Source organism: Lagenorhynchus albirostris, chromosome 7, assembly GCF_949774975.1.
Source record: "Lagenorhynchus albirostris chromosome 7, mLagAlb1.1, whole genome shotgun sequence".
Classification (NCBI taxonomy): domain Eukaryota; kingdom Metazoa; phylum Chordata; class Mammalia; order Artiodactyla; family Delphinidae; genus Lagenorhynchus; species Lagenorhynchus albirostris.
In genome coordinates this window covers 99,946,255-100,072,456 of record NC_083101.1, presented here as the reverse complement: position 1 = coordinate 100,072,456, position 126,202 = coordinate 99,946,255, and the positions used below count along the sequence as shown (strand labels likewise).

The 126,202-nt window shown below is 40.8% G+C and overlaps 1 protein-coding gene across 1 annotated transcript; it reads left to right on the top strand.

Moving 5' to 3' along the window:
- The first annotated feature begins 21,529 nt into the window (after nucleotides 1–21,529).
- On the top strand, nucleotides 21,530–70,064 carry LOC132523866 (tumor necrosis factor receptor superfamily member 10B-like). The gene is made up of 9 exons (XM_060155669.1): nucleotides 21,530–21,774; nucleotides 29,842–29,944; nucleotides 47,381–47,494; nucleotides 48,262–48,373; nucleotides 49,386–49,642; nucleotides 50,165–50,196; nucleotides 50,658–50,840; nucleotides 66,388–66,463; nucleotides 67,655–70,064. The coding sequence occupies exons 1-9, from the start codon at nucleotides 21,601–21,603 to the stop codon at nucleotides 67,966–67,968; spliced, it is 1,365 nt and encodes a 454-aa protein (XP_060011652.1). The 5' UTR covers nucleotides 21,530–21,600; the 3' UTR covers nucleotides 67,969–70,064.
- The last annotated feature ends 56,138 nt before the right edge of the window (nucleotides 70,065–126,202 follow it).

Sequence of the window (126,202 nt, the reverse complement as noted above, 5' to 3'; positions counted from 1 at the left end):
AATTACTTTAAAATAAATTCTTGAAAAGAAATTTTGCCTGTATGAGGCCCTTGTATCGAATCATCTGAATTGTCCTTGAACTGGGCAGTCTGATTGGGCCTCCATCTGTTTCTGTGTCTGTCAAAGTTTTACTGGAGCCTGCGGGGTGAGAAGGTGAAGGTGTTAGGGGCGATATTCCATGGTCAATAGGCTTTATTTCACAGTCCACTTGGGATGAACCTGAGCAGTTTTGCAGGATACGTAAAAGCCCGTATTACTAGAAATTACTCTAAAACTTAGTGTTTTAAAAACCACAGCCTTTATTACATCACCATTTCTATGGATCAGGAATCCAGGCCCAGCATAGTTGGGTTCTCTATTCTGGGTCTCACAAGACTGGGGCTGCGGTCACTGCAAGACCTGAGTGGGGAAGGACAAGCTTCCAAGCTCACACACAAGGTGGTGGCAGGATTCAGTTCTTGGGGGGCAGTTGGCAGGAGGCTACCCTGGGTCTTTGTGCTGTGAGCCTCTCCATAGGGCTGCACACCACATAGCAGCTTCTTTCATCAGAGCGAGAGAGCAGGGAGAGACTGGGGGGAGTGTCAGGGTGACTGAAGTCACCGTCCTTCTACTCTGATCTTGAAAGAGACGTCCCACTACTTCTGCTGTTCCATTTCTCAATATTTTGTTTGAAACCCTGACAGGTCTGAGATCCTACTAGTGAGTTAACAAGTTACCTTGCCACAGTTATATACGGGAGTCCTTGTGTGTCTGTGTAGACCTGGGTAGCATGTATGTATTTGTATCCATGTATACGTGTGTATATGTATGTATACAAACATACATGCTAGCAGACTATACACACACCATCACGTCGTGCAATTTCTGGATCAAGGATCAGACTATTTAGTTGCCAAGCAAACTTAGCCCCGGTTACCCAAGCCCCAGGTCCCCATGGAGTGAGGGGGTAGAGACAGACGTACCTGAGCATGCAGTGGGGTTTATGCCACTGGAGAGGAATCCCATATCATGAAACTCAGAGCTTATATAGATGGTTGACACACCTGCGCCTGCTCTCCTCCTCAGTAAAAAAGATCATATATTTTACCCTGCAATAGAAACAGTCTCTTGGAGGAGAGAAGCCTAGAATGTGAGCACATGCCCCTGACAGGGAGGGAACAGCCTCTAAATCCCTCCAGGGAGGTAGCCAATCTCTACCTTCTCAGGCATGTTTACCACTCAAAGAGCCTTTAAACCAAGTAGCCCACAATCTTTGCTCAGAAAGCTTAAACTTTAAGCAAATCTGAAAAATGTCATCATGTCCATTTTATAAAGGCAAAACAATAGTATGAAAGGCCAGAAATTCATCCCAAGTAGTAAAGAAGATAACCAGCGTGCACACAGCCTCATGGCCTGGATGTTAAACATTCACTCTGGAATTTCATGAAATACAGATAAACTTCTGAACCCACACTATCTTGAGATTGGACAAATAGAAAACTCATTTTTAAAAACAGATTTCCACAAAAGCGTTAAGTGACTTTTCACCCACCCCTTTCCTGTGTCCTGAGTCATCTTTGCCATTTTTGGATTCCTCATACCCAGGTTTTACCATCTTTCATCACTTGTCTGCTGGTCTTCAGGTTTCCTCTTCTCTGTCCTTGTGGGCGCACCTCATGTTCTCCCTGCTGAATCACTGCAAAAGGTCTTTCATTTTGACAGCTGTCTCTCTCCTCCACTTACTCTTATAATCCTGTAGGAGCTCTGGAATCTTGCTGATCCAAACCACTTCCCAGGATTTCCACCCCTCCCCATGCCTCCCCCTGGAGAGTGTCCAAACAATGTCTTATTAAGTGGCTTTTGCTCCATTCTCTGAGTCGCTGAAACCATTTCCAAATGAACGACCATTTTAATCTACCTATTAGCCTAGTTAAATAATCATGGATTATAGAAACATATGCACACCAAAATGTTTCTTGTAGTATTATTCAAATGTCAAAAACTTCAAAATAATTAAAATGTTCCCAATGGGATTCTGGTTAAATTACTGGTGTTAACACTCATGCAGTATGTTAGGGAGTTATTAAAAGTAATACTGTAGCAAAATAATTAATGAAATGAAAAAATGTTCAAAATATGTTAAGTGGAAAAAATAAGATTATTAATAGTATTTACATGTGGTGGTTTTAAGACAGGTGCACAAATTCTTTGATATTTTTCTTTCAGAAGAAAAAATACCTGTCTGGATGACAGATCATCCAGACAGAAAATTAATAAGGAAACATAAGCTTTAAATGACAGAAAAGACCAGATAGATTTAATTAATATTTATAGGACATTCCATCCAAAAACTCAGATTACGTTTTCTTCTCAAGTGCACACGGTACATTCTCCAGGATAGATCACATCTTGGGTCACAAATCAAGCCTCGATAAATTTAAGAAAATTCAAATCGTATCAAGCATCTTTTCCGACCACAACACTATGAGATTAGAAATCAATTACAGGGGGAAAAAACGTAAAAAACACAAACACATGGAGGCTAAACAATACATTAGTAAATAACCAAGAGATCACAGAAGACATCAAAGAGGAAATAAAAAAATACCTAGAGATAAATTACAGCAAAAGCACGTTGATCCAAAACCTATGGGATGCAGCAAAAGCAGTTCTAACAGGGAAGTTTATAGCAATAAAAGCCTACCTCAAGAAATAAGAAAAATCTCCAATAAACAATCTAACCTTACACCTAAAGCAACTGGCGAAAGAAGAACAAAAAACCTTTAAAGTTAGCAGAAGGAAAGAAATCATAAAGATCAGAGCAGAAGTAAATGAAATAGAAACAAAGAAAACAATAGCAAAGATCAATAAAATTAAAAGCAGGTTCTTTGAGAAGATAAACAAAATTGATAAACCTTTAGCCAGACTCATCAAGAAAAAGAGGGAGAGGACTCAAATCAATAAAATTAGAAATGAAAAAGAAGAAGTTACAACAGACATCACAGATATACAAAGCATCCTAAGAGCAACTCTATGTCAATAAAATAGACAACTTGGAAGAAATGGACAAATTCTTAGAAAGGTATAACCTTCCAAGACTGAATCAGGAAGAAATAGGAACAGACCAATCACAAGTAATGAAGTTGAAACTGTGATTAAAAGTCTTCCAACAAACAAAAGTCCAGGCCCAGATGGTTTCACAGGTGAATTCTATCAAACATTTAGAGAAGAGCTAACACCCATGCTTCTCAAACTCTTCCAAAAAATTGTAGAGGAAGGAACACTCCCAAACTCATTCTATGAGGCCACCATCACCCTGATACCAAAACCAGACAAAGATGCTACAAAAAACATAAATTACAGACCTATATCACTGATGAATATAGATGCAAAACTCCTCAACAAAATACTAGCAAACACAATCCAACAACACATTAAAAGGATCATACACCATGATCAAGTGGGATTCATCCCAGGGATGCAAGGATTCTTCAATATATGCGAATCAATCAATGTGATACACCATATTAACAAATGGAAGAAAAAAACCCATATGATCATCTCAATAGATGAAGAAAAAACTTTTGACAAAATTCAACACCCATTTATGATAAAAACTCTCCAGAAAGTGGGCATAGAGGGAACCTACTTCAACATAATAAAGGCCATATGTGACAAACCCACAGCAAACATCATTCTCAGTGGTGAAAAACTGGAAGCATTTCCTCTAAGATCAGGAACAAGACAAGGATGTCCATTCTAGCCACTATTATTCAACATAGTTTTGGAAGTCCTCGCCATGGAAATCAGAGAAGAAAAAGTAATAAAGGAATACAAATTGGAAAAGAAGAAGTAAAACTGTCACTGTTTGCAGATGACATGATACTATATATAGAGAATCTTAAAGATGCCACCAGAAAATAACTAGACTAATCTATGAATTTGGTAAAGTTGCAGGATACAAAATTAATGCACAGAAATCTCTTGCATTCCTATACACTAACAACGAAAGATTAGAAAGAGAAATTAGGAAACAATCGCATTCACCACTGCAACAGAAAGAATAAAATACCTAGGAATAAACCTACCTAAGGAAGTAAAAGACCTGTATGCAGAAAACTATAAGACACTGATGAAAGAAATCAAAGATGACACAGAGAGATGGAGAGATATACCATGTTCTTGGGTGGAAGAATCAATATTGTGAAAATGTCTATACTACACAAAGCAATCTACAGATTCAATGCAATCCGTATCAAATAACCAGTGGCATTTTTTACAGAACTTGAACAAAAAATCTTAAAATTTGTATGGAGACACAAAAGACCCTGAATAGCCAAAGCAGTCTTGAGGGAAAAAACGGAGCTGGAGGAATGACACTCCCTGACTTCAGACTATACTACAAAGCTACAGTAATCAAGACAATATGGTATTGGCACAAAAAGAGAAATACAGATCAATAGAACTGGATAGAAAGCCCAGAGATAAACCCACACACCTATGGTCAACTAACCTATGACAAAGGAGGCAAGGATATACAATGGAGAAAAGACAGTCTCTTCAATAAGTGGTGCTGGGAAAACTGGACAGCTACATGTAAAAGGATGAAATTAGAACACTCCCTAACACCATACACAAAAATAAACTCAAAATGGATTAGAGACCTAAATGTAAGACCAGACACTATAAAACTCTTAGAGGAAAACATAGGAAGAACACTCTTTGACGTAAATCACAGCAAGATCTTTTTTGATCCACCTCCTAGAGTAATGGAAATAAAAACAAAAATAAACAAATGGGACCTAATGAAACTTCAAAGGTTTTGCACAGCAAAGGAAACCATAAACAAGACGAGAAGACAACCCTCAGAATGGGAGAAAATATTTGCAAACGAATCAACAGACAAAGGATTAATCTCCAAAATATATAAACAGCTCATGCAGCTCAATATTAAAAAAAAACACACAACCCAATCCAAAAATGGGCAGAAGACCTAAAGAGACATTTCCCCAAAGAGGACATACAGATGGCCAGGAAGCACATGAAAAGCTGCTCAACATCACTAGTTATTAGAGAAATGCAAATCAAAACTACAGTGAGGTATCACCTCACACCAGTTAGAATGGGCATCATCCGAAAATCTACAAACAACAAATGCTGGAGAGGGTGTGGAGAAAAGGGAACCCTCTTGCACTGTTGGTGGGAATGTGAATTGATACAGCCACTATGGAGAACAGTATGGAGGTTCCTTAAAAATCTATAAATAGAATTATCATATGACCCAGCAATCCCACTACTGGGCATATTCCCAGAGAAAACCATAATTCAAAAAGACACATGCACCCCAATGTTCATTGCAGCACTATTTACAATAGCCAGGTCATGGAAGCAACCTAAATGCCCATTGACAGATGAATGGATAAAGAAGATGTGGAATATTACTCAGCCTTAAAAAGGAATGAAATTGGGTCATTTGTAGAGATGTGGATGGATCTAGAGACTGTCATACAGAGTGAAGTAAGTCAGAAAGAGAAAAACAAATACTGTATATTAATGCATATATGTGGATCCTAGAAAAATGGTACAGATGAACTGGTTTGCAGAGCAGAAATAGAGACACAGTTGTAGAGAATAAATGTATGGACACCAAGGGGGAAAGTGGCGGGGGGGGTGTGGGGGTAGTGTGATGAATTGGGAGATTGGGATTGACATATATACACTAATATGTATAAAATGGATAACTAATAAGAACCTGCTGTATATAAATATAAATAAAATAAAATTCAAAAAAAAGGAAAAGAAAATACTGTTCTCTTCAAACCATAATTTATACCTTCAGTATATTGCGTGTTACTAAGTAAAGTAACCTTACTCATCTTTGCATTGTGAAAGAATACAGATATCTACTCAGTGAATGGATGAGGAAAATCTCTACCTCCATGGCCTTAAAAACTTATATTTTGTCTATATCCACAACTGATACTTTATGTATAACTTAGGACTTCTTAATGTCATTGAATAAAGTTTTACAGATTACTTAAAAAAATAAAAATAAAAAAAGGAACAAAATTGGGTCATTTGTAGAGACGTGGATGGATCTAGAGACTGTCACACAGAGTGAAGTAAGTCAGAATGAGAAAAACAAACATCATATATTAACACGTATATGTGGAACCTAGAAAAATGGTACAGATGAACCATGAGAGACAGAGATGAACCAAATAGAGACACAGATGTAGAGAACAAACATATGGACACCAAGAGGGGAAAGTGGCGGTGGGGGTGGGGGTGGTGGGATGAATTGGGAGATTGGGATTGACATATATACATTGATATGTATAAAATGGATGACTAATAAGAATCTGCTGTATAAAAAATAAATAAAATAAAATTCATAAATAAAAAAAAAAAGGTACACAGTGCAAAAGAACAGATGGTCAGTGTAAACCAAGAGATGGAAATTCTAAGAAGGACCCCAAAAGAAATGCCAGAGACAAAAAACACTTTAACAAAAATGAAGAATGCCTTCGGTGGACTTATTAGTAGACTGGACATGGCTGAGGAAATAATCTCTGAGCTTCAGGTTACCTCAGTAGAAACCCCCAAACTAAAAAGCAAAGAGAAAAGGACTGAAAAAAACAAAACAAAACAAAACCCAGGAGAGACTATCCAAGAACAGTGGGATAACTAAAAACTATAACATAAACATAGTGGTAATACCAGGAAGAGAAGAAAGAGAGCAAGGAACAGAAGAAATATTTGAGACTATAATGAATGATGATTTTCCCAAATTATTGTCAGACACCAAGCCACAGATGCAGAAGCTCGGAGTCTACCAAACAGGATAAATGACAAAAACTATACCTAGATATATCATATTTAAACTACAGAAAATCAAAGTTAAAGAAAAAATCCTGGAAAAAACCAGAGGAGAAAAAAAAAAAACCTTACCTGTAGGGGAGAGAAGATAAGAATTACAGCTGACATCTAAGAACCCATGCAAGCAAAAAGAGAGTGGAGTGAAATGATTAATGTGCTCAGAAAAAAACCCCACCAAACTAGAATTCTGTACCCCATAAAATTATCCTTCAAAAGTGAAAGAGAACTAGAGACATTCTGGGACAAACAAAAATTGAGGGAATTTTTTGCCAATAGAATTGTATTGCAAGAAATATTAAGATCTTCAGAGAGAAGGAAAATGATATACTGACTCCAAACACATGCATACACCTAAATCTTAAAGTCCTTTACTCCCTACTCTCTGATTTTGATAATGACTCAGCCAGCTCTCAGGTTAGGAAATCCTTCTCTCTCTTATGAAACGTATCTTATCACCTCCAGTGTTATAGTGACCATCTCTCTCAGATCCATGTCTGCCTCCACTTTCCTCTTTCTCACTGGTGCAACCTAACCATGAGGACACAGGCCAAATACTGCTCGGGCCAAGTCTGAGTTCACACATCTAGTCCACCATCCACTGAGAAAACAATTTTGTCTTTATCAACAATTATCTTAGTGCTGGTTTGATCAGGGCCCACACAGTGAAAACTGGCTCTGGGAGCCTATAACCGGGGCAGTCCCTCAGCATGACATTCACTTGCCTCTGTTCTGTTGCCAAATTGTTGCAGGAGACAGAATGTGGGGCGCGAGAGGATGGTCACATCCCAGGTCTCAGGCGAGTCCCTGGGACGGCCGCCAAGTGTGGGTTCTTGGCTTCAAGCAGGGAAGAATTCAAGAGTGAGCCGTGGGCTTCCCTGGTGGCGCAGTGGTTGAGAGTCCGCCTGCCGATGCAGGGAACAGGGGTTCGTGCCCCGGTCCGGGAAGATCCCACATGCCGCGGAGCGGCTGGGTCCGTGAGCCATGGCCGCTGGGCCTGCGCGTCCGGAGCCTGTGCTCCGCAACGGGAGAGGCCACAACAGTGAGAGGCCCGCGTACCGCAAAAAAAAAAAAAAAAAAAAAAAAAAAAAGAATGAGCCGTAGTAATGAGAAAGAAGGTTTATTCCACAGACAGAGTATGGGCCATCTCGGAAGGTAAGAGCGGCACCAGGGTATGGGGTTGTCCGTTTTTACAGGGGTGGGTAATTTCATAGGCTGATACGTGTGAGGAATATTCCAGCTATTTGGGGGAAGGGGTGCGGATTTCTCGGAATTGGGCCATTGCCCACTTTTTGACCTTTATGGTCGGCCTTGGAACTGTCATGGCGCCTGTGGGTGTGTCATTGAGCGTGCTGATGTCTTACAATGAGAGTATACTGAGGCTCAAGGCCTACTGGACTCGTCCGCCATCTTGGACCTATTTGGTTCTAATCAGTTTATGTTGTGCCCTCGGGCTATGTCATTCTTTTAAAGGCTGTGCCCTGCCCCCTTCCTGTCTCGAAACCATCGGTCATATTTCCCACCACCCACGTAAATACCCTCTAGAACAGGACAAGAACATCGTACTAGCGTTAGTGCAGGCATCTAAGAACCCATGTACGTTCGGGGGAGGCACGTCTGGAGCCTGCTGTGCAGCCCTGTGCAGGGCCTGTGGGGCATCGGGGACAAGGCATGGCCTTTCCTTTCCTCAGGACAGTTCCAGCCACAGGGAGCTGAGGCAGAGACACAGAGACACCCCCCCTGCCCCCGCCACCTCCAAGGTCGCCAAGGTGAAAAGAGCCTGGAGGGGCTGCAAAGCAGAGGTGACAATGCCACGGGTGGCAGGGACACAGGTGGACATGGAGGGGAAAGTCCACACAGACAGGATCACAGATAAGAACAAGGTCAGAGAGATGGGAGGGAGGGGTGAAGTGAGGGAAGAGGAGGCTTCCTAGTTTGAGGTCAGCCGTCTCTGCTTGAGGGATGCAGGATGTATCCAAGGTTGGATGTGTGTGTGTGTGTGTGTGTGTGTGTGTGTGTGTGAGAGAGAGAGAGAGAGAGAGAGAGAGAGAGAGAGAGAGAGAGAGAGAGAGAGAACCAAATGTGAGAAGAGAGGAGGCCCTGTGTTCCAGTTCTTGGGCGGCATAAGACTCCATGGACCCTAGCTCTTCCCAGAGATGAGGGTCAGCTGGGAATTTCCTTGTCTTTTTTTTTTTTTTTTTTTTTTGCCTCAAAGCAATGCATGCTTTAGACTCTTCTAGAACCAAATTTGATCCTCACTCTAGCTCGGTTTGTTGGATCAAGAGTCAACTCAAGCAATCTCCTTTATCCCCTCTAGAGCATACAACCCTTAAAACTGCCTTGCTTGTCTTAAATTAAGCTGTAATTTGGTAAACTGACATCAGCTTCAGATCTGTCCTCAAGGTCTTCCTGTGGCTTGAGATCTGACTCTGAGGTTTATGACTTCTTTTTAACTGTGTAAAAAGACCACAGGGTGAGAATCCAGGCGTCAGGCTTCTCATCCAGGGCCAGACACTAAACAGCTGCACGATCCTGGGAAGTCACTTCCTTTCCTCTCCAACCTCACATTTACCCTTATTCAGGTAAATAAGGGTAAATGTGAATAAGGGTAAATATGAGGTTGGAGAGGAAAGGAAGGGACTAAATGACCTCTCAGGGACCCTCCAGTGGTGGCCCTGTGCTGCCTGACTGCACGCCTCAGAGACCAAATGTTCACCTGGAGAGTGGTCAGCAGGGGACCCAGTTCCCAACCTTGGGGCTGCTCACCTGCCCGCCCCTCCACCAAAGAGCTGGGGGACCTCCAGCAGGCCACGTCTACCTATCTTCATCTCACATTGCTCATCGGACAAGGATAATCAGAGATCTTACCCAGCAGGGCTTTTGTGAGAATTCAACGAGTGTCTATGTGTATAAAGACCGTGGCCCGTGGTAAAAGCTGTATTTCAGTACAAGCTCTCTTTAGTGTAATCATTACTCAGAAAGCTGATTTTAATTTAAAAAAAAAAACAAAAAAACCACATCCTCCAATAGTAATATCATAACCCAGGGCCTCACCTCTGTCAGAGGAAATCTATAGAGGAATCACATCACAGGCTCTCTGGAGGTGGGGCGAGGCGAGGGTGATGGGATCTCAGGCCATTTTCTTTTGGTTATTTAGGTCCCTGGTCTCACTTCCTCCACAGACGGTGAGCTCCCAGGAGCAGGGAAACATGGAGTCGTTTGTTTCCTTCCCCCAGGGCCCAGACTTTCCCAGAATGAAGAGCTCTTCAAGTATTGGGTTGACCAAAAAGTTCGTTCAGTTTTAAGTAAAAATGAGACACATTGTTTCATTTTCACCAAGAACTTTATTGAACAACATGTTCATTAACCAAATGAACTTTTTGGCCAACCCAATACTTGGTGGGTGAATAACAGCACCCTCCCCAGGACACAAAGGAGGTGAGCCTAGGGTTGGCCTCAGCATCCTGCCTAAGGACAGTTTCCAGGCTGAAGCTCAGGAAGGGACCCGACAGAGACCCCATGGCCTCTTAAGGGAGTGAGAGGAGTTCCAGGAGGCTGAATGCAGGGCGAGAACTGGAGAAGAAAAGCTGCCCAGAGAGAGCTCTGGAGACGTGCAGAGGGGCCCATCCAGTGTGTGGGTGAGTGCTCATCTGTGCACGCGCGGGAGGGACCCACCCCCGGCTGAGAAGAGACTGCTAGAAACCAGCAGGCTGACAAGGATCGAGGCTCGCCCGGGGCTGGCACTGTTCATGCTGCCATTAACCAGAGTGGACAGACTGCATAATAGGGGTGCTGCCTAGATATCAGTGGTTAACTACTAACTAACCCTTAATACTTAACTGAACTCCAATGACTTAGTAATGAAGTTCTTCTAGCTTAACACTGAAACTGTCTTTATATTTTACTTTTAAAAATAAACATCCCTATTTTCCCCCTCTCCCTCTCAGTTCCTCTCTAGAGACTTCAGACCCAGTACACTTTTCCTCTCTGAGCTATAGTTTCTCATCTGTAAACTGGAATTAGCTCACCTCCCCTAAATGTCCAACATGGTTGTCTAAAGTGTTAGCACACTGGGGTGTTAAGTACAACGTTGACCCTTTCTTCCTTTCCCCCCTTCTCACATATACCTGAAGAGGAACTGGCAGGAGATGCTATTCCCAGGGCAAAATATACCTGCTATTATAAAGATGGTCATGGGCTTCCCTGGTGGCGCAGTGGTTGAGAGTCCGCCTGCCGATGCAGGGGACACGGGTTCGTGCCCCGGTCCGGGAGGATCCCACATGTCACGGAGCGGCTGGGCCCGTGAGCCATGGCCGCTGGGCCTGCGCGTCCGGAGCCTGTGCTCCGCAGCGGGAGAGGCCACAGCAGTGAGAGGCCCGCGTACCGCAAAAAACAGAAACAAAAACAAAAACAAACAAACAAACAAAAAGATGGTCAGGCCAGAAATGTATTCCTTCTGAATCTCATTTTCTCTATATTAAACACAGGTTAAAAACCATCCCTATCTCCCTGAGTTGTTAGGAAAATTACACTGAATAACGGATGCCCAATCCCTGGTTGAGTGCAGGATACAGCTGCCCAACGGCACATGCTCCGTGCATGTCACTGGCCCTACTCCTCCAGCCCTGACACAGAAGGTTGGAGCCATGCTTCTCTCCATCCCTGGCTGAGGGGAAGTGGTCCAAGGACAGGGACTGAGGCCTTCTTAGCAGGGGCCGTGGTGACCAGCCACGTGCAGCCTCATGGATGGATACCTTTACCCTTCAAACTGCACCTGTGCAAGGCGCTCACCAGAGGGACAGCTGAGAGCACTTGGGCTCACCAGGCCCGAGGCCCTGCACTGCCATCCCCGACACCATCTGACGCTGGGCTCCTCTGAGTTCCTCCAGGATGCCCCCAGCGCAGCACTCCACCCTGTGCTTCAGAAGCTCCTGCCCCACCCCAGGGAGCCCACAGCACAGTGCCAATACATGCAGGTGGCAGCCACTGCGGGGCTGGGGGGTGGGAGACCACGTACCCTGTGGCCCTCCCAGCACCAGCGTGACCGACACCAGCCCTGAGGATGGGATTCGTCCTCCCACACAGCCTCACATAGCGCCCACACAGCTCTCAGCAGCTTCAGAGGGCCCTGCAGACGTTCACTTCCTCCCGTTTTACAGCAGGAAGCAGGGGTACACAGGGTCCCAGAGCTGGAAGGAGCAGAGCAGGCCTGCAGTCTCCAGCTGCAGTCCCAAGACTCCTGTGGCCTGACTGAGCCTCTGAACCTCACAGTTCCCACTTTGAAAGAGAGAGAAACCTGGGGTAGAAGACCTACAACAGAAATGGGGCGCCATCACATGTGCAGAACAGGGACCAGGGTGAGGACCAAGCTCAGCTCTGCAGCTCATCTCATGTCATCCTTCCAAGAGCCCAAAGACATGGGCCTCATCTCATGCCAGGCAGGGCTGGGGGCAGTAACTGGCCCTGGGTGACACCATTCAAGTGCAGAGCTGGGACCGCTGTCCCCCTGTCCCCTCCCCTGCTGCCTAACCTGCGGTCTCCTGGCCACCCACCCCCAGTCTCAGAAATCTCCTGGATCCTTGAAAATCTCTACTGGCACCGAGGAATCAAAACCACAGCACTGTGGTGCCCCATATTTACTTTAGACAAGCAGAGAAGTAAAGTTCAGTGTGGCAAGGGTGCAGGGAAACAGGCACACCTGTGGACTCTTGATGTGAGTTAAAATGGTCCAGCCTTCTTTTGGAGAACAGTTTGTTGTTATCTAAAACATTTTAAAATCATTTATGCCACTGATGAAACAATTCCACTTCTAAGGAGTTATGTAATAGACTGGTACACAAGTCTATATGGATGTGTGCTATGTACAAGTGTATTTACTACCATGCTGTTGGAATTAGCAAAAACATAAATAGGATATAGTTGAAACAACTATCCAGAACAGGGGAGAGTAAAAGTGTGGTTCATTCAAACAATAAAATACTCTGCCATTATTTAAAAGAATAAGAAACGGCTTCCCTGATGGCACAGTGGTTGAGAGTCCGCCTGCCGATGCAGGGGACGCGGGTTCGTGCCCCGGTCCGGGAAGATCCCACATGCCGCGGAGCGGCTGGGCCTGTGAGCCATGGCCGCTGAGCCTGCGCGTCTGGAGCCCGTGCTCCGCAACGGGAGAGGCCACAACAGTGAGAGGCCCGCATACCGCAAAAAAAAAAAAAAAAGAATAAATCAATATACTTATAAAAACATCTAATATAATTTGTTATTGGCTTCAGATTTTCCAGAATGATGGCACATATAAATGCACAGAAATGGCAGGACTTATTGGGGGCCCAAGTGGAATATTTTTCCATAGACATTTAAAATTATTTGTTAAGTAATGACCAATTTACCATTGAATTGCTAAGACGATTTTATGTATAAGCAAAGGACTGTATTTTACTATTGTGAATTAACTTTGGCCTCTATAATTTTATAAATTTAAAGCTCTACATCATAGAATATTTTGGACATGTTAGACAGTTATTTTTCTTTCTTTTTTTTTGAATTGAAGTAACACTGGTTTATAATATTACATAGGTTTCACGTGTACTGCATTATACTTCTACTTCTATATACACTACAGCATGCAAGTGAGATCCACAAGAAAGAATGTGGCCTGGATGTGATTACAGAGCTCAAACACTATTTTATAGATAAATAAACTGTGTATTATTTATTTTCATGACTCTCTGAATGTCTCTCCATGGCAACAGGGCCCTGATTTCACAATTCCATGTCACTATCCACATTGGGGCAAGGCTGTGCTTCCTGCCACCAGGCTCAGACATATGTCCAGGTCACCCTAGACTGCCCCATCTCTCTAGTTTATCAGGACTAAGCTGTTTCCAAGCCCCCATCCCACTCCTCACAGTTCCCAGCATCTTCCTCTATTCTCCATCTCATCCACCAGGATCTGGGTTGGGCCTCTGATATCTGTAGGCTGTTGCCATGGACTCCACAGTGCTGTTCCCAAGCTCATGTCCCTGTCCTCTTCCTCGAGCCGCACAGAATCATGGGAGGCATTTTGTTCACTGAAAGGAACTTGGCACTGGCCTTGAGTAAAGTGCAGAATCGGTGCCTGGGCTCTGTGAGAGGATTTGAAGACAATGCATGAGGGAAAAAAACTCTGTTGCTATGTCAGGGATGATATTATCAACATAGTTCAGAATTAACAATGCAAAAAAAATTTTTAAACAAAAAAATCTTTATTATACAATCTTTCTCCTTTGAAAGAAAATGCACTCAGGAGTGAGCATGAAATCAGAAGCACGACTGGTGTTTGTTGGGCTGTGAGCCTCAGCTACTTTTGCCAAAACATGCTAACTGGATGGGTCTGGTGCCCTGTGCTCTGGACTGCTGGCCCGATTCCATAATACAGGGCAGCTCGCATGGGCCAACGGTGCCTGTGCTCGGCGGGCAAGGCTGACCCACCCTCCTGTCCTCGTGGGGCAGTGGGAGGGACAGATTAAAGACATATTTCCATGGATTACACTTCAGAGGGGCGCTAGGCAGGAGAATGGTGCTGATTTTCTTGATTGCAGTCCAACCCCACCTCCTCTTCCATCTTCCTGGCCTCCTCCAATCCTCCTGGATTTAACACCAATTAATCCTCTACTCCAGCCCCTTACCTAGTTCTTCCAAGAATTTGTTTTGTTCTTGGCTAGAAATGGGAGGGGAAAAAAACCCAAAAAAACTTTCTGGTTTGTTCAAATACTCTGCATGATCAGGGATTTCCTGCTTAAAAATACAGGATGTAGCAGCAGAACACTACATTTTATTCTCTTTTACTTCCTTTTAATAGTTAAAAATATCACAAGGTGCTTTGGCCGAAAGCCAAACTTGTTCAAACTCTGTGACCCTACCCTATAAAGTGATAATCACAGAGACTCTGCAGAGCTCCACCCTCTCACCCCACCTCACACAAACCCTAGACCCTAGCTGGGACCTAGGCCAGGCTGCATTTCTTGGTCAGTCTGCTCAAGATGGACACTTACGTAATTTTTATCTTCTTATAAGCAAAAGCAGAAAATCTGGAAATTATTTTTCTAAAGCAAAGCAAGGCACATTCAGGGGATGGTTAAAACGGCAATAGTTTCATACTAATTACTTTACTAGGTCATTATTTTTCTAAAATCATGATATTGGATGCTTAATACATGGTACCATTCAGTAAGTTCATTCTGTTACTGCTGAATCACAGTGATTACTGTAAATGTTGGTAAGCAGTTGACTCTTCAGGAAACTGGCTGGAATTTCCCTTTCAAAAATGTTGTCTCGGGTCTAAAAAATTTTAGTATTTTTCACGGTAGTGCTTGCTTACAAGCATTTGGTTTGTTGGGAGAAATAATTACATGAAAGTAGATTCTATCATACTAAAAAGGCTTCTCTTATAAACAGGGTAGAGCATTGTACATTTAAAAACAATATTTATATTTTAAGTTAGACATATTTGCTGTGGAAGATTAAAATGATACATATATACAGAAATCTCACTGTTTTTCCATTATCTAGATATATCACCCTCAGCATATTAGTGCATTTCATTAGACATAGATGAATAAACAGAAGGGAGGGACAGAGGTGGGAAGGGAAGAGTGAGGTTGAGTGATTCATTGGTATCCGGTCCTCATTGCATCCTGTACACTGTAATTGTTATCTATTGCTGCCTACATATCTCCTGAAAATGTTGAAGCTTAAAACTACAAGCATTTATCCGACTGGGGCTGGAGGGTCTACTGCCCAGATGGCTCATCACATGGCTACTGAAGAAGCCTCCATTGCTTGCTGGCTCTTGGCAGGAGGACTCAGTCACTTGCTGCAGGGATTGCTCCATAGGACTGCTTGAATATCCTCATGTCAGGGCAGTTGGCCGCCCCAGAGAGAGTGATCTACCAGAGAGAGGAAGGAGGAAACCACAATGCCTTTAATGATCTAGTCTTAGGAGTCACACACTGCCACTTCTGTTGTACCCTATTCATTACAGGCAAGTTACTGATTTTAGCTTATGCTCAGCTGAACCATTTGAAGAGAATGATAAAAAAAATTTTGAACTTCTCCTAAAACCGCAAAATATATACTCTATTTAATCCTCTCATGTTTTCCTCCTGCCATATTTTGATCATGCTGTGTATCATTAATTATCTTGCTACATTATTTTAATAACTCTCTAATATTACACTATCATTTACTCAACCAGAATCCTATAGGGATTCTTGCAATGTGCTTGATATTTTATATAATGCTTCAAGAAACATTTTTGTACATAAATGTTCTTATAATCTATGATTATTTCCTTAGGTTAATTCTTTAGACTACTAGGGTAGAGCAAAATGGTCATTAGTGTGAGAAAGGTTTTGGTGACCCAGAGAAATGAAGCAAAAGCCACCTGACAAGACATTGCCTGAACACTCTCTAGGAGGCTTGGAGAGGGTTAGAAATCCTGGGACGTGATTTGTTATTTATTTATTTTTATTTTTATTTTATTTATTTATTTTTTATACAGCAGGTTCTTATTAGTTATCTAGTTTATATATATTAGTGTATATATGTCAATTCCAATCTCCCAATTCATCCCACCACCACCACCTGCCCCCCACTTTCCCCCCTTGGTGTCCATACGTTTGTTCTCTACACCTGTGCCTCTATTTCTGCCTTGCAAACCGGTTCATCTGTACCATTTTTCTAGGTTCCACATATATGCGTTAATACATGATTTGTGGAAGTCATGTAGAAATAGTAGAAATTAATAAATTGGGTCTACAAATGACCCAATTTCATTCCTTTTTATGGCTGAGTAATATTCCATTGTATATATGTACCACATCTTCTTTATCCATTCATCTGTTAATGGGCATTTAGGTTACTTCCATGTCCTAGCTATTGTAAATAGTCTGCAATGAACATTGGGGTGCATGTGTCTTTTTGAATTATAGTTTTCTCTGGGTATATGCCCAGGAGTGGGATTGCTGGGTCATACGGTAATTCTATTTTTAGATTTTTAAGGAACCTCCATACTGTTCTCCATAGTGGCTGCACCAACTTACATTCCCACCAACAGTGTAGAGGAGGGTTCCCTTTTCTCCACACCCTCTCCAGCATTTATGATTTGTAGACTTTTTGATGATTGTCATTCGGACTGGTGTGAAGTGATATCTCTTTGTAGTTTTGATTTGCGTTTCTCTAATAATCAGCAATGTGGAGCATCTTTTCATATGCCTGTTGGTCACCTGTATGTCTTCTTTGGAGAAATGTCTATTTAGGTCTTCTACCCATTTTTTGATTGGGTTGTTCCTTTATTTTGATATTGAGTTGTATGAGCTGTTTGTCTATTTTGGAAAGTAACCCCTTGTCGGTCACATTGTTGCAAATTTTTTCTTACAGTCTGTAGGTTGTCTTTTCATTTTGTTATGGTTTCTTTTGCTGTGTAAAAGCTTTTAAGTTTGATTAGGTCCAATTTATTTTTGCTTTTATTTCTTTTGCCTTGGGAGACTAATCTAAGAAAATATTGCTATGATTTATGTCAGAGAATGTTTTGCCTATGTTCTCTTCTAGGAGTTTTATGGTGTCATGTCTTATATTTATGTCTTTAAACAATTTTGAGTTTACTTTTGTGTATGGTGTGAGGGAGTGTTCTAATTCCATTGATTTACATAAGGCTTTCCAGCTTTCCCAGCACCACTTGCTGAAGAGACTCTCCTTTCTCCACTGTATGATTCTTGCCTCATTTATCAAAGATTAATTGATTGTAGGTGTGTGGGTTTACTTCTGAGCTCTCTATTCAGTTCCATTGATCTATATGTCTGTTTTTGTGCCAATACCACACTTTTGCTTACTGTAGCGTTGTAGTGTTGTCTGAAATCTGGGTGAGTTATGCCTCCACCTTTGTTCTTTTTCCTCAGGATTGCTTTGGCAATTCTGGGTCTTTTGTGGTTCCATATAAATGTTAGGATTATTTGTTCTAGTTCTGTGAAAAATGTCACGGCTAATTTGATAGGGATCACATTAAATTAAAGTCTGTAGACTGCTTCGGGTAGTATGGCCATTTTACCAGTATTAATTCTTCCAATCCAGGAGCGTGGGATATCTTTCCATTTCTTTGGATCATCTTCAATTTCCTTTACCAATGTTTTACAGTGCTCAGTCACCTCCTTGGTTAGGTTTTGCATATATTAAATATAAATGGCCTAAAAGAGGAACCAGAGGAAGGAAGTGGATGAGAGAAAAGACACTGAGAGGGAGTTGATGATTCTGCCTTGTTCTTGAATGAGCTAGCCCCTGCCTCCCATTTGCCCCACCCACCACTCTGGCCACCTTCATCGAGGACCTTAATAATTAGAAATAACAGCCATGGGGACTTCCCTGATGGTCCAGTGGTAAAGAATCCACCTTCCAATGCAGGGGAACAGCGTTCGATCCCTGGTCAGGGAACTAAGATCCCACATGCCATGGGGCAACTAAGCCCATGCTCCACAACTACTGAGCTCACGTGCCTCAACTGCAGAGCCTGCGTGCTGCAAACTACAGAACCCACGTGCTCTGGAGCCGGTGCACCACAACTAGAGAAGAGAAAATCCTCACGCCGCCACAACTAGAGAGAAAATGTGTGCGCCGCAACAAAGAGCCCGCGTGCCACAACAATCAGCCGGAGCACCGCAACAAAAGATCCCGCGTGCCTCAATGAAGATCCCGCATGCCGCAACTAAGACCTGACACAGTCAAAAAATAAATAAATAGTAAGTGAATAAAAAAATAAATATTAAAAAAAGAAATAACAGCCATATGGGAAGCTTAAATAGTCCCAGTGAAGAAAAAATGTATTGGGTCAAGCTTATGTCTCCATAAGATCAAGATCTATGATCAGTGAGCAAACTGTGTTAGACAACATATGTAAGACACAATGTGGAAATAAAAGAGATATCTGAAGTAAGAAATAGGGAGGTGGAATAAGAAAGATTTTATAGTAACAGAGTTATCTGGTCAGAATACATGCAGTCTGCAAACAGAAAATAAAATAGAAGGTGATACATGTTTGTGTCAAGTGAGTAGGAGAGATAATAGCTACTATATTTCCAAGAAAGAAGAAATCTTTTGAATGAGATGGAATAAAGAATGAACCTTAAGGTAAATGCCATCATGATGGAGAAGATAAAATAGGACACTCCCTTTAAGAACGAGGTATAAAGTTCCAGTTATAAATTAAATAAGTCCTAGAGATGTCATGTACAGCATGGAGACTATAATTAATAATACTGTACTGTATATTTGAAAGTTGCTAAGAGAGTATGGTATGGAATGGCCATCAAGGATCCCTCTGAAAATGTGGGCACAGGATCCAGAGAAGTCTGCTAGAACTCTTGATAGCCTGATGTTCCATTATGCCAGGAGCAACTTCTGCTCTAACTCTAAAACAGAAAGCAAGTGTGAAAGATACGACCATGTTCATTTAAAGAAGAAAACTGAGGATCGGAGAGGCCAAAACTTAGTCCCAGGGAGTAAAGAAGATAGAGCAGGCGCACACCACTTCACTGCCTGGATGTAACATGCCCACTACATGAAATTTCATTAAATAATTTATATATATGTATATATATATATATTTAGTTTTATTGAAAACCCATAGTATCTTGAGATTGGACAAGTCGTGGTATTTCTAGCACGTGTTCTGAATCCATTACTACAATAGTGTATTTTCATCCACCCCTTTCCTGAATCCCAAGTCATCTTTGCCCTTTTTCCTAGGCTGCACATATTCAGGTGTTACGGTCTTCCATTACTCGTCTGTGGTTTCTCGGGTTTCCTCTTTCTCCTCTACTCCTGTGGGCGCACTTCGTCCTTTCCCTGCTGAATCACTGTAAAGGGTCTGCTCTTTGACAACTGTTCCTCTCCTCTACACATTGAACCCAGGACACTGGATCCATGCATTTAGCGTGTTTTGGTCCCACCAGCTGAGGACCATAGCCAGACAGCCACCAACCCCGCTCTGAACCAGGCTCCTTCGTATAGATTTTCCCTTTTAATAGAGAAGCGTTTCATAATAAGGGTTCTTTTCTCTTTCTTTTTATTTTGTGTCATCAAGTCTGAAATGTACTGTAACAAACCTTCCATGGAGCTTTTTAACGAAGTATTTGTACCTGCATTGTATTATCAAATGTTCACACCTCCTATAGGATAGAGAGCCCAGGACCACCAAATCACACAGTGTCAGAGCCAGCCTTTTCCTCCCAGTGCCAACTGACAAATTATTTTCACTGGAGCCGCCGGTGTCCCACTTCCTCCTTGGCATGAATAAGAGAGGAGGGACGTGGGCTTGAGAACAGCACAATGGAGTCCTTGGCAACAGCCTACAGATAGCAGAGGCCAAACCCAGACATTCCAGGATGAGATGGAGAGCAGAAGAAGATGATGGGAACTTGAGGAGAGGGATGAAGGTTTGGTACCTACTTGGTCCTGACAAACTAGAGAGATGGGACAGTCTGGAGTGACCTGGACATATGCCTCTGAGCCTGATGGCCCAAAGTGCAGCGTTGCCCAATGTGGATGGTGTCCTTGGATTGCAAAATCAGGGCCCTGTTATCATCAAAGGACATTCAGAGAGTCATGAAGATAAAATAGGCCAGGCACAGAGATGGAGGTATAGGGACAGCTGAAAGGGCCTGACCCACGTGGGGACCCCCCTCTTGGCCCATTTGGTTTAATGTGCCAATTAGTCTCCAGCAGTTCTGTTTCCCAAGGGCTTTATGGAATCTACAGGGAAGGAAAATCCTGAAGAAAGGCTGAAATGGGTTCCTCCAGCTTGCCTGACTGCAGGAGCAGTAGGGCTGAGACAAGATAACATGAAGTCCTGAGTGTGAAAGTCAGATGATGGACCTGAAACTACCAGAACATGCAAGGTGGTGATGGGGGAGGTCGGAAGCCTAATGGTGACCTGAATTCAGACCCAGCGATCAATGCCTCTGTGAACTTCATTCGGTCGACTCACCTGTTCATTGAGTGTCTGCTCCAGCCAGACACCTGGCTACAGAGATGCTAAGATCAAGGCCCTGACCAAGAAGCTTCGCACTGGGACAGAGCTGCAAAGTGACCCTGGGTGCAGTGAAACATATCAACTCAGTCAATGAGACTCTTGCGGTGGCGGTGGGGGGGGGGCGGGTGAGGGAGTAGCCGTGTGAGGAAAATGCCAAAGTCAGGGCAGGTTAGTTCAGAGTTTATAAACACGGGAGGCTTTGGCTCTGGAAAGGGGACGGGATCAGGACAGGTCCTGGGTTCGGACTCAACCTCACTACCCTGGTCACAGCTGAGGGCACAGTTTCTGGGAGTGGTCAGCTCCCACTTCGTCCCCCCAAACTCCTCACCACCACCTTCTGTGCCTGTCCTCGGAAGGACAGGATCCAGAAACAAACCACGTGCCCAGGGTAGCCAGAGGGTTAGTTCTATGTCCAGCCCCCCACCTTCCGGAGGTGTACCTAGAAGACGACGGCCTTTTATTCAGAGCCTCTCTGCCAACACATCACGTGTTTCAACAACGGTGTGCCTATTCGCTAGCTGGCTTCCGTTCTTTGCCCCGCCCAGGTGACTCAACGCCGCCGAGTACAAAAGTCAGGACGGTCCACCCTCCCAAGAGAGTAAAGAGAGAGACAAGAGTGAGCTCCCGCACACCCCACGGGCGGCAGGGACGATCCAGAGCCCCACGAAAGACACTGTTGCTTCCTGATGGCTCTGCAGGCTGTCACGCCGCGGCGGCTGGGACAGCGAGCGCCCCGCGACAGCACGGGGCAGCGGGGACAGAGCCCACCGGCCGCCTCGGGCTCCGGAGCAGGGCGCCCCCCCGGTCCCAGGCCTCGGCTCCGGGGGCCCTTGGCTCTCATCTTTGTCGTCCTGCTATCGGTGAGTCCCCGCCGCGGGTCCTGGCTGGGGGGAAGGATCGTCTGGTGGCTGGGAGGGGGCGGCAGAAGCGGGGGAGGGAGCGGGGTGGGGGGAGTGGGCAGGCGGACATGGCTGGGTGCCTGCCCGGGTCACCCGCGCAGGACCAACAGTGGGCAGAATCGGGGGAAGGAACAGGGTCACGGCCCGGCAGGACCGACCCGGGCCCAGAGGGAGAAGAGCTCGCGCTCCCCTTCCCGGTCCGCGGCCCGGCTGGCCTTCTGAGCGGTCCCAGCAGTGTATTCCAGGCATTGGAGCGGGCAGTGTCAAGCTGGAAACTCCCTGGCAAGCTGCCTGGAGCGACAGAGAGATTGGCTGTCTTTTCTTTCTTTTACTATTTTACACTTATGCTTAAATTCTAAAACATACTCATGGCAAATTGATTAAACAGCAGCCCAAGAAGAAGGCTGCCTTCCACACGTTTTGTTCTGACCCTTGAGTTTCAGCAGGAAGGAGGTTCCCAGTTCCTTCTAGTCACATTGCCTGCGAGGCAGCCAGGAACTGGAGCCGCCCCTCCTTCCTTAGAGGTGGGTGATGCTAACAGGAAAACCCATGGTGATGCACATCCTAAAGACACTTCAAGTGGAAAGGCTCCACCCCTGCATGTTCCAGGTTCCTTATATGTTTAAAAAAAAAAAAATTAAATGTGAAACCAACATTACAGGTGTCATGAAGTTTTAAGTACTTTCATTTAACAAATTAATTCAAAATTCAGAGACGCAATAACATATAATCACAAAATGATTACAGAATTAATTTTTTAAAAATTAGTCTATACTAGACGAGACCCATGTTTAAGGCTGCTGCATGAATGAATCACTTTAGTACAACAGGTGTTTTTCCAGGTGAATGTGAGAATACCTGTGTAGACAAGGTCAAAATATGATCTTGATGGTTTGGGGAATGTGAGACCTAGGCCTCTGACATCCCAAACTCCCGTTCTCATCCCTTCTCATGGCTTTTTTAAAAATGCATTTACAGTCATGATCACTTTTGTTATATTCTGAGTTAATAACCAATTCCGTTAGATGTCTTAGGTCAGTACATGCGGATTTATCCTATTCTTTCTAACAGCATAACATTTTATTGTATAGGTAAAGCAGATGTGGGTGAACCAGTTTATTTCATTCTTGTCTTTCATGAATATCTTTCTAGATTATATCCTTGTTTGGTTTTTTTGTTTTTTGTTTTTTTGCTAATTCCAACTGTACTGTAGTATATACCTTTGTATGTGTCATACATGCATGTGTACCGTCTACTGGGTAACTCCTTGGAAGTGAAATTGTTGTGTCAATGGGTTAGGTAATATTATACTTTCGTTATATATAATGGCAAACTGTCCTCAAAAAAAAGGCCAGACCATTTTAACTCACATCAAGAGTCCACAAGTATGCCTGTTTCCCTGCACCCTTGCCACACTGAACTTTACTTCTCTGCTTGTCTAAAGTAAATATGGGGCACCACAGTGCTGTGGTTTTGATTCCTCGGTGCCAGTAGAGATTTTCAAGGATCCAGGAGATTTCTGAGACTGGGAGTGGGTGGCCAGGAGACCGCAGGTTAGGCAGCAGGGGAGGGGACAGGGGGACAGCGGTCCCAGCTCTGCACTTGAATGGTGTCACCCAGGGCCAGTTACTGCCCCCAGCCCTGCCTGGCATGAGATGAGGCCCATGTCTTTGGGCTCTTGGAAGGATGACATGAGATGAGCTGCAGAGCTGAGCTTGGTCCTCACCCAGGTCCCTGTTCTGCACATGTGATGGCGCCCCATTTCTGTTGTAGGTCTTCTACCCCAGGTTTCTCTCTCTTTCAAAGTGGGAACTGTGAGGTTCAGAGGCTCAGTCAGGCCACAGGAGTCTTGGGACTGCAGCTGGAGACTGCAGGCCTGCTCTGCTCCTTCCAGCTCTGGGACCCTGTGTACCCCTGCTTCCTGCTGTAAAACGGGAGGAAGTGAACGTCTGCAGGGCCCTCTGAAGCTGCTGAGAGCTGTGTGGGCGCTATGTGAGGCTGTGTGGGAGGACGAATCCCATCCTCAGGGCTGGTGTCGGTCACGCTGGTGCTGGGAGGGCCACAGGGTACGTGGTCTCCCACCCCCCAGCCCCGCAGTGGCTGCCACCTGCATGTATTGGCACTGTGCTGTGGGCTCCCTGGGGTGGGGCAGGAGCTTCTGAAGCACAGGGTGGAGTGCTGTGCTGGGGGGGTCATGGAGGAACTTAGAGAAGCCCAACGTCAGGTGGTGTCGGGATGGCAGTGCAGGGCCTTGGGCCTGGTGAGCCCAAATGCTCTCAACTTCGGATCTGTTTTATTTCTCTCTCATTTTGAATAGTTTCTATTGCTTTCTCTCCAAGTTCACTGATTTTCTACACATCCTAATCTGCTGTTAACCCCATCCAGTACATTTTTTTCCTTTGTGTGTGTGTGTGTATTATCATGCTGTTTGTTTGTTTTGTTTTTAAGACTTTATTCTTTTAGAGCAGTTTTAGAGTCAAAATAAAATTGAAGGAAGGTACATAGATTCCCCGTATACCCCCTGTCCCGACACATACATGGTCTCCTCCATTATCAACATACCCACCAGAGTGGTACATGTGTTATAACCAGTGAACCGACACTGACACATTCTAATCACCCAAAGTTCATAATTTATATTATATTATGGTTTATATTTATATAAACCATAAATTTATAAATATAAATTTATAATTTATATTATGGTTCACTCTTGGCGCTGTAAGTTCTATGAGCTTGGACAAATGTATACTATTGTTACGGTATCATACAGAGTATTTTCACTGCCCTAAAAATCCTCTGTGCTTTGCCTATTCATTCCTCCCTGGCCCCCAACTGCTGGAAACCATTGATCTTTTTACTGTCTCCATAGTTTTGCCTTTTCCAGAATGTCATGTCATTGGATTCATACAGTATGTAGCTTTTTCAGATTGGCTTCTTTCACTTAGTGATATGCATTTGAGGTTCCTCCATGTCTTTTCATGGCTTGATAGCTTATTTCTTTTCTGGCCTGAATAACATTCCATTGTCTGGATGTACCACAGTTTATTTATCGATTCACCTACTGAAGGAAATCTTGGTTGTTTCCAAGTTTGGGCAATTGTGAAAAAAGCTGCTATAAACATCTGTGTTCACGTTTTTGTGTGGCCATACATTTTCAAGTCATTTGGGTAAATACAAAGGAGCACAATTGCTGGATTATATGGTAAGAGTATGTTTGGTTTTGCAAGAAACCACAAAACTATCTTCAAAGTGGCTCTTCCATTTGCATTTTTACCAGCAGTAATTGAGAGTTCCTGTTGTTCCACCTCTTCATCAGCATTTGGTGTTGTCAGTGTCCAGGTTTTGGCCATTCTTATAGGTGTGTACAGCATCTCATTAGTGTTTTACTTTGTATTTCCGTGATGACATATGATGTGGATCAACTTTTTGTATGCTTATTGGCCATCTGTATATTCTTTGGTGAGGTATCTGTTAAGGTCTTTTGTCCATTTTTTAACAGAGTTGTTTGTTTTCTTATTGTTGAGGTTTTTTTAAGTTCTTTGTATATTTTGGAAAACAGTCCTTTTTATTTTTTTATTTATTTATTTTTAATTTTTTTTTTGTGCAGTATGTGGGCCTCTCACTGTTGTGGCCTCTCCCGTTGCGGAGCACAGGCTCCGGGCGCGCAGGCTCAGCAGCCATGGCTCACGGGCCTAATCGCTCTGCGGCACGTGGGATCTTCCCGGACCGGGGCACGAACCTGTGTCCCCTGCATCGGCAGGTGGACTCTCAACCACTGCGCCACCAGGGAAGCCCCTGGAAAACAGTCCTTTTTAGATGTATCTTTTGCAAATACTTTCTCCCAGTCTGTTACTTGACTTCTCATTCTTTTGATATTGTTTTTTTCAAAGCAGAATTTAACTTTAATGAAATTCAGCTTATCGGTTATTTCTTTCATGGATCATGCCTTTGGTAGTTGTATCTAGAAAGTCATCACCAGGGACTTCCCTGGTGGTCCAGTGGTTAAAAATCTGCCTTCCAGGGGCTTCCCTGGTGGCACAGTGGTTGAGAGTCTGCCTGCCGATGCAGGGGACACGGGTTCGTGCCCCGGTCTGGGAGGATCCCACATGCCGCGGAGCGGCTGGGCCCGTGAGCCATGGCCGCTAAGCCTGCGTGTCCGGAGCCTGTGCTCCGCAACGGGAGAGGCCATAACAGTGAGAGGCCCACGTACGAAAAACAAAAAAAAAAATCACAACCTGAAAGTTGAGAGTTATGTTTTATTCAGCAGGAATTTTTATTTAATATAATTTATTTATTTGGTTTTGGCCATGCCGCATGGCATGTGGGATCTTAGTTCCCTGACCAGGTATCAAACCCACGACCCCTGCATTGGAAGCATGGAGTCTTAACCACTGGACCGCCAGGGAAGTCCCTCGGTGGGAATTTTTAGGACTTCAAGCCCAGGAGGCAGCATCTCAAGTAACCCTGAGAGAACTGCTCGGAGGAGGCGAAGGGGAAGCTAGGATATATAGGAGTTTGCAACAAAGGGCAGGTAGTTGGGAACATCAAAAGATTATTGTTAATGAAAGAAAACCCAGATATCCCAAGTTAAGGAATTTAGCACCTTTCTATGTATGGGAAGATGCAAGAGTCAGGTCTCACGGAAATCATTCCTTTAGTATGCACCTAACCTATCTGGGGCCAGAATCCTGTGTTTTCAAATCCTGAGTTTCCTCAGGGTTTTCACATCCTGAGCTTCCTCAGGCCACAGGTGGCCGCAGGTGAAGGCTGCTAGATGGCAGGTATTCTTTCCTTCCTGAGGTCTGTATCTAGATTTGTTTTTTGCATGTGGACATCTAGTTGTTCCAATCCCGATCACTATATCTGTCATTACAGATATGGTTACTTTTTAAATTTCTAGAAGTTCCATTTGGCTCTTGTTTGTTTGTTTGTCTTTTATATGTCATCCATCTCTCTCCTGATTGTGTTCATTTTATTCTTTTATGTCCCTGAGTATAACATTCAAATAGCTGTTTTATAGTCTTTATGGATTAATTCAATGGTCTCTGTCACTTTCTACAATTTCTATTAATTGAATTTTTCCTACTTATTCTGATGTTTTCCTGCTTCCTGCTCTGTCACTTTTTATTAAGTGATACAGATTGTGAATTTTGTTTTCTTAGGTATTCATTTTTGTTGTGTTCTTTTAAAGAGGGCTGGATATTGTTCCAGTCATAGTAAAGAAAATTGAATATCAGTTCGATCTTCCAATATTTGCTTTTAAGTTCGATGCCTGGGCTACACTTGCCTTATTTGGGCATTAAATTCATTAACTACAAAGGACATAGCAGTTAACCACTGATATCTAGGCAGCACTCCTATTATGCAGTCTGTCCACTCTGGTTAATGGCAGCATGAACAGTGCCAGCCCCGGGCGAGCCTCTATCCTTGTCAGCCTGCTGGTTTCTAGTGGTCTCTTCTCAGCCGGGGGTGGGTCCCTCCCGCGCGTGCACAGATGAGCACTCACCCACACACTGGATGGGCCCCTCTGCACGTCTCCAGAGCTCTCTCTGGGCAGCTTTTCTTCTCCAGTTCTCGCCCTGCATTCAGCCTCCTGGAACTCCTCTCACTCCCTTAAGAGGCCACGGGGTCTCTGTCGGGTCCCTTCCTGAGCTTCAGCCTGGAAACTGTCCTTAGGCAGGATGCTGAGGCCAACCCTAGGCTCACCTCCTTTGTGTCCTGGGGAGGGTGCTGTATTTTTATTCTGACATATTTTCTTAATTTATTAAAACACTCAAAATTACAGAAAATTTGCATATATTGTACAAAACCCTTTATCCTGACCATCTGAAAACTAGATGCTAACATGATGAATATCATTCCTGAACACTTTGGTGTGTACTCCCTACAAACAGGAACATTCTCCCCCATAGCCACAATACAACCTTCAAATCAGAACATTAACATCGACACATTACCATCTAATTCGCGGACCTCATTCAAATTTCTCCAATTGCTCTTATGTCATTTATAGCTCAGAGATTGTGACACAAATTGTCACTTTTCTGTGACTCTCTGGTATTTAATAGATCCTGGACAGGTTCCATTAGGGACAGCTTGTCAGGCACCTTAAATGTTTTTTTAAAATTGTGGTAAAATATACATCGCATAAAATTCACCATCTTAACCATTTTTCAGTGTATAGTTCACTAGCATTAACTATATTCTCATTGTTGTGCAACCAATCTCTAGAGCTATTTTCATTTTGCAAAACTGAAACTCTCTACTCGTTAAACAACAACATCCAAATTCTCCCCTCTACCCAGACCCCGGCAATGGCCATTCTACTTTCTCCATGAATTTGACTACTCTAGGGACCTCATGTAAACGGAATCATACGGTATTTTTGTGATTGGCTTATTTCACTTAGGATAGTGTCCTCAGGTTCATCCGTGTTGTAGCATGTGCCAGAATTTCCTTCTTTTTTAAGGTGAATAATATTCCATTTTATGTATATACCACATTGTTTATCCATTCATCCACTGATGGACATTTGGGTTACTTCCATCTTTTGGCTATTGTGAATAATGGTGCTATGAACATGGGTGTACAAATAACCCTTTGAGACCTTGCTTTCAATTCTTTCGGATGTATACCCAGAGATGACATTGCTAGATCATATAGTAATTTTATTTTTAGTTTTTTGAGAAACCCCCAAATTTTATGGAAACTGTTTTCCATAGGGGCTGCATCATTTTACATTCCCACCAACAGTGCACAAGACTTCCAATTTCTCCACATCTTTGCCAACACTTGTAGTTTATGGGTTTCTTTTTTTCTTTCTTTTTTTAATAGTGGCCATCCTAATGGATGTGCAGTGGTACCTCATTGTGGTTTTGATTTGCATTTCCCTAATGATGCGTGATGTTGAGCATCTTTTCATGTGCTTATTGGCCATTTGTACATCTTCTCTGGAAAAACATCTATTCAAATCTTTTACTTATTTTAAAATGGTTATTATTATTATTGTTGTTGTGTTGTAGGAGTTCTTTATATATTCTGGATATTAACCCCTTATCAGATATATGATTTGCAAACATTTCTCCCATTCTGTGCGTTGCCCTTTCACTCTGTTAATTGTGTTTTTTTTGATGCACAGAAGTTTAAAATTTTGATGTTAGCACAATTTATCTATTTTTTTCATGTTGCCTGTGCTTTTGGTGTCATATCCAAGAAGTCATTTCCAAATTCCAGTTCATGAAGAACTGCCCCTATGTTTTCTCCTAAGTGTTTTATAGCTTTAACTCTTATGTTTCTATCTGTGATCCATTTTGAGTTAATTTTTGTATACGGTGTTAAGTAAGGGTCCAAGTTCATATTTTTGCATATGGATATCCAGTTTCCCCAAGATTGTCCTTTCTCCATTAAATGATTTTGGTACTCCTTGTCAAGTCATTTGACCATATATGCAACAGTCTATTTCTGGGCTATCTGTTCTATTCTATTGGTCTAGATGTCTGAGGCACCTTTTTAAACCAGAAATTCATCATTTAATCAATATTTGGTGAACAAAAAATTATTTAATGTTTGACTCTGTATCCTGATATTTTTAAGTTTGCATATTATATAACCCTCATTCGTAAATGTGTGTGTGTATGTAAAAGAAAGAGAATATTCACACATATGGTGAAACAGTGGAACTAAATGAGACAAAACATTAATGGATGCTATTTCTAAGATGAGGGGATCATATATAGTTTTTGTATCCTTATAAAAATTTTACCTCCTCCTATTTTCTAGAATAAACACGTTTTCTTCTATAAGAGAAAAGGATAAAGGAGAGTTTTTCAAGGGTATGTTACTTGGCTAGCCCCAAATCATGGAAGTTCAAACATAAATACTGAAGAATATTTAAGACTTTGGAGCTGGGAGAAAGGTGTAAGTTCTGCTTAGTTTTGGAGGTGAGGTGAAAGGATTGTGGAATGGATTCTGGGAGGGGTGAGAGTCTGGAAGCCACTCATGCCTGTCCCTGTTTTGTCCCTATAGGTCACAGCTGCCTCAATCATGCCCACAGGGAAGGATGGAGTTCACCAACAATTAGCTGCCCCACAGGGATGGAGGCGCAGCTTCTGGGAGTTGTGTCCCCCAGGTAAATTCTACGACTGATCTCCAACCCTTACCTGACCCTTGTCTGCCTTATCTTCATGTCCTTCTGGTCTTCTGATTCCTGCAGTTCCTGGTTCTTATTCCACAGGCATTTACTGGAAGTCTTCCGTGTGCCAGGCGCTGTGCTAGTGGAGGACGTGAGGCCCCCGCCCTCCTGGAACACTCCTCCTAGGATGACACCCAGACAGATGGACAAACGTGACAGTCAGAGAGATGAGCTAGGAACCGTGAGGATAATTGAGTGATGGGTGGGACAGAGATGGTGTTGGTAAGGCCTCCTGGGGTTGGTGACTTTGGTGCAGAGAGCCAGGTAGAGTGCTCCTGAGGGGGCCCCCGGGAACTGTCACCCCAAGGGGCAGGGCTGGGCTTGTTTTAGCAAAGCTAGGGGGCAGCTGGGGTGAGTGGAGGGTGGAGAGGTCAACAGGACAGGTGGGAGGAGATCACACGGGGTCCTGGACACCGTGGAGGGAGCATGGGTTCTATTTTGTTAGTGAGGGACAACTCCAAAAAGTTTTAAGCGAAAGACTGAAGGAATCAGGTTTGTTTTAGGCAGAGGACCAATGCGATAAGAGCACACTCTTGGATTGAAAGGGGGCAACACCAGAAACAGGTGGAGAGCCTTCCAGGGCATGTCTGTGAAGTGCACCCCTGGTTCTTCTACCTGGTGTGATGTCTGTTCCATGTGGTTCTATGAGCCACAGGAAAACAGCAGAAACCATGCCTGGCAGGGTGGTTGACTGGGGTTTTTGCTTTGCACGTGTTTCCTTTACCCCAGGAAGGAAAGTGAGTTAGAAGTTGATTTTCTGCACAAGGGCTTCCAGAGCTGGCAAGAGTAGTACTGAGGGGTGCTTAAAAACCCTTTAAGACTGTGCATTTCCATGAGCATCATAAGAAAGACTCTTGTGCCTTTCCATTTGATGTTCAGTGTGGGCTTGTCAAAGTGTCAGGATGTGGACAGGGAAGAGCTTAGCCCCAAACAAACACAAAAACGAAACTGTAAATGCACAAGGGCTTCCAGCACCTGTTGCTGTGGTCTGGGGTCAAGATGGGTGGGCTTTAATATGGTGGTGAACAGAGCAGATTAGGAAGGATGAGGGATATACTGAGATAATTCTTTCTCTTTATAAAATTGTAAGAGAAATTTCTCATATATATTTGCAGTAGTTTTGTTATTTTCTATTTTATAATTAAGTCATTGATTCACCCAGATTTTATTTTCTTATAAGAAGAGAGTAAGAAAGACATTTCATTGTTTTCCAGTAGTCTTCTTAGTTGCCCCAGCACCATTATTAAATAATCACATTTTTATCATTGATATAAATTGTTATCATGATAATACATTATTAAGTTTTCTGTAAGGTAGGGTTTTTAGAGTATATTCTTTTTTTTTTTTTGTGGTACGCGGGCCTCCCACTGCTGTGGCCTCTCCCGTTGCGGAGCACAGGCTCCAGACACGCAGGCTCAGTGGCCATGGCTCACAGGCCCAGCCGCTCCGCGGCATGTGGGATCTTCCCGGACCAGGGCACGAAACTGTGTCCCCTGCATCGGTAGGCGGACTCTCAACCACTGTGCCACCAGGGAAGCCCTAGAGTATATTCAATATTGATAAAAATAAATCAGGGAACTCACAGACAACATGTAGAAGAATTATGGTTTTGGTTTTTCTTTCCCCAGTCTGACCATCTCTACCTTTTAATTGGAGAGTTTAAATTATTTACATTTAACACTATTACTGATAAGGTAAAACTTACTTCTGGTCTTAGGTATTTAATTTCTTTATGTCTTATGTATTTTGTTCCTTAATTTCTCCATTACTGCCTTTTTAAAAATTTGATTGATTTTTTTTAGTACTATTTCAATTCCCTTTTTTCCTTTTCTGTGTATTTTTTAGTCATTTTCTTAGTGGTTACCATGGAGATTACAATTACCATCTTAAACTGATAAAATTCTAGTTTTTATAATTCTGACAACATTTCAATGGAATCCAAACACTGTGTTCCTATACATCTCCATCTCTCCCCTTATATATTGTCGTCAGAGATCACATCTTTGTACATTGTGCGCCCATTAACAGGGATCTTCTGGAGATGTGTATGGGTGTCAAGTTGACAAGGGGTGGCCTTGTGATGGTTAATTTGATGTGTCAACTTATTTAGGTCACTGTACCCAGATAATGTTCTAATGTTTCTGTGAAGGTAATTTTTTTTTTTACGTCTTTATTGGAGTATAATTGGTTTACAATGGTGTGTCAGTTTCTGCTTTATAACAAAGTGAATCAGTTATACATATACATATGTTCCCATATCTCTTCCCTCTAGATATGATACCATTTAAATCAGTAGACTTTGAGTGAAGCATATTACCCTCCTTAATGTGCGTGAGCTTCATCCAACCTGTTGAAAGTCTTAATAGAAAAAGATTCACCTTTCTGGAGAAAGAGGGAATTCTGCCAGTAGACTGCCTTCAGAATCAAACTGCAACTCTTCCCTGTCTGCCTACTCTGTGTGAACCAGTTCCTTAAAATATCTTTTTCTTTCTATACACACACGAGCACACACACATACACACTCCATTTCTCTCTATTGGTTCTATTTCTCTGGAAAACAAATAGAAAAATTTTTAAGATTTAAAATCTTTTTGACCATACTCAATCTTCAAATAAAGACAATAACAAGGTCATAGTTCTAACATGATCCAACACTGCTGCATACATCTGAAAACACACCTATATTTTCTTTAGAAGAGGATGCAATGTCCTTGGGTGACTTATACTCTTCTCCATGTTATCTCATAACTTAAATACTATGATGTAAGTTAACAATACTTAAATACTATGATATAAAGTCAATATATCTTATATGATAAGGGGATAAGAGAGGGAAGAAAGCAAAGATATTTGCTTAACATATATAAATACAAAAGCACAAGCATAACATAGTAAAGAAGACATTTATAACAATTACAACCCTTGTTTCCGTAACTAGTCATGCAGTCGTAGCTGGTATTTAAACCATCTTCTACTACCCATTCCATTTTCCCTGCCCTCAGCAAGCATCTTAGCTGATCATATGCATATATGCTGTGCATATTAGAGTGAGACAAGCCTTCATTCCTGAGGGGTCTAAGCCATTAGTCCTGCCTGAATCGAATTGTTATAGATTTCCATTGACTTTAATCACAATGCACGGTAATTCTAAGAAACACCCTAAGGGATCTTTTGGATTCTAGACACGATCTTCCTTACCTTCATTGTGTAGCAGTAGTTCAATTTCCCCTTGGCAGTCAGGGTCAGTACAGTAACTTCTTTGCCTGCTAATTCAGAGACATGAAGAGCCCTACGTGGCTGGGTGGCATTCTTAACTGCCAGTTCAATTGAATCATCGTTGTGTCTTCTGGTGGAAGCATTCCTCCCTTTAGAACTAAACCTCTAGGCCAGTAGAGCATAAAGTCATGGGAACAAGAAGCAAAATTTTGGCTACTGTATAGTTAGCGGTAATAGTGAGTAGTAACACTCCCATTTCCACTCCTTGGTTCCTGGATCCATGAATGCTGGCCATGGAAGAAAATATTACACATTGGATGCTGATTCAGAGCATATATGGCCTTATGGAAAACCTTGTCCCAATCTTACAAGGTATTGCCATCTAGATGGCATTGTAACTGAGTCTTTGAAAGGTCATTCCACCATTCTATCAAGCCAGATGATTCAAGATGGTGGAGAGCATAAGACCAGGGAATTCCTTGAGCATGGGCTCATTGCTGCACTTCACTTACTGTCACGTGAGTTCCTTGGTCAGATCGATGGTGTGAGGCATACCACAGTGGTGGATAGGTATTCTGTAAGTCCATGGATGGTACTTTTGAAAGAAGCATTGCATGTAGGAAAGGTAGATTCGTCTTCAGAGTGTCTATTCCAGTAAGAACAAAATGATGCCCCTTTTCATGATGGAAGTGGTCCAGTGTAATCAACCTGCACAGCATTCTCTTGTTCTGGGCACCGCTCAAAATTAGCAGCTTTTTGGGTCACTCAGTAATAGGCTGGAATAACACATCAAAATGAGGAATATGTTGTCTCTAAAACTGAAAGAGGCCCATTAAATGTTGTACCTCTTTCTCGGTTGTAGGGGGAGCCAGAGGGAACAGCCTATCCTTTACCTTGGAAAGGATATCTCAACATGCCCCACACCACTGGACCCCTAGACATTTCAATGAGGCAGAAGGCCCCTGAATTTTTGTTGGAGTTCTTTCCCACTCTTTAATATACAAACATCTTACCAGAGTACTTACTACTCCTTGCTCACTAGATCCAGTCAGCATAACATTATCAATGTAATGAACCAGTGTGATGTTGTGTATAAGGGAAAGGACATCAAGACCTTGTGAATTATGTTATGACACAGGACTGGAGGGCTGAGGTACCTCTGAGGCAGGACAGTGTAGGTATATTGCTCGACTTGCTGGTTGGTGGTCTTTACTAACAAATATGAAGAAAAAAGCATTTGTCAGATCAATGGCTGCATACCAGGTACCAGAGGATGTGTTAATTTGCTTTTGCAGTGAAACCACATCTGGTGCTGCAGTTGCAATGGTTAAACTTACAATAATCCACTGTCATTCTCCAAGATCCATCTGTCTTCTGCACGGGCCAGATAGACAAAATGCATGGGGATGCACCCTTCAAGTCCTGGATGGTGGCACTGATTTCTGCAGTCTCTCCAGAAATGCAGTATTGCTTTTGGTTTACTATTTTTCTAGGTAGAGGCAGTTCTAGTGGCTTGCGCTTGGTCTTTCCCACCTAATAGCCCTCATTCTACATCTCAGGAAACATTAATATGGGGATTCTGCCAGTTGCTGAGTATGTCTCTTCCAATTATGCATTTCAGAACTGGAGAAATCATGGCAGGATGTATTTGGGGGCCCACTGGACCCACTGTGAGATGGACCTGAACTAAAACTCCATTGTTCACCAGACCTTCATAAGCCCCTATTCTGACATGTGGACCATAGTGATGTTTTGGGTCTTCTGGAATTGGTGTCAGTTCAGAGCCAATGTCCAGTGATCTCTGAAAGGTCTGATTATTTCCTTTTCCCCAAAGCACAGTCAGTCTGGTAAAAGGCTGTAGGTCCCTTTGGGGAAAGCTCAGAGAAAGATTAACAATATAAACTTTTGGCAGTATACCAGGGTTTTTCCTCAAGGGTACCCAGATTCTCCTTCATTTGAAGAGTTCTAGGTCTGTAAACAGGATGGGAATTGATTGAGGGGACATGACTCTGTTTTTATGATTCAAGTTAGACTTTTGATCACTTGACCTAGAATTTTTCTACTTATACATATCTTGTACAAATTTAGTAGACTTTTCTATGTATTTCAGTTCTAGGAATGCCATGATCAACCCACCAATGTCATAGGTTTCTGCAAGTAAGACTATTCTGAGCACTACTTTGACTGCTGTCCATTTAATAACCACACCCAGCTTACGTTTGGCCATTGAGTGCCACCACTTGGCCCCTGCCACCCTGGGATCCAATTACCCTCATTACATTTAGATTTCCCAGTTCAGTAGCCGCAGTTCCCACAGTACTTTCTGGTCTACAGAGAAGAGCAATCACAGAGCTCTTCAAGGATGCTAGGGACCCTTCACAAATTTATTTCCCAGAGTACTAGTGAAAGATGTGTCCTCTGGAACATCCCAGAGTGTGTGAGCAGGTCTTAAATGTCAAACCCACTCTAACATTCCAATCTCTTTGAGTCTTTCCCTTCCTCTGTAGTATACCAAGGCAGGTCTGGCATTTCAACTTCATTTACCGTGAGCTACTTTTTAGTCAATGTTTCAGCCAGCCAACAAACTGAAGAAACAAACAATTAGAGCCCTTTGTAACTCCCAAATTGCAACATTAGTTGACCCATATCAATAAATGTGGCCTAATCCAACTTTATGTTCTTTCTACCATTATTTCACAACCTTAATATCCATCCCACACATATTCCCGAGATTCTATTTAAATTGGAAAAATCAAGCAGCTCTTTTGGCGTGTACTGAACAATTTGTATTGTGATTCAGCCACTAGATACTGGGTTTGGTTTTCAGCACACTCACCTCTGCAGCTACAGGAAATAAGTGTCTCTTTCAGGGCAGACATAGAAGCTCTCATGTCATTTATGCAGTGCTTAAGCTGGGAATTAAAATCCTTGAGCTTATTGTTTTCTACCCCCATTGTGTCCAGCAAAATTAAAAGCAGGCAGCCAATCTCACTTTGTTCATTAGTTTTATAACAATGTTCAAAGGAATCAGCAACAAAAACAAAAAAAAGACAAATGGAACTACATAAAACTCTGAAACTGTGCATCATAGGAAACAATCAAGAGTGAAAAGACAGCCTACTGAATGGGAGAAAATATTTGCAAGTTGTATATCTGATAAGGGGTTAATATCCAGGGTATATAAGGAACTTTTACCACTCAACAACACAACAAAGATAACCTAATTTAAAAATGGGCAAAGTTCTTGGATAGACAATTCTCCAAAGAAGGCAAAAAAAATGGTTAATGAACATATGAAAAGATGCTCAACTTCACTAATCATAAGAGAAATGCAAATCAAAACCACAATGAGATATCACTTTACATCCATTAGGATGGCCACTATCAAAAGAACAGAAAATGACAAGTGTTGGTGAGGATGTGGAAGGACTGGAGTCCTTGTGCACTATTGGTAGGAATATAAAATGATGCAGTCATTATGGAAAACAGTATGAAGACTCCTAAAGAAAGATTAAAATAGAATCACCATATGATCCACCAATTCCACTTCTGGGAATATAACCGAAAGAATTGAAAGCAGGATCTCAAACAGATATTTGCATACTCCTTCATATATGAGCTGCATTATTCACAATAGCCAAGAGGTGAGAACAACCCAAATGTTCACCAACAGTTGAATGGATAAAGAAAATGTGTTATATACACACAATCGAATATTATGCAGCCTTGGAAAGGAGGGAAATCCTGTCACATGCTACAACAAGTAGCCAGTCACAAAAGGACAAATACTGTACGGTTACACTCATAGAAAGTATTTAAAGTACTCAAAATCATAGAAACAGAAAGTAGGAAGATGATTGCCAAGGGCTGGGGAGAGTGGGGCAGGGAATTAGTCCTAACAGATACAGAGTTTCTATTTTGTAAGATGAAAGTTCTAGAGATCTGTTGTACAACATACACTGTGAATATACTTAACACTACTGAAATGTACACTTAAAAATGGTGAAGATGGGGCTTCCCTGGTGGTGCAGTGGTTGGGAGTCCGCCTGCTGATGCAGGGGACACGGGTTCGTACCCCGGTCCGGGAAGATCCCACATGCCGCGGAGTGGCTAGGCCTGTGAGCCATGGCTGCTGAGCCTGTGCGTCCAGAGCCTGTGCTCCGCAACGGGAGAGGCCACAACAGTGAGAGGCCCGTGTACAGCAAAAAAAAAACAAACAAAAAAAAACCGGTGAAGATGGTAAATTGAAAGCTGTATATTTTTACCACAATTTTTAAAAGAAATTCCAAAAGTTATTAAAATAGTAAAATAAAATATACCTTTAAAATATAAAGATATAAAAGGTATTATAAATATAAATGGTCAACTAGACCTTGTCTCTTTTATTTTTCACTTTTAACATTTTATTAGAGTTTATAATAAAAAAATTTTCCAAGTTACCATCTTCATAGCTGGATCACAGAAGCAAAGTGTGAAACTAAACTATGAAAATGCAAGTGTAGTAAAGCTATTCCATGTCTATTGATATTTTTAATACCTTTTTTTAGTTATAAAGGTAGTACACATAAGAGAAGGTCTAAAGGGGCTTCCCTGGTGGCACAGTGGTTGAGAGTCCGCCTGACGATGCAGGGGACATGGGTTTGCGCCCTGGTCCGGGAAGATCCCACATACGGCGGAGTGGCTGGGCGCGTGAGCCATGGCCGCTGAACCTGTGCGTCCGGAGCCTGTGCTCTGCAACCGGAGAGACCACGACAGTGAGAGGCCCGCGTACCACAAAAAAAAAAAAAAGAGAAGGTCTAAAAAGGATATTCATCAAAAACTCTTTATAGTGTTAACCTCTAAGACTTTGTAAAGGGGAGAAATTGCACTTTTACTTCTGAATTTAAATTTTTTTTTTACAGTAGGTTCTTGTTGGTTATCTATTTTAAATATAGCAGTGTGTACATGTCAATCCCAAATTCCCAGTCTATCCCTCCCCGCTGCACCCTTCCCCCCAGTAATCATAAGTTCATTTTCTAAGTCTGTGAGTCTGTTTCTGTTTTGTAAATAAGTTCATTTGTATCACTTTTTTTTAAAGATTCTGCATATAATCAATATAATATGATATTTGTCTTTCTCTGTCTGACTTACTTCACTTAGTAAGATAATCTCCAGGTCCATCCACGTTGCTGCAGATGTCACTATTTTGTTCTTTTTCATGGCTGGGTAATACTCCATTGTATATATGTACCACATCTTCTTTACCCATTCATGTGTTGATGGACATTTAGGTTGCTTTTGTGTCCTGGCTACTGTAAACAGTGCTGCAATGAACATTAGAGTGAATGTACCCTTTCGAACAATGTTTTTCTCCAGATATGTGCCCAGGAGTGGGATTGCTGGATCATACAGTAGCTCTATTTTTATTTTTTTTAAACCTCCATACTGTTCTCCATAGTGTCTGTACCAATTTACATTCCCACGAACAGTACAGAAGGATTCCTTTTTCTCCACACCCTCTCCAGCATTTATTGTTTGTAGATTTTTAAATGATAGCCATTCTTACTGGTGTGAGGTGATATCTCATTGTTTTGATTTGCATGTCTCTAATAATTAGCAATGTTGAGCATCTTTTCATGTGCCTATAAGAGACCTTGTCTCTTATTTGATTAGAAGATCCAGTGGTGATATTTTGCATATCCTCTATTGTAACATCAATCCATGGACTATCTGTACACTCTTTTTTCTTAATTTATTTTTTATTGAAGTACAGTTGAATTATAATGTGTTAATTACAGCTGTATGGCAAGTGACTCAGTTATACATATATATATACTTTCTTTTTCATATTGTTTTCCATTATGGTTTATCACCGGATATTGAATATACCTCCCTGTGCCACACAATAGGACCTTATTGTTTATCCATTCTATATATACCAGTTTGTATCTGCTATTCCCAAACTCCCAATCCAACCCTCTCCCACTCCCCTCCCCCTTGGCCATGCACTCTTTATTATAGGAAATAAAGGCATCAGTGTGTTTAAGTCTAATCAGATTAGAGAACCAATTCTAACCCATCATCCTTAAGATTCTGTTCTGCTAGAATCTCTCAAAGTACCAAAAATTTGTTTTAGTAAGAATTATCCAGAGAAAAAGATCCAATAGAAATTGTATGTATAGACAGAGATTTATTTTCAAGAATTGCTCATGCAGTTGTGGAAGCTGGCAAGTCCAAAATCCAGAAATCGGCTAGCAGTCTGCTGGATATAGAACTTCATGGTTGACAAGTTGTTTCTTGTTTTTGTTTTTTTTCCTTTAGCACTTTGTATTTTTCCCTCCACTGCCTTCTGGCCTCCATTATTTCTAATGAGAAATCAGCTAATAACCTTATTGAGAATCCCTTATATGCGATGAATCATGTCTTACGTGTTGGGTTTGTGTTTTTTTTTACTTTTTTCAATACTACTTCCCCAGGTTGGGAGTGGGTAATTTGCATGCCTGCTGCTTTCCTTGGCTCCCTCTCTGGATTCAAACCCTGATTCCCCATCACCCATGGTCACCACTGTCCAGGCAGCTACTACCATCAAAAGTTGATAGGGCAGACATTTGAATGGGTCATGGCCCCCATGGGGCCTGCAATGGGCCGAGGTTACCTAGAGTCACCGAAGCCGGCAGCACTGCCCTCACTGAGGCTAGTGGGGAGGCTGACCTGGTTGCTTTTGAGCTGATAAATGCATGCACCACCCCCAAGGGGGTAAGCACTCATTGGTATGTATTAGTTTTTGAATTACCACAGTTATCCAAGTAGGAGAGGAGTGAGGGACCAAAGGAAAAAAATATATATTTATATATATTATATCAAAAAATATATCCTAGTTTGATATAGTCCCATTTGTTTATGCTTTTGTTTCCCTTGCCTGAGGAGATGTATCCAAAAAAATATTGCTAAGACTGATGTCAAAGAGTGAACCCCTGAAGTTTTCTTCTGAAGGTTTTATGGTTTCAGGTGTTACATTAGTGTCTTTAAACCATTTTGAATTTAAATTTTTATATGGTGTGAGAAGGTAGTCCAGTTTATATGTAGCCTTACAGTTTTCCCAACACCATTTATTGAAGAGGCATGTTTGTTCCCATTGTATATTCTTGCCTCTTTTGTCATAGATTAATTGTCTATATAAGTGTGGGTTTATTTCTGGACTCTCTATTCTATTTCATTGATCTATGTGTCTGTTTTTGTGCCAGTACCATACTGTTTTGATGGCTGTAGCTTTGTAGTATATTTTGAAATCAAGGAGTGTGATACCTCCAGCTTTGTTCTTTATCAAAATTGTTTTTGGCTATTTGGGGACTTTTGTGTTTCATTAAAAATTTTAGAATTATTTTTTCTATTTCTGTGAAAAATGTCACTGGTGTTTTGATAGGAATTGCATTGAATCTGTAGATTTCCTCAGGTAGTGTTGTCATTTTAACAATATTAATTCTTCCAACATATGACCATAGTATATCTTTGCATCTTTTTGTGTTGTCTTCAGTTTCTTTCATCAATGTCTTATAGTTTTCCAAGTACATTTCATTTACCTCCTTACTGAGATTTATTCCTAGTTATTTTATTCTTTTTGATGCAATAGTAAATGGGATTGTTTTCGTAATTTCTATTTCTGATAGTTCATTGGTAGTGCATAAAAACAGAACAGATTTCTCTACAGTAATTGTGTATCCTGCAACTTTACAGAATTCATTGATGAGCTCTAGCAGTTTTTTGGTGATGTCTTCAGAATTTTCTATGTATAATATCATGTCATCGGCAAACAGTGACAGTTTTGCTTCTTCTCTTCCAATTTGGATGCCTTTTATTTCTTTTTCTTGTCTGATTGCTATGGCTAGAACTTCCAGTAGTACGTTGAATAAAAGGGACAAGAGTGGGCATCCTTTTTTTGTTCCTGATCTTAGAGGAAATGCTTTCAGCTTTTCACCATGGAGTATGATGGTAGTTGTGGGCTTGTCATATATGGCCTTTATAATATTGAGGTGTGTACCCTCTATATCCACTTTGTTGAGAGTTTTTATCATATATGGAGGTTGAATTTTGTCAAAAGCTTTTTCTGAATCTATTGAGATGGTTTTTATTCTTCAGTTTGTTAATGTGGTGTATTACATCGTGTATTGAGCCATCTTTGCAACCTTGGGATAAATCTCAATTGATCATGGTGTATGATCCTTTGAATGTATTGTTGGATTCAGTTTACTTATATTTTACCAAGGATTTTTGCATCTATGTTCATCAGTGATATTGGACTGTAATTTTTCCCATATATTTGTCTGTTTTTTGTATCAGGGTAATGCTGGCCTCATAGTACGAGTTCAGAAGTATTTCTTCCTCTGCAATTTTTTGGAATAGTTTGAGAAGGATGAGTGTTAACTCTTCTCTAGATGTTTGGTAGAATTCCCCTGTGAAGCTATCTGGTCCTGGACTTTTGTTTGTTGGAATTTTTAAATTATTGATTTAATTTCATTATGGGTAATTGGTCTCTTCAAAATTTCTATTTCTGCCTGATTCAGTCTTGAGAGATTGGACATTTCTAGGATTTTTTCTTTTTTCTTTTTTTTTAGGTTTTTCTATTTTATTGCTCTATAACTATTTGTTGTAATCTCTTGTGATCTTTTGTACTTCTGTGGTGTCAGTTGTACCTTTTCCTTTTTCATTCCTGATTTTATAGATTTGGGCCCTTTCTCTTTTTTTCTTAATGCGTTTGGCTAAAGGTTTATCAATTTTGTTTATCTTTTCAAAGAACCAGCTCTTAGTTTCATTGATTTTTTTCTATTGTTTTTAAAATCTCTATTACATTTATTTCTGATCTGATCTTCATGATTTCTTTCCTTCTACTAACTTTGGGTTTTGTTTGTTCTTTTTCTAGCCCCTTTAGGTGTAAGGTTAGGTTGTTTATTTGAGATTTTTCTTGTTTCCTGAGGTGAGGTTGAATTGCTATAAACTTCCCTCTTAGACTGCTTTTGCTGCATCCCATACATTTTGGGTCATTGTGTTTTCATTTTCATTTGTCTCCAGGTATTTTTAAATTTCCTCTTTGATTTCTTCAGTGATCCATTGCTTGCTTTGTATTGTATTATTTATCCTCAACTTGTTTATGTTTTTTGCAGTTTTTTTTCTTGTAGTTGATTTCTGGTCTCATAGCGTTGTGATAGGAAAGGGTGATTGATAAAATGTCAATTTTTGTAAATTTACCAAGAATTCTTTTGTGGCCTAGCATGTGATCTATCCTGGAGAATGTTCCATGTGCATTTGAAAAGAATGTGTATTCTGTTGCTTTTGGATGGAATGTTCTCTCTATATATCTATTAGATGGGATCTAATGTATCATTTAAGGTCAGTGTTTCCTTATTGATTTTCTGTCTGGATGATCTGTCCATTGATGTAAGTGGGGTGTTAAAATCCCTTACTAAATTTGTTACTGCCATTTTCTCCTTTTGTGTCTGTTAATATTTGCCTTATATATTTAGATGCTCCTATGTTGAGTGCATATATATTTATAATTGTTATATCATCCTCTTGGATTGATCCTTTGATCATTATATAATGTCCTTCTTTGTCTCTTATAACAGTCTGTGTTTTAAAGCCTATTTTGTCTGATATTAATATTGCTACCCTGGCTTTCTTTTCTTTTCCATTTGCATGGAATACCTTTTCTCAGCCCCTCACTTTCAGTGTGAATGTCTTTAGTGCTGCAGTGAGTCTCTTGTAAGCAGCAGATTGGAGCATTTAGTCCATTTACATTTAAAGTAATTATCAATAGATATGTATGCATTGACATTTTGTTGTTTTGGGGTTGTTTTGTAGTTTTTTGTTCCTTTGTTCTTCTTTTCCTCTCTTCCCTGTGATTTGATGACTATCTTCAGTGTTTTGTTTGGATTACTTTCCCTTCGTGTGTGTATCTAATACAAATTTTTGAAATATGGTTACCATGAGGCTTATATACAGCAATCTATGTGTGTGTGTGTGTGTGTGTGTGTGTGTGTGTGTGTGTGTGTGTGTATGATTAAGTTGATGCTCTCTTAAATTTGAACACAGTTTAACAACAGTGCAACTGTATTTTTACTCTCCAACCCCCAATCTTTACTTTTTTTGACATCATATTTTACATCTTTTTGTTTTGTGTATCTCTTAATTACTTATGGTGGATATAGATGATTTTACTTCTTTTGTCTTTTAGCCTTCCTACTGGTTTTATAAGTGGATTTACAACCTTTACTGTATATTTGCCTTTATCAATTAGCTTTTTACTTTCAAAATATTCCTGTTTCTAGTTGTGGTCTTTTCTATTATGCTGAGAGAAGTCCATTAACATTTCTTGTAAAACTGGTTTGGAGGTGCTGAAGTCATTTAGATTTTGCTTGTCTGTAAAACTTTTGATATCTCCTTCAAATCTGAATGATAGCCTTGCCAAGTAGAGTTTTCTTCATTGTAGTTTTTTCCCTTTTATCACTTTAAATGTATTGTGCCACTCCTTTCTGCCCTACAGAGTTTCTGCTGAAGAGTCAGTTGATAGTCTTATGGGAGTTCCCTTGTGTGTAACTTGTTGCTTTTCCCTTGCTGCTTTTAATACTCTCTCTTTATCTTTAATTTTTGCCATTTTAATTTCAGTGTCCTTATGTGGTTCTCTTTGCATTTATCCTGTTTGGGACCCTCTGTGCTTCCTGAACCAGGATGTCTGTTTCCTTTCCCAGGTTAGGGAAATTTTCAGCTATTATGACTTCAAGTATGTTCTCTGTACCTTTTCCTCTTTCTAGTCTCCTTCTGAGACCCCTATAATGCAAATTTAGTACACTTGATGTTGTCCAAGGTCTCTTAAAATGTCCTGTATTTTTAAATTCTTTTTTCTTTTTTGTGCAACTTGAGTAATTTCTACTACTCTGTCTTCCAGTTCACTGATCCATTCCTCTGTATCATCTAATCTATTGTTGCTTCCTTCTAATATATTTTTTATTTCAGTTATTATATTCTTCAGCTCTGTTTGGTTCTCCTTTATATTTTCTAACTCTTTGTTAAATCTCATTGTGTCCATTCACTCTTCTCCCAAGTTCTTTTATCATCTTTGTGATCATTACCTTGAACTCTTTATTGGGTAGGTTGCTTATCTCTATTTTCACTTAATTATTCTGGGGTTTTATCTTGGTCCTTCATTTGGAACATATTCCTCAGTCACCTCATTTTACTAATTCACTGTTTTTATTTCTATATATTTGTATGTTGGTTACATTTCCCAATCTTGGAGAAATGACCTTTTGTAGGAGATGTCCTATGTCCCAGCAGCACACTCCCCTATCATCACTGGAGCTATATGCTCTAGGGGTGCCCCCATGTGTGCTGTGTGGGCCCTTCTGTTGTGGCAGGCTGACTACTATGGGTGGGCTGGTAGGCATGGCTGGCCCTCAGTCCACTTGGCTGCTAGTCCCTGCCTAATGTGGTGTCTGCTCGCCACTGGTGGGCAGGGCTGGGACACAAGGTGGCTGGCTGTGGAGCCCCAGGAATTCCAGGCCTAGTTCTGGCCCACTGGTGGTTGGAGCAAGGTCCCAGGGTGGCTGGTTATGGGACCAGGGGTCCCAGAGCTAGAGTCAACTGCTGAGAAGTGGGACCAGTTCCTGACATGGCTAGCTACAGGGTCTGGGGTGTCCCAAAGCTGGTGTCAGCCCACTGATGAGTGTGGCTGGATCCCAGAGAGAGTGGCTGAGGGGCCTAAGATGTCTCAGAGCTGATGTCAGCCTGCTGGTGGGCAGGGCTGGGGCCCAGGTGTTCACAGGGCTAGTGCCAGCCCACTGATGGGCAGAGATCATTCCTGGGGCCTTTGGCTGCAGGTTCGCATTCCTTGCTAGATTTAATTCTAGCTACCCTCTTGAAAAACTGATCCAGTGATGTCTGGGTAGTAGCCCTTTTTTTTCCTCATCAGAGATGACACAGTAGTCCTGGATTGCACTCTGAACGGCTGCTGCAGCCTTTGTGTACCAATCTACGTTCAGATCCTGTGCCTCAAAAACTAACAGTGCCTCCTCAAGTAAAGAAAATCCCCTTGCCATTTCCTGCATCATGAAACTCTTCAGTTCTTCAGTTACTTCTTCTTCGTCTTGTTGCTCCACTCTCTCAATTATTTTCACTTTTCTTTCCATCATTATCGCTTGGCGCTTCTTAGTACCAGATACATCACTGCTGCTTTTATGCTTGCTTCCGGACATCCTGGGCTTGAAATAAAGATACTGTACTACTGTATTCTATATAGTATGTACAATAAAGTACACAAAAGCACAACCACTTGTAGAGGATGCACGCACGTGACGATGTATGCCAAACACATGAACTAACTTACGTGATTGGACATCCAAAAGCATGTTCATATCTTTGAAAGTTCGCAACTTGAATGTTCGTATGTAGGGGACTTTCTGTACATCAAAATTTAAAACTGTGCATCAAAGGAAACAATCAATAGAATGTGAGAAGATATTTGTGAATCAAATAACTGATAAGGGTTTAATACCTAGAACATATAAATCAATCCTACAACTCAAGAACAAAAAGACAAACATCCCAATTTAAAAATGGGCAAAGAGGGCTTCCCTGGTGGCGCAGTGGTTGGGAGTCCGCCTGCCGAGGCAGGGGACACGGGTTCGTGCCCTGGTCTGGGAGGATCCCACATGCCGCGGAGCGGCTGGGCCCGTGAGCCATGGCCGCTAAGCCTGCACGTCCCAAGCCTGTGCTCCGCAACGGGAGAGGCCGCAGCAGTGAGAGGCCCGCGTACCGCAAAAAAAAAAAAAAAAAAAAAAAAAAAAGGGCAAAGGACTTAACTAGACATTTCTTCACAGATGATATACAAATGGCCAACAAGCATACGGGAAGATGCTCAACATCATTAATCATAAGAGAAATGCAAATTAAAACCACAGTGAGTTATCACCTCATACCAATTTGACGGTTACTATTGCAAAACAGAAAATAATGTGTTGGTGAGGAGGTGGAAAATTGCAATCCATGTACACTGTTGTGAGATTGTAAAAATTGTGCATCTGTTGTGGAAAACAGTATGGTGGCTCCTCAAAATATTAAAAACTAGAAATACTGTATGATCCAGCAATCCTGCTACTGGGTATATATCCAAAAGAATTAAAAATGAGGTCTCAAGGAGATATTAGTACACCCATGTTCATAGCAATATTCATCATAGCCAAGAAGTGGAAGAAGCCCAAGTGTCCATTCATGCATGAATAGATAAACTAAATGTTTTATACACATGCAATGGAATATTATTCAGCCTGAAAAAAGAATGAAATTCTGACACATGTTACAACATGGATGAACCTCAAAAACCTGTGCTATGTGAAATAAGCCAAAAACAATTTTTGTATGATTCGGGACATACGTTCCCAGGCAGCAGCAGCTCCTGCAAGGTCTCACCTCAGTGCCTGGAGAATGCCTCTGTATTCCAAGGCACAAAGCCACACTTTCTCTGGATCTTTCTTTGACTCTTTACATACAGGACCCATTTTTCTTTCCATTGTTTTGGAGGATGGCATGAACTTTAACTGAAGGCTTGTCTGTGATTGTCATATTACTTCTGATCTTGTTTGTGTCTTCCACTGACCTGGACCTCATTGAGGACAGGGATTAAGACTTTCTTCTGTGACTCTCTAGGGACCTGATGGTGCTGTCCAATTTAGTAGTCACTAGGTCCATGTGACTACTGAGCACTTGAAATATGGCCACTCCGAATAGTGAGTGATGTAAGGGAGAAATAATCCCTGTATTCTAAGACATACTTTGAAAAATGAATGTAAAATATTCGACTGTTTTATGTTTATTACATCTTTAAGTGATATTATTTTGAATATATTGATTAAAATGCATTATTAAAATTAATTTGAGCTGTTTCCTTCTGCTCTTTTAACGTGGCTCCTATAATATTTGAATTTTTTATTGACTTGTAATATATTTATGCTGCATTGTTAGTCAAGGGTATATAGTAGATGCAGAATTGATGAACTGGCTGATGCCAGGTAAAATGAATTTCCCCATTTGGATTCTGTTGATGGCCAAAAGAGGAGTCTCCCAGTCACCACTGCCAGCCCCTGGGAATCCTGTGGGGATTCATTTACCAGATTTTCTCTCCCTTCCCAGGATACCATGTATCAGAAGGTGGAGAAAACTGTATATCCTGTACAAATGGAGTGGACTTTACTAATCACTGGAATATGCTCCCTTCCTGCTTACCATGTACAATCTGTAAATCAGGTACAGAACATGGGGACCCATAACAAGTGCAGGCATGATGAGGTGGGAATTGTATCCAACATGGAATCAGGACATCAGGATTCCAATTCCAGTCCTTCTTGGTCTTCATCATACACTGTTTTATGATTATGTCTTAGGTCAATACAAAAAATAGAAATTATTTTTATAATGCATGCCACATAGTATGTAAATCTTTTAAATCATCAGATGAAAGTGGTGGGAAAGTAATCTGTCCTTTGATGGGGGAGAGGGATGGGATATGTATAGTTACAGCATAAGAAAAGGCCTGGCCAAGTGGAAAAGTGCTAGGTTTGAGCTTTGACGTGGGTCTAGTCCTGGGCCAGGCCCCTCTTAGCCCTGTGCTCTGTGCTCCTGGCAGAGACTTGGCCTCTCTCAGCCTTTACAACTTAGGGCCCCTCTACCTCTCCAGCAGGGCTAGGTTTTAGGAAGTCACCCAAGGGTTCCTCTCCATCCAGGGTCTCTCAGATTATACCTGGCCCTTCCTACTGACCCTGTGAGCTATAAGATTTCCCTCCTTGTCCTAATGCATTAAATAATGAATCATGGTCCTTTTCTCACACCTCTGAGTATTGGTGACAGGTGAACAGGGGCTGTCCTTTATGTGCCCCACATGTGTTGCTGCAGAATTTGACCCCCAAAGCTACAGTGAACTGAGGAGAGCTGAGTGGGTGGGTGTTTGGTTGGTGAAGAAGGGTCGAGGGTCACGCAAGGGAAACACATCCCCAAACCTTATCCTTTGTCTTCAGGTGAAGAAGAGAGGACCCCTTGCACGGCGACTAAGGACACACAGTGTCAGTGCAAACCTGGAACTTTCCATGAAGAAGACTCACCTGAGTTCTGCCAGAAGTGCAGCACTGGGTGAGACGTGGGAGCCTAGGTGGTTCCCAACAGTTCAAGGGAAACACTACAGAGCCTCGCTTCCGCCCCAGGGAAGCTTCCGTCCCTGTGCTGGTGGGGTCTCCTGAGCCTGCAGCAGCCCCTCCCCATCCATCTGCATGTCCCTGCACTGCCCCCTGCATCTTCCCACACCTCCTTAGCACCGCTTCCCTTTGGCCAGGTCGGCTTTTCTATTGGACACAATAGGCCACTGATTAGATCCATGATGCAGTCAACAGAAGTTTTAATTTCTTTAAAAAAAAGATATCAAGAGGGGAAAAAATGAGTAGAATGCAGCTGGGCTTATATTCATCTTTATAACAATTCAGTCATAAAATGGAATCTTTAATATTTTTTATGCAGGAAAGGGCCCATGAATACAAAAGTGCCCACAGCCAAGTCATAATAAGATTGAGCATGTAGCTCCTTCAAGGTTCCTTTAAAGCCCTGAGCCAACTCAGCTGACCTCACATCCAGCCCTCATTCCCCCAATAAGAGGGAATGAATCTTTCCTATTTGGGGACATAGGGGCCAATAGTAATTTGCTCTCCTCTGACGCTCCAGTGCTGGCTGCGATTGGTAGGAAGAGTCAACAGGTGGAGGACAAGAGGATCCTTGTATTAAAGCTTGACTGGAGGATGAGGCTTGGCTTGTGCCCAAACCCTTCTGACCCTTGACTTGGATGAGATGCCCCCTCACATAGGCTTCCCCTGCAGCCCAGGGAGGCCAGTGCAGGCCTTGCAGAGAAGGCCCAGCTCCTGAAGGGGCAGCTCTGAACACTCAGCAGGAGCCCTGGGGGCTGGAGTGCACAAGCCCAGATCCTTCTCCCCAAAAAGGGGGACTGAAGGGACCCTGCCCTGAAGACAGTAGGAGCCTGTCCCTCCTCCACTGTCTTGTCAGGGAACACTGGGTGAGAGATTGTTCCCTCTTTCTCCTCATCTGGCCAGCTTTCCCTGACGGATCCCCTCCATGTCCTCCCTGTGTCTGTACCCAGGTGCCCTGATGGGATGGTTATGGCCAAGCCCTGTAACCCCTTCAGTGACCTCAAATGTGTGGACCAAAAATCAGGTACCCAGGCCAGTGGGGAGGCCCCGGTTCCTGGTGAGACAGTGACCATGCGCCCAAGACTGCCCACCACTCCCTCTGCCTCCTCAGACACTTCACAGCTGGTGATCACAGTTGTAGCTGTAATTATACCTGTCTGTCTCCTGCTGCTGATCGCATATGTTTTCTGGCGGTTCTGCATTCAAGGTGAGGTTCTGGGAGGGAAGGGGGAGGTGCTGGCCCCCTCCTCCATCTCCCCAGTCCTCCTGGCTTGGCTCTGATCTTGTTCCCCGGGATCCCCCTCCACCTCCCACCTCACCTGCTCCTACGAAGCCGGGATCGCATGAGTCCCCCATCTCAGCGACGGTCCCCTCTTCCCCCTGGCCAAGTATGGTGGGCGGGGAGCAAGGTCAGTTCTTAATGTCTTTAGGACCCCCAGCCAGGGCAGAGAGGTGGTCAGCACCTTGACTGGGTGACAAGAGTCAGGGGAGAGGGTCGTTCAGCAGAACCCCACAGAGATTTTACATGGGTTTCATTTTCCCCCTTCTCTTCTCCCTCCCCGAGGGTTCTCCAGGTTTGGAATGGCCCGCTCCCTGTCACCAGGCCCGGGGCTCCTTGTTCAGTGTCTGAGCCCCCAGCCCACACCCTGTCCCTGGCACTGTCCCTGGGGAGGGAGGTGCTGCAAGAGGGCGTTCCCCACGGCTCAGGCGGATGCCTCTTCTCTTCTAGGTGGTGGTGTGGACCCTAAGTGCATGGACAGGGTGAGTTGGTTTCTCCAGGACCTGGTGGCATCAGGCCCTCAGTAACTGTTTGGCCCTGGGTGGACACGGTCCCCAGTTTGTCCTATGCTGTTGTCCCTGGCTCTCTCAAGTGGCCTGAGGGCTCTGGGCTGACAGTAGGAGAGCAACTGGCCTGTTGAGAGCAGCTCTAAGGCTGGTTGGCAGTGCTAGCCCTGTCCCTCTTCCTGCTTGTGAGACGCCCTCACCCCATAACCCTGGATGCACCCTGGGGTATGGGGGGGTGTCAGGCAAGGGTGCTGAACCCCCCTTAGCACAGCACTAGGGTCCTGGTGCCATCAGCAGAACCCTGGATGTGTTGAGTCTGTGCCCACCTCGGGGGGGACAAACGGGAGTAGGTAAGGAGGCAGAGCCCACCATGTTCCCCCAGACGCTGCAGGGATCTGTGGGTATGGACTCCTGAATCAGCTCCTTGCCTTCCCAAGGTCTTTTTCTGCTGCTCCTGTCCCCCAAGAGGTCCTGGGGCTCTGGACAATGCCCATAACAACATGCTGATCAACAGAGATTTGCTGTCCATTCTGGTGCCCAAGAAGGACCTAGAAGACCAGGAGCAGGACAAGCTGACAGGTGTCATGGTACAGTCTCCAGTGGAAGCAAAGCATCTACTGGTGAGTGTGTGGTGAGCTTTCTTCTTGCCCAGGACTGAAGTAGAAACAGAGAAAGACCAATGTTGGTCAGGGCTCCTGTCCCATGGGGAAGTGGTGATAGAGGGATATCAGGGTCCTGAAGGGGAAAGGAACCTGCTACCCTGATATGGTAGACTGTCAGCTCTATGCAATATTGTGCTGTTTATTATCTGTCCAGTTCTCACTGTTTCCTCAGTCTAGAACAAGGAGGCACAGAGTGGGCACTCCCATATTTGTTGAATGATTGAATGAGGGCTGCATACTATTCCACTGCATAGTTGTAAAATAATATAGTAAGCCATTCCTCCTAATAATAGGAATATCAAATTTGTTACAAAATTATTATTACACTGAACATACATGAAAATAAATCTTAGTCCTGGGCTTCCCTGGTGGCGCAGTGGTTGAGAGTCCGCCTGCCGATGCAGGGGATACCGGTTCGTGCCCCGGTCCGGGAGGATCCCGCATGCCACGGAGCAGCTGGGCCCGTGAGCCATGGCCGCTGGGCCTGCGCGTCCGGAGCCTGTGCTCCGCAATGCGAGAGGCCACAGCAGTGAGAGGCCCGCGTACCGAAAAAAAAAAATAAATAAAAAATAAATCTTAGTCCTGATAGCTGATCATATTTGTATAGTGGCTTCTTAGAAGAAGTAGAATTTTGGGGTCAACTTGTAGAAGTGCTTTTCTACTGTCTACACACACATGCACATCCAGTTTGGGTTCATATCTGTTCATCAGTTTTGACAGTGAGTAGTCAACCTGTGCAAACATTTCTCATTCTTCATAAGGTTGGAAAGTCATTCCCCACAACATAAGATGAAATTCTTTAATTTCTTAGAGTTTTTAAATTTAATGATGATTTTTAGCATTTAACAATTTTAGCTAACTGGAATTTATTTTGTGATATGATATGATGTGAGGAGCTCCCTGAATTCTGAGTCACTGTCTCCTTCCTATAACCCTATTTAGCAACTGCTTCTCCCACTTCCCTCTGTTTTAGGCCTCTCCTTTATCACATGTGAAATATTTATACGGACAACGATCTCTTTCCATCTAGAGTGTTCTTTTTGGGGTTTTTTTCCTGCATTGACAGTTGACCCTTGAACAAAGCTGGGGATAGGGACACAGACCCTCCAAAATCCACATGTCTGTGGCTCTGCATCCTCAGGTTCAACCAACTGTGTATCATATAGTACTGTAGTGCATATATAGTGAAAAAAATCCACATGTACATGGACTTGTGCAGTTCAAACCCTTGTTGTTCAAGGGTCAACTATATACTGCATTCTTTTTAAAGAGAAAGTATAAAAGGAAGCAAACAAAAAAGACAAATAATCCCCCCATCCTGATTAATCACTTTTCACATTTTTTCACAGTAGTTAATACATATCCACAGTGAGAAAATTTAAACAGTATAGAAAGTTTCTCAGTGAGTCATGAAAGCCTCATCCTATAATCTTTCTCTAGCCACTTAGTTCTTTTTATTTCAGGTAACTATGAGGTATAATTTTCTCTGATTCTTTGCTGAAATTGTTATGCATGTCATCTATATACTATACCAATGAAACTGTTTAGTATGTTTTAATATCTGAGAGAGCAATACCTCTTACTTTTTCAAAATTTATTGTTTACCCAGATAAAATTTAGAATTATTTTATAAGATATCCTCCACACCTAAAAAAATTATTGAAATATTTTGTATTACCTTAAATTCATAAATTAATCTAGGAAGAATTAAGATCTTGTTAATATTCAATATTGCTCTTATCAAAGAAGATAACATTGAGAGATTAAACATAATGGTGGAGTAGAAAGACCCTGAGCTCACCTCCTCTCACAGGCACACCAAAATTATAACTATTTACAGAGGAACTATTGGTGAGAAATACCAGAATCTACCAGAAAATATCTTCTACAACTAATGATATAAAGAAGGAACCACAAGATGGCTGAGACATAGTACAGTAAAAACCCATATTGCCGGGTGATCAACCCACAATTGGGAGGCTAATTACATTTGCAGAGGTTCTGCCCAAGGAGCAAGGAATCTGAGCCCCACATCAGGCTCCCCAGCCCAGGAGTTCTGCACCAGGAAGACAAGCCCCTAGAACATTTGGCTTTAAGGCCAGTGGGGCTTACTTTCAGGAGACCCAGAGGTTTGTGGGATATAGGAACTGCATCTTAAAGGGTGCACATAAAATCTCACAAAGACTGGGACCCAGGGAAGAGCAGAAATTTGAAAGAAGTCTGGGTCAGACCTACCTGCTGATTTTGGAGAGTCCCGGGGAGGCAAGAGGCAACTGGATCTCATCCTGGGGACACTGACACTGCTGGTAGCAATTTGGGGGAGTTCATTCTACCACATGGACTCTGGTGCTGGCAAGCACCATTTTGGAATTCTCCCTCTAGCTTATTAGCCTTGGGATCCAGCCCTACCCCCACCCACCAGCCTATAGGCACCAGCACTTGGATGCCTCAGGCCAAGCATCTAGGCAAGCAGGGACACAGCCCCACCCACCAGCAGGCAGCCTGACTTAAGACCACCTGAGCCGACAGTTGCCCCTGGACGTCCTTGTCCACCAGTGGGTCCGGGACCCAGCCCTGCACACCAGTGTGCGGGCACTAGTCCCAGGAAATCATAGGGCCCTGCAGCCAGAGACCCAGCTCCACCCACCAGTGGGCAGACACCAGCCCCAGGATCTACTGCGCAGCAGCCCCAGGAACACTGCAGCCCCTCAGCTGCCTTGTCAGGACCCAACCAATACATCAGCAGGCTGGCATCAGCTCTGGGACCCCACTGGGCTCCAGCCATGCACAACAGCAGGCCAACTACAGGCCAAGGGGACACCTTGAGCCCCTCAGCCAGTGGCCCCAGGATCCAATCCCACCCACTAGTGGGCTGACACCAGCTTCGGGACACCCACAGCTCTGCATCCAGAGATCTCAGGATCTGGTTCTGCATACGGGTGACTGGCACTAGCCCTGATAACCCCTGAGGGGGACCACATCAACATACATTGTAATTAAAATAGCAAAAATTAAAGATAAAGAGCGAATATTAAACCACAAGGGAAAACAACAAGAAACATACAAGGGAACTCCCATAAGGCCATGAGCTGACTTTTCAGTAGAAATTGCAGGCCAGAGGGAGTGGCACAATATATTTAAACTGTTGAAAGGGGAAAACCGACAACCAAGTATACTCTAACTGGCAAGTCTCCCATTCATATTTGATGAACATATCAGAAGTTTTACAGACCTAATGAAGCTAAAAGAGTTCAGCACCACCAAGCCAGATTTACAAGAAATGTTAATGGGACTTCTCTCAGTGGAAAAGAAAAACCCACAACTAGAAACACAAAACTTACAAAAGTAAAAAGTTAATTGGTAAAGGAAAATACACAGTAAAGGTAGTAAATCAACCACATACAAAGGTAGTAGGAAGGTAAAAAACAGAAGTAGTAAAATTATCTATATACACAATAAGTAGTAATGAAATATAGAAAACAAAATGATATAAAATATGATGTCAAAAACAGAAATTGAGGCACAAGAGGAATAAAAAAGCAGGGTTTATAAAATTCTTTTGAAATTAAGAGATCAGCAAATTAATCACACAAATACATACAGATAGTTTGATTATATAAACCTCACAGTAACCAGAAATCAAAAATCTATATTACATACACACACAGAAGAGAAAGGAATACAAACATAACAATAAAGAGAGTCATCAGTCACAGGGAAGAGAACAAAAGAAGAAAAAAGGAAAACTAAAAAGAATTACCCCCCAAATCTGAAAACAATTAACAAAATGACAATAAGTACACACTTATCAATAACTACTTTAAATGAATAAAGACTAAACGCTCCAATCAAAAGACATAGAGTGGTTGAATGGCTACAAACCAAGATCCATATATATGCTACTTCCAAGAGACCCACTAGCTCTAAAGACACACATAGACTAAAAGTGAGGGGGATGGAAAAAAGTATTCCATGCAAATGGAAATAAAAAAAATCCAGGGTAGCAATACTTATATCAGGCAAAATAGACTTTAAAATGAAGACTGTAACAAGAGAGAAAGAAAGACATGACCTAATGATCAAGGGATCAATCCAAGAAGAAGATATAACAATAGTAAATATATATAGACTCAATATAGTAGCACCTAAATACATAAAGCAAATATGAACAGACATAAAGGGAGAAATTGACAGTAACACAAGAGTAGGGGATTTTAACACTCCACTTACATCAATGGACAAATCATCTGGACAGAAAATCAATAAGGAAACACCGGCCCTAAAAGACACATTAGACCAGACGTACTTAATTGACATATATAGAACATTCCATCCAAAAGCAGCAGAATATACATTGTGCTGTACAGAAGTGCTCATGGAACATTTCTCCAAGATGGATCATATACTAGGCTACAAAACAAACCCAATAAATTTAAGAAATTTGAAACCATATCAAGCATCTTTTCTGACCACAACGCTATAAGACTAGAAATCAACTAGTAGAAAAATAAACTGCAAAAAACACAAACATGTGGAGCCTAAACAGTATACTGCTAAGCAACCAATGGATCACTGAAGAAATCATAGGAGAATTTAAAAAATATCTGGAGACAAATGAAAATGAAAACACCATGATCCAAAAATCTATAGACACAGCAAAAGCAGTTCTAAAAGGGAAGTTTATAGTGATATAAGCTTACCTTAGGAACCAAAAAACATCTAAAGTAAACATCCTAACCTTACACCTAAAGGAACAAAAAAAAAAAAAAAAGAAGAAGAAATAAAATCCAAAATAAGTAGAAGGAAAAAACATCCTAAAGATCAGAGAATAAATAACTGCAATAGAGACTAAACAAAAAAATAGAAAAGATCAATGAAATTAAGAGCTGGTTCTTTGAAAAGAAAAAGAAAATTGAGAAACCTTTCACCAGACTAATCAAGAAAAAAAGTGAGTGGACCCAAGCCAATAAAAATCATAAGTAAAACAAAGAGAAGTTAAACCAACACCACAGAAATATAAAGGATCATAAGAGATTAATACAAACAACTAGATGCCGATAAATTGGACAACATAGAAGAAATGGAAAAATTCCTACAAATGTACAATCTCCAAAGACTGAACTAGGAAGAAATAGGAACAGACCAACTACCCATAATGAAATCAAATCAGTAATCAAAAAACTCCACAAAAACAAAAGTCCAGGACCTGATGGCTTCAAAGGGGAATTCTACCAAACGTTTAGAGAAGAGTTAACACCTATCCTTCTCAAACCATTCCAACTAATTGCAGAGAAAGGAATGCTTCCAAACTCATTCTATAAGGCCAACATCACCCTGATACTAAAAGCTGACAAAGCTATCACAAAAAAGGAAATTATGGTCCAATGTCACTGATGAACATAGATGGAAAAATCCTCAACAAAATATTAGCAAATTGAATCCAACAATACAGTAAAAGATATATACACCATGATAAATTGGCATTTATCCCAGGGATGTAAGGATTTTTCAACATCTGCAAATCAATCAATATGATACACCACATTAACAAACTGAAGAATAAAAACCACATGATCACCTCAATAGATGCAGAAGAACATTGTGACAAAATTCAAAATCCATTTATAATTAAAAAGTGGGCATAGAGGGGACACACCTCAACATAATAAAGGCCATATATGACAAACCCACAGCTAACAACATACCCAATGGTGAAAAGCTGAAAGCATTTCCTCTAAGATCAGGAACAAGACAAGGATGCCCATTGTCACCATTTTTATTTAACATTGTGTTGGAAGTCCTAGCCACAGCAAACAGACAAGAAGAAATACATATAAAAGGCATCCAAATTGAAAGGGAAGAAGTAAAACTGTTACTGTTTGCAAATAACATAATAATATACATAGAAAATCCTAAAGACACTCCTAGAAAACTGCTAGAGCTAGTCAATGAATTTGGTAAAGTTGCAGGACACAAAATTAATATACTGAAATCTGTTGCATTTCTATACACTAACAACAAACTATCAAAAAAGAGAAATTAAGGAAACAATTCCATTTACCATTGCATCAAAAAGAATAAAATATCTAGGAATAAACCTACCTAAGGAGGTTAAAGACCTGTACTAGGAAAACTATAAGACACTGATGAGAGAAACTGAAGATGACACAAACAAATGGAAAGATACACTGTGTTCATGAATTGGAAGAATTAATATGGTTAAAATGACCACGCTATCCAAGGCAATCTACAGATTCAATGTAATCCCTATCAAAATACCAATGGCATTTTTCATTGAAATAGAACAAATAATCTTAAAATTTGTGTGGAAACACAAAAGACTTGGAATAGCCAAGACAGTCTTGAGAAAGAACAAAGTTGAAGGTATTATATTCCTTGATTTCATACTATACTACAAAGCTACAAAAACAGTCACACAGACATACTATACTACAAAGCTACAAAAATAGAATAGAGGGCTTCCCTGGTGGCGCAGTGGTTGAGAGTCCGCCTGCCGATGCAGGGGACACGGGTTTGTGCCCCGGTCTGGGAAGATACCACATGCTGCGGAGCGGCTGGGCCCGTGAGCCATGGCCTCTGAGCCTGCATGTCCAGAGCCTGTGCTCCACAATGGGAGAGGCCACAACAGTGAGGGGCCTGCGTACCGCAAAAAAAAAAAAAAAAAAAAAAAAAAAAGAAAGAAACCCATGCACTTAGGGTCAAGTAGTCTATGACAAAGGAGGCAAGAATATACAATGTAGAAAAGACATTCTCTTCAGTAACTGACGCTGGAAAAACTGGACAGCTACATCTAAAAGAATGAAATTAGAACATTTTCACACACCATATACAAAAATAAACTCAAAATGGATTAACAACCTAAATGTAAGACGAGAAACCATAAAACACCTAGAAGAAAACATAGGCAGAACACTCTCTGACATAAATCATGACAATATTTTTTTGGATCTGTTGCCTAAGGCAAAGGAAACAAAAGCAAAAATGAACAGATAGACCTAATTAAACTTAAAAGCTTTTGCACAGCAAAGGAAACCATTGACAAAACAAAAAGACACCCTACTGAATAGAAGAAAATATTTGCAAATGATATGACCAATAAGGGGTTAATATCCAACATATATAAATAGCTCATGCAACTCAATATCAAAAACAACAACAACCAGACAACTCAATTAAAAAACAGGCAGAAAACCCAAATAGACATTTTTCCAAAGAGGAAATGCAGATGGCCAACAGGTACCTGAAAAGATGCTCGACATCACTAATCATCAGAGAAATGCAAATCAAAACCACAATGAGATATCACTTCACACCTTTCAGAATGGCTAGCATCAAAAAGACCATAAATAACAAGTTTTGGCAAGGAAGTGGAGAAAAAAGAAGCCTCATACAGTGTTGGTGGGAATGTAAATTGGTGCAGCCACTGTGGAAAACAGTATGGAGGTTCCTCGAAAAACTGAAAATAGAACTACCATGTGATCCAGCAATTTCACTACTGGGTAAATATTTTATTAAAAGTGAAAACACTAATTCTAATGTTCACAGCAGCATTATTTACAATAGCCAAGATATGGAAACAACCTAAGTGTGCATCAACAGATGAATGGAGAGGCAGAGTCAAGATGGCGGCTTGGGAAGATATAGAATTCATGTCTCCCCACAACTAGGGTGCCTGCTGGACTCTAGTGGGGGACCTTGATGCCCACGGAGAAAGGAGGAACCCCCAAGCAAACCAGTAGGACATGCGGGGCCTGAGTGGGGAGGAGAAGTGAAGGCTGGACAGGACCAGCACCCCTGAGGGGTGACTGAGAGGGAGGGGTTCCCCATGTTTGGAGGGACCCTCAGGGGCTTGGATCAGGGGGTAGCACACTGAGAGTTTCCCCTGCCCAATCGGCTGGGGAAGTCTGCCTGGCTCTTGGGCCAGGTCCTATCCCCTCAGAGGCCCCCTCCAGGCTGCATTGGTCCTGGGAGCATAGGAAGGAGGCCAGGGGGGAGAACAGGAGAGGCAGGCAGGAGGAGCCCTCCAGGACCAGAGGAGCTGGAAAGGAGCAGAGAATGTTTGCCCCACCTACTCAGGTCTGGGAAGCCTGCTGGGCTTCTAGGTTGGGCCCCCACCCTCTGAGACCAGAGACCTGGGCCCCTTTTCAGGCTTGAGCCTAAGCCCTACCCTTCACACACCTCAGGGTGTGTTCCAGCCCTGTGAGCCCTAACCATAGGCCCCACCCAGTGCCCAAACCCCGCCACTGCTTAAACCCTGATGTCCACAGCCAAGGCCTTTTCCACCTTTTATTTTTTCTTTTCCTCTTTTTTAATACTGTGGTCCTGTTTTACCTTCCAGTTGTTGTTTCATTTATATTTTTATTTTTATATACTTTCTAACATATTTGTTAGTTTCTGAGTTTAATTTTATTTTTTACTGTTTATTATTGTTCTCCTTTTTTTTTTTTTTTCTTGAAACCCTCTGCATCTTGTGGGATCTTGGTTCACGAGCCAGGGGTCAGGCCAAAGCTCCCGTGGTGGGAACTCTGAGTCTAAAACACTGGACTAACAGAGAACCTCAGACGCCAGGGAATATTCATCAGAGTGAGGTCTCATGGAGGTCCTCATCTCGGCACCAAGACCCAGCTGTACCCAACAGCCTACAAACTCCAGTGGTGGAAGCCTCAGGTCAAACAAGTAGTTAGACAATCCCACCAATCAAAATAATAATAATAAGATGGCAAAAAAATAGGTCACAGATGAAGGAGCAAGGTAAAAACCTATAAGACCAAATAAATGAAGAGGAAATAGACAATCTACCTGAAAAAGAATTCAGAGTAATGTTAGTAAACATGATCCAGAATCTCAGAAATAGAATGGAGGCACGGATTGTGAAAATACAAGATATGTTTAGCAAAGATCTAGAATAACTAAAGAATAAACAAACAAGAGATGAATAACACAATAACTGAAATGAAAAATACACTAGAAGGAATCAATAACAGAATAACTGAGGCAGAAGAACAAATAAGTGAGCTGGAAGACAATATGGTGGAAATAACTCTGAGAAGCAGAATAAAGAAAAAAGAATTGAAGACAATCTCAGAGACCTATGGGACAACACTAAATGCACCAACATTCGAATTAGAGCAGTCCCAGAAGAAGAAGAGAAAAAGAAAGGGTCTGAGAAAATATTTGAAGAGATTATAGTGGAAAACTTCCCTAACATGGGAAAGGAAAGAGTCATGCAAGTCCAGGAAACACAGAGAGTCCCATATAGGATAAACCCTAGGAAAAACACACCAAGACACATATTAATCAAACTAACAAAAATTAAATTCAAAGAAAAAATATTAAAAGCAGCAAGGGGAAAACAAAAAATAACATACAAGGGAATCCCCATAAGGTTATCAGCTGATTTTTCATCAGAAACTCTACAGGCCAGAAGGGAGTGGCAGGATATACGTAAAGTGTTGAAAGAGAAAAACCTACAACCAAGATTACCCAGCAAGGATTTCATTCAGATTCAACAGAGAAATCAAAACATTTTCAAACAAGCAAAAGCTAAGAGAATTCAGCACCACCAAACCAGCTTTACAACAAATACTAAAGAAACTTTTCTAGGCAGGAAACACAAGAGAAGAAAAAGACCCACAAAAACAAACCCAAAACAATTAAGAAAATGGTAATAGGAACGTACATATCACTAATAACCTTGAATGTAAATGCATTAAATGCCCCAACCAAAAGACACAGACTGGCTGAATGGATACAAAAACAAGGCCTATATATATGCTATCTACAAGAGACCCACTTCAGACTTAGGGACACATACAGACTGAAAATGAAGGCATGGAAAAAGATATTCCATACAAATGGAAATCAAAAGAAAGCTGGAGTAGCAATATTCGTATCAGATAAAATAGACCTTAAACTAAAGACTGTTACAGGAGATAAGGACACTACATAATGTTCAAGGGATCAATCCAAGAAGATATACCAATTATAAAAGTTTATGCACCCAACATAGGAGCACCTCAATACATAAGGCAAATGCTAACAACCATGAAAGGGGAAATAGAAAGTAACACAATAATACTAAGGGACTTTAACACCCCACTTATACCAATGGACAGATCATCCAAACAGAAAACAAATAAGGAAACACAGCTTTAAATGACACTATAGACCAGATAGATTTAATTGATATTTATAGAACATTCCACCCAAAAGTGGCAGAATACACTTTCTTCTCAATTGCACATGGAACATTCTCTCCAGGATAGATCACATCTTGGGTCACAAATCAAGCCTCAGTAAATTTAAGAAAATTGAAATCATATCAAGCATCTTTTCTGACCACAACGCTATGAGATTGGAAATCAATTACATGGAAAAAAAAACTGTAAAAAACACAAATACATGGAGGTTAAACAGTGCACTACTAAATAACCAAGAGATCACTGAAGAAATCAAAGAAGAAATTTTAAAAAATACATAGAAACAAATGACAATGAAAACATGATAAGCCAAAACATATGGGATGCAGGAAAAGCAGATCTAAGTGGGAAGTTTATAGCAATTCAATCTCACCTCAAGAAAGAAGAAAAATCTCAAATAAACAATCTAACCCTACACCTAAAGCAACTAGGCAAAGAAGAACAAAGAAACCCCAGAGTCACTAGAAGGAAAGAAATCATAAAGATCAGAGCAGAAATAAATGAACTAGAAATGAAGAAAACAATAGCAAAGATCAATAAAACTAAAAGTGAGTTCTTTGAGAAGATAAACAAAATTGATAAACCCTTAGCCAGACTCATCAAGGAAGAAGGGAGAGTACGCAAATCAATAAAATTAGAAATGAAAAAGGAGAAATCACAACTGACACCACAAAAAAATAAAAGATTATAAGAGACTACTACAAACAACTATATGCCAATAAAATGGACAACCACGAAGAAATGGACACATTCTTGGAAAGGTACATTTTTCCAAGACTGAACTGGGAGGAATTAGAAAATATAAACAGACTTATCACAAGTAATGAAATTGAAACCATAATTAAAAATCTTCCAACAAATAAATGTCCAGGACCAGAGGGCTTCACAGGTGAATTCTATCAAACATTTAGAGAAGAGCTAACACCTATCCTTCTCAAATCCAAAAAACTGCAGAGGGAGGAACACTCTCAAATTCATTCTACGAAGCCACCATCACCCTGATACCAAAACCAGAAAAAGATATCACAAACATAGAAAATTATAGACCAATATCACTGATGAACATAGATGCAAAAATAACATAAACCACAGCAAAGAGAATCCAACAACACATTGAAAGGATCATACACCATGACAACTGGGATTTATCCCAGGAATGCAAGGATTCTTCAATATACGCAATCAATGTGATACGCCATATTAACAAATTGAAGAATAAAAACCATATGATCATCTCAATAGATGCAGAAAAAGCTTTTGACAAAATTCAACACCAATTTATGAAAAAAGCTCTCCAGAAAATGGGCATAGAGGGAACCTACCTCAACACAATAAAGACCATATATGACAAACCCATAGCAAACATCATACTCAATGGTGAAAAACTGAAAGCATTTCCACTAAGATCAGGAACAAGACAAGGTTGCCCACTCTCACCATTCTTATTCAACATAGTTTTGGAAGTCACAGCCACAGCAATCAGAGAAGAAAAAGAAATAAAAGGAAGCCGAATTGGCAAAGAAGAAATAAAACTGTTACTGTTTGCAGATGACGATACTATATATAGAAAATCCTAAAGATGCCACCAGAAAACTACTAGAGCTAATCAATGAATTTGGTATTGTTGCAAGATACAAAATTAATGCACAGAAATCTCTGGCATTCCTATACACTAACAATGAAAAATCAGAAAGAGAAATTAAGGAAACAATCCCATTTACCATCATAACAAAAAGAATAAAAAACCTAGGAATAAACCTACCTAAGGAGGTGAAAGACTTGTACTCAGAAAACTATAAAACACTGATGAAAGAAATCAAAGATGACATAAACAGATGGAGAAATATACCACATTCTTGGATTGGAAGAATCGATATTGTGAAAATGACTATACTACCCAAAGCAATCTACAGATTCAATGCAATCCCTATCAAATTACCAATGGCATTTTTCACATAATTGGAACAAATAATTTTACAATTCATATGGAAACATAAAAGACACCAAATAGCTAAAGCAATCTTGAGAAAGAAAAATGAAGCTGGAGGAATCAGGCTCCCTGACTTCCAACTACACTACAAAGCTACAGTAATCAAGACAGTATGGTACTGGCACAAAAACAAAAAGAGAAATATAGATCAATGGTACAGGATAGAAAGCTCAGAGATAAACCCACACACATATAGTCACCTAATTTACAACAAAGGAGGCAAGAACATACAATGGAGAAAAGACAGCCTCTTCAATAAGTGGTTCTGGGAAAACTGGACAGCTACCTGTAAAAGATTGAAATTAGAACACTACCTAACACCATACACAAAAACAAACTCCAAATGAATTAAAGACCTCAATGTAAGGCGAGACACTATAAAACTCTTAGAAGAAAACATAGGGAAAACACTCTTTGACATAAACCACAGCAAAATCATTTTTGACCCACCCTCTAGAGTAATGAAAACAAAAACAAAAATAAACGAATGGGACCTAATTAAACTTAAACTCTTGCACAGCAAAGGAAACCATAAACAAGACGAAAAGACAACCCTCAGTTCTCACTATGGAGAACAGTACGGAGGTTCCTTAAAAAACTAAAAACAGAACTACTACATGACCCAGCAATCTCACTGCTGGGCACATACCCTGAGAAAACCATAATTCAAAAAGAATCATGTACCACAATGTTCATTGCAGCACTACTTACAATAGCCAGGACATGGAAGCAACCTAAATGTCCATCGACAGATGAATGGATAAAGAAGATGTGGTACATATATACAATGGAATATTACTCAGCCATAAAAAGAAATGAAATTGAGTTATTTGTAGTGAGGTGGATGGATCTAGAGTCTGTCATACAGAGTGAAGTAAGTCAGAAAGAGAAAAACAAATACCGTATGCTAACGTATATATATGGAATCTAAAAAAAACAAAATGGTACTGATGAACATAGTGACAGGGCAGGAATAAAGACGCAGACATAGAGGAGGGACTTGAGGACACCGCGGGGAGGGGGAAGCTGGGGCGAAGCGAAAGTAGCATCAACATATATACACTACCAAAAGTAAAATAGATACCGAGTGGGAAGCAGCAGCATAGCACAGGGACATCAGCTAGGTGCTTTGCAATGACTTAGAGGGGTTGGATAGGGATGGTGGGAGGGAGGCTCAAGAGGGAGGGGATATGGGGATATATGTATGCATATGGCTGATTCACTTTGTTGTACAACAGAACCTAACACAGTATTGTGAAGCAATTATATTCCAATAAAGATGTATTTAAAAAAAAAGAAAATGTGGTATATACATACAATGGAATATTGTTCAACCTTAAAAAATAAGGAAATCCCGCAATATGCTACAACATGGATGTGCCTTGAGGACATTATGCTAAGTGAAATAGGCCAGTCACAAAAGGACAAATACTGCATGATTTCACTTATATGAGATATCCAAAATAGTCATACTCACAGAAGCAAGAAATAGAATGATGCTTGCCAGGGGCTAGGGAGAGGGGCAAATGGGTAGTTGCTAATCGACTTGTATAAAATTTCAGTTGTGCAAGATGGATGAATTCTAGAGATCTGCATTACCACAATGTGCCTATAGATAATAATAAATGTATTGTACTCTTAAAAATCTGTTAAGAGGGTAGATCTCATGTTAAGTGTTCTTACCACAATAAATACAAAAAAGAAAGAAAAAAACCCAGATTAATGGATACGAAGATGTGAGATATACATGTATACACACACACACACACACACACACACACACACACACACACACACAATGGAATACTACTCAGCCGTAAAAAAGAATGAAATTTTGCCATTTGCAGCGACATGGATGGACCTGGAGGGTATTATGCTTAATGAAATAAGTCAGACAGAGAAAGACAAATACTGTATGTTATCACCTAATGTGGCATTTAAGAAATAAAAAAACAAATGAATATAACAAGAAAGAAGCAGACTCACAGATATAGAGAACAAATTAGTGGTTACCAGGGGGAAAGGGAAGGTGGGAGGCCAAAATAGGGGTAGGGGATTAAGAGGTACAAATTATTATATACAAAACAAATATCTACAAAAATAGATTGTACAGCACAGGGAATATAGCCAATATTTTATAATCACTTTAAATGGAGTATAATCTCTAAAAATTCTGAATCTGCATTGTACACCTGATACTAATATAATATTGTAAATCAACTATAACTCAATGAAAAAATATATGAATGAAAAAAGGAGATAGCATTTCAAGTCAAGGGTTTTTATTATGACTCAATAAGATTTGAGTTCTTCAGATAAGTTATGACTATTTCTTGTCAAAGCTGTTTCTTTATTACTCTTAATGGTTGGATCCTCTTATAATCTCATTTTCTAATATGTTGTTTCTGCTATGTTTTTAACATTCATCAAGACATGCACTCATTTTTAAGTACTGTAGCTTAAACCTTAGGTTTTTAAAATGTACAGCCATATTAAAATCATAATTATTTTTTCTGCCCCCTTCCCCTAGTCTTGCCTCATTTTTGCTTCACATCTTGCTTGCTGCATAGTCCAGAACTTATGTTCAAAGATGCTTAGAGAAGGCAGATATTTTGGTCCTGATTTGATTCCACTGGGAATGCCTCCAACATTTCACCATTAGGAATGATGCTGACTCTTGTGTTCATATAGAAAATTTTATCATTGTGGATGCAGCCTCCTATTTTTAGGTATTTTTACAAAGTCAGAGTTCATGTTTACTTCTACCAAATGCCTTTCCAGTCTCCATGGAGGCTATCAGATGCTTTCATTCCCTTATTTAGGCTATTGATATGGTACATTATTGCTGATCAAAGCACCTTCATGTACATGGAATAGACACTTACTTTAGATTTTCCAAAATGCCCTTGTAAATACTCTTCATTTGAGTCACAAGAAGGCTGGGATGGAGTGCTTGTCTCCTGACGAGGCGGGTGGGAAAGGACTAGAAGGGCAGAAGGGACTGTGTGGGTGCTGGGAATGTTCTGTGTCTTGATTGGGTGATGGCTACTCAGCTGTATACAGTTGTCAAAACTGGAGCAGATACTTAAGAAGTGAGCATTACTGCAGGGAACATGTCCCTCCATGAGTACATGAGCCTGTGAACTGCTCAGGGTGAGAGGTTCCTCTCCATCTCCACAGAGACCCGGGAGGGAAGGTGGCTGCCCATGTCACGCAGCGGGCTGGTTGCCGGGCTCAGTTCTGGAACCCAGGACCCCTGATTAAGACCAAGGCTGTTCTCCACTGTGTTTTACAGGAACCAACAGAAGACGAAGCATCTCACACGAGAAGAAGGCTGCTGGTTCCAGCAAACGGTGCAGACCCCACTGAAAGTGAGTGCTTTCCCGGGCACTGGGGCAGGAGTGGAGGGAGGAGGGACAGTGCCCTAACTGCCGTCCCCATAGCTGTTAGGGCAACTCAGAGCAGGGATGGCTTGTCATTGGACCTTCGGGACTCTAATTCCCTCTCTGCCCCCTCTTCTTCTCCCCACCCTGCACCCATCTGTCCCCTAACAGTGTCCCCTAACACCTCCCTGTCCTTCCCTGCCCCCCATCCTCCCTCCTCCCCTGTTGCTCAGGGCCAGGTTGGCCCACCCACCCTGAGGCATCTAAGGGGCTGTGCCGTCCAGCAGGGCACCCAGGGGCCGCAGGAGCCTGTGGAGCATCTGACCTGTGGCCAAATCTGATGAGCTGTAGTGTAACTCGATACTGTATTGCAAAGAACTGGTAGGAAAAAGGACTGTAATATGTCTCATTAACAGTTTGTTGTATATTGATTACATGCTGAAATGAAAATTTTTAGAATATATTGAGTTAGTACCCTCTTTTATGAAAATTAGTTATTACTTGTTACTTTTTACGTTTTTCAGTGTAGCCGTTAGAAAATATAAATTTGTATCGGGGCCCACCTTATGTACCTATGGACGGTGGTGTGCACTGCATTTCACACACGTCTCATTGAATCCCCAGTACAGTCCCGTGAGGTGGGTGGTGCTTGCTCCATTTTATGGGTTAAATTCTTGCTCCGAGTCTGTCCCCATCTAGCTCTGCCACAGTGTCAGTCAGCGAGGCCGAGCTGGGTGTGAGGCCAGAGACCTTCCTCCCTCCAGGCCCTTGCTCTGTCCCCACTGCAGAGGTGGCAGCCAGGGGACCTCACTCTCGTAAGAACGGCAGGTGTCCTCCTCTGAGGTCTGTTGCACCACTGTGTCCCGCCCTCTGTCTCCTACCACAGACTACCTTCTCCCTCCATGACGTCCATCTCCCCTCCCTGGTGGGCCCTCATCCCCCCTTAGGGCAGGACTCTCTGGAAACCTGGACTCCCTGCAGTGCCTTGGGCACAGGTGAGGCCCATGCAGTGTGGCCTGATTCTCTGCTGATGGGAAGCATGTCAGGGACGCAGAGCAGCAGGTTCACCAGCAGAGGGCGCTCCTCAGGTCCCACCCTGGGGTCTAGGCCTGACTGAGGGTCCTCTGCCCTTTCTAAAGCCTGTCCCAACTCTGTCTCTGTGACTTTCCCTCAACCTAGGTCTGAGACTATTCTTCGATTACTTTGCAACCGCCGTGTCCCCTAACTCCTGGGACTCACTCATGAGGCAGTTGGGCCTCACGCGAAATGAGATCCTTCTGGCCAGAGAAGGGGTCCGGGTCCCTCGGGATGCCTTGTATGAAATGCTAGAGACCTGGGTCAGCAACAAGGGACGGGCGGCCTCAGTCAACACCCTGCTGGATGCCTTGGAAACGCTGGGGGAAAGACTGGCAAAGGAGACAATTCGGGACCACCTGTTGGGCTCGGGAAAGTATGTCTATGAAGATGGTGAAGCAGGCTCTGCTGTGTCCTGAGTCTAAAAGAATCTCTTTATGAAACTACAGCTTCCCTACTTTACCTTTTCTTCTGGAAAGGGACACATGATTGGACACCAGCCTGGATGAAACAGCCGGTACTTGACAAATACTTGAAGGAACACTATCATCCGATATATGCAGAAGTTGTAGAGTTCTAGAACTTTTCAGTAAAATGAGTAATTTTTATGAAATGTCATTGATAAATGATGGTGGAAATATTTATAAATATTTATGCTCGTGTATGTGCTGAGAGTTGATTTAGGATGTCATTTAGTTCAGAGCACTTTGTCATCCTACCAGAACTGCACGTTTTACTTGTATTTTTTATATTGGGACATCCACCCATGTTATGTGCGTACTTAATTATGTCTAATGACGACTTAATATTTTATGATAAGCATCTTTCCATTTTAATATTTTTGTATAGATTTATATGAACGTGGGAAACCTTTCGGAAAGGTTACTTACTAGGTTGACTACGTGGGTTCCCTGGAAGGGAGCAGGCAACCATAAAATCAGTAAAAATACAGAGCAAGGAGGACGAAGCCCACTGCAGTGGGAGGCACTGGTGGGATCAATTCTCCCTCATACGGGAGTCTGACTTTGTCTAGGATTAGATGACCAGCAACTTCTAAAGTGTCCATCATTTCCAACTGACAATTTTATAGGTGTGGGATTATTTATATTATTTATTGGTAGATGTTTACAAATGAGGAGAGAGTGAGGAGAAGTAGCATCCACATGCAGCCCTGTGTCTGGTATCCATGAACTGGGCTGTCATGCGTGGGCCTCCTCCTGTTCATCTATGGACCTGAGTGGGAAGGGTGGGACATGGGTGGGACACGTGAGTGTCAAATAGCTTCTATGTCATGTGCCACGTCTGGTTTTGTTAGTGAACCTTCAGTTCTATCTGGGCTCCAGGGAGAGAGGACAGGGATCTGCTCCTAGTGTCTGCCATGGTCTCTGGGAGGAAGAGGGGACAGTGCTCATGGATTGTGTTCAATGTTGGCTGACTCAGCACTACTAGATGAGCCCTCTCACTTACGGTGGTCTGTGAATCTGGGTCCCAGAACAGCCTTTTTAGGGTACAGATTCCAAATATGAGGAGCTTAGTGCCTCTGTAAGCATCCCACTTCTGCATGAAAGGGAACACATAAACACAAATTCTTATTTTCTTTTTACCATTAGAATGTATACTTTATTTTTTAAAAATTTTCCATTTTTAAAAATTGAACTATAGTTGGTTTACAACTAAGCCTTCACGCCACAACTAATAATCTCGTGTGCCTCAACAAGAGAGCCCACGTGCCACAACTACAGAGCCCACACACTCCGGATCCCTGCACGCCGCAACTAGAGAGAGAAAACCCGTACGCGACCACTAGAGAGAAGCCTGAGATCCACAACTAGAGAGAAACTGGAGCAGACTACGCACCGTAACGAAAGATCCCGCATGCCTCAACAAAGGTCCCTTGTGATGCAACTAAGACACAACATAGCCAAAAAAAATAAAGAAAATACATAAATAAAATAAATAAATATTAAACTCTCATCCACTGCTGGGATGAGTGGAAAGTGTGCAACCTCTTTGGAGATGTCTGGAAATACCTGCCAAAGCTGAATATACACATACCTTTTAATCCAACAATTCTACTCAAGGGCTTCTGTGAAATACAAGAGAAAACATTTGGAAGTGAAATGAAATGAAAAACTGGGAAACCTCTAAAATACCCATCAAGAGTAGAACTGATCATAGAATTCAATTCACACAATAGAGTCCTCTAGAGCAAGGAGACTGAACAAACTATAACTACATGTAACAGTATTGATGAATCTCACAAATACAATGTTAAGACATGAAAGATTGACAACTGGAAATGAATTCTACTTATGGAACATGCAGAATCTAAGGTGTCAAAAGTGAAGGTGGTGGTTTCTGTTGGGTGTTGATGATAGGAAGGAGGTGTGAGTGGGGCCTCTGGGGTATTGGTCACGTGTTGCGTCACTATGTGAAAATTCATCCAACTTATGAAAAGAGCACAAATATATTCTTTTGTATGTATGTTATACTTCAATAAAAACTTTAAAGTGTGCCTCATAAAAAGATGCTGTTTGAGGGTGCTGCCAGTAGATGCCCTTATGTGCAAGGGGCTTAGGAAGGGGCTATCCTGGGGGACTCTGCCAAGGAATGGAGGCCAGGAAGACATGTAGAGGGAGGAAATGGGAAGTCCCAGGGGTCTCCACAAAGACAGTAGAGGCAACACAGCCCCTCCCCCAGAGAAACTGAGGCCCTGACAACAGGCAAGGGAAGAACGGAAATGGCCTTACTCACTCGGCAGATGGCCTTCCCTCTCGAGAAGTCCCCAGCACACAGCATGTCCTCGTGCACAGAGAAGTTCTTGCCTTTTCTAGGTCCATATAATATATTACAGAAGTTGTAATTCATCTACTCACCCCTCCATCCATTTGCCCATGCACCCATCTTTTGATCCGTCTCCACTCACTCCATCTATCTCTGCCTACCATCCTTGCACCCACCCACCCATCTTCCCTTCCAGCCACTCATCCTCCCACCTACCTTTCGCCCATCCATCCTCTCATCTAATCACACATTTATTCCTCTGTCCTTGTGTTCAGTATCTTTTAGACACTAATGATACACAAGAACATTTTTACTTGGGGGAGCCAGTGACACCGAGCAGGGCCCTGTGGAGCTCCTGGGCACAAAGCCTTTCTGTGTCCCCCATTTCTTTGATCACAGGAAATAGACTTCATTCAGCCTCCATGATCTTCTCTGAGTTCCACCGGGCAGATTCAAGCAGTTGTTAATTAGGGAAGGGAGGGGATGCGAGACCAGTGAGAAACAGTCAAGAGAAACAACAGTGCAGCCTTGGGGCAAGGTCCTGGCTCCCCATCAACGGATACACAAAACAATATCTTTGAGCTGTTTTCTGATACTGAAACCCCCTCCAGGTGGGAGAAGTTAATGACTAACAATGGTATGCTGCCCACAAGCATGTAGACCCCAGACCAGTTGGAACCTGAAGGTCGATGATGCTGACTCCTACTTACCTCACAACCACCTCATCAGAAGAATGTCTAAGGGCTGATCATGCATCTTTGAACCATTACTTTAAAACTTCTCACTATCCTCTCCAAGGAGACAGTTTTTCGAGGCAGGAGCCTGCTGTGTCCCCCTTTGCCTGGCAAAGTAAGAAAGCTATCCTTTTCTACTTCACCCAAAACTCTGTCTCTGAGATTTGATTTAGCGCCGGTGTACAGAGAAGCTGAGCTTTTGGCATCAACAGGGTAAATGAAGTAAATAAGACAAATTGTTTTAGATCTAAGAAGTGGTGTAAAGGAAGTAAAACAGGGAGATGTGCTATTATGGGTTGCCTGTTGTAGCCCATATGATCAAGTAAAACTCCTCACAGGAGCAGCTGAGTTGTACATGTAAAGAAATGAGTCATGCCAAGGTTAGCAGGGAGAGCAAGTGAGGACAGGGAGGCAGCCAAGGTGGAGGCCCTGAGGTGGTGATGGCCTTGGCATATTCAAGCAGGAAGGAGGCCTGCTGGCTGGGATGGTGTGGGTGAGGGATGTAGTAGGAGATGAGCAGAGAGGAATAGGGGCCAACATTACGCAGGGCCTGAGAGCCAAGGTAAGGAGTTTCGACTTTTTTCTAGGCATAAATGAGAAGGCACTGAGGGTAATGAGCAGGAAACTGGCATGAATCCTGCTTTAAAGCAAACACCCAGACAGCTATGTGGAGACTAAAGTATAGCACACAGGGTGGGATCTCGGAGACCAGTCTGGAGGTCCAGGCAAGAAATGAGGGTCTATAGGACCAGGGTGGCAGCACCTGGGGTATCTCCTAGGTGCCAGGCCCTGCCTGGGGCAGAAGCTGGGATATTAAAACAAGAAAGACAGGGTTCCTGTCCTCAGGGAGGAACAGTGTGTGTGTGTGTGTGTGTGTGTGTGGTGTGTATGTGTTGTGTACGTGGTGTGAGGATGCTGGGAACGTGGTTGTTTGTCCTACGATTAGGGACTGCTCCTGACACACTACTAGGCAATGGCCAGGGATGCTGGCACACCCCACCCAACGAAGACAGGCTCTGTTCAAAATGCCTGTAGCACCTCTGTTGAGAAACACGGTACCAAATTATGACCCTACAAATAATTAACATATATATTCTTTTTCCTCCTAATATGGAACCATAAGCATATCCTCAAACCATAAACACGCCTTTCCTTAATAAAGACTCTGGCTCATAAGTCTTTGCCTACATTTCTCCTCCTTCAATCTTAAAAACCATAATTTTTTTCCTGTGTTACTCAGTTCACCTAATAAGCTTACAAAGTAGATAGCTGAGCTGGGTTGGGAGAAGAGTAAAGTGAGGTTCAGAGAGTGAAACACTCTTAAATCATAATCATTCTAACTTCATCAGGCAGGCTCAGAGGGGAGAAGTCATACATGTGTTTTCCTTCCACTTTTCCCAAGCTCCTCTTATAGCAATGGGAAATCAGCATATTTGTCAGTGGCCTGCAATGGGCCAGAGCCCAAGCATGACCTTTGAGTTGAAGCAAGTCCTCTCAGATCCATGGTTGATTAAAACCTTGGAATCCAGAAACAGAAAGACTTCAAGAACCCAGTCTTGATTCAAAAACTCAAAGATTCCCACACTTTCAGTGCAAAGATTTGCACTTAGGGAAACTGAAGCTTCATTTATTTATTTTTATCTTATATTTTTGTAACATCTTTATTGGAGTATAATTGCCTTACCATGGTGTGTTAGTTTCTGCTTTATAACAAAGTGAATCAGCTGTACATACACATACATCCCCATATCCCTTTCCTCTGGCACCTCCCTCCCTCCCACACTCCCTATCCCACCCCTCTAAAGGTACATGGGATCTTCCCATGGGATCTTCCCAACAGGTTATGGGATATTCCAATCAGGGAATGCTAATGTAAAAGACAGTTCATGGTGGCTTAAGGAAAGTAGGATGTGTGCTTTCAGAAAAGAAGGTATGAGGAATGGAAATGTATTTTGTTAGAAGGAAATATGTGATTTTGTCCTACAGCTGGTTATTTCTGAACGGAAAAAAGAAGGGACAAAATACGGCTACAGAAAGTTGCAGAAGATTTGTGGAAACGGAACATTGAGAAAAGAATTTTGTATGTGGTCGGGATTTTCTAAGGTTGGATTAACTTTAATTAGGTAACTGGGTCTTATCAAGAGTAGGCTGATATAAGACTGGATTTGGTTTCTTTCTCTCATAAGAAAACAACATTTTCTGGGAATGCTCCTTTTGATAACAGATTGTGTGAGTTTCTGTGCCTTTAAGTGAGCTGTATTTACTTTTGAAATCTTTTTTTTTTCCACCTTTGGTCAAGGAATAATTGTATCACAGCAGCCTATGATTCTATTTGACTGGGTGTTTTAAAAGTTCTGGAAATGTTTGACAGATTTCCCAAATATCAAATTCTAATTGGAATTCTTTTGACTTCAGTTAATTTTGGGATGCTTCATGGGGCCCCTGGAGCCTCCAAACAGAGTTCCTAAACTAACTGTGTTCACTTGGTATGTTAAATTACATGGGAAACATTGTCGAAACTCATTGTTGCCTGTGTCAGATGGAATCATCAGGCTCTCCCCAGTTTTCTCATAGCTGCCAAACAGATAGGGGAAAAGGTTTGGCGTTGTTCTGCTGTCTAGTCTGTCCCCTTATTCTATGTCCAAAAAAAAATCCCCTGTGGGAATACTCCCAATGTAGGCCCATAGGTCCTGACCTCCGTAGCATTTCCCATTGCACCCAACTCCAATTCCTCCAGGACTTCCTGTTTTGCACCTCTAGGACCCCTTTCACTCAAGGTCTTGGCAGCCCATACCATTTGTTACAGACTACCTATTGGACGGCCACTTCCAAGCAGCCCACATCCTAGGCTTTAGAGATGCTCAAACTTGAGGAATACCCCCAACATAGGAAAATATTATAGGACAAAAGCCTCCTGGTAGACGTCTCTGGGACACTGTACTTCATTTCTAGGAGCGCTTTTTCACAGTTCCACGTTATTCAACATGGGATGATCCTCGTCTAATCCAGAAGAAACACTTCTGGATTGTATCCTTAAAAATTGGAAATTTTCAAAAGAGACGGCTGAAAAGGGAAAAACTTAAACTCTATTGTAACATTGCCTGGCCATTGTATAAGTTGGGGAATGGGGAAAAATGGCCTGAAAATGGGTCTCTGTAATATTACCTTGCAATTGGATCTCTACTGTTGCACGACAGGGAAATGGGCTGAAGTTCCCTATGTTCAAGCCTTCATGGTCCTGGGAATTCCCTGGCGGTCCAGGGGTTAGGACTCTGAGCTGTCACTGCTGAGGGCCTGCCTTCGATCCCGGGTCAGGGAACTAAAATCCCACAGATCATGTGGGGCTGCCCAGAAAAAAAAAAAAAAAACCTTTCACATGGCAAAAAAATACCACAAGTAACATCAAAAGACAAATGATTGGAAGACAAGTATATCACCATATAAATCAATCTCTTTCACAGTTGAAGGGTTAATATCACCACTTTATAAGAACTTTTAAAAACCAAGAAGAAAATACCAGATGTCCTATAGAAAAATGGACACAAGACATGATCAGACAGTTTACCAAAAGAGGTATAAAGAAATGAGAAGATGTTCAACTTCACTCATGATAAGAGAAATGCAAATTATAACTACGCTGAGATACCATTTCTCACTCATCAGCTTGACAAAAATTCAAAAGCTTGACAGTGCTCTGTATTAGTGACACTGTTAGGAAATAGACATTTTAATATATTGTTGGTGGGAATGCAGAATGGTAGAAGCCTTTTAGAGGAGAACTGGCCAATATTTAAACTGTATACACACACATACCTATTGACACAGCAAGCACACTTCTAAGCATCTAAAGAGTCACTTGCAGTTTTATGAATATACACAGGCACACGGTTCTTTTTCACAGCATTATTTACAGTTGCAAAATATTGAAAATGGCTTGAATGTTTAAGTATAGGAGGCTCTATCAACTGCAGCATATACACAATGGAGTAAAACGCATGTGAGAAAAAGTCTGAGAAAGAAGATATTAATGAAATATTATGGAGGAAATGTTATTAAGTGAAAAGAGCAAAGGGAAAAAAGCATATATAGTTTGTTACCTCTTGTGTCAGAAAGAAGGAAAAATAATGAACATAGTATTTGACTATATATCCTCAGTCTTGGGCAGTTTATCTTTATATGTTTGTTAGAATTACAAAGAACTCTTCAACTCTTCAGTAGGTTTGGTTCTTATAGCAGTACGGTGAAGCAGTTTTGAAACTACTTTGGGTGCATTATAGGATTCAGCAAATGAGTACATGTTGTTGGGAGCCTGGGTTCTCACTGTGGAAGAGAAGTCATACAAATATGGAATGGGACAAAGCAGGGAAGAATCCCACGAGGATGAGCGGGAGTTGGAAGTACTGGTGTGAACTTAAGATTTGGTAAGATCTGTATACGTGTGTCTGTACATGCTTATGTGCCCATGCATATTTGTATGCATATATATTTGTATATGTGTGTATACACCCATGTATTTTCTATGTCTGTCCACTGAAAAGTCCAAGAAGAATGCTCCAGTAGCAGTGAGCACATCTAGCATCCAGATCTTAGTCTCTTTCCAGATCACATCTTTGCTTTGCTTTTTCCCCCTGCCCTATCCTGTCTTCCCCACTCCCCTGTTGATGAGAGCATTCTCTCAATCATTGCCCCATGTGTCCCCGTTGAAGTTTTGCTTCTGGTGAGCCTGACCCAATGCAGTTGGTACTGGCAGTAGTCCTAAGAAGCAGATGAGATTGTAGAGATGAATCACCTTTTAGCTAGAGGCAAGGATGACCCCACGTGTAGTGTTAGATGGAGTATTCCTAATCCCTGGTATGCTTCAGCAGTGACTGCTGATAAGGAAGTGGAGGCACTGGACAGTGCAACCTCTAGCATTGTACAAGTCCTGAAAAAATAGTAACCAAGAACAATGGCATTAGCGCCACTGCTGCTGTAGAGGAGATGATGAACCCCAATCTCCCTTACAGGAGAATTCACAGTGTGTGGTCTCTGTAGGGGCATGGGGTAAACTTTTCTCCCTCACAAGGCTCTCAGCATCCTCACATCAAGCCAGATGTGACCTGAGTTAAACTCATGTTGCAGATCCCAGCTCTATTTCTGGTGCATCCCACATGGAACAGTCATCAACTGTTTTTTTCGTAACATTTTTAAGCCTGTTAAGATTTTGCATTTATCAGCTGGCCTCTATGATTTATCCCCTCTTCCCTTAACTGAATTGCCTTGAGGTAATGATGAACAGTCCCACGTGTTCGCTTAAGAATGGCTGGGCATTCTCTTCTTATACCTTGTAAATACGGGTAGTAGCCACTCTGTTATATTTTTAGTTTGGGGAAGAGAAGTGCTATAGGGTAGGTTTGGAGATCATGGAATTTGCAGCCAAATAACCAGAGTTCAAATCACAGTTTATATGTGTGACCTTAGGGGCAAGGTAGTTAACCTCTCCGGGCCTCCATTTAGAAATCTGTCAATACGGGAAGGATGTTGCAGATAATGGCATCCATCACAGGGCTGTTGTGAGGATTAAATATGTTAATAAATGTAAAGTGCTTACAACAGTGTTTAGCATGTAGGGAGTATCATATAAATGTTAGCTGTTATTATTTCAACTCACAGAAATCCAAATCATAACTCTTTGACTCAATATACATTACAGCCTTCAGTTAGAGAATGTTCCCTTAGCAAAGCTATATTTCATTCTTCTATGTTTTGAGCAGAATGGTTGGCTGAAGTCTGAAATCATCCCTGCCTTTGAGGACTGCATAGAAAGTAGCAAAATATAACACACCCAAGTTAAAATTCTCGATTTTTTTTCTTTTATCATTTCTCCTTACCCTATATTTTGTGTCCCAGGATAAGTACGTACCTGTTTGAGCACACATTTTCATCACCATGTAATAAAGATGTCTAATTTTCTTGCCTGGAATAACTGAATATTCTCTTCTACCCCCATTCAGCCAATTTTAAATATTGAGGTCTGCACCTCGAAATGCCATTTCCAGGTGGGTCATTCTTTACGAAGAATACAGGAAATTATACAGCAGTGGCTTAAATATATTGCAGTTTATCCTTCTCACCTAATAAGAAATCCAGGGCTGGAGAGATAGCTCAATGATGTGATGAAGAACCCAGGTAAGTTTTATCACCCTGCCACAGCATCTTTGGAAAGTGTTATTTTGCTTTCAAGTGTGCATGATTGACCTATAAAGGACAACAGAAGTTGGAAGGAGCCATGCTGGATCAGGAAAACAAGTAAGTTCTCAAAATCTCTCAGGTGGTATTTCATTGGCAAGTATTGTGTCAAACTGTAACTATTTTGTGGCCAGTGTTCAGAACAGAAACAAAGCGGGGGGCGGGGGTGGTGTCACACTCTAAGTAATTAAAGGGAAACACCTGTTCTTCTGTTTCTTTGCATTGTAGCTTAAAGAGAAAGAAGAGACAAGTGCACCCCAATGTTCACAGCAGCCCTATTCACAATAGCTAGGACATAGAAACAACCTAAATGTCCATCAGCAGAGGAATGGATAAAGAAGATATGGTAATATATATACAGTGGAATATTACCCATAAAAAGCAACAAAATTGGGTCATTTGTAGAGATGTGGATGGACCCAGAGACTGTCATACATAGTGAAGTAAGTCAGAAAGAGAAAAACGAATATCGTATATTAACGCATATATTTGGAATCTGAAAAAATTGGTATAGACGATCTTATTTACAAAGCAGAAATACAGGCACAGATGTAGAGAAAAAACGCATGGATACCAAGGGGGAAAGCGGGTGTGGGATGAATTGGGAGACTGGGATTGACATATATACACGCTTGATACTATATATAAAATAGATAACTAATAAGAGCCTACTGTATAGAACAGGGAACTCTACTCAGGGCTCTGTGGTGACCTAAATGGGAAGGAAATCCAGTAAAGGGGGGATATATGTATATGTATAGCTGATTCACTTTGCTGTACAACAGAAACTAACACAACACTGTAAAGCAAATATACTCCGATTAAAAAAAAAAAATAGACTCCACATTCCCAGTGCAGGGGGACTGGGTTTGAACCCTGATCAGGGAACTAGATCCCACATGCGGCAACGAAGATCCCACATGCCACAACTGAGACCTGGAGCAGCCAAATAAATAAATATTTAGAAAAAATAGAACAGAAACAAAAGCGGGGACTGTCATTCTGTTTCTTTGCATTGTAGCTTAAAGAAAAAGACTGCCTGCAGGAAATACTATTTTTAGCTTCACTGTGGGCCAGCATGGAGTCAATGAGAAATCCCTGATACGAATTTTTGAAGTGTCACAGGACATTTTCAATAATGGATAGAACATACAGACCTAAAATCAATAAAGGAACAGTTAACTTTCAACAACATTATAAACCAAATGGACCTAAGAGCCATATATAGAAAATTCGAACCAACAGTTAGATATTATTCTCAACTCTACATGGAACTTTCTCCTAGATCACATATTAGGTCACAAAACAAGTCTTAATAAAATTAGCAAGACTGAATTATAATAAGTATTTTTTCTGTTCACCATGGAATGTAAATAAAAAGCAAGATAAAAAAAGCTGGAAAATTCACAATGTGTGGAAATTAAATAATATAATCTTGAGAAAGATTATTTTGTTTTCAAAAATGAAAACAAAAGAGAAATTAGAAAATATCTTGAAAAAAATTAAAATGAAAACAGTATACCAAAACATATGGGATACATCAAAAGCAGTTCTACAAGGGAAGTTTATAGTCATAAATCCCTAGATTAAGATAAAAGAAAAATCTCAAATAAACAACTTAACAGCATACCTCAAGAAACAAAAAGAACAAAGTAAGCTCAAATTTAGCAGAGGTAAGGAAATAAAGAGCAGAGCAGAAATAAATGAAATACAGACTAGAAAAACAATAGAAAAGATTAATGAAATTAAGAGCCGAGTTTTTTAAAAAGAAAAACAAAAATTGACAAATCCTTAGCTAGTCTAACAAAGACAGAGAGAGAAGGAGATCCCAATAAAATCAAACAGGTATGAAAGGAAACATAAAATGGTTTCCACAGAGATACAAAGGATTATAAGGGACTGTTATGATTAATTGCATATCCAATTGGATAACCTAGAAGAAATGGATAATTCCTAGAAACACACAACCTGCAAAGATTAAGTAAAAAAGAAATAGAAAACCTAAGAGATCTAAAACTGGTAAGGAGATTGAATCAGTAATCAAAAGAATCTCAGCAGAGAAAAGCCCAAGATCAGATGTCTTCACAGATGAATTATCTCACCATTTGAAGAAGATTAATGCCAATCTTTCTGAAACTCTTGCTTACTCCATTTGGGATACTCTAACAAAATACCACTGACTGAGTAGCTTATAAATAATAGCTCACCATTCTGGAGGCTGGAAGTCTGACATTATGGCATCATCACACTTGGATGAGACTATTCTTTCTGACCCATAGTTGGTACCTTCTCTCTGTGTTCTCACATCATGAAAGGGACTAGAGGTATCTTTGGAGCCTTTTATTAAAAAAAAAAATAAGGGCACTAATCCCATTTATGAGTGCTCTGCCCTCATGACCTAAGCAACTCCCAAAGGCCCCACCTACTCTTACTATCACATCAGGCATTAGGTTTTTAACATATGAAATTTGGAAGGACATATTCAAACCATAGCAAGCTCTTGCTAAATACTGAAAAATGGTGAACTCTTCCAAACTAATTTTACAAGTCCAGCATTACCCTGATATCAAAACCAGATAAAGACACTACAAGAAAAGATAAAATATCCCTGATGCACACAGATGTTACAAACCTCATCAAGATACTAGCAAACCAAATTAAACAGCACATTAAATGGATTATACACATGACCAAGTGGATTATACATATGACGCTGGGATTCAAGGATGGTTCAACATCCATAAATCAATCAATGTCATGATACATGACATTACCAGAACGAAAAAAACAAAACAAACCCCCACCATGATCATCTCAACAGATGCAGAAAAAGGATTTGGAAAAAACTCAACATTCTTTCAGATAAAAATCCTCCATAAACTAGGAATAGAAGGAAATGAACATAAAGAAGGCCAAATATGAAAAGGACACAGCTAATATCAAACTCAACAGTGAAAAAGTGACAGCTTTTCCTTTATGACCATGAAGGCAAGGATGTCCAATCTTGCCACTTTTATTCAGCATAGTTCTGGAAATCCTAGACAGATAAATTAAGTAAGGAGAAGAAATAAAAGACATTCACATCAGAAAGGAAGAAGTAACATTATCTTTTAAATGACACAATTTTTTTGGTAGCAAGTCTTACCAACTCCACAGAAAATGAATTCACTAAAGTAGAAATATATAAAAATCAACATACAGAAGTCAATTCCATTTCTACTCACTAACAATGAAAAATTTGAAAAGTAAATTAAGAAAAGAATCACATTATCAACTTCAATGCAAAGAATAAAATACTTAGAAATAAACATAACCAGAGGTGAAACACCTGTACACTCAAAAGTATAAAAAAATGATGAGGAAAATTAAAGAAGACACTGATAATACAGAAAGACCTCCCATGTTCATGATTACTATTTTCAGAATGTACATACTACCATAGTGGTCCACAGATTCAATGACGTCCCTATTAAAATCCCAATGGTGTTCAATACAGAAATAGAGAAAGCAATCCAAAAATTCATAGGGCACCACAAAAGACCCCAAATAGCCAGAACAATCTTTTGAAGAATAAACCTTAAGGGATCACACTTCCTGCTTTCAAAACATATTACCGGGCTTCCCTGGTGGAACAGTGGTTGAGAGTCCACCTGCCGATGCAGGGGACACGGTTTCATGCCCCAGTCCAGGAAGATCCCACATGCCGCGGAGCGGCTGGGCCCGAGAGCCATGGCTGCTGAGTCTGCGTGTCTGGAGCCTGTGCTCCGCAACAGGAGAGGCCACAACAGTGAGAGGCCCGCGTACCGCAAAAAAAAAAACACAAAAAACAAAAAAACATATTACCAAGCTACAGTAATTAAAACAGAATAGTACTGGGTTAAATACAAACATATCGACCAATGGAACAAACTAGAGAGCCCAGAAAGAGACCCATGTATATACAATAAACAAAATATCACCACTGAATACTCTCAATCAAATACTTATGAAAAGTCCTAAATACACTTTTGTCAAATGTTTGAATCTTAAATGTTAGTAGCATGGAACATAAAAATATATCCAATAAACCAACACCATTTTATATTAATTTAAAATAAAGTCACAAAAAATGGTATGGGCTTCTCATATCATAAAGCTTCCTTCCAACCTGTAACAACCATTACATCTTCCCAAATGCAAGCTGGATTTCAACAAACAGGAGCAATACCACCACCAACAACAACACCAGCAACAAACAGCTATAACAGAAAATCCTGATGGGAAGGGAGAATCTGATTTCCAGAATTTCTACTTTATATTATTTAACATATAAATTTTCAACAAAGAGTTATGAGGTATGAAAACAAACAACAAAGTATGATCCATGAATGAGGAAAAAAATGTGTATATATATATATATATATATATATATATATATACACTGTCCACACAATGTGGACATACACATATACACATTGTCCAGGCATTAAAAAGACTTTAAATCACTCTCTTAAATATTCCCATAGAACTAAATGGAATTTTGGACAAAGAACTAAAAGGAAATCAGGAAAATGGTGTCTCACCAAGTGACGAATACTAACAAAGAGAAAGAAATTACAAAAAGGAATCAAATATATATTCTAGAGTTGAAAAGTGCCACAACTGAAATAAGAAAGTCATTAGGGGGATTCATTAGCAGACTTAAGAAGGCAGAATAAAGAATTGGCACATTTGAAGAAGAACTGATTGAGACTATCCACTCAGGGGTGGAAAGAGGAAAGAGTGAAGAATAACGAGCAGAATGTAAAAGACCTACGAGACATCATCAAGTATGACAACATATCCATAATAGGAATCCTGCATGGAGAGAAAGGGATAGAAAGTCAGGGAAAATATCTGAAGAGATAATTATTCCAAACTCCTCAAATATGATAAAATACATGGAAGTACATATCCAAGAAACTCAGTGAACTCCAACAGGAGATCTACACAAAAACACTATATTAAAATTGCAAAAACGAACAACAAAGAGAATTTTCAAAGCGTCAAGGGAGAAGGCTGGTGGATTTCATATTCACGTGTTGAAAGAAAAACACTGTTAACCAAGCATTCTATATCTGGTAAAACCATCTTCCAAAAATGAAGGACAGCAGTGATATAGGTAAGATGGCAGAATAGGAAACTCCAGGTCTGTAACCCCATGAAAACACTGACCTAAACAATAGAATACAAATAGCTTTGTGGGAGCTCTAGAAACCAGTCAGTAATCTGAAGCAACAAAGTGAATGCCCAATCAAGAAAGAGTCACTCTTTAAATGATAGCAAATTTCGTGACATTTTTGCTCACTCTTATCCTAACCCATTCCTGATTCAATATGGTGCAGGAGAGTGAAAGCTGCCCAATTACTGGTCCTCCATTGGGAGAAAAGTAAAAGAGTGCAACTTGATTGCAATGTGTGGCATGCCAGGCAATGTCTGAGAGTCTGATTTCTGTCTCACATGACTCACAGCTGAGATAGGAATAGTGGAATATTTTTTATATCAGATTGGTAGCTGTGAAAGCAATGATGGATTCAATGGCCCATGAAAACTTCATGGCAACTGTAGACCTGCACACACCTGGAGGGCAGAGATTACTAACAGAGGAATACAACAGAACATTTAAGGGCCAAGAAGACAGGGGTGAGGCTCTTGGGGAAATGAAATATTTAAAAGGAGCTCTGTGTGTGGCAGAATTAGGGGACTGTGGCTGGGCTTCATACACAGGCCCAGTGAAGTCACATCCTCAGAAAAGATCTGAGAAGACCTTAAGTCATTACACCAGGCTGAGTAGTGAAGGCCTTCCTCTGCAAGTATCCAGTCTACAAGGCTGGGAGAGGTGGCTGTTTTTTTCAATATGCAATTTTTGACAAAAGCTCACAAAACACAGAAAAAAACAGGGAAATGTGGCCCATTCAAAGGAACATAATAAATCTCTAGAAAGTGACACTAAAGAAAGACAGGCTTCAGAGTTGCTGGATGAACTCTTGAAAACAACTGCCTAGGAAATCAGGAAGATGATATATCAACAAAGTGAGAATATCAACAAAGACAGAATTTATTTCAAAAAAGCAAATGTGCAGTTAAAAGTGTAACTAAATTGAAAATTTCGCAAGAGGGGTTCAAAAGCAGACTGAAACAGGCAGAGGAAGGCATCAGCAAACTTGAAGACAAATCATTTGAAATTATTAGTTCTCAGAGCCAAAAGGAAAATCAATGAAGAAATGTGAACCGACCCTAATGGAATTATGGGAATCCAAAAAAGAAGACATTATGGGAATCCAGGAAGAAAAAAGAGTGAGAAAACAGCAGAAACCTCATCTGAAGGAATAATGGACAAAACCTTCCCAAACTATGAAATACTTGGATAAAAAAATACAAGTTAAATGAACTGTAGAGTAAAATCAAATAGACCCACACTAAACCACATTATAATCAAACTGACAAAAGTAAAAAACAAAGAATCTTGAAAGAATCAATAGACAACTGAGTCATCATGTATTAATGATGCCAAATAAAATTTTTAGCAGATTTTTCAGCAGAAACCTTGCAGTCCAGAATGCACTGGGATGATGTATTTTAAGTACTGAAGGAAAAAAAAAAAGCCTTATAAACTAAAAATCCTATATCGGCAAAACTGTACTTCAAAATAAAGGAGAAATTAAGGCATTCCAAGATAAACAAAACTTGGAGGGAATTACTATCATTAGACCTTCCCTACCAGAAATACTAAAGGGAGTCCTTCAAGTTGAAATGATAAAATGCTAGACAAGTAGCTCAAAGCTAGAAGAAAATATATAGCTCTCTGGTTAAGGTAAATAAATGGCGAAATATAAAAAACATGAGTATTGCAACGTGGTTGGTAATCACACTTTTTATATACTATAGGATTAAAAGTAAGAAAATTAAAAATTAACATAATTTCTATGTTAATGGATACACAATATATAAGGATGTATTTTTTAACATCAATAACAGACTGGAGGAGTGGTGCGGTGAAGGAGTAGAATTTTTGTATATTATTGAAGTTAAGTTGTTGACAGTTTAAAACAGATTGTTATGATTTTAGGATATTGTATGTAACCCCTGTGATAACCAAAAAGAAAATATTTACAAAGTATACAGAAAAGGAAGTGAGAAGGGAATCAAAATGTGTCACTCCAAAAACAATAAACACAAAAGAAGGCAATAAGGAAGGGACAAAAATTTAATGAAGCATACAGAAAACAAATGTCACAAATGGCAAAAAAAAGTCCTTCTCTATCAGTAATTAAGTATAATGGATTAAACTCACCAATTAAGATGCATAAGCTGGCAGAATGGATAAAAAACAGAATCCAACTATAAGCTGTCTACGCTGTCTACAAGGGATTCTGTTTAAATTTATGGACATCCACAGGTTGAAAGTGAAGAATGGAAAAATATCCCATGCAAATAGTAAGCAAAAGGGAACAAGGTGCCTATACTAATATCAGACAAACTAGATTTTAAGTCAAACCTTTTACAAGGAACAAAAAAGGAATTTATATAATGAGAAAAGGATCAATTCTCTAAGAAAAAATAAAAATTATAAACATTTGTACCAGAGCTCCTTAACACATGAAGCAAACCTTGACGGAAGGGAGAAACAGGAAGAGTTGGAGACTTTGATAGCCTTCATTCAGAAATGGAAGAGAACAACCACACAGAAGATCAGTAAAGAGACAGAAGACTTAAACAACAGTATAAACCGATGGACCTAACAGACACATATATACACAGCTCTCTACCCAAAGATAGTAAATTACAGATTTTTCTCAAGTGTACGTGAAACATTTCCCGAATAGGCCATATGTGAGGCCACAAAACAATTCTTAATAAAATTTAAAACTACTGAAATCACACAATGAATCTTTTTCCATCACAATGGGATAAAAGTGGAAATCAGTAACAGAAGGGAAACGAAAATTCACAAATATGTGGAAATTAAACAGCACGCTTTTAAACAACCAATGGGTCAAGGAAGAAATTACAAGAGAAACTACAAAATAACTTGAGACCAAAGAAAAAAAATACATAATAGCAAACCTTACGGGATGGAGCACAAACAGTGATGAGAGGGAAATTTATAGCTGTAAAGGCTTACACTGAGAAAGAATAAAGATCTCATATCCACAATCTAACATTTTCCTTAAAGAAGTAGAAAAAACTTAACCCAAGGCCAGCAGATGGGAAAAATAATAAATGTTACAGCATACATAAACAAAACAGAAAAACAGTATAGAAAGTCAATGAAACCAGGAGTCGGTTATTAGAAAAGATCAACACATACCTCAAGATGGACACAGAAGAGACTCCTGAATTTCCCTCCTTCCATGGATGCACTGAATATACAGCTACACACAGATCAATTCCCTCTGAAAGATATCAAGAAACTAACTTTAGTGACTCCTACACATTGGGAAACTGAGAAAATACCCACTCAGAAATGTGTAGGAAAGGATGAAACACACTCTTACTATAAACCCCACCCAAGAACAGCGCCTTATAATCTTTCTGAAAACACCAACTCCTAGCTCCTTCCCAATTAGCGCGGTGTTTGCACCACATTTCTAATGTCCCAAAATTTAAGGCTGCCACCTGAGGGATGGACCCCCAAATCATCTAGCTCTGAGAGCCAAAAGGGCTTCCCTTCACAAGTCCCATGATATTATAGCAAACAAATAAGCAGTTTTTACAAGGTGCTTGAGCACTCCCTCTGGCTATCTCCCCAAACGCAGAGCAGAGGGAACACACACAAATGCTTATCTCCCAATTTCTTCCTGGAGGGTGTTGGACTACATACTTTCCCAGCTACTGTCTGAGGGTCCAGCTTCTAATCAGCTTGCATTTCAGCTGACTGGAATCCTGCCCAGAGCCCAAAAGAGCCAGTGGGTACTTACTCTGCCCTCTCCCCCAGCTTCCTTCAACAATAAAGCCAAATCTCCTGCATGAACCTGGAGGGAGCTTGTCTACACATTTAGAACCCTGACTTTTAAAACTGCCACCTGAGGGATGGACCCCCAAATAACCTACCTCTGAAAGTCAACTGGGCTTGCGTTCCTGAGCACCACAGTACTATAGCAAACAAAGAAGCAGTTTTTAAATGGATGCATAAGGATTCCCCGTAGCTATACACCCAGACCCAGCATGGAGGGAGATGACAAAAACATGCCCATCTCCCAGCAAAAATGTTTCTCCCTGGAAGGAAGTCGTATATTTTCGTAGCTGCTGCCTGTGGTTATGGCTTCCAGTTAGTCTGCATGTGGAAGCTCACGGGGATCCATTTGGGAGCCTGGTAAAGCTGGTGGGCATGTCCCCTGCTATCTCCACCAGCTCCAAATAAGACCAAATTTTTATCTTCTCTCCTGGAAGGAGCTTGTTCACACATCTAGCACGCCAGTTTTCAACTGCCACCTAAGGGACTAGCCCCCAATTCACCTAGCTCTGGGAGCTGAAAGGGCTCAGCCTTCATGAGTCCCTGGGACCACTAAAAACAAAGGCTGTTTTACTTGGACACAGAAGCATTCAGAGCAATTATTTCCCTTGGCTCAGCACAGAGTGAGGAAGAAGAAACTCTTCCAGCTCTGCATTCTTCTTCATAGAGGCAAGACTACATATGTCATGTTCTGACTTTTCCAGCTCCTGCCTGATAATTGGGCTTCCAATTAACCTGCATCAGGGAGTTAAAGCAGCAGGCAAGTGGCAGTTGTCCAGAAGCCTAAACAGGCATATGAGCATTAACCACATGGTTGAGGACACTGATGGGTCTTGGAACACCCTCAACTGCTGCAAGTCACTAAGAACAAAGACAATGATTTCAACAACCAGGCCAGGCTGATTAAGGCCAATCTGTCAAAACTGGGAAAAGGGGCTGTTTTATACAAAAAGCAACACAGAGAGTCAAGGAAAGTAAAGAAACGGGGATGTTTCAAACAAATAAAGAGATCTCTAGGAGCTGATCTTAATGAAGTGGATATAAGTAATTACCCAACAGAGTTCAAAATAATGGTAATAAAGATGCTTACTGACCTCAAGAGAATAAAGCATGAGCAAAGTGTTTCAACAAAAAGATGGAAAATACTAAGAAGTACCAAACAGACATCATAGATTTCAAGAATAAATGAACTGAAAAATTCAATACAGGGCTTCACAAGCAAACTAGACCAAATGGAAGAAAGAATCAGACAAGGCAGTGGAAGTCATCCAATCAAAAGAGCAAAAAGAAAGAAGAATAGAAAAAAGTGAAGATCACATAAGGGACACCAGTAAGTGGATCAATATATGTGTTACAGGTCTTCAAGAAAGAGAAGGAAAGAAAGGGCAGAGAGCATATTCAAAGAAATAATGGCTAAAAAGTTCCCTAATGTGGGGAAAGAAAGAGATATCCAGATCAAGGAAGCCCAAAAATCTCCAAAGAAGATTAATCCAAAGAGATCTACAAATAGACACACTATAATGAAATTATCAGAAATTAAAGACAGAATCGTAAAAGCAAGAATAGCCACTTGTTTATACATGGGAATCCCCATAAGATTAACAGATTTTTCAGCAAAACTATTGCAGCCCATAAAGGATAGGAATGATATATTCAATGTGTGCAAAGAAAAAAAAAATGCCAAGAATGCTCTATCCAGCAAACATGTCCTTTAGAATTGGAGAGACAGAGTTTTCATAAACAAAGAAAAGCTGAAGGAGTTTATACAAAAGTTGTTCAAAGGAGTTCTTCAATCTGAAATGAAAGCGTGCTAATTAATTAGGAACATGAAAACACATGAAAGTATAAAACTCATAGGCTAAAAGATAGTTCAGAATACTCTAATATTGTGATGGTGATGGGTAAATCTCTTATAACTTTAGTATAAAGGTAAAAGACAAGAACAACTGTAACTGCAATAATTTTTAACAGATTCACAATATAAAATGATGTGAATTGTGACATCAAAGCATAAAATAAGGAGAGTGCAAAATTGTAGTGCTTTTGTATGTATTTAAAATTAAGTTGTTATCACCTTAAAATAGTCTGTCATAACTCTAAAAGGTTGGATGAAAGGCTCACGATAACAAAGAATCAAAACCTTTAGTAGATACCCAAGAAACAGAAACAAGGATCAAAGCATACCACAACAAAATGATCAATTCACAAAGAAAGACAGCAAGAAAAGAAGGAGTAAAAGAATGACAAAAAAATCCAGGAAACAATTAATATGATGGAATTAGTAAGTCCTTCCCTGTCAATGATTCCTCTATATGCAAATGAATTAAATTCTCCCATTAAAAGACACAGAGTGGTTTTATGAATTTAAAAAGAAGACCCAAGTGTCTGCTGATACCAAGAGTCTCATTTCAGCTTTAATGACACACTTACACTGAAAGTAAAGGGATGGAAAAAGATATTCTATTCAAATGGAAACCAAAAGAGAGCAGTGGTAGCTATACTTACATGAACTTGAAGTCAAATACTGTAACAAGAGAAAAAGAAGGTCATTATATAAAGATAAGGAGTAAATTTACTTATAAGAGGACATACAATTATACATTTTTATCCCTGAACTATCAGAGCACCCTAAATATATACAGCAAATAGTAACTAACCTGAAGGAGGAAATGGGCAGCAAATCAGTATTTTGGGACTTCAATACCCCATTTTCATCAATGGATAGGTCATCATCCAAAAAGAAAATCAGTAAGGAGACATTGGACTTAAACTACACATAATACCAGATGGACCTAACAGACATATGCAGAACAGAAGAATACACATTCTTCCCAAGCATACATGGAATACTCTCCATGACAGATCATCTGTTAGGTCATAATATAACTGAAATCACTGTATCGTTTCTGACTACAACGGTATGACACTAAAATACATTATAGGAGAAAAACCAGAAATATCACAAACATGTGGAAGTTAAACAACAGGTTCCTGAACAAAAGGGTTGAAGAAGAAATAAAAGGGCAATTGACAAGGTATTTTGAGACAAATGAAAATGAAACACAATGTACTAAAACTTATGAGCTGCAGCAAAAACAGTTCTAAGAGGGAAGTTTATAATGATAAAAGTCTACATTAAGAAAAAAGAAAGGTCTAAAGTAAACAACTAAGAAAACTCAAGGAACTAAACAACATACTAAGCCTAATGTTATCAGAAGGAAATAAAAATTAGGGCAGATATAAATGAAACAGGGACTAGAAATACAAGAGACAACCACTGAAACTAAGAGCTGGTTTTTTTAAAGGTTAGAAAAAAAAAGATGTGCAAGCCTTTAGCTAGACTAACTAGGCAAAAAGGAGAAGACTCAATATTGTCAGAAGTGAAAGGGGATATATTACCACACGTAACAACAAAGGTAAAGGATCAGAAGAAATTACTATGAGCAATTTTATGCCAACAAGTTAGATAACCTAGAAGAAATGGGTAAATTCCTAGAAATGTACAACCTAACAAGAATGAATAATAAGGAAATAGAAAATATGAACAAATTACAAGTAAGGAGATTGAATCAGTAAATAATAAACCTCTCAACCAAAAACAGTTCCAAGACCAGATGGCTTCACTGGTAAATTCTACCAACACTTTAAAGAAATTAACCATTCTATCTCAAACTCTTCCAAAGAACTGAAGAGGAGGGAAAACTTCCAAACTCATTTTACAAGGCCAATATTACCCTGTTACCAAAGCCAGGCATGCAAACTACAAGAAAATAAAATTAATGCTCAACATGATTGATGCACAGATGAGCACAGATGCCAAAATCTTCAACAAAATATTACCAAACAAACTTCAACAGCACATTACAAGAATCATACACCATGACCAAGCAGGTTTATTCCTGGGATGCAAATATGGTTCATCACATGTAAATGAATAAATGTGATATAGCACATTAATAAAATGAGGGATAAAATCATATGATCATCTCAATGGATGCAGAAAAAGCTTTTGACAAAAGTGAACATAATTTCATGATAAAAACTCAGCAAACTGAATGGATACAAAATCAAGACCCATATATATGCTGTCTACAAGAGACCCACTTCAGACCTAGGGACACATACAGACTGAAAGTGAGGGGATGGAAAAAGATATTCCTTGCAAATGGAAATCAAAAGAAAGTAGCTATAATCATACCAGATAAAATAGACTTTAAAATACAGAGTGTTACAAGGACAAGGAAGGACACTACATAATGATCAAGGGATCAATCCAAGAAGAAAATATAACAATTGTAATATATATGCACCCAACATAGGAGCACCTCAATACATAAGGCAACTGCTAACAGCTCTAAAAGAGGAAATCGACCGTAACACAATAATAGTGGGGGACTTTAACACCTCACTTACACCAATGGACAGATAACCCAAACAGAAAATTAAGGAAACACAAGCTTTAAATGACACTATAGACCAGATAGACTTAATTGATATTTATATGGCATGCCATCAAAAACCGCAGATTCAACTTTCTTTTCAAGTATGCATGGAACATTCCCCAGGATAGACCACATCTTGGGTCTCAAATCAAGCCTCAGTAAATTCAAGAAAATTGAAATCATATCAAGCATCTTTCCTGACCACAACGCTATAAGAAAGGGAAAAAACCGTAAAAAGCACAAACACACGGAAGCTAAACAATACATTACCAAATAACCAAGAGATAACTGAAGAAATCAAAGAGGAAATCAAAAAATACCTAGAGACAAATGACAATGAAAACACGACAATCCAAAACCTATGGAATGCAGCAAAAGCAGTTCTAAGAGGGAAGTTTATAGCTATACAAGCCTACCTCAAGAAACAAGAAAAATCTGAAATAAACAATCCAACGTTAACCCTAAAGAAACTAGAGAAAGAAGAGCAAACAAAACCCAAAGTTAGCAGGAAGAAAGAAATCATAAAGAGCAGAGCAGAAATAAATGAAATAGAAACAAAGAAAACAATAACAAAGATCAATAAAACTGAAAGCAGGCTCTTTAAGAAGATACACAAAATTAATGAACCATTAGCCAGACTCATCAAGAAAAAGAGGGAGAGGACTAAAATCAATAAAATGAGAAATGAAAAGAGAAGTTACAACAGATACCGCAGAAATACAGAGGATTATAAGAGATTACTACAAACAACTATATGCCAATAAAATAGACAACCTGGATGAAACGGACAACTTGTTAGAAAGGTATAACCTTCCAAGAGTGAACAAGGAAGAAATAGAAAATATGAAGAGACCAATCACAAGTAATGAAATAGAAACAGTGATTAAAAATTTTGCAGCAAACAGAAGTCCAGGACCAGGTGGTTTCACAGGTGAATTCTATGAAACATTTAGACAAGAGCTAACAGCCATCCTTCTCAAATTCTTCCTAAAAATTGCAGAGGAAGGAAAACTCCCAAACTCATTCTATGAGGCCACCATCACCCTGATACCAAAACCAGACAAAGATACCACAAAAAAAGAAAATTACAGGCCAATATCACTGATGAACATAGATGCAAAAGTCCTCAACAAAACACTAGCAAACAGAATCCAACAGCATTAAAAGGATCATACACCATGATCAAGTGGGATTTATCCCAGGGATGCAAGAATTCTTCAATATATGCAAATCAATCAATGTGATACACCATATTAACAAATTGAAGAGTAAAAACCATATGATCATCTCAATAGATGCAGAAAAAGCTTTTGACAAAATTCAACACCCATTTATGATAAAAACTCTCCAGAAAGTGGGTATAGAAGGAACCTACCTCAACATAATAAAGGCCATATAAGACAAACCCACAGCAAACATCCTTCTCAATCGTGAAAAACTGAAAGCATTTCTCTAAGATCAGGAATGAGACAAGGATGTCCACACTCACCACTGTTATTCAACATAGTTCTGGAAGACCTAGCCACGGCAATCAGAGAAGAAAAGAAATAAAAGGAATACAAATTGGAAAAGAAGAAGTAAAACTGTCACTGTTTGCAGATCTCTATACATACAGATTCCTAAAAATACCACCAGAAAACTACTAGATCTAATCAATGAAGTTGGTAAAGTTGCATGATACAAAATTAATGCACAGAAATCTCTTTCATTCCTATACACTAATGATGAAAAATCTGAAAGAGAAAATATGGAAACACTCCCATTTACCATTGCAAGAAAAAGAATAAAATACCTAGGAATAAACCTACCTATGGAAACAAAAGACCTGTATGCAGAAAACTATAAGACACTGAAGAAAGAAATTAAAGATGATACCAAAAGATGGAGAGATATACCATGTTCTTGGATTGGAAGAATCAATATTGTGAAAATGACTATACTACCCAAAGCAATCTACAGATTCAATGCAATCCCTATCAAATTACCAATGGCACTTTTTACGGAACTAGAACAAACCATCTTCAAATTTGTATGGAGTCACAAAAGACCCCAAATAGCCAAAGCACTCTTGAGGGAAAAAAACGGAACTGGAGGAATAAGAGTCCCTGACCTCACACTATACTACAAAGCTACAGTAATCAAGACAATATGGTACTGGCACAAAAACAGAAACATAGATCAATGGAACAAGATAGAAAGCCCAGAGATAAACCCATGCAACTATGGTCAACTAATCTATGACAAAGGAGGCAAAGATATACAATGGAGAAAACACAGTCTCTTCAATAAGTTGTGCTGGGAACACTGGACAGCTACATGTAAAAGAATGAAATTAGAACACTCCCTAACACCATACACAAAAAGAAACTCCAAATGGTTTCGAGACCTAAAGGTAAGACCAGACACTATAAAACTATTAGAAGAAAAGACAGGAAGAACACTCTTTGACATAAATCACAGCAAGATCTTTTTTGATCCACCTCCTAGAATAATGGAAATAAAAACAAAAATAAGCAAATGGGACCTAATGAAACTTCAAAGCTTTTGCACAGCAAAGGAAACCATAAACAAGACAAAAAGACAACCCTCGGAATGGGAGAAAATATTTGCAAATGAATCAATGGACAAAGGATTAGTCTCCAAAATATATAAACAGCTCATGCAGCTCAATATTAAAAAAACAACCCAATCCAAAAATGGGCAGATGACCTAAATAGACATTTCTCCAAACAAGACATACAGATGGGCAAGAAGCACATGAGAAGCTGCACAACATCACTAATTATTAGAGAAATGCAAATCAAAACTACAATGAGGTATCACCTCACACCACTTAGAATGGGCATCATCAGCAAATCTACAAACAAATACTGGAGAGGGTGTGGAGAAAAGGGAAGCTTCTTGCACAGTTGGTGGGAATGTAAATTGATACAGCCACTATGGAGAACAGTATGGAAGTTCCTTACAAAACTAAAAATAGAATTACCATATGACCCAGCAATCCCACTACTGGGCATATACCCAGAGAAAACCATAAGTCAAAAAGACCCATGCAGCCCAATGTTTGTTGCAGCAGTTTACATTAGCCAGGTCATGGAAACAACCTAAATGCCCATCTACAGACGAATGGATAAAGAACATGTGGTACATATATACAATGGAATAGTACTCAGCCACAAAGAGGAACGATATTGGGTCATTTGTTGAGACATGGATGGATCTAGAGACTGTCATACAGGGTAAGTAAGTGAAAAAGAGAAAAATATCGTATATTAACGCATATATGTGGAACCTAGAAAAATGGTACAGATGAACCGGTTTGCAGGGCAGAAATAGAGACACAGATGTAGAGAAGAAACGTATGGACACCAAGGGGGGAAAACCGCGGTGGGCTGGCGATGGTAGGGTGCTGAATTGGGCGATTGGGATTGACATGTATACACTGATGTGTATAAAATTGATGACTAATAAGAACCTGCAGTATAAAAAAACAAACAAACAAACAAAAAAGCAACTAATACTAAACTTTCTTTGGGTTATTTGTATGGAAATATGTTAATATAAATGTTTCAGACATTACATGAAATTTCTAAAAATCTTATATGTTCTGGTATAATGTTACAAGTCATAATTGTAGTTATTACTTTAAAATGTATATCTCAGCAATAACTAAATTTCCTTGTCAATTGCATTATTATGAACTTTCATCAAATCTTTAACCGTGGTCATTTTTAAGTCTTTTGTCATTTACAGACAGTTCTGGGTGTACTCTGATGCTTTTGCAAAAATGTTCCTATAAAAGGGTTTCCTATTCAAGGCATTCATGGAAAAGACTGTGACAAGTACAGGTTTCTGGTAACTGACTATACTTCTGAACTGAATGAATAAGCATTTTCAGAACTCTAATGTAAAACTGATGAATTCATAAAAGATGAAAAAAATTAATTACATGGGACTGAGTGACCTGATGAGGATGATTATAATTTTTGTGACTTTCTGTTTGAATAAAAAAAAATCCCACAAGGACTCAGAGGCAAAAAATATACAAATCAATTTTCACTGCAAAGTAAATGAGCTGTTACAGTGGAGGTTTACTGGACTGAATGTCAATATTATGACATAGTATGAGTGTGTTTTGTGTTTGGTAATTGCAATCATTGTTTATTTTGTTGTGGTCATCCATTTACAATGCTCGGTGTCAGTTTATCTCTTGTAAAAATAAAATAGAGAGTGTGTGTGTGTGTGTGTGTGTGTGTGTGTGTGTGTGAAAAAACAACTCAGCGAATTATGTATAGATGTAATGTACGCTACCATAATAACGGCCATATATGATAAGGCTACAGCTAACATCACACGGAATAATGAGAAGCTGAAACAAGGAACAGCATCCTCTAAGATCAGGAACAAGACAAGGATGCAACTCTCAGCACCCTCATTCACCATATGACTGTAAGTCCTAGCCAGAGCAATTAAGCAAGAAAAATGAATACAAGGCATCCAAATTGTAAAGTTATAAGTAAATTAAGTCTGTTTGCAGATGACATGATATTATATGTGGAAAACCCTAAACACACTGCCAAAAAAAAAAAACCTGTTAGAATAACTGAATTCTGTAAAGTTTCAGCATCAATATACAAAAATCAGCTGCATTTGTATATCAACGAATATCAACTAACAATGAATTATCAGAAGGAAAATTAAGAAAATAATCTCATTTACAATAGTATGAGAAAAAGTAAAATACTTAGGAACAAATTTATCTAATGGGATGAAAGATCTACACACTAAAAACCATAAAACACTGATGTAAGAAATGGAAGAAGACACAAACAAATGGATAGATATGCTGTGTTCATGGATTGGAAGGGTTAATATTGTGAAAATGCCCATACCATCCAAAGTGACCTACAAATTCAATGCAATCTCTATCAAAATTCCAAAGCATTTTTTAAAGAAATGGAAAAAAAAATCCTAAAACTCATATGAAACCACCAAAGACTCCAAAGAGCCAAAGCAATCTTGAGAAAGAAGAACAAAAGTACAGACATCACACTTGCTGATTTCAAACTATAATACAAAGCTATAGTAATCAAAAAAGTACTGTATTGGCATAAAACAGAAACACAGATCAACAAAAACGAATCGAGAGCTCAAAAGTAAACCCATGCATATATAGTCAATTAGTTCTCAGCAAGGAAGTCAAGAATAAACATTGGGAAAAGGAGAGTCCCTCCAATAAGCGGTTTTTGGAGAAACTGCATCGCCACATGGAAAAGTCACATTATGCCAGCTATAAAAATAAAATCAAAATTAATTAAAGACATGAACATAGGACCTGATCCTTAAAATTCTTAGTAGAAAATATAGGGGGTAAGCTCCTTGACACTAATCTCATCCATGTTCTTTTGGATTTGACACCAAAAGCAAAGGCAACAAAAGCAAAAATGTACAAGTGGGACTACATCAAACGAAAAAGGTTCTGAACAGCAAAGGTAACCATTAACAAAATGAAAAAGCAGCCTATGGAGTGTGAGAAAATATCTGCAAATCACGTATCTAAAAAGAAGTTAATATCCAAAGTATACAAGGAGCTCATACAACTCAGTAGCAAAAACACCATATAACACAATTTAAAAATTGGCAAAGGACCTAAAAAGACATTTTCCCAAAGATGACAAACATTTGGGGAACAGGTATATGAAAAGGTGATTCACATCACCAATCATCAGGGAAATGCAAATCAAAACCACGAGATTCACTTCACACCTGTTAGTATGTATATTATGAAAAAGATGAGATAAATGTTGGCAAAGATGTGGAGAAAAGGGAATCTGTGTGCACTGTTGCTGGGAATGTAAATTGGTTCAAACAGTACTGAAAACAGTATGGAGATTCCTCAAGAAAATAAAATTAGAATACCATGTGATCCAGCAATTTCACTTCTGGTCATATAGCAAGAGAAACAATATTTTTTAGGAATTCCCTGGCTGTCCAGTGGTTAGGACTTTGTGCTCTCACCGATGAGGGGAGGGCCCAGGTTCAACCCATGGTTGGGGAGCTAAGATCCCACAAGCCACATGGTACGGGAAAAAAACAAAAACAAAAAAAACTTTGAAACGTTATTCACAGTAATGGTATGGAAAGAACCTGCCTGTCTCTCATAGATGAATGGATAAACAAATTCTGATACACACACACACACATACACACACACACACAAATATACATACATAACATACACAATGGGATATTATTCAGCCTTAAAGTAAATCCTGACACTTGCAAGAACATGAACGAGTCTGGAGAACATTATGCTAAGTGAAATAAGCCTGCTGGAGAAAAGACAAATGTCGCATGGTATCACTTATGTGTGGAATCTAAAAAAAAGTTGGAATCATAGAAACACAGCAGAAATTGTTGCCTGCGGTTGGGCATGGGGGGAAATGGGAACACGCTGGTAAATGGATACAAATTTTCAGTTATAACATGAGGGATAAAATGAAGGAATAAGGTCTGAGGAGCTAATGTATAACATGGTGACTAACTGATGATGCTGTATTCTGTAACTGAAAATTTCTGAGAGAGTAGAATTTGTGTCCTCACACACAAAAAGTAAATATATGACAGGTGATGGGTATGTTAATTAACTTGATTCTGAGAATCCTTTTACAATATATACGTATATCAAAGAATCACATTATACATTTTAGATATATTACAGTCTTGTCAGTTATGCCTCAAAATAGCTGTAAAAAGAGGAAAACGATCAACAAAATTGACAAAACTAGTTAGACTGACTATTAAAAAAAGAGATAAGAACAAAATATGTAAAATCAGAAATGAAGAAAGGGACATTACTACCAATTTTGTAGAGACAAAAAGGCTTACAATAGAGTACTATTAACAGTTGTATACCAACTAATTTGATAACTTAGATGAAATAAACACATTCCTAGAAACACACATCTTAACAAGAAATACAAAATCTGAACAGATCTAGAAGTTAAGATATGGAATCACTTATCAAACATCTCCCAACAACTGAACGCCCAGCACCAGGTATCTTCATGGTGAATTCTACCAACTATTTAAAGAAGAATTAACACCAATCCTTCTCAAGCTCTTCCAAAGAATTTAAGAGGAGAGAATGTATTTTCACTCATTCTATGAGGTTAACATTATATCAATTACAAACCTAAAGACACTACAAGAAAAGTACACTACAGACCAATATCCCTTATGAATACTGATGCAAAAATCCTTTAAAAAATAATAAGAGACAGAACAGCCCATTATAAGGATTATACATCATGACCAAATGGGATTTATTCTTGCAAGGCAAGGTTGGTTCAACATATGAAAATCCATCAATGCAGCATAGCATGTAAACAGACTGAAGGGACTAAACTCCATGTGATCATCTTCATTGATGCAGAAAACACATTTGACAAAATTCAATGCCATTTTATGATTAAAAAACTCAACAAACCAGCAATACAAGTTCATGACTTCAACATAATAAAGGTCAGAGATAGAAAACCAACAGCTATTATATTCAGTGGTGAAATCTTCCTCCCTAAGATCAGGAACAAAGGAAGGATGCCTGTTGTCACCACTTCTATTCAGCAAAGTACTGGAATTCCTAGCAAATAAATAAGGAAAGATAAAAAATAAAAGGCATCTAAATCAGAAAGGAAGAAATAAAATTATATTTGTTCAGAGACAACAAACATGCACCGAAAAAAAACCTGTTAGAATTATTAAATGAATTTAGAAAAGTTGCCAGATACAAAATCAACACTCAAAAATCAGTTGTGTCTGTATACACTAACAATGAAAAGTGTGAAAAGGAAAGCAAAAAAAAAATAGCATTTAAATTATCATGAAATATAGTAAAAGATGAGGAATAACTTAACCAGGGGGACAAAAGACATGTACATTGAGAACTAGAAAACATTGCTGAAGGAAATTAATGAAGACACCAATAAATGTAAAGGCATCTTGTGTTCACAGTTTGGAAGACTTAATGTTGTCTTCCAAAAGAAATAAGAAGAGAATCAAAATGGTAAACTAGGAAAAACATCAATCACAAAAGAATGTAATAATGAAGGATGTGAACAACAAAAAGGATATAAGATATCCAGAAAATAAATAGTGTAGCAGTAGAAGTAAGTCCAAAGGGCTCAATATAGGATCAACACAAAGAAGACTACACCCAATCACGTTATAATCAACTTCTTAAATGTGAAGTACAAAGACAGAATATTGAAAGGAACAAGAGAAAAGTGACTTGGCACATATGAGGGAACTCCCAGAAAACAATTTGTGAATATCTCAGCAGAAACCTTACAGGCCAGGAGAGAGTTGGATGATATATTCAAAGTACTGAAAAAAAAAAAAAAACAACCTGTGAGCAAAAATGACCATACCTAGCAAAATTATGCTTTAAACATAAAGGAGAGATAAAGTCAACAAAATCTAAGTGACTTCATCACTACTAGACCTGCCTTATAAGAAACACTTAAGGGAGAGCACTTTGAAATGAAAACATGTTAACAGAAATGCAAAAGCAAACAAAAGCATAAATTTCAATTTATAACATTTATAAATGTTAAACTCATACACACACACACAAATATAGCATAATGACACTGTAATAGTGCTGTATAAAGTACTTTCTTTAACCCTGATATAAAAGTTAAAATTTGTTAACAATAGAAAAAGAAGGAAACTGAGTATAAGGACACTAAGTTTGGGTGGGAGTAAAAGAACAGATGTTTAGAACTACAAGATTTCTATGTAGCCTTCAGCTAACCACAAAGAAAAGGCCTAGTATAAATAAACAAAAGATAAAGAGAAAAGGATCAAAGTAAATCACTACAAAAAAATAATCAAACAACAATGAAATAAAGCTACAGAGAAAGAGGACAAAACAGCTGCAAAACAGACATAAGACAATTAACAAAATAGCAAGAGTAAGTCCTTACTGATCGATAATTAGTTTAATATAAATGGATTAATCTTCCCAATCAAAAGGCATAGACTGGCTGAATGGATAAAAAAACAACATCCAACCCTATGCTGTCTACAAGAGACTCATTTTAGATGAAAAGACACATATAGGCTCAAAGTGAAGGGATGGAAAAAGACACTCCATGCAAATGGCAACCAAAACAAAGTGAGAGTTCCTATATGCAGACGAAATAGACATTAAGTCAAAAATTGTCTGTATAGACAAAGAAGGTTTCTATATGATAATAAAAGAGTCAACTCAACAGGAGGATATAACAATTATATATGCATCCAGCATCAGAGCACATAAAACTCTAAAGGAAATATCGAAATTAAATGGAGAAATTGATTGCAGGACACGAATAGTAAGGGACTTCAATAACCCAGTTACAATAATGGATAGAACACCCAGACGGAAAATCAATCAACAAACTAACTTGAACAACACTATGGACCATATGGTCCTTACAGACATATACAAAACAGTTCATCCAACAGCAGCACACACACGTTCATTTCAAGAACACACACAACATTCTCCAGAATAGATAATATGTTAGGCCACAATCAAGTCTTAACAAATTTTAGAAGTCTGAAATAATTTCAAGCATCTTATCTGATCACAATGGTATGAAACTAGAAATCCTATAATAGTAACAAAACAGTAATATTAGGATATCCCTGGTGGCACAGTGCTTAAGAATCTGCCTGCCAATACAGGGGACATGGGTTCAATCCCTGACAAGCAAAGATCTCACATGATGCAGAGCAACTAAGCCCGTGCACCACAACTACTGAGGCTGTGCTCTAGGGCCCACGTGCCGCAACTACTGAACCCAAGTGCTGCAACTAATGAAGCCTGCGCACCTAAAGTCTGTGCTCCGCAACAAGAAAAGCCACTGCAATCAGAAGCCCGTGCACCACAACAAAGAGTAGCCCCCGCTCACTGCAACTAGAGAAAGCCCGCATGCAGCAACGAAGACCCAACGTAGCAAAAAAATTAAATAAAAAAATATTTTTAATAAAGAAAAGAAAACAAGAAAATCTACCAATATGTGGAAACTAAACAATATATTCTTTTCCCCCATTCCACTTTTATTGAGATATAACTGCCACAGAGCCCTGCATAAGTTTTAAGTGTACAGCATAAAGATTTGACTTATGTACATCAAGAAATGATTACCACAGTAAGTTTAGTGAACATCATCTCATATGGCCACAAAATAAAAGGAAAAGAAAAAATTGTTTTCCTTGTGATGAGAACTCTTAGGATGTACTCTCTTAACCTTCATATATAACACACACCTATGTTAATTATATTTATCATGTTGAATGATACAGTCTTGAGCAACCATTGGGTCAAAGAGAAAATCAAAGGGGAATTTAAAAAGAATCTTGACACAAACTAAAATGAAACACAACACACCAAGATTTATGGGATGCAGCAAAAGCAGTACTACAGGAGAAGTTTAGAGTGATAAATGCATACATTAAAGAAGTAAAACCACAAGTAAACAATCTCACTTTATGCTTTAAGGAACTAGAAAAAGAAGAAAAAAGTAATCTCAAATTTAGCAGAAGAAAGGAAATAGGAAAGATTAGAGCAGAAATAAATCAAATAGAGAATAGGAAAACAATAGAAAATAGAAACAAAACTAAGTGGTGTTTTTTGAAAAGATAAATTTGAAAGACTCCTGGCTACACAAATTAAGAAAAAAATACAAAAGACAACTCAATAATATCAGAAATGAAAGAGGAGACAATACAAGTGATGCCTCAGAAATAAAGGAATCATAAGGGTCCATTATCAATTATGCCAACAAATGGGATAATCTAGAAGAAATGGATAAATTCCTACAAACATACAACCTACCAACACTGAATCAAGATGACATAGAAAGTCTGAACAGTCCAATAACAAATAAGGAGATTTAATCAATAATATTTTTTAAAAAAATAGAAAATCCAGGACCAGATGGCTTCCCTGGTGAATTTTGCCAAATATTTGAAGAGGAATTAGTACCAATCCTTTTCAAACTCATCCAAAAAATTGGATAGGAGGGAACACTTCCAAACTAATTTTACAAGGCTAGCATTACCCTGATACCAAAGCCAGACACGGACACTACAAGAAAAGAAAATTACAGCCAATATCTTTGATAGACCAAGATGCAAAAATCCTCGACAAAATATTAGCAAACCAATTTCAACAATAAATTAAAATTATCATACCCCATGCTCAAGTCAGATTTATTCCTGGGATGCAAGGATGGTTCAACATACACAAATCAACCAATGTGATACACCACATTAACAAAATGAACGAAAAATCATATGATCATCTCAATAGAGGCAGAAAAGGATTTGACACAATTCAACATCCTTTCATGATAAAAACTCTAAACAAATTAGGTGTAGAAGGAATGTACCTCAACACAATAAAGGCATATGACAAAGAAAAGACCACAGCAAACATCTTACTCAACAGTGAAAAAGTAAAAGCTGTCCCTCTAATATCAGGAAGAACGCAAGAATGTCCACACTTACCACTTCTATTCAACACAGCACTGGAAGACGGAGGAATTAGGCACGAAAAAGAAATAAAATGCATCCAAATCAGAAAGGAAGAAGTAAAATTACCTCTGTTTGCAGATGACATGATCATACATGTAGAAAATCCTAAAGATTCAACAAGAACAGCAGTAAAAACTGTTAGAACTCATAAGTGAGTTTAGTAAAGTTGCAGGATGTAAAATCAGCATATAGAAGTCATTATACAAGAGGAATGACCTACCCAAAAAAGGAAATTAAGAAAACAACCCCATTCTGAATTTCATGACAAAGAATAGAATACTTAGGAATAAATTTAGCCAAAGAGGTGAAAGATCTATACATTGAAAAGTATAAAAAATTGATGAGGATAATTAAAGATGACACTGATAATATGGAAAGACATCCCATGTTCATGAACTGGAGGATTTACTATCATGAAAATATCCATACTACCCAAAGTGATCCACAGATTCAATGCAATCCCTATTAAAATCCCAATGGGGGACTTCCCTGGTGGTGCAGTGGTTAAGAATCCACCTGCCAATGCAGGGGACACGGGTTTGAGCCCTGGTCCGGGAAGATCCCACATGCCGTGAAGCAACTAAGCCCACACGCCATGACTACTGAGCCTGCACTCTAGAGCCTGCGAGCCACGACTCCTGAAGCCCGCGCACCTAGAGACCATGCTCTGCAATGAGAGAAGCCACTGCAATGAGAAGCCCGGGCACCACAACAGAGTAGTCCCCACTCACCTCAACTAGAGGAAGCCCACGCTCAGCAACAAAGACCCAATGCAGCCAAAAATAAACAAAATAAATTTATTTTTAAAAATGGGCAAAGGACTTGAATAGACATTTCTCCAAAGGAGGCATATAAATGCCCAACAGATGTATGAAAAGGTGCTCAACATCACTAACTGTCAGAGAAATGCAAGTCAAACCACAATGAGATATCACCTCACACCTGTTACAATGGCGATTATCAAAAACACAAAAGATAACAAGTGTTGATGAGGATGTGGAGAAAAGGGAACCTTCGTGCATTTCTGTTGGGTATGTAACTTGATACAGCCACTAAGGAAAACAGTATTGAAGTTCCTCAAAAAATTAAAAATACAACTATCTTATGACTCAGCAATCCCACTTCTGGGTATACAGCAAAAGGAAATGAAATCGGTATCGTGAAGAGACATACGCACTTCCATGTTTACTTTTCACAGTAGCCAAGATACTGGATCAACCTAAGTGTCTGTAGATTCATGAACGGATAAATAGAGTGTGGTATATAAACAGGCATATCTCGTTTTATTGTGCTTTGCAGATACAACGTTGTCTATAGATTGAAGGTTTGTGGCAATCCTGCACTGAGTAAGTCTATCGGTACCATTTTCCCAATTAGCATTACTTTAAAATTAAGGTATGTACATGGGTTTTTTAGACATAATGCTATCGCACATTAACACACTATAATATAGTATACACATAACTTTTATATGCACTGGTAAACCAAAAATTTCATGTGGCTTGTTTTGTTGCAATATTTGCTTTATTTTGGTGGTTTGGAACCAAACCTGCAATATCTCCAAGGTATGCCTGTATACAATGGAATATTATTCAGCCTTTAAAATGAAGGAAATGCTGCTATTTGTGACAACATGGATGAACCTGAAAGAGATTATGCTAAGTGAAATAAGCCAGATACAGAAAGACAGCTACAAACACTTCATGATAGTACTTTTATGTGGAATCCAAAATAGTCATAGATGTGGGTGCAGAACAGTGGCTGACAGGAGATGAGCGGATGGGAAAACTGGCAGGTATTGATCATGAGGAACAAAGTTTCAGTTATGCAAGGTGAATAATTTCTGGAAATCTAGTGTACAACAATGTGCATATAGTTAACAATGCTGTATTGTGTACTTGTAATTTGCTAAGAGGGTAGATCTGAAGTGTTGTCTCCATAAAGAAAGAAAAAAGAAAATGGTAATTATATGAGGTGATGGATATGTTAATTGGCTTGATTGTGGCAATTATGTCAAAAATGGATATGTATATCAAAACATCAAGTTGTATATCCTAAATATATAATTCTATTTCTCTATTATACCTCATTAAAGATGGGTAGAAGAAAGAAATGAGGTAATGATACATACTACAATATGGGTGAACCTTGAAAATTATGCTATGTGAAAGAAGCCAGACATAAATGGTCACATACTGTATAATTTACACTTACATGAAATATCCAAATAGATATATCTATAGAGACAGAAAGCACATTGGTGATTGCCCAGGGCTTAGGTAGAAGAAAGCATGGGTAGGGCTTCCCTTTAAAGCGATAAAAATATTTTTGAACCACATAGAAGTAAGGGTTGCACAACATCGTGAAATGTACTAAATGCTATTGAATTGTGCGAGTTAAAACGGTTAATTTTATCTCAGTAAAAAATAAAACTTCTATGTATAATTGATTCACTTTGTTATAAAGCAGAAACTAACACACCATTGTAAAGCAATTATACTCCAATAAAGATGTAAAAAAATAAATAAAATAAATACAACTTCTCCCCAAGTTACTTTTAGTTAATTTACTGTGTCCTGACAAGTTTTAATGTGAATCATATCGTTAAGAAAAAACAGCCTCAATTCACACCAAATAAATATTCAGTTTAGCAAGGTATCTGTTTTCTAATGGTTTTTCTAACGTCCTAACTTTAGCATACCACCCCATCCTATTGTGGTACAGCAAATGGCATGAACCAGAGGTGGAAACCTAAATCAGACCTTAGAACTCTAACTGAATTTTTGAGACAATGCAACTGGGGGGTTTATCTGTTTTTGCTTCAACATGTTTGTACCTACAATTTCTTACCTTGTTCTACCTGACTTTTTAAAATCTTTAATTCATTTATCTTAAAATATGTAAATGGTTTAAAAAAGCAAGTAAATATCTATGTATTGCTAGAAAAGAGATAATTTAATGATAAGCTTTCTTTATTAGTCATATTTTATACTGTTAGAAGAATGAGGCTATCAACTGAATTCTGTCCCCCCAAAATTCATATATTCAAGATCTAACAAAGTGATGGTATTTGGAGATGGGGCCTTTGGCAGGTAATTAGATTAAATGATGTCATGAGGATTAGGCTCTATTAGTGCCCCTATAAGAAGAAACCAGAGAATTTTTTCTGTCTCTCTCCACCATGTGAGGACACAGTGAAAAGACAGTTGTGTGCAAGCCGGGAAGAGAGCCCTCACCAGGCACTGAATTGGCCAGCACCGTGATCTTAGACTTCCAAGCCTCTAGAACTGTGACTTATTAAAGTCACCAAGCCTCTAGTATTATGTTATGGCAGCTTGAGTTATAAGAGTACTAAATGGAAGAGACGTGGAGGAACCCTAAACGCATATTGCTAAATGAAAGATGCCAAACTGAAATGGATACACACTGTATGATTTCAGCTATATGACATCCTGGAAAAGGCAGGGCACTTAAACTATTCTGTATGATACTGTAATGGTCAATGCTTGTCATACATTCGTCAAAACCCATAGGATATACAACAGAGTAAACTGTAATGTAAACTATGGATATTAGTTAATAATAATGTATGAACATTGGCTCATCAATTGTGAAAAATGCCCCACACTAATGCAAGACGTTAATAATAGGGGAAACTTTGGTTTGGGGAATAGATGTGAGGGGGTGTATGGGAACTCTATACTCTGCTCAAATTCTCTTTAAACTTAAAACTACTCTAAATATAGTCTACCAATTTATTTAAACAAAATACATCTAAGTTGCCTCATCATATTGTGAGGTTATTAACCATCTTAGAGCTTTTCTATTTGACCTACTTCTTTAATGTTCATTTCTATCTTCTTTTATCCTTGTAAAAAATATATCAAATGTTTCATATTACTTCACTTCCCAGCCTATTATCTTTTTAGCTATATGTCTTTCACAAACCTTCACTGGAAACTACATTAGATATCCTTGACTTATTACACTCTATGCCCACTACTATTTTCACCACCTCCCTCATAATGCTTGAACCTTGGCTATGACCCATTGTCACCTCTGGACAAATAGTTTCTGCTCTATTTTCTGTCTTCTGTCCTTCTGGGCCACTTCTATCTACCATCATTACCCAAAGAACTGACTTTACAGATTCTATATGCCAGTGTGTAAGACTTGCAGTGTTTTAAGTAGTATCCCAACCTCATGATGATGATTTGGGGTCATTACTAAAGCACTCGGGATCATACATATTATTTTAAGGTAGTTTTACAGGACAACGCACATTGGTATTTTTCTCCTATTAACAGAGTAGGAAATTGTGGGTTGATCTGCAGTTACTTCGATTAAGAAAGCAGGATATGAACACTGCTTCTTTGCTGGGGTACTTGGCACTGCTCTTTCTCGTGCGGGGACATATTTTTGCGCCTTTACAGCCTGGCATCTAGGCGTACTGATCAGACTAATGCTTGGCTTTATTGGACTCGTTGACCAGTCTGATTGATATTCTGGTACATACAGGGTACTTGGTCATGGTTGCTCACCTCTGAACCTCAGCTTCATCACCTGCAAAGTGCAACTAATAGCATATCCGCTTTGTGGGGTTTTTATGGACTTGGCAAGCGTCATAGTGGCTGGCACATGCTAGAGACTCAGGTGATGCAGTAATTACTAAAATTTGCATTTTCAGTGGATCCTTCCCACCTGGACAGGGTGACTCACAGCCTTGGGGGAGGAAGAGCAGGACAAACAGCAATGGCAGCATGGGCCAAGGGAAGGAGGTGAGAACTGACATGCAGGGGGGCCTCTTGCTGGTATCACCAGAGGGCCCATAGTGAGCCAGGATGTGGGGAGAGACTGGCCGCTCAGTAAGACCAGGCCAAGAAAGGCCGTGTGAGGGGGCTTAGCTTTTACCTTGTGGTAGAGGCTATCCAAAGGAGAAAGTGGAAGATGGGTAGGTATACACTTCTCCCTTAGGAATTGTCCTCAAGGTCTGTTTATCTCCTGGCATGGTCCGTTCAATGAGTTGGCCCCTCCAGCACGTTCTAGAGACGACTGGCCATGTCTGACCTTCTGGAGATACAGCCCTGACCTCCGGGCCACCTCACTGAGGAGAGGGCTCATGGGTGAATCAGCCTCACTCTGCATCTGTCCGCCAGTCCTGCACCCTGGACCACTCACTTGCAAGAGGCACATCCAGCTGCCAGAGGAAGTGACATTTCCTGACTCATCTGACTAGGAAAGAGCAGAGTATCGCTGACCATTCCAGGGGAGTAGCTGCCACAGAAGACCAGGATGCGTACGAGCCATAGAAGATCAGAAGGAACAAAGGTCAGTCCACGTGGGAGTTCACATGGGCGCCTCACAGTCCCCAACATGCCCTCGAGTTTCCCTTCCAGCCCAACACACACTCCACCTGCCCACAGTCACCTGTGCCACCATCACACAGCCCCACAGAGCTCCAAACATCCTCAAACACACAAACTCCCTACCTATAAGCAGATGCCTGACTGTGTGCCCAGAACCCTCCTGCTCCAATATACATGCACTACAAACCCCAATAAAATCACAGCCACAGTCTTCAATACAAAAACACACCCCCAACGGCCCCTGATAATCAAACACCTAAATCCTCATATCCCACAAAAATCTACCCAACCCCATATAACCCCTCAATGCAAACACACAAACCCTTCAACAATAGCCAAATACATTCAAACCAAACTCACATACTTCTTCATATAAGACACAACCCCCCAAATCCAAATACAACACATACAGTCCCCCCACAGCTCTCAACATCCACGTATGTACAATGCCTCAGAAGCTCAGACACACACAAAATGCCATCAGAGAGACACAATGTTTCCAACCTTTCCCTAAATACTCCCCGTAGAACACATGACGACCTCACACCCCCAATACAAACATACACCCATCTCCCTCTTGACATACTATAAACAGCCTCTGTCACATCCTGATTATACACACACAGCTAGCAACCCCAATTTACACTGACAACCCCAATCTGCAAATTCCTCCACACCAAAAATACACTCCCTGAACTCTTACCCTACAGGATGAGCATGTGTATAACCCCTGCACTCTGAATACACACAGATCCAACACACAAAGCATTAAGATGCATACCCCTACCTCTTCTCAAACGCCTGCACACATAGCCTCACAACACCCAGAAGCAGCCCACCACCCAGCCACACCATACTACACCAACCGTACACCCACAAAGGCACTCATGCCCCTCGTCTCTCCCCAGATCACACATACACAGTCTCTACACAGCTTTACTATTACCCCAAACCATCCTATACCCTAAACATACATCCAAGAGTTCCCCACACAGCCCTAACCCATGACAGAGGCAGCTCTACCAGGGGCATCATGGCACCCCGAACGGGCAAATGCCACTGAGGTAAGTGACTCCTGTGTTGCTGCATTTCTTGCTGCTGTTGCAAATCATCCCTTGACCCCACCGAGGCTGACTGGGACACCCTAAACAGGAAGTGGCAGCATATAAGTCAGGGAAGAGGAAAACTCCATTCCAGGTGTTCCCTGTCACTACCCATTGCACCGAAACATCGGATGACCAGCATGAACAAGAAACAGAGACGTGTAACTATACGATGATCGAAATGCAAATGTTGCTAGAAAAAATTAGTCCAAGGGAAGGGGGAGAAGGGTGTTCCCCCTAATTATAAAGCCATGCTGTTACAATTCAAAGAAACATCAGATACAGTACAACAAGCATGGGACTGCATCCATGTTGTAGCTAGATATGAAAAAGATAATTTTTCTGAAGCCCCAAACCTCGCTGGCCAGTAAAGGCACATGGGCCCCGCTGCCCCATTGGCCAGGAACCCAAGAGAGGACCCTTAAGGGATATAGGGACTTCTGGGACCCTTACTGGTCTCCACCAAGGGGTGTTGCCATCACACAGCTCCATCCTTCATGAGATGACTAACAGATCTCCCTGTATTGGCAGCTCTGGAGATCGGGGGTCCCTGATGAGGTAACCTTGGGAAAGCCCAAGCACAAGTTAGAAATTTTTGCTCAGGCGCTACAGACTCTTCAGGAGACCGGAGTGATGGGCAGCTGTCACCTCTCCGAATCCTGTACCCTGACCTCTGCCAAGGCCTCTGCCTTAGGGACCTGGCAGATCCCTGGAGCGTGGCCCTCCTCTGGGACACTTGCCCATATACTTCTCTAATTATCCTTGGGACACACATAAACAACTTTTCTTATGGCTCTCATTGACAACTGGAGCTCAAATTACAGTGCTTCCTGGGAACCCTTCCAATTATAAGCAAGGGTCACACTTTAGATTACAAGGCATAATAGTCAGGGGAGTAGAAAGCATTCAACTTCCATTGAATGTTACTATTGAAACAATCTTTATTAAAAACCTTTTAGTGCTGGTAGCCCCTTTGGCCCTACCCTTTCCCGTTACAGCTATGGATGCCTTGATGTACTCAACGACATTTGGAACAAACCCAAATTCCTGGCCTTCCTGGTGGAAGCTGAATATTGGGAGCCCATAAGACTGCCACCTAAGACAGTAAATATCCCCCAATAACATGTATGACAGGGGGCTGTGGGATTGCAGCCCATAATTCAGAATTTATGAAAAGAAGAAGTCATTAAACACACCATTTCTCCTTTTCAATTCCCCCATTTGGCTGCTATTAAAGCCTGCTAGTAATGAGCGGCCCCTTATAATCAACTACTGAAATATAAATGCTGATCCCCACTATTAAGGCTCCCATTTCCAACACTGTCCAGTTCATTAAGGATATCCAAAGGGCTCCAGGGAATTACTTTGCTGTGACAATCTAGCTATGACTTTCTATTCAGTACCAGTTATTAAGGAGTCCCAGCTGCGGTCTACTTTTACTTTAGAAGGCACCCAGTATGTTTTAACCTGTCTGCCTACTGGCTATCTTAACAGCCCAGCTATTGCCCACAGTCTTTGCTGGCAAGACCTGGTGTCCCCTTGCACCGTCTGGCACTATACTGATGTTCTAATCCAGAGCCCCTCAGGAGATTGGTGCACGAGGCCCTAACATGGTTGGTGACCCACCTATAACATACAGGCGGGCTACTTATTGCCCCACATAAAATTCAAGGGCTGTCCACAACTATTAAATTTCTGGGCATTAACTGATCCTCTAAAAGCCAGGAAATTCCTCTTGCAGCTAAACCTCAGCCGTTAACTATTCAGCCCCCCAACACACTATAGCAAGCCCAACACGTCTTACTTAGGTCTCTTCACACTTTGGAGGCAACAGATACCACGCTTGTCCATCATTCTTAGACCCATTTATGCAGCCACGTACAAACCCTCCATAGTTTACGGGCGAAGAGCTAAACAATAAGCTTTATAGCAGGCACAAAGGTCAACTGGCCAAGCCCTCCCACTGGTTTCCCCTGGCTGCTCCTTCTGGGCTGAGAATGGACTATGTGTCCTGGAGCCTTTGGACTAACACAGCTCCTCCTAGCTGCCTGTGGGCTTCTGCACCAGACGGCTGCACTCTACACCACTACACACCCTCAGAACCGATTTGGGAACTGGTTCGTTGGTTTTTGATCTTGCTTTTGTGTGCACTGATGCCAGAATTTGTTTGCGACTTTTGTGTTTTGGTGTACAAAATGGGAAATACTCCATCTACCCTGAAGGAGAGCCCTTTGGGGCCTAGTTTAGATAAATGGGTGTAACATAGCCCTGAGCCTATGACTAAGTAAGACATGGTATACTACTGTAATAGGGTGCAGACCCAAAATATAGGATCAGAAGGGCGGTTGCCCCTAAAGGGCTCACTCAGTTTTTATAGGATCTCGCAGTTAGAAGTGTTTTGCAAAACAGCAAGCTGCCCTGGCAGTTGTCCAGCTGCCCACCCTCCCCCACGCCGCCATCATATTCACCACCTCCTGTTTCCCCTACCCACGGGGATCAAATAGAAGTTTCCGCGTTAACCCCCAGAGCACAGGAGCCTGATTTAGTATCACCATCTAAGACTCCACAGGATACCCAATTTGGACCGGGAGCCACTTCCACAGCAGGGCAATTTCCCTCGTGCTGACATCCTATAGAGGCCAGTGGACTCCCTTGACTTGAGGCGTCCGAATCTCATCTCCCCACAGGAGCCCCAGGGAACTTTGACAGTGGGGAACCAGTTGATTGACTCTCCAATAGATACCACTCCCCAAACCCTCCCTGTTTATCTCAAGAGGCTTGTAAATATTAAACAAAGGGGAAACAAAGTCATCCTAGGAAAAACTTGCCTGTATCTTTGAGATGCAAATGTCCTTTCTGGTCTTCTCAGGAACCCTCATCTCTGCCATCTTTTTAAAATGCATCTTTTTGAAAGAGGGTAAAGGAATTTAGAAATGGACGTATCAAGGATAAATAAAAAACCTAAGTGTCTTTTCTGTAAAAATTCAGCCATCTAGACAAGTGAGTTTGATTTGTTCCATCTGCCAGAAACCTAATTTGAATCCAACCTCTTTTTATAAACTGATGGGCTTCACATGGCTGTACCTGACTCAGTGCTGAAATTCTGAAATGACAACCATGGCGTCTCTGTACGTCTGTGTCCTTGTATGTGTCTCTGTCTTTGGATAACATTGCTGAGCTCTATTTAACTGGCTCAAAGAAAAGTAAGCACTTACAAACCAAACTATTCTAAATACAAGAGAAACTGAGCTAAATGAGCTTCAGGATCACGTGAACTGGGAAATATTCAGTATTAATTAAGACCTGGTATTAACGTTCGTTTGTGGATCTAATTAATATAGACATGCTGTCAGAGTCATCAACATTAAGTATAATACTTTTATTGTGCCTAGGTTTAATATAAGCTAAATAAAATCTTGTTATATCTGTTGCAAATTTGTCAGCAAGGAAATAACTTGATGTGAAGAAACTTTTTTTTTTTTTTGCAGTACGCGGGCCTCTCACTGTTGTGGCCTCTCCGGTTGCGGAGCACAGGCTCCAGACGCGCAGACTCAGCGGCCATGGCTCACGGGCCCAGCTGCTCCACGGCATGTGGGATCTTCCTGGACCGGGGCACGAACCCGTGTCCCCTGCATCGGCAGGCGGACTCTCAACCACTGCACCACCAAGGAAGCCCGTGAAGAAACTTTTAAGGAAAGAAAATGCAAATGAGATAAGAGCTTTAGGTGAACTTTTTAAAATACTTATCTTTTAGGAAGGTCTATCTAAAATTAATCTCTCCAGATATCTGATCACTTGAAAGAATTGTGCTAAAATAAGTGACAGAAGGTTTATGGAAAGTGGACCCTGAAAAATGGAGTTCTGTACGTGGTCAGGACTAAGTTTAAAATAAGTTTAATTGGGGCTTCCCTGGTGGCGCAGTGGTTGAGAGTCCGCCTGCCGATGCAGGGGACATGGGTTCGTGCCCCGGTCCGGGAGGATCCCGCATGCCGCAGAGCGGCTGGGCCCGTGGGCCATGGCTGCTGGGCCTGCGCGTCCAGAGCCTGTGCTCCGCAACGGGAGAGGCCACAACAGTGAGAGGCCCGCGTACCGCAAAAAAAAAATAAATAAATAAAAATAAAATAAGTTTAATTGAGTAAATAAATTTTAAAAGTAAGCTGGTGCACAACTTGAATTTCACTTTTCTCTCTGTTAAGAAGACAAGGTTTCTTAAGATTTTGGACTGCCTTTGATACTGGATTTTAAGTTTTTCTACCTTTTAAGAGATCTGTTCTGTACTTGCCTTTGAAATCTTTTATTGTTACTTTGGCTAAGTGAATAACTATTGTTTCACAGTGACATGTGACCCTATCTGACTGTTTTAAACCCTTTTCTTATTTTTTTGACAAAACTTCCCAAATCAAATTATAATGAAGTTCCTTTGACCTCTAGCTAACTTTGGGGTGCTTCGAAGGGCCCCTGAAACACCCCAAAGAGAGATATTAACTAATTAGGTTGACTTGGTATGTTGAATTACACGGGAAGTCTTGTCAAATAAGCAATAAATCTTCTTAGGTTATATTGTATGCCGAATGATACAGGTATTCTACAGATTAGATGGAGTTCCTAAAATTTGGTATGGCCTGGTAAAATGTTACCAGTCAGAATTCTCTTTATTATCTGAAAGTGTGCATGTCACTGCAGTAACCATGTTACTTTGTCAATTGCACTGTAATCAGATTTAAACGTGCCTTCTTAAGTTTTTTGCCATTGTACACAGTTATGGTTTCACTCTGATGCCTTTGCAAAAATGCTTCCTCTTCAAGAAGATTTATAGAAGGGACCTTTGCATAAATACAAGTTTCTGGTTTTCAAACCATAAAGGTGCAGTGGGTAAGAACTTGAAGAATTCTAATGGGAAACCTGATGGCTTCATAAAGCTGTTAACAAAAACGATTAGTTGCACATGACTGGGTAAACTGGTGACTATGGTTAGAAGTTTTATGGTTTCTATCTGAAAAATGACTGTTTTAAATCTGTGTTTTCCACATGTAAGCAAAACCCTCCCCTTAAACTAATTATGACTTACAGTAATTTCTTAAATTATACCCTTGTAAGCAGAACTGAAACATTTATCTTTTTCTCTCTACCTGGTTGATCCTGCCAGTAGTATAGGCTTGTCTCAAAGATTAAGCCCTGCATGTCTAAGTACGCACTGCTGGTACACTGAAACAGCGGATGGCTCACTAAATCAGTTATGGTACCTCTGGTCGCTCGCTATTGCAATTGCATTACAAGTAGTTATACTGATCATTGTTCTTTGTTTCCAGATTGTTTGCTCTTTGTGTCTCCCTGCTGCACTGTGTCTTTGTTAACGTTACTAGCTGCATTACTTATATCCTGTCTACTTTATAAGACTGGTGTCTCTTACAGTACCCAGTATGTAACCAGGCCTCCAACAATACTTCTATGGCTAAACATCTTGAGGAAACAGACCACATTTATAACATGAAATAACTGTAATAGTGTGATTCTAGGTATGGGAGGAAGCAACAAGCGAAAATGTCTCCTGGATCATAATTAGATAGAGGATCCAGAGGATCTTTAATTATCAATAGGGCCTAATCCAAAAACTAGCACCTGGAGTGGCATATCAAGAATTCTCCCCTGACCTGGGATGAGCCTCCCAGCGCCGTGGGACAAAATTTGATCCTGAAATGTCTCCCAAATATTGGTCAAAATCCTGACCAAGAGGAGAGGATCTGAGAAATAGAATATTTCCTGACACATCAGTCATTAGCGACTGCAGCCCTCCAACATGAGCCGGTGAGCCCTGACGAAACTCAGGGTATGAGAATATAGTATACAGGCCCCGGATAGCTGAGGTACATATCAAATGAATGATTTCAGACTCTTGCATCTTCCCATACATAGAAAGGTGCTAAATTCCTTAACTTGAGATGCTGCCTCCCAGGCTTGAAGCCCTCAAAATTCCCATCAAATAGATCATAACTCTCAACTTTTAGGCTGAGAATATTTTTTTAAGGCTACAGGTGTAAAGGAGACACTTTCCAGAGAGGAACAACAACAACAAAAAAACGTTTGGAACACTGGCACCCATGGTGGACACTCCCGGAAAGATCCATCTGATGAAGCAATTAGAAGGGCCGTCACCCCTTTTTCCACAAGACTGTGGAATGGACATTGACAGTAGGGAATTGTAACAGGGAAGAGCCAAATCTGACTACACGTTGGATCTGTTTCTTTTGCTTTAACCTTTGCCTTCAGCTGCTTTCGTTCACTAAAAGGATACTGTGTGTACATAATGGCCTGCCTCGGGGAACCCTGTCCCTCTGTCTGAATGTTAAACCAAAGTGCCTTTGTTCAGGGAAACATATGGACTCTGTCCACCTGTGGATGGCTACAATTAAGAAGAAATTAACACATCTCCTCCCCGAGGCTGGCCATTCCAGAGGCTATTCGCAAAACTTATGGCCTTCTTACTTTACCTCCTCATCTCCTCCCCATCTCTGTGCTATGAAAGAAACTGGCATCCAAACCCCAATAAGATGGTTATTTTGAGACTTTACTCCGCCATCTTCTCCGTCTGCTGGCTTTCCGAATAAAGTCCTATCCCTTGTCTTAACACCTCATCTCCGATTTATGGCCTGTCGTGCGGCAAGCAGAGCAAGCTTGGACTTGGTAACAATTTTACTCAGGACACGGTGTCACAGAATGGGACACCGCTTTCTGTTTGTTTGTTTTGTTTTTGTTTTGGGCCGCGCCATGTGGCTTGTGGGATCTTAGTTCCTCGACCAGAGATCGAACCCGCGCTCCCTGCAGTGGAAGCTCGGAGTCCTAACCAATGGACTACCAGGGAATTCCCATGGGACACTGTTATGGCCCTCAGTCATGGCCCTCACCTTTGTGAGACAGAGGTAGTAGTGTAGCAGGATTGAGAACGTTGTAAAGTTTAAGATAAAGATTAGGTGGTGAAAGCAGGATTTCACAGGAAGTTAATCTAGTGATACTTGCAGTGAAATGCTGTCAATTCAGCGTTAAGAAGACTGTGGACAATGTGTGGAGTTTGCAAATAAATTTCATTTTCTACAGTCAAATCTGCCAAGGCTTCCACTAAATTTGCAGTTGTGGCTATAACCTGAAGACAACTGAGACAGGCAAAAGCAACTGAATCAAGTTGCATGCTATAACAGGCAACAGGCCTATGTTTACTACCATGCTCGCACAGTTCTGCGCGGCCTGATTATGCCTTGCATGCACAAATAAAGTAAAAGGTTTTGAATAACCTAAAGTTAATCTATTAAGTAGAGATCTCTTTTCTAACTTAAAAGGGCTAATATATTTTGCCTCCAGTGGAGATCTCACCTTAAAGTTTCCGGATCAACCTGAACCTGATCATTTGGGCAACCCTAAGGCAGGCAGCTCTTGCAGCGCTTGTTTTAGCCTTATAAAAGCCTGCTTATGTTTATCTTCCCAAGCAAAGGATTCAGGAACTACATCTTTAATAAGTTCATAGAGTGGAAGAGGTAACAGAAAAATTTGGAACCCAGAGCTTGCAATAACCAGCTAAACCTAGAAATCCACAATGCTAGCACTTAGTTGTGAGTCTAGGAAGTTCCTGTATCAGCCTAATTCTCTCTGGAGATAGCTGAATTCCTTCAGTGCTTAGATTACGTCCTAGGTAATGAACAGCGTCTAGAGATCATTGTAATTTTTCCTTTGTGTTCTTTCTCAGCTAACTGTTGCAGCAAATAAATGGAATCTTTTATGAATGCCTTATGGAATCTTTACAGTAGCTGAGTACAGCAGGAGGTTATCTTCATATGGTAAAATGGTTGATTTCTCAGGGAACTAGAGGGTACTTAAATCTTGGTGAAGTACTTGGGAGAAAAAAGAAGGGGTCCCAGTGAACCCTTGAGGCATAAAAGTGCAGGTATATTGTTGACTGTTCCAAGTAAAGGCATATAGATATTGGCTGTTGGGTCTCCGGGATGCTGAAGAAAGGTGAACAAAGGTCTCCAACAGTAAACCATTTCAAGTCAGTTGAAGCTTGTGACAGAAGGGTGGCTAGGTTTGGAACAACAGGAAAACAACAGGGAAAAACTATTTTTATTAACAGCTCCCAAGTCCTGGACAAATCGCCATCCTGCCAGGTTTCCAACCAGGCAAGTTTGGCATGCTGCAGGGACGAGTACAGGAATGATTACCTCCCGGGCAATTAAGCCTTCTACAATAGGTACGAGACCTTGTATGACCGCAGGCTTTAATAGTTGCTGAGGAAACCTAGGGAGAGGTTTAGCTACATCTATCTGAATCTTTATAAGTTTGCATTTTTTGATTCTTCTGATGTTAACACTGTCAGAAGTAGCCCCCAAATTTGCAGGCATCTCCATCCAATTAGGGAACTTTTGTTGAACTTCCTCTTTTATGTCCAGGACAGGTTTTAAGGAACATAAATGATCAGGTTCAGGTTGATCAGGAAATTTTAAGGTGAGATCTCCACTGGAGGCAAAATGTACTGGCCCTTTTAAGTTAGAAAAGAGATCTCTACCGAATAGATTAACTGGGGCTATATTGCATAGTGAAAAGGAATCTTGGTGGAGATAAAAATTCTCTCTGAACTGTATTAGGTACTCCCACTATGGAAACATCCTCTTTACTCAGAGGGACCTGTTGTTCTTTGAGGGCGGGATTTAGAGTAGAAACCACAGCTCTGGTTAGGGCTAGGGGTAGGGTGTTAAAGGTTAGGTAATTCTGTTTACAGTTAGGGTTAGGGTTTAATGGAGATTTCAAAGTGAAGTATGAGAGTGGGGTCTAAAGTAGAAAGCACAGCTCCAGTATCAACTAAAAGTTGGCAGTTTTTCATTACATTTTCCTCTGGGCTGTTCAAGGTAATTGCTGGTAATAGTTTACCAGAGAACCCCTGGAGTTCTGCCAACTATGGGAGAGGGTCATGGGGGGCCCTCCCTTTGAGACAGATATGAGAGCATTCGTGAAGAGTTTGCATAGGACCTTTGAGGACACCTTTTTTTCCAGTGTCCTCACTGATTACAAATGAAACATCAACTTTGGGTCATCGAATTGATCATGGACCCCTAGGAGGTTGTAATGGGGGAGGCCCAGGTGTTATTTTGTGTCTCTTGCCTTAGAGCTGTTGTAACTGTAAGGCTATGAGCTCGGTGGATTTCTGTTTGTGATCTTGCTCCAGGGTCCTTTCAAAATGCTCAGCTATAGTCACCAGTTCAGTCAGGCCTACAGCCTCCCACCCTCTTTTCTGCCCTTTTATCAATCCACTAATCTCAGAAGATAATCCATTTACAAAGAGGGCAGTTAAAGCAGGCTGAGTGGCCTTTTTATTCCTTGGAACACCAACTGCTGTAAAAAGAGAGCTTCCAAACTGGCTCTAAAGTCTTCCACCCCTCTTTTGTTTGTATGAGTGAATAACAGACCAATCACTATTAGGCCAATTACTAACAGACCAAGTGTGAGCAGGGAAGATTTTAGGAATAGCTTATAAAAGGTCAGTTGTTATTCTGCAAGCCTTTTCAGGTTGAGGATCTTGAATATCATCCTAGGGATTATGTCATTTTGCTTCCCGCATCCATTCTGGGGCTTCCCCCAGTCCTACCAACACGGGTACAAGTGGATAAAGATCTAGCAGTTTGGGGACATGCGCCCTGACAGTGACTCTAAATTCTTCAGTAACTGTTGGGGGTTCCTCCCTAGGTTTAGAGAATTCTTGGACTATAGCTCTCAGCTCAGTCTTTGACCAAGGGGTAAAGGACACCTGAGGGGGCTCACCTGCAACCTCAGGTAGTTTTACTTTAAATGGCAATTGTTAAATATTCTCTTTGGAATAGAAAAGTATTTCAGACAGAAAATGAGTAAAACAAGAGTACTCAGGTGAAAAAGGAAAGGGGGAGTTAAACCTGCAGTCACATCCATCCTATGGTCTTTTGTTTCAGGTACCTTTTGTCTCTTTAATTTTTCATTAGCTTTTTGTTCTAAGTCTCTAAACGAAGCTATTTTGGAATCTTGAAACCTTCTGTAAACTTTTACATATCAATTAAAGCAGGCATCTCATTCTCCCTGTCCAACTTGTGAACCCTTGCTCTCTAGTGTTTTCCTTAAATGAACAATCTTGTCTAACTGGAACATGCCCCACAATGACCACTGTAATTCTAGATCAATATTAGTATAATTTTGCCATCTTTCTAAATATCTACAACCTCCAGGACCATAGTTCTTAACTATAAAATAAGCAGGTGTGCCAGAGCTGGCAGTCTCAACTCTTTGGCGATAAAGGATCTCATTTCCTTAGCTAGGCTTTGTCAACCCAAAAGAACACACAAAAAAACTGCGCCTTAATATATCAGCAGTAACAAAGAGATGTTACTATGTCCTGGACAAAAGAAGGCCTGGTATGCACCACCACCAATTACCAGGGATTCTTGGACTGAGGAAAAAGATCCAACCAGCAAATCCCAAGGAATGGGGACTGCAAACTGATTCCAAACAAAATGGAGAACTATAGCCGCCACCAACAGTTCCAAGCATGGAAACTGGGGGCTGATTCCAAACAGATGGGCAAGTGCAGACTACACTGTCAGCAGTGCCCAATGTGGAATCCAGGGAACAAAATTCGGGGCTAGGGTTTACCACTCAAAAATATACTGGCAATAACCAAGAGATGTTACTGTGTCCTGGGAATTTCCATCTGAAAGGCTAGGGCTTTGGCCTCAGGGAGAATCCTCTACCAGCCCAAACTGTCCTGCCCTGTAAAGGAAAGCCAATTAGATTGGGAGCACAAACGCAAAGAGAATGGAGCTCAAACCAAGAGGAGCTTACCAACAACCTTCAGGAAGGGCAAGAAACACAGGGAACTCAAAGGAGTTGTGGGCACCACACCTGTTCCTCCTTGTCCCAAATGTTATCAGAAATTTGCTTCAGATCCCATCACTGCCACCAATATATTTATCTTTTTCTTTTTAAAAAGATAAGCATTTCATCATAAAATCATCCTGTTAGCAGTAGCAATCATAAGAGTGGATTTTAGAAAAGTGCACGTACATAGTTTTATACAGAACATTTCTGGAGGGATACATATTAAACTGTTAGTGGCCACCTCTGCATGCTACCAATGTATTAAAAAACAAAATTTAACTGAGTAAATTTGAAGATTTACTTTGAATTTTGAATAAATTGGCTTTATTAAACGATTCATGAATCAGGCAGCATCTCATCTGATAGAAAGGGACATACTCCAACGGGTTACACAACATGGAAGGCTTTTTTTTTTTGGCCATGCCACATGGCATGTGGAAATCTTAGTTCCCCGACCAGGGATCGAACCCATGCCCCGTGCATTGGAAGCGTGGAGTCTTAGCTGCTGGACCACCAGGGAAGTCCCAGAAGGCTTTTATAGTAAGGAGGGTGGGACAAGGAAAGAAAGTCATCATCAAGGGAAAAAATGAAAGTTCACTGGAGGAAAGGAAAACTTCAGGTGACAATGGTGTCTCATTGGCTAAACTGCGGAATTTTCTATTAGCTATTTCTATTTTCTATTTCTTGTTGCTGGCCAGGAAGGAAGTCTTCCCTCCTCCAGCTGGGGTAGTAAGGTGGTTGCACTTCCTCTTTGGGGTCAGTAAATGACCTCTTCCTGTTGGGGTAATTGATGATGAGAAGGCATGAGAGCTCCCTCTACGGGGGGGCCTTCCAGACTCCAATTCTAGTTGAGGTTTCCTTTTGTTAACATTCACAGCATGTTTTATTGGCAGGAGGATTCACAATGAGGGAGAAAAGGCCACAAGACTCACCAGAAAGAAGGCTCAGAAATTCTTGGGTGGGTCCAAGGGAGGCACAAGGTGGCTGTGGGGTCAGCTGGTGGCTACAATGATCACATGGTTCCCTCTGATGGGTTTGCAGCTCGATGTGGAATAGTGAATAAAAGGGTCAGTTCATCCTATCAGAGAAACATGAAACTGAGATAAGCTTCCCACTGCTAGAAGCATCTTGAGCCTTCAGAAAAGAACAGAGAACATGTCTAAAGGGTTTGGCAACATCAGAGCCATATCTCCTCAGAGTGGGACTCCCCAGGCTCTGAAGGTCTCAGTCCCCCACTCTCCCTCAGTGACAAAGCCTCCCCACCTCTGTCCTTGTCAGTTCAGTGATCCCTAGAGGTCCTGCCTATCCGTGAGGACTTAGGTTTCCATGGAGACAGGTTGGTTGAGACCTAGTGATACAGTTAACCAGCCTGATACGCAACAGTTCCCACCACCCTGGGGCAGTTGGGCTCAGGGACACATGGCTCTGGACCCCATGTGGAGGGTGTCCTTGCACGTCAGCTGTGCCACAGAAGACCCAGTAATGCCTGTAGCTGTCCAACAGATTCTCAGGGGGTTTTCCTGGGAAAGCCCTTGGTCATCTGACCTCCTATCCAGGAAGCCCCACGACTTTCTGACTGCTGCCTGTCACACCAACAACACACCTGTGAAGGTTCTGCTCTGCATGGCCATCTGTCCACCAGGCCCCCACTTCTAGGGACCCAGATGCTAGGACCACACAAATGCTGAAGGACTGTCCACCTGCCTAAGGTGCAGACACCCCTGTATCCATCTGCATGATTTCTACTGGGAATCAACAACATTTATGGGGATTCTCTGGCCCTAAAGAACAGGATAGGAGCAATGCAATGATTCACAATTACCAGGGTCAATGCACATATACAAGGGCCCAGAGCCCCAGATGCCCCACTCACAATTCACATGAGTGTCCCATACGTACCCACCGATGCCCAAATATTCTTGCTCCATACATACATACATCCAAACACGCACATCAGTGGTACGCTGGTAAGTGCTTGATAAGAAGTTCTCCGAGAAAGGTGGGAAAGACTTCACTTATGGTATCTACATGGTATAAATATTCCCAGCATGACGTATTTCAAGCTACCCACCTGACATCACTAAACACAGAGCTGGGAAGAGATATGCACCGTTGACTATCCCAAGATAGTATGAACCAGTTCCAGCACATCTCATACCTTTTCCTATGAATATGTGCACAGAATCCACTTACACCCCAAGTAGAACCCTCAACTCCCACCACACATATATAACCAAAAGGATACCACATATACATATGTGTTTGTACACACACACACACACACACACACACACATATATATATCCTGCACACACACGTACATTTCTACCCACACCCTGAATAAATACACAAACAGACCACCTCTTACTACCTACATTTTTACAGACAAAACCTTACTCACCCTGAATATTCACATTCCACTCTCACAACTATATATACACACACAACATGGGCCTGAAAACAAACATGTGCAACCGATATGCCATCCAGATGTACACACTGAGTACCTAAACACACAGGCTCACCAAGTCCACAACTGTCTCATGTGCAATCCCAAAAAAGACCCATATGCAATCCCACAGCCCTAGAATACATACACGCCAGGATTCCTGCACACACACGTAACCTACACGGTCTACTGGTTTCCAAACACACAAACTAAACTCTCACATCCCGCAGAATACATACCCCACAAGCCCCAGGAACTCAAAAACACACACAGACACAAATAACCTATACTTATCAAATACAGCTGACCCTTGAACAGCTTGGGGGTTAGGGCCAACCCTCCATGCAGTGGCTCTGTGTCCATGGATCCTGTAGTAGTCCTGTAGTATTTACTGAAAAAGAAATCCACTATAAGTAGACCTGTGGGGTTCAAACCCGTGTTGTTCAAGGGTCAACTGTACATGTAAGTCCACCTCACTAATACTGACAACACACATACAAGCAACACCACTAAATTCTTCAGGCATTACATTTCAAAATAGACACATAGAGGACTCTAAGCCTCCTGATATACTCACAAATCACAAATACACACACCCACAAACTCCTCATGAGTATACACCCCAAATGCTCAGACACATTCAAAACAGAAAAACACCGACAACTTCTGCAGTCTTACTAATATACATACACAATTCTCACACACCTATGGATACACACATGCAAATATTCCTAACCCATGAACATATGGATCCCCTCCCAAACACTATACATTATGCTACCTCTCCAGAAGACAAGCTCCCCACCACTACCCCAACATATAAACTGTATATGTGTGTGTGTGTGTATATATATATATTTCTACCCTCATCCTGAATATATAGACAGACCAGCTCTTACGCCTACCAAACACATGTATAAACACCCTAGCATTCTGCAAAGAAATACACTTTGAATACTCCTAACAACTCCATACCTTATGAACAAGCTTTGATAATGCACGCACCTGATGATGGACACACACACGGATTAGAATACACAAGTAAGATACATGGAAATATCTCCAGCAAACCATTTATGAAACAACTTCCATATATCAAATTATCCCTAGCTATCAGCCAGCTCACACATATACAAGTACTAACAAATACCGGTATCACATATTTCTAATACATATAAATGCAATTGTCCATCTTCCCTGTAGAAACATAGAACCCCACCTCTCTATCAGATACACATACACTCACTTCCCAAAATACATAAGCCTAAGAGGCTCCTACTGAAAATTACAACTGCACAGCATCAGCAAATATTCCTCCAAGTGGCCATGAGCCTTGAATACTCACACAAACTCATTTAACACACAACTCTCCACAAGTCCCAAATACAACCACAATTACCCAGTACACTACAAATATGCAATAACATCACCCTATACGCCCTTTCTTCCAAATACACATACAGTACCACACTACTGGCGTATACACAACACCACATTCCCAACCTCTCACACAGAATTAACTCTGCCATCTTGCAGAATACAGAATCATACAAACACAACATACCTACATATACAACATCCACCAGTCCCATAAAATAGTCACAGACTTGCCCTCTACACATCCAAATATACATAGACAGCTCCTGAAAATGCACACACTCAAACACCCCATAACCATACAACATGCCCTGAATACACAAATGATCAGCCTACATTCCCCAAATACACAAAATAAACAGACTGGACACCCAAAGTAATATACACCACTACTTCTCCTGACATTGCCCTTATGCATACGCAGATAATCCTTCCCAATCCACCATTCGATACACACAAATCCCCAAATTCATGGGAGAAAAGAACACATGTAAACATATTCCCCAAACACCAAATTACAAACACCTAACCACCAACTCCTTGAGTATGCCTGCGTCACATCCCAACACCCTCCAAATACAACACTCACTCTTACACACTCACAAAAACACAGACATGACCTCCCTTCAAAGACAAATAACCACAGACAAAACCAACCCGCACATGTGACTACACATCAGATTCCCACCAACCAATTAAATATGTACAGACCCCATCTATGCTTGCAAATCAGTCAGGATTTGACATCAGGTAATAAACATGTAAAAATACATGTTTATTACCACATTCAGCAAAGCTGCTCCCATCGCTGACAAAAGAATGCAGTTTGAACATAAGTGTTGATTGATGTTTTTATGATAAGAAGGAAGGCACTAGTGAAACTATGAGTGTGTTCCCTCGATCTTCACGCATTTTCCAATCACCTGAGCTACACCTCTGGAAGCAGATGAGGGTTTTCAACTCGCAAGAACTTCCCTCTAGCTTTTGTACTCTTCACAACGCGCAGACTAGCACGGCACCTGTTGAAGAGCTCGCACACACTATTTACCCCCCACTGGAGGCCCCGCAGTCACGGAACCCTTCATGCAGCCGGCTCCCCAGCCGTGCCAATAACCCTGGGGTAAACACCTCAAGGGAATCGAGCTCTATGGGGGCGTGAATCCACATTGTGGCGAGTCTCCTTACACGGACAAGGGCACAAATAACCCACAGGGTGAACAACAGCACAGAGCGGTGACACCTGAGGGGTGAAAAGTGCCCGTACCCCTTACCTCAGGATTCCTATAACTGACCCTAGAGGCCGCCATGACAGGCCCCTCCGCCGCCTGACGGCCGTTGAGGCCCCACCGTCCGCGCTCGCGCATGCGCTCCTGTCTTCCGGAGCAAACTGCCCCAACAGACGCTGGGAGCCGTTGGAGGACGGCGGTCCGCGTGCCCGAGAGCCCCGCCCCAGTGGGCGTGCGCAGGCGTGCGCAGGCGTCTAGGCGCGGGGAGCGCGGGCATCTGCTCCAGGCGGTCTCTGCAGGAGAGGAGAGAAATGGAGGGTCGGGCACGCTGCGCAACTTGACTGGCGACGCTCCTCGCCGGGAACTTTCGTGACGGTCTCTTCTTAAAACCAGCTCTTGTGAGATGTGCACTTGTGATTTTTATATTGCACACGTGAAACCCATGCACTCAGCTACAAAGCGTTGTGGAGAGCTCCGCTGTAAGCACAGTAGCCTCAAATTGGGGCAAGTGCTTTCATGCCCTTTGGACTGCAGTTCCTTGGTTCTTGTTTATGCCTTTCAAAAAGCAGTAGGTCCTTTTGCCTAGCAAGCCTGAAGTTTCCGTTAAAGAACAATTCTAGCAAAGAATTTCAGACCTGGGAAACACTCTTAAGATACTGTCTCCTGACTCCGTTCCTAGAGTTTCTGCAACGCATTTTACTCTACTAGAATATTTTTTCTCAGTGTATTTAAGACATGGAGGTTGTTCAATAAATGTTGATTTACAGCTGTTTCCTTTGTACGGGCTTGGGTTTTTTTTAAATAATTTTGAGAAAGAGTTGACAATCTGGGCCAATTTCAACATAGCAGGTAGTATGGGAATAATTTTACTTTCCCTCCCTCCTTTTTTAATAATATCTTGCAGAATTTCGGTTGACAACAACAACAACAACAACAAAAATAGTAGCGGGATCAACTTACTGACCTGACTTTGTAATACTTCCCAAAGAAACTTCAATCATCAGATCCGCTTTCTGGTCAGTCGCAAGATTAGAGCATTCCTCACTCAACAGGATGCCCCTGAAGACCCCTCACATCTAACAGCACTAAGCACTTCCAAGTGCACAGACTTGAAAACTCCACAAGACACAAACATGTTATCTCTTCGTTTCTTTAATGTTTTGTGATTGTGTGGAAGATGAACTGTCTTCTGAGGCTTGTGATGCATGTCCAGAGATGTTTTTTCTCAGTAGTCAATGCCTGCCCCCAGCCTCTGTGCAGGAATAGTCAGAGATCATGATCCAAAGGACTTTTAGATATTCCCTTCTGTGACTGGTCTTCCCAAATTACATTTGGGCTAATTTGATTATCTCTGTCTCTGGGGTGTAGGATTTTGAAGTATTACCAAAGAGACTGCAGAATTGGGACTGGCTAATTTTTGCACAGTGCAATTTTTGTATCAGTGGCCTTGAGAAGAGTCCTTCAAATACTGTATCAGAGTTATGAGTGCGAATCTTGTAA

Coding starts and splice junctions, on each gene's coding strand:
- LOC132523866 (XM_060155669.1), top strand. CDS start 21,601: ATGGCTCTGCAGGCTGTCACGCCGCGGCGGCTGGGACAGCGAGCGCCC. Junction 48,374..49,385: donor TGCCAGAAGTGCAGCACTGG/GTGAGACGTGGG, acceptor GTCTGTACCCAG/GTGCCCTGATGGGATGGTTA. Junction 66,464..67,654: donor CGGTGCAGACCCCACTGAAA/GTGAGTGCTTTC, acceptor CCCTCAACCTAG/GTCTGAGACTATTCTTCGAT.